The sequence below is a fragment of the Eleutherodactylus coqui genome, chromosome 1, assembly GCF_035609145.1.
Source record: "Eleutherodactylus coqui strain aEleCoq1 chromosome 1, aEleCoq1.hap1, whole genome shotgun sequence".
Taxonomy (NCBI): Eukaryota; Metazoa; Chordata; class Amphibia; order Anura; family Eleutherodactylidae; genus Eleutherodactylus; species Eleutherodactylus coqui.
In genome coordinates, this window is record NC_089837.1 from 199,761,507 (window position 1) to 199,905,685 (window position 144,179).

The 144,179-nt window shown below is 45.8% G+C and overlaps 2 protein-coding genes across 3 annotated transcripts; both read left to right on the top strand.

The window, feature by feature from the left end:
- Positions 1 to 5,046: 5,046 nt before the first annotated feature.
- On the top strand, positions 5,047 to 67,218 carry SFT2D1 (SFT2 domain containing 1). 2 transcript variants are annotated; one of them, XM_066605418.1, is made up of 8 exons: positions 5,047 to 5,141; positions 27,165 to 27,251; positions 35,361 to 35,443; positions 50,169 to 50,250; positions 52,483 to 52,518; positions 55,244 to 55,302; positions 59,396 to 59,425; positions 66,686 to 67,218. In XM_066605418.1, the coding sequence occupies exons 1-8, from the start codon at positions 5,112 to 5,114 to the stop codon at positions 66,723 to 66,725; spliced, it is 447 nt and encodes a 148-aa protein (XP_066461515.1). In that variant the 5' UTR covers positions 5,047 to 5,111; the 3' UTR covers positions 66,726 to 67,218. The 2 variants fall into 2 exon arrangements, with proteins under 2 accessions (XP_066461515.1, XP_066461516.1); XM_066605419.1 differs by lacking the exon at positions 5,047 to 5,141 and adding an exon at positions 21,582 to 21,786.
- A 10,220-nt stretch (positions 67,219 to 77,438) lies between these two features.
- On the top strand, positions 77,439 to 81,505 carry PRR18 (proline rich 18). Its single transcript, XM_066605411.1, has one exon. The coding sequence runs from the start codon at positions 77,534 to 77,536 to the stop codon at positions 78,215 to 78,217; it is 684 nt and encodes a 227-aa protein (XP_066461508.1). The 5' UTR covers positions 77,439 to 77,533; the 3' UTR covers positions 78,218 to 81,505.
- The last annotated feature ends 62,674 nt before the right edge of the window (positions 81,506 to 144,179 follow it).

The window sequence follows — 144,179 nt, forward strand, 5'->3', positions numbered from 1 at the left end:
TAATTGTTGAACCACTTGCTGTAATCTTTGAAAACTCCTGGAGAACAGGAGAAGTTCCAGAAGATTGGAGAAGGGCAAAGGTGGTCCCCATCTTCAAAAAAAAGGGAAGAATTTGAACCCAGGAAACTACAGGCCTGTGAGCCTGACTTATATACCAGGAAAGCTCTTAGGAGAAATTAAACAGCATGTATGCAAGTGCTTGGATGAGAATCAATCAGGTGGCTGGAATCGGCACATGTGACGGGGGCGGAGCTACGTGATGACGCGTGCAAGGGGGCGGAGCCAGAACGCTGCTGCTGCCGAGCCGAAGGGAAAAGACCCATCTGCGCAAGCGCGTCTAATCGGGCGATTAGACGCTGAAGTTAGACGGCACCATGGCAACGGGGACGCCAGCAACGGAGCAGGTAAGTGAATAACTTCTGTATGGCTCATATTTAATGCACAATGTATATTACAAAGTGCATTAATATGGCCATACAGAAGTGCATAACCCCACTTGCTGCCGCGGGACAACCCCTTTAATAGATCACAGACTGAACATGAGTCAACAGTATGATGCAGTAGCAAAAAGAAAAACAATTCTGGGATTCTATGAAATCTGAGTTCCCTCAATATTAAGAGTCTAATAATACATCCCCTCATAGTAGGTCAGGTGCACAAATGGCTTGTTGCACACTCTCAGTACAAAGAAGGACAAATGAAGGCAGTAACAGTTCGAAGCCCAAGATGGTGTGGTGGGGAGAGATAGGTAAGTATTGAATGTTTTTTTCTAATGACAGAACCCCTTTAAGTAAAGGAGACTGGCTGCAGTTTCTTTCACAGTTGAGTGTCTGGGAGTGCCACTGTGCCGGGAAAACATAGAGGATGCAGATATACAGCATTCTAAGGATTGGTGGGGGTCCCAGAAGTCAGGCCCCCACTGACCATTAATGAAAAGGCATATACTAGTGATAAGCCAAAATGTTGTAAAATGGGAATACCCCTCAGTAAAGCTTGCCATCATGTTTCTCCTGGCACCAGATATCTGGGTATTGTCATGATCCCTCCATACAAATTCTGGCCCTTTTACACAGGATGACAGTTGGCTAAATGAGTGCACGAGCACTGACATCACCGCTGTAAAGTCATTAGTGCTACCGCAGAGCGCTTACGTGGGCAGAGTTCGCCGAGGGATCCCTGCTTGGCACTTCACCTTCTTCGGGAGCAGTTACACGGAACACGAAGCCAGCGATAGTTTTTATGCTGACTGTAAATCAGTGATAATGAACTGCGAGCAAATAGTGAGCGACTTCTTTGCATTAAGGGCTCCCACACACTTGCGTTTTTTGTTAAAGTGATTGTCAATGGGACTTTCTAATGTTAAAAACGCAACGCAATGCACCAAAAACGCAGTTGCGTTGCGTTTTTAACAATAGAAAGTCCCATTGAAAATCGTGTTAACAAAAAACGCAATTGCAAGTGTGTGGGAGCCCTTTAGGGCTCCTTTCCACTGGCGAGATAATCGTGCGTTTTCAGTGCGATGCGACAGTGCAAGCTGTCGCAGGAAAGTCCTGCACATGTTGTTCGATGACAACCTTTCCATTAGCGATGTTGAAGGGCAAGCTGCGATGCGAGGATTAAAAATCGCAGCAGGGGGATTGTTTCAGCGTTTTGCGTTTTTCTCTCGCACATACAGTGCAATGGCAAAACAGATTCTCGCATCGCAACGCGTGCGATTTTGCAGCGATGCGATGCGATTTTAACATTGCGATTTTCTTGCAGCGATTATCGCCAGTGGAAAGGAGCCCTTAGGGTGCCTTTCCACTAGCATTTTTTATCGCTGCGTTTTTTTTCACGCGATTGTCAATGGGACTTTCTAATGTTAAAAACGCATCGCAGCACAACTTGCGTTGCGTTTTTAACATTAGAAAGTCCCATTGACAATCGCGTGAAAAAAACCCCGCAGCGATAAAAAAGGCTAGTGGAAAGGCACCCTTACACTGCACAATTATTGCTCAAATTCATTCGTCTGAATGACTTTTGAGTGATAATCAGCCCATGTAAATGGCCTATTAGTCTCTCGACTCATCCCTCTGTTATCAGTAGGTTTTGTTAACAGTCAAATTTGTATGGCTCAACTCCTGTCAAAATTCTTCTCGCTTGCTTAGGGCTAGGACTACATGGGAACTTTGGCAATGACAGGAGTCAAGCGACCAAAGATCACAGTGTAGCTCTGAGACTTCACACTATCATTAAAGTGAATAGAATTGCATGCAGGTAGCAGGTTGCCATAACTCCCAAGTCACAAAAAATTCATTGAGACTGGATTTTTTGCAAGTTGCAGTCATGAAACTTGCAATTCACAAAGAGACTTAATTGACTTCAATGACAGTGGAAGCTCGCTGGGCTACACAGAGAGCCCTGACACAGCCCAATCACCAAGTAGCACTAGCCTAGGGGGTTATCTCATGAAAATAAACACTTTCCACACGCCCTAATAGAGTATATAGATGTCAAAGTGTGGGGGTTACCTATTCGGGGCTCCCCTTCAATGAGTCAAGTAGAAAACCAATTTCATGTCTCACTCTAGTAGATCCAGCCCATCCATGTTTTATTTGGTTGGCTATTCATTTCAATGGCTGTGATGTAATCTTACATTTCCCATGTAACTGCCTAGAGTCTATATGTGATCAGCTGATATGTGGGCCAAATGTTATTTAAAAAGGATATTTCTGCAAGAGACAAACCCTTTAGGCCTCATGTCCATGGGGAAAATCAGGCCCGCTGCGGATTCTCCATGCAGAATCCTGCAGCGGGCCCCTCCTTTCCCGCGGACATGAGGCTAAAAGGAAGATTAAACTTGCCTGTTCGGACACTGCAGATCTTCCCTCCGTCACGGCCGGATCTTCTTTCTTCGGCCCGGCGGATGTGCTCGGCACACCAGAAGCCTTAACCTCTTCTTTTACTATGTGTTATCTCATCCTCCAAACTCCAGTGATGGTTCCCATCAATGGGTACAATACCTCAGTATTTACCTAAATAAAGGCAAAAACCTGAAAAGAGCCCTTAAAGGGGTTGTCCCGCGCCGAAACGTTTTTTTTTTTTTTTTTAAACCCCCCCCCCCCCGTTCGGCGCGAGACAACCCCGCTGCAGGGGTTAAAAAAACAACCCGCACAGCGCTTACCTGAATCCCGGCGGTCCGGCGTCTTCATACTCACCTGCTGAAGATGGCCGCCGGGATCCTCTGTCTCCATGGACCGCAGGGCTTCTGTGCGGTCCATTGCCGATTCCAGCCTCCTGATTGGCTGGAATCGGCACGTGACGGGGCGGAGCTACACGGAGCCCCATTCAGAAAAGAAGAAGACCCGGACTGCGCAAGCGCGGCTAATTTGGCCATCGGAGGGCGAAAATTAGTCGGCACCATGGAGACGAGGACGCCAGCAACGGAGCAGGTAAGTATAAAACTTTTTATAACTTCTGTATGGCTCATAATTAATGCACAATGTACATTACAAAGTGCATTAATATGGCCATACAGAAGTGTATAGACCCACTTGCTGCCTCGGGACAACCCCTTTAAGGCCACAAGTGATGAGTATAAACTATGTGGGATATCTGAATAGTGTGGGTGAAGCAGTTGACAGTAAAGGAGGTCATATACCTTAGATAACTTTTGGCTGACTGCCTGTTGGAAAAGAAGGGACACTTTTGGAAGTGGTTTACCTTGAGTAAGAACAAAGGATTGAGCATATTCTTTCCACCACCACTTTTCATCTGGAGAGCCTGAACACCCCAATCTGCTGTCCCACCAAGATGATCAGCTTTGAACAGCGGTCATCTAATGTGTATGGGCAACTTAAGGCTGGGTTCTCACAGGGTAGAATCCTACTGGAAATCTTGCGGCTTCGCCGCAACAAAAATACGCGAGGTTTCCGCCTGGAAAGCGCAGCTTCAAAACCCGCGGCACATAGACGCGGGTTTTGGAACAGCTTTGCCGCATGCTTTTCCGTTGAAGCCGACACTCCCACAGAGAGCAGCGCAGCCGCAATAGAAAAAAAAAATAGACATGCTGTGGCTGGTAAACCCACGACACAGCGCCGGCTTCTGCCGGCTTTGCTGCAACGAATTGGCTGTCCCGGCGTTAGTGGCCACAGGTGGATTTGCCGCAGCAAAATTCCGCATGGAATTTGTGCGGCAAATCCGCCCTGTGTGAACCCAGCCTAAGAGTTGCATATGATAATAAGGTCTTTATTTTGCTTACATTAACGTACAGAACTCATTAGTAATGCCACTTTTACATGGGATGATTCTCGTTTAAACGAGTGGGTGATGTCACTACTAGTTGTTTGCGCTCCTGCAGGATGTTCAGACAGGCAGATCATCGCTGAGAACGGTTCACTCCCCGCTCATTGCGTCACATTCCTATGTGAAACACTTCGTGGGGAGCGTGTAGACGTAACGAGACGTGTGTGAGCCAACGATGATTTTTATGCAGGCTAAGGGCTTATTCTGACGTGCATATATCAGCCGGGTTTTCACGCCGATTGCAAACAGTAGAGAGGGGCGGAGAGGGTGTGGGAGCTCAGTGCACTGCTCCCGGCCCGCCTCCTCCATTTGCAGAGAGAAACAGCGTATATCGGCCGCTTGTGAAAACCCGTCCGATATACGCAAATCGGAATAAGCCCTGAAACTGAGCGACAGATGAAAAGTGCGCATTAGCTTCATGTTTAGACATAACGATTTTTGCACACTTTCGAGAATTTTGAGCGACAATTGTTACGTGTAAATGGGCCTTAACATAGATAAAATAGCAACAAAAGAACAAATGGCTATAATAAATAGTCAAATAAAAATAGTTGTTTGCTTTTCATGAATAGTGTTGGAAATTTGCAGCATCCTCCCCAACTCCAGGATTTTAAACCTATTTTCAGATCTTCCCAATTTTTTTCTTTACCAAGTATTTTTAAAAGCATCACTGCAATTTTCCCTTCACTGGTTGAAGTACTTCAGTGCAGGAGACTGTTGAGCTTACATTAGAATTTATACGGTATTTCCTGCCTCATATTACAAAAGAGGAGGTGGGAAGGGCTGGATGATCAGTGCATGCATTGGAAGCAAACATAGGAAGCACTATGCCGGACGACACGCAGGATATTGCACAGGTTAGTTTTTGATACATTTTTAATCAATTATTTACTTTACTAATGATTAAAACACGTTTAGGTCTTTGGGCTGCTGATCTATGGATATAAATCAGATCCTCAGACTTCTATGCATAGGAACTATGTTTCAGTGCACAGAAACTCCTTAAGGGTATTCTGAAATGTACGCGGTACTTGAAAGGCATCTGAGAACCGTGCGACAAAGAACGCTTGCAGCTTTATCACAAGTCACAGCATCATCTGTGCAGACTACAGGACTACGGTAATTCATGGTAGAACCTCAGCTGAAGCTCTGCAGCTGAATATAACCTAATACAAGGCACTAAACCCCAACAGTCACCCTTGTACTCCGCATGCTATTACAATATCATGAATCAATTAATGCTTGACTCTCCTTTGCTGAAACAGGGGATGGAACTGTTGTTTAGGGTTGTTTCAGGGAGGAGCACAAAGGTTGGGTGTGTCAGTTGCACTCATTTCTAGGTGTGTCTGTAAAACCCAAGCTAAGATATTCTGCCCTCTTCAGTAGGGAGGACATCGCTTGAATGCCTTTCAATTATAGTCATCTTTTGATGTGCTAGATGCTAGTTCATTAACCTCTACTATTAGGCCTCATGTCCACAGGGGAAATCAGGCCTGCTACGGATTCTCCATGGAGAATCCATAGCGGGTCCCTCCTGCCCCGCGGACGTGAGCGCTGAAAATAAGAATAAACTTACCCGCAGGGGTCTGTGCGTGTCTTCTCTTCTTCACAGCCGGATGTTCTTTCTTCGGCCGGCGGATGTGCTCGGCACGCCGGCTGCGTGCCACGCGCATGCGCTGGGCACATCCGCCGGGCCGAAGAAAGAAGATCCGGCCGTGAAGAAGAGAAGACCTGCCCGGTCCGCTGCGGGTAAGTTATTCTTATTTTAGGTCTCCCACAGATCCGGACGGCTTCCATAGGCTTCAATAGAAGCCTGCGGGAGACCCGCACAAAAATGGAGCATGTCACGTTTTTTTTTCATGCTCCATTTTTTTTTTTATTCACTTTTATTGACCATCCGCGGGTATTTATCTACCTGTGGGTGGTCAATGCATCCCTATGGGGTGCGGATTTAAAATCATGTTTTGCCCGTGGACATGAGGCCTTAGGCCTCATATCCACGGGCGGGTCAGATTCCGCATGCGGGAGCCCGCAGTGGAATCCAACCCTGCCCGCGGCCGGTGACACTGTGTACCTGTCCGGGTCCTCTTTTTGCTTTACTGCGGACGTGTGCTGAAGTGGAGTTTTTTTTTTCAAACTCTTGCTTTCCCGCGGAATCTGCAGCTCGTCCACAGCTTCTTCAATGGAAGCTGTCCTTGCAGGAACCGCAGAAAATGGAGCATGCTGTGATTTTGTATCCTCGAGCGGAAACCGCAGTTGGTTTCCGCTTGTGGACATAAAAAATCATTTTACCATAGCATGCTAGGGGAGGTTATTGCTGCAGAATCCAGAGTGGAACGCCCGCGCCGGATTCCGCAGCAAAAATCCGCCCATGGACATTGGGTCTTATTGTGCTTGTTGCCTGTTTCTACTTTTTTCTTACATCTTTACCAAAGGATAAAATAATTACCCCATCTACATGTAATGGATAAAATACACATCAAAATTGTATGCTGTGGATTTCCAAATCTGCCCCCTGTTCAGGTTTGTGTAGATTTGGTAAATATTTGCAACATGGACATCACCCATTACAATGCAGAAGCAGAAATCTGCAGCAAATACATAACAAAGTCTGCAACTAAAACATGCAGCTTTTGTTTCAGGTTCATTTTCTGTAGATTTGTGGTAGAAATATCCGCCACTTCGGAACTTAATCTGAATGTTATGGTATATTATTTAGGCTTCCTTCACACTACATTTGAAGGGCACATTCAGCCGGCCGATATACGGCGTCCCTCTCTGCAGGGGGAGGAGGTTGGAAGAGCGGGGAGCAGTGCTCTGAGCTCCCGCCCCCTCTCTGCCTCCTCTTTCCACCCCCCTGCACTATTTTCAATGAGGAGAGGCAGGACGGGGGCGGGGCTAATTCCTGGAACTTAGCCCTGCCCCCGCCCTGCCTCCTCTCATTGCAAATAGTGCAGAGGGGTGGAGAGGAGACAGAGAGGGGCCGGGAGCTCAGAGCACTGCTCCTGGGCTCTTCCAGCCTCTTCCCCCTGCAAAGAGAGACGCCGTATATCGGCCAGCGTGAATACCCGGCTGATATACGGTCGTCTGAATGCGCCCAAAAACTCCAGTGATAGTCCAATGCTCAATTTAGTCTTTTATACACAAAACTGCATAGGGATGGAAACCAGTATGGCACAATAGGAGTGAATATGTGAGTCCTCTTTGGTCTTTTCCTAGCTAGTTTGCAAGACTGATGGCTGTTTCACACTGGTGATGGCGATATCGGACAGTGATTCATGCCCCAAAATCACCCTAACAATCCATGTGAAACCCCTGTATGCGAGGCATTTTCATGTGAAAACAGCGTTGCATCACTGCGGGGAATCCCTTCATCCCCACTACGGCTGAAGGGATTTCCCTGGCGCGTCTGAAGGGATTCCCCGTGGGGATGAAGAAATCCCCTGTCGGGGCGGTCACAGGCGCGGCAGAAAATCGCGGACTTCTCTCGCTGCTTTCAATGGGGCCGGCACTGCTGCTGCCAGCCCCATTGAAAACAATGGATGATATTGCAAAAAGATAGAACATGCTGCAATTTTTTTTAATGCAACATTGCGTGAGTGAAAACATCGCAGGTGGTAATAAAACCATTGAAAATCATTGGTTTCAAAATCCTGCATTTTCACTCAATCTCTCATCACGCAAAAATTTGTGCGATTTTCTCGCCAGTGTGAAGGCACCATGACAGTGATCAAAACTATCTGAGATGGAGACCAGATGTCTCCTCACAAGGTCACCCCTATGGTGCTGGCCAGCTTCCGTCCTTGCTTCTGTCCCTTTGCAGTTTTCTACATAAAAGACAGAAGCCGGGACAGAACCAGTGCTGCAGTGTTAAAAGGTAGTGTGAAAGAAACCTAAAAAAAAAAGGTTTGGTAAGGTGTTAGCGCTTATTCACACGTTTGTATATCGGGCGGATTTTCACGCCCGGTTGATACACGCTGTCCCTTTCTGCAGGGGGAGCAGGCGGGCCAGGAGCAGTGCACTGAGCTCCCGCCAGTAGAGCAAAATGTGATTGTTCTCAGTAAGAGAAACCAAGTAATCTTGTAGATATGATACCTTTTAATGGCTAACAAAAATACATGATGATACAGCAAGCTTTTAGGGATATCCCCCCCCCCTTCCTTCTTTAGGCTAATGAATGAAACTAGTTTGGATGGCACATAATTATAACATACAGATGCAGAGGGGAGGGGGACAAACTCCTCTTGATCTAAATAAATGTCCACACACCGAAATTTGGGACTTGAAAAAACACAAGACAGTCTGAGCAGAGAGACAAACACTAAATCAGTTCACTAAGCTGTTCATCATAAAACTGTTGCGTTCCTCAGCTTAGTGAACTGATTTAGTGTTTGTCTCTCTGCTCAGACTGTCTTGTTTTTTCAAGTCTCAAATTTCTGCGTGTGAACATTTATTTAGATCAAGAGGGGTATGTCCCCCTCCCCTCTGCCTCTGTATGTTATAATTATGTGCCATTCAAACTAGTTTCATTCATTAGCCTAAAGAAGGGGGGGATATCCCCAAAAGCTTGCTGTATCATCCTATATTTTTGTTAGCCATTAAAAGGTATCATATCTGCAGGATTGCTTGGTTTCTCTTACTGAGAACAATCAAAGAAACCTTAGACATGCCATTTTGATTGGTGGAGGTCTGACCTCTGGGACCACTGTCAGTTTGGAGAATGAAGGGGCCCAGGTCCCTTATGCCAGTAATACACCTTTAGATGATGAAATTGAACATCTCTGACCCTTATTTCCACTGACAACTCTTATAGAAGGAGTGTGAAGACACTATACATATCAGATGATCAGCTGCCCAACTTTCGTCTAATCTGTATCTTTAGGCCTCATGTCTACGGGGAAATTAAGAATTAAAATCCGGAGCGTTTTTCCCGCACGCGGATCCGCGCCCCATAGGGATGCATTGGACACCCGCAGGTAGTTAAATACCTGCGGATGTCATTTTTCCCTGCAGGCGCGGGTCCCGCGTGCAGGAAAAAATCCAAACACGCTCCATTTTAGGCCGGCTGCACACGAGCGTGACGGGCTCCGCCGCGGAATATTCCGCGGCGAAGCCCGTCACGGCGCCCCCCAGAGACCCCATACTTACCAGCGGATCCGGCGTTTTGGCTCCCACATGACGCTTCCCCGCCCACCGCCGCCGCGTCACATGACACGCCCACCGTGTCACATGACGCGGCCGGCTGTGTCATGTGACGCGCCGGCTGCGTCATATGACGCGGCGGCGGTAGGCGGGAAAGCGTTTTCACGCTATCTTCCGCTGTGTTACAGCGGGAGATAGCGTGAACAGACGGCTTCCATTGACTGCAATGGAAGCCGTCAGCGCGTACACCCGCGGCAAATAGAGCATGCCGCGGGTGAGGAAGGGAGATTTCACGGTGCGGAATTCCGCGGTGGAATTCCGCACCGTGTGCCCTGAGCTATTAGGTTCAATAGAACCTAATTGCTGCGGGCAGCGCAGCGGATTTTCGCCGCGAATTACGCGGCGGAAATCTGTTCGTGGGAAGGAGGACTTAGTGCGGGTCTCCCACAGGGACGGCTCCCGCAGGCTTCTATGGAAGCCGTCCGGATCCGCGGGAGACCCGCGCCTGAATTAAACTCACCTGCTCCGGACGGTACGGGTCTTCCCTTCTTCGCGGCCGGATCGTCTTTCTTCGGCCCGGCGCATGTGCGTGGCACGCAGCCGGCGTGCCGAGCACATCCGCCGGGCCGAAGAAGGAAGATCCGGCTGCGAAGAAGGGAAGACCTGCACCGTCCGCAGCAGGTGAGTTTATTCTTATTTTAAGCGCTCATGTCCGCGGGGCAGGAGGGAACCGCTACGGATTCTCCACATTCTGTACAGCAGCCAAGGGTGGATGGAAGTATCATTGTGCAGATAAACTCTGAGAAGGAGCAGTAGAGCTTAGCTAGCACGACACAAAGCTAATTCTCTAATGCACATCAGTGTATTTCAAGGACAGCACATGGACCCATTATAACCTGCTAGGCTTTTCATACTGGCATTCAAAATAAATAAATAAAGATCACAACATGTCCTATTCTGGTCTGTATCACGAACGGTTACAGAAAATGCGATACCAAACAGCTCTTAGGGCAGTTTTTATGCCTTTTCTCCTTGATATTTTGTTGTCAGAATAGGCACATAAATGTTGCAGCAAGAGTGGTTTCACATTTGTGTTTGGGGTTCTGGTCTCCCCAAACAGAGCAGGAATGGGGAATCCCCTAGCCGTACGGATCTGTCTTAGGATAGAATTGAACAGCGCCAAGGCAACCCCTATTGACTATAATAGTGTCCGTTCGCTTTCCGCCCAGCTGCCCAGCTTTATCTTCCAGTACTTTGAGCCGAATCTGCAATGGAATCTCCGAGCGAAGGTTCCAACGCAGATGTGAATCCACCATTAGTTAACTATTTGATACAAAGAAAGGCAAAACCAAACTTATTGCGCTATTGCAGCTAATTTTGCCCCTCAAATAGACATAATTTTCCTGCATCAGTTTAGCATTACTCTTTCCCTACTAATAATAGCTGTCAATAGCAACAGTCTTGCTAGAAATGTCTAGAACTTTTATAAATTCTGTCATGTTTTGCCATTATTACCTCTGAGGGTAGAACGCTGGTGCCCTCTAGTCTTTCTAGCAATAAAGTTCATGTGGCAGTTCTTTGAGTTGACCTTGTAGATGTTTATATACAGTATGCTATGGTTGGTTACAGTTCCATATAGTTATAGTTCATTTCACTTATTTTTTTTATAGATCTCATAGGGATCTTGCTATTTTCTTAAAGGGGTTCTGACATCAAAAAAAAAATTGTACTCACCTTGCCTGGTATGTCCCCTCCAGCTGGCATCTTCTTCTGTGCCTTTAAAGCAGAGCAGGAGCGGTCAAAAAGACCGCTTCCTGCTCTGGTCCGTCCGTCAGGCACTTCCGAGGTGAACGGACGGACCGCCCACAGCAAGCACGTCACAAGCAGTGCTTGCTGTGGGCGGCCCGTCCGTCCTGCTGAACTCTGGAGTGCTGCGCATGCGCAGTGGAGACGCAGCCCGTCCTGACTCCTGTCAGAGGGCACCTCTCCACTGTGCATGTGCGCGATCCCGGAGCGGCGCGGCTCGTGCAGACAGAAGAGGAGGAACAGAGCCTGCTGGGAGAGGACCCCCCCGATGTCAACAACAACAGTAGAACAGGTAAGTATTATCTTTTTATGCTTTAGCAGCCATTAAACCGTGGGTTCCCTGGGTCCATTAGGCACACCAGGGAACAATGGCTGCTAAAGCATAAAAACATTATTTGTGTCAGAACCCCTTTAAATATACCTTTTACAGCTAGAAAAAAATAATATTCACTTGGTTGCCTGGTCGAAGTGTTTTACAGACATAGCAAACTGTGGTCTGAGTCTCATGGGCCTGTATATGTACTGCTACATGTTTTTGTGATAGGATGTACATGCACAGCAGAGGCGTAACTTGAAGCTCCCGGGCCCCAATGCAAAACCTGTAACAGGGCCCCCAACTATAACGCTTTATTCATAGTACTGGGCTCATTATATGGAGGAGAGAAGCCTTATGGGTCCCCTAAGGCTGCTGGGCCCTGGTGCAACCGCATCCCCTATAGTTATGCCAGTGATGCACAGTATAGCGCTCCCATACACATTTTAATGGCCAGCCTCATTGTACCCTGGGCTACTTATGAAGCAATGATGGCTCCAATGTCTACTGAGAAAAGCACTTATATGCACTTTTTGATTATATGGCAGAACAAAGCACTGACTTGGAGGGTGGTTGAGGGTCTTACTAAGGGCATCATAGCATATGCCCCAAGAAGAATTTTTGCTCCATAGTGTTAACTTACCAGTTTTATGTTGTTGGAATGTCTACTGCAAATGGGAAGAAATGTTTCAAAAGAGTGCGCTATTCAGTAAACTAGCTGTGTGTGCTGTAAAACTATACTATAGGACGAACCAAACATTCCTTAAGGGAACCTATTACCTTTCTACAGCAGCATAAACTAAATTATGGTGCTGTGCAGGGAGCCGTGCAATGCATTTTTTATACTCACCCGCTCCCTAGTTCCTGCGCTGTCACCCGCCAAATTCTACGGGCCACACTAAATTCAATAGACATAGGGGGAGTTATGTGAAACTGTCTAAAACAAAATCTTTGTTGCCCATAGCAACCAATCACATTCCTAATAGTGCTCTTGAAAAATGAAAGCTGTTCTATGATTCGTTGCTGTGAGCAACAAAGACCGTTTTTCTCTTACACAGTTTTCTTAAATCTGCTGTATAATCTTCGTCCATAGTAATGCTCATAGGGAACCATTCAAAAGGTAAACCTGTCATCTCCGTACAGCACCATAAACTAAGTTACCTGTGATGTCCAGATGCGACTGCCTAAGAGGCGTTTAACTCAGTGTGCCGCAAACCTACTCCATTGAACAGGATGTGTTCATTGTTTGTGACTACTGCAAACATGTTCATTTAACTAATGTCAAAGGGCATTTCGAGATAAGTATGGAGAAGGAAGAGTGTAGAGAAAATCCTGCCTTCACTAATTGGTTAAAAAATTTGAGACAAACTAACAGATTAAAAACTGAGAAAATGTCAGCTGACCCAATCCTGGAGTCCATGACTGCAACCAGTTTCCATTGATGGAGAGTAACATAACTGTATCCAGATTTTCCTTGTAAAAATCTCAGCACTAAAAATTAACTTTTCTTCATTCCATCATAAAAATGATCCATGTAGTGTGATTATAACAGCTCCTATGCCTTTCCAGGAAAGGGGGAGGGGTTTGTCTCTATGTAATATTCTGTTTATAGCCCATACTACGTGAAGATATATGTGAGGGAGATGAACATGTGGAGTCTCAATGGGTAAAGATACATAAAGGGAAAAACAACAATAAAATCCTCATAGGGGTTTTCTATAGGCCACCAAATATAACAGAAGCCACTAAAAATCTATTACTGAGGCAAATAGATGAAGTGGCAAATCACAGTGAGGTAATTATTATGGGAGATTTTAACCATCTAGATATAAACTGTAAAGCTGAAACCTGCGGCTCTCATAAAATAAATAAATCTTGTTATTTATATAGAACCAACTTAGTGCTAATGCCCAAGGCCGGATTTCTGCCACCTTTTATGTGGCGGAACCCCAGAGCTATTAGGTTCAATAAAAGGTGGCAGAAATCCGGTCTTGGGCATTAGCACTAAGTTCAATAGAACCTAATAGCTCAATGTTCACGCCGCTTAATTCCGCAGCGTGAAAGAAAACGCGGCATTTGACGCGGCAATACGCGCGACCGGCTTCCATTGTAGTCAATGGAAGTCGTCCGTCACACTATACCTTCGCTGTAGCACCGCTGGAGTATCGCCTGAATATGCGGCCACGCTATCTGACACTGCCAGGGCATCACACACTGTACTACGCATGCGCACTGGCCCTCCATGCGGGATGCTTACGGCGGATCCGGAGGGCTAAGTATGAGGGGTTTTGGGGGGCGCCGTGGTGGACTCCGCTGCGATATTCCGCTGGCGGAGTCTGTCACAGCCGTGGGCATGAGCCCTTATTCCACAGGTAATTTTTATTTATGTATAAATAAAATGGGTGCTCATTTTACTGACCTCAGAAGGAGTCAACCGTGAGCCGGGCTACCTACCAGGGGATTGAACTTGCAACCTTCAGGCCATCAGTTTAGGACTGCATTTCTGCTGCCTTAACACTCTGTGCCACATGAGGTAACAAGTTTCTCTCAATACCTTATCCAATTTGTACAGGACCCAACTAGAGGGATGGCCATTTTAGACTTAATATTAACCAACAGACCTGACACAGGAACAGGGGTGCAGGTTGGGGGGCACCTGGGAAATAGTGACCATAATATAATTAATTTCCACCTATCTATCAAAAAGGACTTTTATAGAGAAGCTACAAAAGCAAAAAGGCAGCAAAGAAGCAGTGAAAACCTATAAGAAAAAAATTAATTATGTAAAAACCAGATAAAAACAGCAAAGGTGGAGACAGAGAGCATTATTGCCAAGGAGAGTAAAACTAACCCTAAACTGTTCTTCAGTTATATAACTAGTAATAAGATTAACCCCTTCAGTGGTGGGTTTCTTACCACCCTGTCAGACCTAGCAGGGCAGGTTTTTTAAATGGGCCAATCATTTAATTTCCAGTCTCGTTCCAAGAGCCATATCTTTTTCATTTTTCCATTGACACAGCCATATGAGGGCTTGATTTTTGCGGGACAAGTTGTACTTTTTGATGGCATCATTTTTGGGCATATATAATGTTTTGCATAACTTTTGTAAAAATATTTGTAGAGAGATTGGGGGAAAAAAAGAAATTCTGCCATTTGTTTTTTGGATTTCATTTTTACGGCGTTCAACATGCAGAATAAATAATGTAATAATGAAATAAGGAAAGTGAAGCAGGGGGTCATTTTTTTGGGCTTTGATTAAGGGCTATTTCAGACGACCGTATATCGGCTCGATTTTCACGCCGAGCCGATATACGGTGTCCTTGTCTGCAGGGGGGTTGGGGGGTGGGGGTGGAGGATGGAAGAGCCAGGAGCAGGAACTGAGCTCCCGCCCCCTCTCCGCCCCTCTCCACTATTTGCAATAGGAGGGGTGGGATTGAGGCAGAGCTAAGTATCACCTCTCAGCTCTGCCCCCGCCCCTCTCCTTGCAAATAGTGACGAGGGGCGGGGAAGGGGCGGGAGCTCACTTCCTGCTCCTGGCTCTTCCACCCCCCAGCGGAACAAGGACACCATATATCGGCTCGGCGTCAAAACCGAGCCGATATACGGTCGTCTAAATAAGCCCTAAGACACAGAATTATCATCTTATGTTGCAACACTGAGAAAGACTGATAATTCTTTACAAGGAGGATGACATTTTTTCTCTATTTTACAGAGATATTTCCAGCCACCTCTGCTGGACGTTTATTCCCAGTATGTACTACTATTTCAGTAAAAAAAATATTTTCTGGCATTGGTTCTCATCTTTCCCACAACTAATCTAAAATTGCACCCCTTGTTCTAATGTTTACTTTCCTAATAAAAACACTTCCGTCTTGAACCTTTTTTTAAATACCTTTAAAGGTTTATTTATACCATAATTAATCCAGTAACGACATGGCCTATTTTTGCTTTCAAGAAACAGCCTTATTTTTCGAATCAGACACGTTATTTTATGTGGTAATAACTTTTGAATACTCTTACTTATCAATACGATTCTGAAATAGTTTTTTCATGACATATTGTAACTTATTAATTTCCAACTTTTGAGTATTTCTCCTTGTAAGGCCGCCTGCACACGAGCGGGTCGGATCCGGAAGCGAGATTTCTCGCCGCGGGACCCGACCCGAGAGCCTGCAGGGACGAGCGCGTACTCTCCCGCGCCTGGCGGCCCCAGCTCTTTCATGTGCGGCTGCGGCGCAGCCGGCGCATGCGCAGACCGGAGCCGGTGGGTGAGTGCATGCCCCGCACAAAAATAGGACATGTCGCGGTTTGTTTGCCGCGCGAGATTTCGCGCGGCCAAACCGCGGCCGTCTGCATAGGAGTGCGTATTGTAATGCACTCCTATGCAAACTTTCAGTGGCGGAAATCCCGCGGCGGGATTTCCGCCCGTGTGCAGGCGGCCTAAGACAGACAGTCAAAAATGGTTAATAATTAACATTTACCATAGCCCAACTTTACATTGCAATCATTTTTTAAGTGTTATTTTATTGTTTAGGATTCCACAAAATATATTAGAACCGTTCAATTTTTTGCAGATTTTTAATTTAAAACCATTTTTTCTATAACACAGCAAAAGTTAGCAAACAAACAAAACTCAGAATGTATTACCCTGGTTCTTTGGGCACATGGCCGGGCTCAGAAGGGAAGGAGCGTTGTTTTCTTTTTTGGAATGCAGATTTTGCTGTAATAACTTTCAGACCCCATGTAGTGTTTGCAGCCCCTGAGGTGCCTGTACATTTTAAACCCTTGAGAACTGACCCCGTTCTGGAAATTAGACCCCCATGAATTCATTGGGGTGTGTAGTGAGTGTTTTGGTTGGAGAGATTGTTAATAGCGCAAACTCAGGCTGCTGCACTCTGATTGTCAATCAAGTTGTCAGAAAGATTTGCTGCGGACATATTGGAAGACAGATGGGTTGCTTTAATAGAAGCAGGTTGGCTGTCATGTAGGTGTGGTCTGTACATGTTGACATGATTAACATTATTTAAAAGTAGGTGGGTATGCTTTACTTGACTTTTACCAACTTTGAAGTAATGTACAATTGTTAAGATTTACACTTTTACTACCAATGGTTTTGATTTCACCAATGTTTCTAAAATAAAAATCTGAAGCAAGTTTGGAAGCAGTCTGGTAAGTTGCTACGATTCCATGCCTCAATGTTACTTGCTAGGGCAGACATTATCTAAATTATTGCTTCATATGCAAAGGAACCACGATTTACTTGTAAAACTTGACTAGCAAGGACTAGAATTCAAGTACTGCTGAAATAGCTTCAAGAAAAATGTCCCTAACATCATAGATATAATGGGTGCGGAGGTTGCAGTCACTTCTAGACCTTGGTACCTGAAGGAGCTTGAAGGTTCTTCCGACACATAAAATTACAGCAATGTTATATAGGGCATGCCTGTAAGAGGGCAGCTTGGAATGAACTGCCTGCAACCATGAACTGGACCCCCTTAACAAGTATATGTCTGAACTCCATGCTATTACTGTGTTATAGACTGCAACTGTTCCAGTGAAGTTAATTGGGACTGGTTAAGTAAAGTTATTATACGTTGTCTTATGCATTACTTACCATTGTGTGCTATAACCACTCTTCCTTACAGGTACTGTGCTCCTTTAATGGTTCACTACTGGTTACAATGCTTGTGTATGTTTATTGGCGGGATCTGGGGTTGCACTGTTTTCTGGTCATGGATGTGAATGCTGGAGTATGACGCCACATGGGCTCTGTTGAGGGTGGGGTCGGAGACTATACATGGGGTTGCTGTATTTGCCATTAGTAGTTTTTGTTATAGACTAGCAGTAGAGTGTATAACGGCTGTAGCTGGCTACACAGGACTAAAGAAGAGCCATAAGTAACAGGAGGCCTGGTCTATGAGAATGGAGTTGGGTACAGCCAGCAAGCTACACTAGAGACCCTGTTGGGTGGTAGACCTCCGATCTGTCTTCTTGACCTACACCCATGCTGGCTTTGCTTGGGACTGCCTTGCCTGCCTTGGTGGTGGCGACTGCTGCCACTCTTGCAAAGTGATGAGGATGCTCTTTATTCAGAGAAGTCTTTCCTGGACAGAATGGGGCCTGGCAGGCTTTCGGATCCCCACTTAAGCTTTGCAGAGTTAGTTCTGGCTCCAGTAAACTTGGTTCAGAAATTTGACGAGATAGAGCAGATACAAAAGAAATACAGCCAACACTGCAAATGGTAGCTGGCATGTTTTTTTTCTCACAAGGAGCAGATGTCAGTAATGCTCACAATAAGTCCAGCTTTTTTTTTGCTATGTCTAGCAAGTTCTTCGGGTTTCGGAGGAAAAACTGAACAGCTTAGGTGAAAATGGCCCCTAGGACCGCAATAGAGACATCGGCCATTAGACAGCCTCATGCATCTTTCTACAGTGGACTGGGTAACATGACCTAGTTCCATAGATTCTTCAGGAGAATTAAGGCTCATCATATGCAGAAGAAAATTTTGGATTGGCAGGAACTGGTTGCTGACAAAAAAGCGTGGAGAACTCTCTTCTTCTTTAGATCTCTCTCTGAAAAGCAGATTCACTTGGTTAGTAAGAGAAATTAAATTATCCAGAGAGGAGGGAATATCTCACCCAGGCAGTTCATCTTTAATGACCTGACCAGAACATGGCCTGCTAGGCTTCATTGTTCCAGGATAAATCTGATGCTAAGGCGCGGAACTCGATAATATATTTTCTGACAGTGGAGGCTCCCTGTCTCAGTTGCAGTAGGGCAGCAGCAGTGTAGATGGCACAACCTGGCACATAAAAAAATCTTCTGTAAGGCCTCCCTCACACAGGGCGTTTTTGTACAGTGTTTAGTTCTGCCTTTTCAGCGCTGCGCTAAACGCTGTACAACGCACCCATTCATTTCAATGGGGCTGCTCACACAGGGCTGAAAACACAGCGTCTTCAATGATGCGCCTAGACAGCGTTGCATGTTCTATCTTTGGACGTTTTCAGCCCTGCCTTTAGCACTGCTGAAAACGCGGCAAAACTTGGTGCCGCGTTTTTGGCAGCATTGACCACACACTGATTTTGGGGGGGGAGGGCTTGCAATATAAGCCCTACCCCGAAAATCAGTCCTAGCTACACCTAGATAGAAAAAAAAAGCAATACTCACCTAGCTGCTGCCGTCCGGGTCTCAGACACTGGTTCCTGCCGTTGCTTCGGGCGTCCCCTGCACTGACCTATCTATTGCCATAGGTCAGGTTCAAGAACCCCGCCTCCAGCAATAGATTGCTGTGATTGGGCATCGAGCCTGCACTGAGAACCAATCACAGCCCTTCACTGAATGTCTCAGCCAATCAGAACCGGCAAGTGATTCTGACATTGTTTTTTCGCCACATATTGGACTTCATTTAGGTGGTAAAAATAGACCGATAGAATTTGTGAATATTTATTAAAAGTGCCAAATTTGGGAGCATTTTGGAAAAAATTTTATTTTTACACATTTTCAACTGTAATATCTCAAATATGTGCAAATATACTGTAGAAATTTTTGCTAAGATATATATTTCCATCTGTTTACTTTATTCTGGATGCACATTGGAAAAACGTTGTTTTTTTAAAACCATTTTGGAGACGTACAAATGTAACATTAATTAGCAACATTTTGAGGAACACTTTGTTTTCCAGCACCAAGCCAAGTTTGCAAAGGCTCATAGAAGTCAGAATGATGGATACCCCCACAAATGACCCCATATTATAAACTACACCCCTTAATGTATTCACTGAGAAGAGTCATGAGTATTTTGACTTCACAGTTTTTTTTCTGGAATTAATGCAATTTAGAGGAGAAAAAATAAAATTTGATATTTTTTGCAAATATGTCAAATGCATATTATTTTTCTATAGTGCACATGAAAATGAGGATTTACACCCTAAAATGGATACCCCTGTTTGTCCTGTGTTCAGAAACATACCTATTGTGGCCCTAGTATTATGTCTCTATGCACAATGGGGCCCAAACCGAAAGGAGCAGCCGGCGGCTTTCAGAACAGACATTTTTGTTGCAGGTGTTTTAGGCCCCATTGCACACTTGTAGAGCCCTTGAGGGGCCAAAACGATATAGAACCCCCACAAATTACCCCATTTTGAGAACTAGACCCCTTAACGAATTCATCTGTCTATTTTGACCCCACAGTTTTTGAATGAATCTAAGCAAAACAGAAGGAAAAAATTATGATTTTCATTTTTTTGGCAAGTATGTCATTTTAAAAACAGTTTTTTTTGTACAGCACACATATGAAGGAAGACTTTCACCCCACAATGGATACCCCTCTTTGTCCTATATTCAGAAATATACCCATTGTGGCCCTAATCTTATGTCTGGCTGCACAACAGGGCCCAAACCGAAAGGAGCATAGAAGTTCAACTGTTTTTAACTTTTACGTGATTGCCATTATCCATTGGATAACAGGGATCTCATGACTGGGGACCGCTCACCGCGGCCCTCAGTTACTGCTCCAGGCTCTCGGCTACCTTTAGTAGCCAGGAGCAAGGAGATTTTAAATTTCCCGGACCCTACCCAGCTTCTGCGCTTGTGTCCACCATTTTGCTGACGTGTGCATGCGCCAAAGTTGGGGAAAGGTCAACGGATAAAGATCCTGTCAGGGGACATCGCCAAAGGCCTCAAGCCTCCTGCACACGGGCGGTTCGGACCCCGCATGCGGGATTCCCGCAGTGGAGTTCAACGCAGTGCTCGGCCAGTGACCCCAGAGTACCTATCCAGCATCTTCTGCACACGCTGCGGATGTTCCGGCTGGCACTATGTTGCGCATGCGCAGTAGCCGCCGGCGTGGGAAGGGTGACGCATATCTCGCGATACTTCTGCAGTGCTCACTGGAAACAGGCCCGCTGCCATTTATTCTCCACGCGTGGAAAATTACAACCGCTCGTGGAGATGAAATGAGGTTTTGCCATTGAATAGTATGGGCTGTATTTGCTGTGGAGTCCATAAGCGGACTCCGCAATGCAAATACGCCCATGTGCAAGAGGCCTTAGGCAAGTTATCTTCCCTGGTCACGTGATCGCCATTATCCAATGGATAATGGCGATCACGTAGAAGTAAAAAGAAGTTAAAATTTCACCTCCCCTCATGGATCTGATCTATGAAGGGGGGGTGAAACTTTAAAGTTACTTTACTTTTTACAACTTTTCCATGATGGATAACGTTCCAATAGATAACGGTGATCACGGACTCGGCGTTCGGCCCCCGGTGACATCTACTGCTTCCCGGCTACCTTCAGTAGTCGGGAAGCAGGAGATTTCAAATGTCCCGCGCTGATCTCATTGCTCGGGATGAGGTTGGGCTTCCCGCGGCCCAGGATGACCGGTTGTCGGCTACCTCTGAGAACTGACAGCATTGAGCTGTCACGTCCACAGCACACAGGGCTTTAATCCTCATGGGAATGCATGTTTTTACGTCCCTGAGGATTAAAGCCCACAAAGCTAGGATGTAAAATCACTATGGGGCCGTCACTAAAGGGTTAAAATGTTGACTGGAAACCGAATAGACTTATAGTCAATGGGGTCCCTTGATTATAGAACATTCGGCCCATAGGTTCCACTTTCCTGTTCTCCTTACGGAGCTACAAAACAGAGCCCAAAGCTCTAGTGTGAACGCGCCATCACAGCTACTCTCAGCATGAGATCTAGGCCGCCATGACCATTCCGGGACTTTGTGCACTGTTTACTGAATGGCCGGACTGACATAACAACGTCCACTGCCCACAATACAATAATGTACAGCACACATAGTGCAGGACCATGTCAGCCAGGAAACATCACATTGTGCAAGTTATGTCACTGGGGCTTGTTTTATCACTAGTGCCCTCTGCAGGCAAACTATCACTACTGTTCCGACTACTGGGGGATTATCACTACTGCTCTGACTTCCGGTTGTATTATCACTGCTGTTCACACTTTTCTGTCATCGCCTGAAATGCCCGGGTTAAAGATGGCGGTCCGGGCTGCCTACGGAAGCGCACGCAGTTCCTCCCCAGCTGGCTGAGGTGCCGTGAGGCGGGTCACGTGTCGCGGTCCTCACGTGACAGCGCGTACAGGGAGGCCAGCGGTCCGGTGTGTTGGCGCAGTGGGTGTCACTGGTGGGCTGTACGTGTTACGGGAAGCATGGACAAGCTGCGGAGGGTCCTGAACGGCCATGAAGACGAGGAGCGGGGGCTGACGACTCAGGTACCGGCTAGCAGTGCCCGTGTATGTGCCGGATGTCCTGTACAAGTCACTGCCGGTCCCCCACAGCAGAGCAGTGACTTCTCTCCACGAGCTTCCTGCTATGGGTTGTGTATCCCCACCTGTACCGTATTCTACCCCGTATCTGTCACTTAGTTCGGCCTGGGTGTAACAAGTGCTGCTCCTGCCGCCGCCTCTTGTATACATCACCTGTTTCCACTGAATTGTCGGCTTGTTTCTGCACTTGGCTTTGACAGATAACAGGGAATATATGTAATATCACACCTGTGAAAACTCTTATAACGTTAAAGGGATTTTTACCTCTTAATAATGGATGACCGATCCACAGGGTAGGCCAGCAATATCTGGGACTACGGCCAATCGCCTGTCCAGCTGTCACCAGGTACAGAGGAGGAAGCCGATAGCGCTGTACATCATGCAGTGGCCAGTCGTGTTGTTGCAGTCCTATTGCAGTGAATGGCGTTGTGCTTGTATTCCCATGTCGGGCCACTGTGCGATATACAGCGCTGACTGCTTCCTGCTGCTTACAGGTAGACGGCTCGGTGACCAGCTTGCTGACTGCTGACGACCCTCTGCGTCCTGTATATCACAGTAACACAGTATTCAGCCCACTCTGTCAATGTTGTCAGAACAAACCGGATCGGCAAATCGGATTTGCATTTTCAATGCTGTGAATTGGCATGTGGGTTACTCCCATCCAATGGGGCTGATCTGTGTGTTCCCCTCCGTAGTTTCTGTAAGGTATGTCTCCGGGTTTCACATGTCCGTTTTTTTCCTTTCCGCTATGGGTTTCGGAGCCGCACTCTTGTGATCTGCGGGTGCAGCTTTTCCATGTGACACCATGTGAATATAATATGGCCTTAGGGTGATTATACCCAGATTATCTGCCTAACAAGTCCTGATAGACAATATAGCATGTTGATCGGTTCCGGTTGGCGACATTTATAGGTGGCAGGTCACAGCTACTATGGGAATAAATTAGTTTGTCCCATGTGTTTGTCTTTGTCATCACACGTTGGTTATTTACACAGGGAGATATGCCACATAGGAGTGAGAATTCTTTGTCTGCCTAAGGGTTTATTCACATGGGCGTGTTTTTACGCCCGGCTGATATACGCTGCCCCTCTGATGCATTGGTTTACAATGCATCAGTGCACAGGGGCGTATTTCCATGGCGTAAAAGCGCCCGATGGGGCGCTTTCATGGTGGCGGTAGCAGCTGCATAGATTCCTATATGAGGGGGGAGGGAGTTCAGCAGCACCCCTTGTCGCTGTTTGCAATGGGAGGGGGCCATTGCTGGCTGCAAATAAAGGGTGGGGGCTTAGCTCCGCCACCCCATGGCTAACAGCCGGAGATGGGGAGAGGTGAGCCGGCAAGGGGGAGGGAAGGGGGAATGTCTTCCCAGGCTCCATGGCATTGCGGCCTCAGCGTATATATGCCGTTCCCTTTGCCGCTCAGGTGTTTTTACGGCGCCTGCGGGCGCACATAAAACGTCTATGGCCGTGTAAATGGGCCCTAAGGCTGGGTTCACATGGGTCAGATTTGCTGCAAAAATTCCGTGCGGCAAATCTGCTCGCGGCTCCTAATCCCGCGATTAGCTAGCTATGTGGATGAGACTTTGCAAAAATCTGACCGCCCCGTGTGGACGAATCTCTCGCGACAAAGCCGGGTGGAACCGGCGATGTGGTGCGAAATTGACAACCGCAGCATGTCAGTTCTTTCTTCTTTTTTTTTCCCCCCGTTGTGACCTCACTCCTCTATTCTTTTGAAGTTGCCACTTTTCAGTGCGGCCAAGCTGTGAGATTTCCGTCCCATGGGAACTCTCTGTAGCCTATGGTTACATTTGCATTGCAAAGATGATCGCGCAAAATATGGCTTTTGAGCGATCATTTTGCATAAACTACTACTTGGCACTAATTCCTATAGGTACTATAAGTGTGAGCTGCTGGGGGCTGTAGTCGGGGAACAGACCTCCTGCTGTTTCCTGTTTACTTTCACTTTGATCTGCTGGTGGTACTGATGGCTAATAAAATGTAATCAGTGGTCCACGGGCTGAGCACAGTGGTATTATTGTATCTTGAGGCCACCAGAAGCTAGAGGTTTGACAGGAGGAACACCCCTGTCGCACCCCTAGCTTCCAATTGGCTCAAGAAGTAAAGGTCCTGGAAGGAGGCAAACTGCCTCCGTGTCTGTTAGCCAGCGCTCTGTTTCAGCAGCTACCCACCTGTCCCCTGGCCTCCCAGCTGTTCTGCTGTCTGCGGACCGCTGCCTACAACTTATGAGACCCCTAGCGCAGTAGGCTCCCTGGTCTCCTAATGTTAGAAACTGTAGGGTGCCGCTGCCGGCTCCCTGCAGTTGTGCTGCTGTAGGAGGATGGTGTGTGTGACTTTGTGGACCCCCTGCTGCTGTGTCCTGCCTGCTGCCGACTGCAAACACAGCTGGGGAGGGGGGGGGGGGGGGCGTCTTCAGCAGCGCCGCAGGCAAACACGTTTTACGGCTCTATGGCCACCCCGCTCTGCTCTTCTATACCGGGCGGCCGTCGGAGAAGGGGTTTAAGGTGGCCCACTGTACACCTGCAGCGGGGGCCGGGAAGCAACGGAGGTGCTGGGCGGCCTGCATTGCAGCTGCACCATCACCTTACTGGGCTGCTAGGACCTGCAGCCAAGGAAGATGGAAGATGTCCAGCCAATCAGGTACAGGGGGCATCACCCCCCTGTCAAGCTTGATTCCACCAGTTGTTCCTGGTGCCGTCAAGATACAATAATACTGAACACAACTTGTCAGCTGTTCTGCTGAACAATGGATTTCAAGCAGAAGCGAAAACCGTTGTTTGGCATAAAACTGGAAGATGAGCCCATTTAGACACAAAGATTATCGCTTAACCCCTTCCCACTCCATGACGTATAGTCATGGAGCCACGGGGTATGTATGAAGAGGTTGCAGGGCAACCTCTCTTCATACAGCGTGGGCGTCAGCTGTTTATTACAGCTGACACCTGCGGGCAATAGCCGCGATCGGCCGAATAACCATTTAAATGCCGTGCCGCTGTCAATTCTGACAGCGGCATTTAAATCTCGGGGGGTCCCGCACGCCCCGGTGCAGGTGTCATGGCAGCCGGGGGCCTTTAGATCAAGCCATCCCCGTGTGCTGCCTGTGAAATTGCAGTATGACGTAATGCTATAGCATTACGTCATACTGCAAGAGCGAACAAAGCACCGCATATTGTAGTCCCCCAGGGGGGCTTTAAAGTAAAGTAAAAAAAAAAATCAATAAAGTTTTTTTAATTGTGGAAAAAAAAAGTTATAAAAGTTTAAATCACCCCCCTTTTGCCATAACTATTATTAAAACATCTAAATATATGTATTTGGTATCACCACGTCTGTAAAAGTCCGCTCTATTCAAGTAGCGCATTATTTTTCCCGCACATTGAACGTCATCTGAAAAACAAAATAAAGAACGCCAGAAATGCACTTTTTTAGTTACCCTGTCTCCCAGAAAAAATGCAATAAAAAGCGATCAAAAAGTCGTATGTATTCCAAATGGGTACTTTTAAAAACTTCAGGACATCCCGAAAAAAACGAGCTCTTGCTCAACTACGTCGACGGAAAAATAAAAGTTATCGCGCGCACAAAAAGGCCGCAGAAAATAATTTAAAAAAATTAAATGTCGTAGAAAAAAAAAAAGTTGTATAGTAAGAGAAAACCTATACAAGCTTGGTATCGTAGTAATCGTACCGACCCATAGAAAAAAGTTATCCTGTCGCTTTTGTTGCCGTTTGTGCGCCGTAGAAACAAGACGCACTAAAAGATGGCGAAATGTCTTTTTTTTTTTTTTTTTTTTTCATTTTACTCCACTTAGAATTTTTTTTAAAGTTTTTCAGTACATTATATGGTACAATAAATAGCACACTTGAAAAATCCAACTCGTCCCGCAAAAAACAATCCCACATACAGCGACGTCGATAAATAAATAAAGGAGTTACGATTTTTTTGAAGGGGGGGAGGGGGGAACGAAAATGGAAAAAGAAAAAGGGGCTGCGTCATTAAGGAGTTAAAGGATGGCTTTTGAGCAAATTTTGAGCGATTAATCATTGTATCTAAATGGGCCTTAAGTCTTCCTTCAGACAGCTTTTTTCCGTGGGGGTGAGGGGAAAAATAGCGCCGTTTTGTATGCTGATGAGTTTATTAATTTGACCTGACTTGGCAATCGCCATTCTTCAAGCGCTCACCTGTTTGCACTTACAATACAGTATGGCTATTTGGCTGTCCGTACTTGCATTGTTTCTGTTTCTAACTATTAGACCCCCTAATGACTTATAATGGGGTCTGTCGGGCCCCCTTATTGTGGCCGTTGTTTTGACGGGAAGAATAGTGCGGCATGCTGCACTACTTGTCAGATTGGAGGGACTGCTGAGACTATGAAAGTTTACTATGCTCTGGAATAAGGGGGCACAAGTTGTACCTGGTCTGGCGGTCCTGAGCGGACAGCTGCTGATTGGGCAGCAGTTATTAACTTCCTTGCATGAACACTGTGCAGAAGATCCAGCACTTGTCTGTATTCTCTTTAGAATTTCCTCAGCCGACTAATCTATAATCTAACTGGTTTCTATGGTTTTTGTTTCTTTACAACATGGCAGTTAATAAAAGCGAGCGTAGATAATTGTAATACAAACCACAATGTAGCGAACTGTGTTGTATCTTCTCTTACTGTCTGCAGCTTCCCCGTTATAAAACTGCTATATGTGATCTGCTTATTTTATTTTTGCATTTTTATTTATTTTTTTCTTGCTTGCCCAAAGGATTGTCATCTCCTTCTGGAAAGGTAATGTTGGCATATAATGAATGAGACCTGTTTGTACTTAATAACTTTATAATGGTTTGCTTGTAAATTATAATGCATAATCATTTTATCTTAATCTGTCAACATAAAGCACTATGCATGTTACCGCTAAATTTAAGCTTTGGGATGTTTGGGTCATTCATAGTTGAACTGGGTCCATTTTTAGCAGTTTTGTAATAATTAAAGTAGCCATACACATTAAATTGTCTGACAGGCACCCCCACCTCGCTCCTTGGCTTGGCCGATCATGCTTGTTTGTGTTGTGACAAGGGGATTATGCCGTTGCCATACTCCTTGGGTAGCAGTTTATATCTCCGGGGGAAAGATTGGCCAGGTTGAAAGCCAATGCGCTGATCCTCCTTAGCCCTGACCTCTCTTGTTGGGAGAGGTAGCCCTAATACGCAGTAGACTGTCCGACCCTACAGAAATCAGCAGGTTGAGCCCAGTGTTGTCTATGTGTATGGGCATGGTAACTGTAATGATACAAGGACAACCCATTAACACCTTTTTACTACTTTAAGGTTTTGGATTCCTCATCGTTAAGTTTCGGCACTCGGGTGAAATGGTTCGCAATATGCTTTGTTTCTGGAGTTGTCTTTTCAATCCTGGTAAGTGCGTTTCTCTTCATTCATATAGGAGTTAATGCCTTTTGGCACTTGCTTTCAATTTAAGGCATTTATAACACTTGCTGAGTTTTTAAGCCACTTTTTTCTGCTTAAACTACAAAGGGTTTCTAGCGCTTTATTATGCCTTGAAGGCTTATCTCCCGTAGATTCTGAACAAAGATGTGAAAGTCTTAACGGACCACAGGACAGCTGTATCATACATCCACAGGCAGGAAGGAACAAGATTACAGCTTTTGATTGCTTTAACCCCTTAACGACCAGCCCATAGTGTTTTTACGTCCTCCCGAAGTGGGCTCTATTCTCTGAGGACGTAAAAACATGCTTCCTGCAGAGAATAGTGCCCCTCGGGCTGTGGACGTGACAGCTCCATGCTGTCGGTGTCCGCAGGTAGCTGACAGCATGGAGCTGTCATCCCGGGCTGTTCGGGCACCCCCCCGGCATTGCGATCGGCGCTATGCAATGGATAGCGCCGATCGCAAAAAAAGTAAACAAAAGTACACAAAAGTTAAAGATTCAGCTGCTCTGATGGATCGGATCCATCGGAGCAGCTGAAATTACTCACCCAGGTCCAGCACGCTGCTCCCCGCTCTCCTGCCGCTCCGGGGCCCGAAGCCGGTCTTCTGCGCATGCGCGCCAGGCGGCATTACGTCAGCCGCATGCGCAGAAGGCCCGGCGGCGCGGGAGATTTAAAATCTCCTGGCTCCCGGCTCCTGTAGGTAGCCGGGAGGCAGGAGATGTCAGCGGGGACTGCGGTGAGCGGTCCCCGGTACCGCGATCGCCGTTATCCAATGGTTAGCGGCGATCGCGAAAAAGTAAAAAAAAAGTTTTAAAAAAGTCAGTTTCACCTCCCCTCATGGATCGGATCCATGAGGGGAGGTGAAAATACTCACCCCCAGTTCTCAGCGGTGTCCCGATGTCCCGGGACCCGAATCCCCGTCTGCGCATGCGCGCCCGATGATTGACATCGGGCGCGTGAACAGACGGGCTCGAGCCCCGGGAAATTCAAAATCCCTCTGCTTCTGGCTGCCATGTGTAGCTGGGAGCAGAGAGATTATACCGGGGACATGATCACTGTCATCCAATGGATGACAGTGATCATGTAGAGTGAAAAAAAAGTGTAAAAAAGTTTAAAAAAAAAAAAGTAAAAAAAAGTTTTGAAAAGTTTAAAAAGCGTACGTTTCATCTCCCCTCATGGATCATATCCGTGAGGGAGGATGAAAGTACGTACCTAAGGCCCCCAGATTTATCCGCGGACCTTACCACAGCTTTTGCACACGTGCCCGTCGCCAAAATGGCGGGCGCATGCGCAAAAGCTGTGGATTGCCAGGATAATTTAAATTCTCCCTGCTCCTGGCTACAAAACGTAGCCAAGAGCATGGAGATTTAATGGGGGTCCGCAGTGAGCGGTTCCTGGTCACGTGTTCGCCATTATCCAATAATGGCGATCACGTAAAAGTAAAAAAAAAAATTAGAAGTTTCATCTCCCCTCACTGATGCGATCGGTGAGAGGAGATGAAACTTTTTACCGGAGGCCTCCGTATTTGAATCCCGACGCGATCTTCCTCCGTGGACCTTCCCAAATTCTGCACATGCGATTGCCGGCAAAAAGCCGGACACATGCGCAGCAGTCGGGGAGCCCAGGAAATTTAAAATCTCCTTGCTCCCAGCGACCAACGGTCACAGAGAGCCTGGAGCAGTGACGGGTGGCCTCGTTGAGCGGTCCCCGATCACGTGATAAAAAGGTAGCGATCTACCTTAGGCCGGTCTCACATGACCGGATAGGAATTACGGATTCTGCATGCTTCTGATCCGCGGTAATACGCAGATCAATCGCATTGGATTACACAATTCCGCTCACATTAGCGGGTCGGAATTGCGTAATCCACTCGCAGAAAAGAGAACGCAGCATGTTCTATTTTACTGCGGATATCGGCAACATAGAGCCCATTGTGCTCCATGGTCGCGGATATACCCGCAGTCCATACGCAACTACATTGTGTACGGGCTGCCTGTACCCGCGTCATCGCTAAGCGATGGTGCGGGAAATACAAACAAAGGTGTACTGTGCATGACCGCTTGTGTGAGTAGGCAGTTATGCGCAGTACATTACGCAGCCGTACGCAGGGTCACAGCCGGGCTCACAGATGGGATCCGCTGTGGGCCTCCGCAAGCGGATTCTGCCTGCACCCGCGTGAGCCCGGCGTTATTCAGACCGCTACCTGTGATACGTATTTTACAAGAAGCCCCGGGAACGTTCGCCTTCCTGCAGTTCCAGGAGCACCTTGTTGAGCGCCTTCTGTGTGAGACCGCCGCACCTCATCAAGCTTACGGAGACTCACGGAACGCCACTTTTTACACCCCATACCCGCCACTGAGGTCATGAAATACCCCCAAAAAGCATGAGAGGAGGGGGGGGGATACCCGGTTTTATTGCCCCATGGGCCCATTCCAACCAGCCTCCGTAATTACCCCTGTCTTCGGAAATACTACACAGTTCACATTTTTACTTTTATCTAAGGTTTGCGAACGCCAAAAAGGGCGTGGAGTGTGTGGGGGAGGGGGGGAATTTTTAGGGAGTCAATCTTTATTCTGTACAAATAAGCAATGGGGCCTGGAATTTATTCAGTTGTGCCCTAAAATCCAACAGGTGTTCCGTCCTTTATAGGCCTTGCCATGCGTTCTGTAAGTAGATTAGGGCCACAATGGGTATGTTTCTGAACTCGGGACAAACGGGGGTATCCATTTTGGGGTGAACGTCTTCATTCCTATGTGCACTGTACAAAAAAACTGTTTTTAAATTGAAAAAATTGCCAAAAAAATTGAAAATCGTAACTTTTTCCTTCTGCTTTGCTTAGATTCATTCAAATACTGTGGGGTCAAAATACGCAGTACACCCCTAGATGAATTCGTTAAGGGGTCTAGTTTTCAAAATGGGGTCATTTGAGGGGGTTCTTTATAGTTTTGGCCGCTCAATGGCTCTATAAGTGGGCAATGGGGCCTGAAATTTATTCAGTGGTACCCTGAAATCCAACGGGTATTCCTTTCATTGTAGGCCTAGCCATGGGTCCTGTAAGTCTATTAGGGCCACAATGGGTATGTTTCTGAACACGGGACAAACAGGGGTATCCATTTTGGGGTGAAAGCCTTCATTTATATGTGTGCTGTACAAAAAAAACTGTTTTTAAATTGACACAATAGCCCAAAAAATGAAAATCCTATTTTTTTCCTTTTGCTTTGCTTGAATTTATTCAAAAACTGTGGGGTCAAAATATGCAGTACATCCCTAGATAAATTCGTTAAGGGGTCTAGTTTTCAAAATGGGGTCATTTGTGGGGGTTTTCTATGGTTTTGGGCGCTCAAGAACTCTACAAGTGGGCAATGGGGCCTAAAAGGACTTCAAGCAAAATCTATGTTCTGAAAGCCACCGATTACTCCTTTTATTTTGGGCCCCGTTGTGCATGCAGACATAAGATTAGGGCTACAATGGGTATATTTCTGAAAACAGTACAAACAGGGGTATCCATTTTGGGGTGTAAGTCTTCCTTCATATGTGTGCTGTACAAAAAAAGCTGTTTTTAAAATGACAGAATTGCCAAAAAAACAAAAATCCAAATTTTTTCCTTTTGCTTTGCTTGAATTTATTCAAAAACTGTGGGGTCAAAATACGCAGTACACCCCTAGATAAATTCGTTAAGGAGTCTAGTTTTCAAAATGGGGTCATTTGTGGGGGTTCTCTATGGTTTTGGGCGCTCAAGAACTCTACAAGTGGGCAATGGGGCCTAAAAGGACTTCAAGCAAAATTTGTGTTCCGAAAGCCACTGGTCGCTCCTTTCATTTTGGGCTCCGTTGTGTATCCAGACATAATATTAGGGCCACAATGGGTATGTCTCTGAACACGGGACAAACAGGGGTATCCATTTTTGGGTGCAAGTCTTCCTTCATATGTGTGCTGTACAAAAAAAGCTGTTTTTAAAATTACAGAATTGCCGAAAAAACGAAAATCACAATTTTTTCCTTTTGCTTGGTTTGAATTCATTCAAAAACTATGGGGTCAAAATATGCAGTACACCCCTAGATAAATTCCTTAAGGGGTCTAGTTTTCAAAATGGGGTCATTTGTGGGGGTTTTCTATGGTTTTGGGCGCTCAAGAACTCTACATGTGTGCTATGGGGCCTAAAAGGACTTCAAGCAAAATTTCTGTTTTGAAAGACACTGACTACTCCTTTCATTTTGGGCCCCGTTGTGGACTCAGATATAACAATAGGGCCACAATGGGTATATTTCTGAACACGGGAGAAATAGGGGTATCCATTTTGGGGTGTAAATCCTGATTTTCATGTAAACTATAGGAAAAAAATATGTCTTTAAAATGACAGATTTGCAAAAATATGAAATTTTACTTTTTCTCCTCTAAATTGAATTAATTCCTGAAAAAAAACTGTGGGGTCAAAATACTCATGACACCCCTCAGTGAATATATTAAGGGGTGTAGTTTTTAAAATGAGGTCATTTGGGGGGGTATCTATTATTCTGACACTCATGAGCCTTTCCAATCTCGGCTTGGTATAGGAAAACAAAGTGTTCCTCAAAATGCTAAAAAGTAATGTTAAATTTGTACGTCTCCTAAATAGTTAAAAAAAAAACAAAAGTTTTTCCAATGTGCGCCCAAAATAAAGTAAACGGGTGGAAATATAAATCTTAGCAAAAATTTCTATATTATGTTTGCACATATTTAAGATATTGCAGTTGGAAATGTGAAAAAATGACGATTTTTTTCAAAATTTTCCCAATTTTGGCGCTTTTAATAAATAAACACAATTTCTATCGGTCTTTTTTTTCCGCCTAAATGAAGTACAACATGTGGCGAAAAAACAATGTCAGAATCGCTTGGATATGCAAAACCTTTCTGGTGTTTTTCCATGTTAAAGTGACACATGTCAGATTTGCAAAATTTGGCCTGGTCATTAAGGCGTAAACAGGCTTGGTCACTAAGGGGTTAACCAATCAGATTTTTTTGCTAGCTGAAACCCCTCTTATCCTTGACAGCAGTTCACCTCAAGGGGAAAGAGAATCTTCTGGTCGATTTATCTGAGCAGGATCAACCTGCAGCAATCAGAATGGTGTCTGAATTGGGAAGTTTGATAAAGTGGGGAATTCCAATGATTGTCTTTTTTGGCAAGAAGATCTATCAAAAGACCAGGAAATTTCTCAGTCTCAGACCATCTCTTGGGTCTAGATGCCTCTTCCCAGTCCTAGAAGGGGGTAGAGATGTTGTGCCTTCCCACCTCTGTGTTTTGATTCTTTGCGTATTAAAGACGCTCTCACACGACAAGGCCTGGGTCATTCTAACTGCTTCATTTTGGCTCGGGAGACCCTGGTTCTCCTGCCTGAGAGCCCTGTCGGAGGATCAGCTCTGGACACTTCCCGCACGAGGGCATCTATTTCAGGGTCCTGTATTTCACCTTCAAATACCATTTTACATTTGGTAACATGGATGCTGAGAGGTTAATATTAAAACACAGGAGATCAGCAGATTCAGTAATATCTTTACTCATTAGCATGAAGCAAGTCTCCGGACACTTATCTGAGAGAGGAAAGCCTTTTAAAATTTTGCTCAAGACAGGCTAGATACCTTCAAGGAACCAGACATCCCTCCTTATCCTTGAATTTTTGCAGGCAGGTTTTCATAAAGGCCTCAAACCTAGTAGTCAAGAGTACAACAATCAGCTCTTACGCTACGTTCACGCGGAATGATAATAATTTAATTTAAATGAAAGCCAATGACTGAACGATGAGCGAGAATCATGCGCTTCTCATTGGTCCAGTTTCAACGGGCTGCCAGAGAGCAGACAAGCTGGGGATGTCACCAGCTCATTTGCATAGGCAAACAAGAATCATGAGATCCTTGGCTCATGTAAAAAGGGCATCAGTGCTGTTCCTGATTACAAGTTAGCTTTCCATCCTTGGGTTAAAAGGTTTGTAACAGTGGCTAATGGGCTGAGACCTAGGGAGAGGCAAGCGATCAATCACATCTTCAAATCTCCTTGAGCGACTGAAAAATGATGTCAAAAGAACATTCAATGAAGTTTAGTAGTAGTAGAAAAAAACAATTCCCCACAAAACAATTTTTAAATAAAAACATGCAATAAATATTGTGCTTGTGAGGACCTAGACAATTTAGACATTTAGTTATTTATCCCACACAGGGAGCAATGTAGAAAATAAAATGTAAGCCAGAAATGCTATATATATATTATAGTGTTTGTTTATTTTATTTTTTTTCGGTCCGTTCATCTTGCAAAAAAAAATACAATAAGTCAATCAAAAAGTCCCCAAAATGGTATCCATGAAAAGTATAACTGTTCCTGCAGAAAACAAGAGCTGACATAGTTGAGGCACTTCAGCTGCAGCGATACAAGTTCAATTTCTACTTTTCACACTAACATTTTGAATTTTTTTTTTGGTCGTTACCAAAGTTGCCGATTTAAATTATCACAGTAATCGTCTTCAATTGCAGAATGAAGGAAAATATGATACACCTTGAACGCTGTAAAAAAAAATTATAAAAACAAAGCTATTCTAGAATTGCATTTTTTTTTGCTACTCATACCTCCCAAAAAGCAGAATAAAAAGTCATTTTTAGCCCAAAATGGTATCAATAAAAACGACAGGGTGTCCCACAAAAAATAAGTCCTAATACAGCTCTTTCAATGCAAAAAATTTAATGTTCTGCGTTTTGAAGCAACAAAGAAACTATTTTTTTCCTAAGCATTTAGTGTACAAAAGTAGTAACAAACAAAAAACCCAATGTAAACGTGGTATCACAATTATACTGTTGATCCAGAGAATAACCTCACCGTGTTTTGTTTAACACATTTATATGTACCCCAAAGTGGTGCCATTAAAAAATACAATTTGTCCCACCAAATAGAAGCCCTCATATAAATGGCTATGTTGACCAAAAAAAAGTTATGGCACTTTCCAAGTGGCAAGAAAGAAAATTACAATGGCTTGGTTGTAAGGTGCAAAATTAGCTAGTTACTCCGAAGTTAAGATAAGCAATCCTCAACTGCATATATTGTTAAAAAGGACTGAGCAGAAATGTGAAATTCTTCCATTAGATTGCTTCTTTGAAGGGCTATTCCCACCTGAGCCTCTTATCTACAGTACGTCAAGTGGATATGCCATAAGGGCTAGTTCACACCAGTGTTAGGAAGTTTCCATTTGTTTTTCTTTTACCTGCTCTATACAGGGGGCAGGGCAAGAACACCTGCTGGCGGAATGGTTCCATCTTCTAACAGAACTGAAAGGCACATAAAGACTTGAATTACTGGTCAGAACTTGAGCGGACCCCATTAAACATGTCAGTATTTACTGGACAAAATAGCGCTACTTGCTGCACTATCTTGTCCAGTTTTCTAGTGAAAATCGGCGACAGAGATTCTGAACGGAACCTCCGGTGCTGACGTGAGCGAACCCCAAATCTGATAGGTTCAGCTAAGATCATAGAGGCCACATGCAGCGCACTCTCCATTGTACTTTAGTTGTAAAATGTTATGTGTGAATCCTATAAACTACACCTTGTTGCAGATATAGAACCCCCACATGTCGTGCTTTATAGCATATACTGCCAAATCTTATAGATGGGACTGTCACTTTTATTATAGACTATGGGAAGTGGGATGGTTTGACCATTTAATGTGACTTTCCTACAAGGGAAAGGTTGTGTGCCCCTGCTCCAATAGGGTATTTGTGATAAATATACAGACGGTCCCCAATCCTACTGTTGGTAGTCAGGACCAGTTCATTACTGAAACTGTTCAGAACTCCAGCAGAAGCTGCCACGTGTCATGAAATACACATGATGCAGATAATGAGGACATCGGGAATGATAATAGTATGCTTGAAAGCTAATTGGGGCACCAAGGTTCTAAATCATGGCTGACCTTGCTAATGTGTAGTAGCTATCAGGGCATTTAGCAAGAGATTTTCCAAGCTCTGTTAATTAGATGGTGCGTAATATAGTGAAATATGTAGAATTGTTTGTATATTGATGTTTCCATAGTAACCGTGCAGTTTGTGTTAATACAGGGTAGTGCACTCCTTTGGCTTCCTAATGGAATAAAACTATTTGGCGTGTTCTACACGCTGGGAAACGTTGCTGCATTAGCCAGGTAAGCCTTTGTGTTCACCACCACCATGCTGCTTTCCTTTATCTTTGGAGTGATTTGTAGTGTTGTGTGATTCTGCTCTGTGTACTGGACTATATTTTACCAAGTCATCTACGTTGCGGCTGTCTTGAATGTTATCTATTAAAGGGGTTCTGACACGAATAATGTTTTTATGCTTTAGCAGCCATTGTTCCCTGGTCTGCCTAATGGACACAGGGAACCCACGATTTATGGCTTGTTAAAACATAAATACCTTATACTTACCTTTTTCTTCTGTTGATGTTATGCAGCGGGGGTCATCTCCCAGCAGGCAGTCTTCTTCCACAGACTAGCCAGAACGGGCCGCCCCCCCTCCGGGATTAGGCGCAGTAGACAGGTGGCCTCTGACAGGAGTCAGGCCGGGCCGCCTTTCCACTGCGCACACGCAGATCCTGCAGTTCAGCCAGGACGGCCAGGCCGCCCACAGCAAGCACTGCTTGTGACGTGGCGCCCGTCCGTTCACCTCGGAAGTGACGGAGCAGAGCAGGAAGCGGTCATTTTGACCGCTCCAGTTTTGCTTCTAGAAGCCACAGAAGAGGATGCCCGATGCAGGGGACGTGCCTGACGATCGGTCCTGGCCAGGCAAAGTAGGTAAAAAAAAATTATATATTTTTTTTCTTATGTCAGAACCCCTTTAACATGGCTGCTCATGAACATACGTAAGAATTTTGCCCTTGTCCAACTCTCTTAAGATGCCTCTGGTCAATGTGCTGACATGTCCTAATAACGGCACTTGGATCAGTAGCTGGCTAATCTTCAGAGGTCAGACATTCCTATGCTGCAGGAATGCTGTGATCGATGGGTCCCCATAGCACAAGAGGGCTCACCTGTTACTTAACATTCGGACCTGAAACAAACAGCTACCAATATTGATTGGTCCAGGTCTGACTGCTCAGACCCCTGCCAACTGAGGGAATAGGAGTCTGGAATGTCCCCAAATGAATGGAACGATGGTTGCCTATGTGCATCACTGCTCCATTCATTCACGTAGTTTTTAGTATAGTTGCTCTCCCTAAGGAGAAAAGATAGCGTTTCTGACCCCCGTCCCAGGCCTCTCACTAGCAAAGCCAGACTTCTACTGTACACTGATGAGGGGCAAGAACCCTGAAACAGCTGTATGTACATGGAGTCTGGCTTTGCTTTTATTTCCTGGTCATTGTAACAAGGCTTGTATAAAAGGTCTGACTTTGGCTTGAAGGAATGCTGCCTTTCAATAGGTGGCACTGTGGAGGCATTATTCAATGTCCCTTATTTGCATTCATTTCAATGTGACCCCTGGAGATAGCGGAGTTCAAGCGATCAGTTATCTTGGGCAGTGCCATTAATTTTATAGGACAGTTGTTGATTTACTATCATAAAGCAGTTGCAGCTGTGAGAAAATACAATAATTACCCATCCTCAGCCCTGATGATCCAGTGGGTGCAGCCTTACTTTTGTCCTGGTCTCTCACAGTGGAAGTCAGGTGGCTGCTGGTAGCCAATCGGAGGCTGCAGCATCACAGTTCGGATTTCCTGGCATCGTGGTGGCCAGGATGAGAGTTGATCCCAGGAGAACAGGTGGTAACCCTGTTTCTAATAGGTGACCACTGGCCACCAATCAAACTTTCACTATCAACAGACAGGACAACCACAGGACTGCAGTGCTGGATGGCTGAGGACTGCTGTATTTTTTTTTTCCACAATTGTACCTGTCACAAAATTTTAAAGCAGCTGGACAACTTTTAGTGGTTTCCACTGTGTATGTATTAACCCCTTCAGTGGCGAGTTTCTTACCACTCTGTCAGACCCACCCGGGCAGGTTTTTTTAAATGGGCCGATTATTTAATTTCAACATTTTTTTCAGTCACATTCCACGTTTTTTGTTTTTGTTTTGTTTTTTATGTTTTGCTGTTTTTGTACGTTTAAAACATTTTTTTTTTCTTAAAGCTTTTCTCTTGTGTCGCCCCATTCCAAGAGCCGTATTCATTTTTTTCCCAGAGCTTTAGAAGGGCTTGTTTTTTGTGGGATAAAGTCCAGTCTTCATTTATCTAATTTTTGGGAACATGTAAAATTATGATAGTTTTTTTATTCAATTTTTAGGGGCGAGATTACGAAAATCTGTAATTCTGGCAAGTTTATTTTATTTTTCACTACATTCTCTGAGCAGTATAAACACTATATTAAAGTAATTCTACAGGCCGGTACGATTATGCCAATACCAAATTGTAATAGTTTTTTTCTTTTTCACTGCTTTTTTTTACACTTGAAATGATTATTTTCTTTATCGCTGCATTCAAAGACCCCCTAGCATTTTAATTTTTTTTTATGAACTAAGCTGTGTAAGGGTTTTTATTTTGTGAGATGAGTTGTACTTTTTATTAGTACCATTTGTTAATCCATGCAGCATTTTGATCACTTTCTGATCCATTTTTTTGTATGGGGAGATAAGCTAAATTAGCTATTTTTACCACGCCGTGCACCCTGCAGATTAACTTCTTAGTGACTGCCCTTTAATGTTTTTACGTCCTGCCGTTGCAGAACGTATATGCAGGGCGATAGCGCCGCCTTTCCCCCCCGCGGTGAGATCGGGAAAGGCATCTATATTACTCCCTAAATCCACAACCTGATTGGTTGTTTGGATTTACTCATTCCCGGTGATTGGTTATTTCGGTTGGCTGGTTCGCGGTGATTGGTTATTTGAGTTGCTTCTTTAGGTTGGCTAGAGTAGAAGTGGGGAGTAAAAGGCTAATATGCTCGGGGAAGCCGTGCAGGTGTCGTGGGAGCCGGAGGCCTTCTGAAAGGCCCCATGCCTGTCTTGGCAGACAGCCTATCAAGCCGTTCCCGTGGGGTGGCTTGGTAGGCTGCCTGTCAGAATGCAGTATGATGTAATGCTATGGAATTACATCATACTGCAGGAGCGATCACAGCATCGCATGTTGTGAGCCCCCTGGGGACTATAATAATAATAATAATAATCTTTATTTGTATAGCGCCAACTTATTCCGCAGCGCTTTCAGGCATGGATAAATGCAAAACAATACAACAATTACAATATAAGGTACATTGGGTTAGACACAAATGGGTTGAGGGTGGTACAGGAGGTGCAGGGGGTGGGGAACACAGGCAATAGGAAATATTATGTACAGATCATTTATCAGAAGGCAAACAGGGTGGAGCACCATAGTGAGGGGCAGGGGACTAGGTCAGGAGATTTGGTATGCTTCCCTGAAGAGGTGCGTTTTTAAGGCACGTCTGAAATTTCGTGCATCGGGAATTGTCCGGATGCCTTGGGGTAGAGCATTCCAGAGGATGGGTGCTGCTCTAGTGAAGTCCTGTAGGCGAGCATGAGAGGTTCGTATTACAGGGGTGTTTAGTCTGAGGGTGTTAGCCGATCGGAGTGAGCGGGCTGGGTGGTGTACTGACAGTAGGGAGGCAATGTATGGTGGTGCAGCGCCATGCAGAGCTTTGTGAGTGAGGTAGAGGAGTTTAAATTTAGTTCTGCAGTGGATGGGCAGCCAATGCAGCGACTGGCATAATGCAGAGGCGTCTGAATAACGACTGGATAGAAAAATGAGTCTAGCTGCTGCATTTAGTATGGATTGGAGCGGAGCGAGTCTAGTGCGGGGGAGGCCAATGAGTAGCGAGTTGCAGTAGTCAAGCCGGGAGTGGATGAGCGCAACCACGAGCGTCTTTAGCGTGTCCGTGGTTAGGAACGGACGTATTTTAGCAATATTTCTGAGGTGCATGTGGCATGTTTGGGCCAGAGATTGGATATGGGGGGCAAAGGAGAGGTCAGAGTCCAGTGTGACGCCAAGGCATCGGGCATGCCGTCGGGGGGTTATGATGGTGCCAGACACTGGAATGGAGATGTTGAGGGGAGGTCGGTTAGAAGGTGGAAAGACAAGGAGGTCAGTTTTAGAGAGGTTTAGTTTGAGAAAAAGGGAGGACATAGTGTTAGAGACAGCAGACAGACAGTCGGTGATATTTTGGAGGAATGGTCCAGAGATTTCACGAGAGGAGGTGTATAGTTGGGTGTCGTCAGCATAGAGATGGTATTGGAGGCCAAATCTGTGGATGGTTTGTCCAATTGGGGCTGTATAGATAGAGAAAAGAAGGGGACCAAGGACCGAGCCCTGGGGTACCCCGACAGCGAGAGGAAGTGGAGCAGAGATAGAACCAGCAAAGGAAACACTGAAAGAGCGGTCAGAGAGGTAGGAGGAGAACCAAGAGAGAGCAGTATCCTTTAGACCAATAGAGTGGAGCATAGTGAGAAGGAGATTATGGTCGACCGTGTCAAATGCAGCAGACAGGTCAAGGAGGATTAGTAGAGAGTAATATCCTCTCGACTTTGCAGTCATCAGGTCATTTGTTACTTTTGTAAGGGCAGTTTCGGTCGAGTGTAGAGAGCGGAAACCAGACTGGAGGGGGTCGAGGAGTGAGTTGTCAGAGAGAAAGCGAGTAAGCCGGGAGTAGACCAGGCGTTCCAGTAATTTGGAGATAAAGGGGAGGTTTGAGACGGGTCGGTAGTTAGCAGCATTAGTCGGGTCCAGGGTTGGTTTTTTAAGCAGAGGGGATATAATGGAGTGTTTGAATGAGGAGGGAAAAGTGCCAGAGGTTAGGGAGAGGTTGCAGATTGTGGTAAGGTGAGTAATGAGAGCTGGGGAAAGGGAGCGGAGGAGGTGAGAGGGGAGAGGGTCGCTGGCGCAGGTGGTAGGGCGGGCAGTGGAAAGGAGCCTGGAGACTTCTTCCTCTGTCGTTGGTTCTAACGTAGATAGTGAGTAGGTGCTGGGTGCAGTGCTGATGAAGCTGGGATCAGGGCTAACCACGCAGCTTTGAGAGATTTCTTTTCGAATGTGGTCAATTTTTTCTTTGAAATAGGCAGCTAGCTCTCCAGCAGTCAGGTCTGTCGCAGGGGCCTGTTCCTTGGGGCTGAGGAGGGAGTGAAAGGTCTCAAAGAGTTGTTTGGGGTTGTGGGATAGTGAGGAGACAAGGGAGGTGAAATAAACTTGTTTGGCATGGTGAAGGGCTAGGTTATACATTTTAAGCATGAATTTGAAGTGGAGGAAGTCTGCTGGCAGCTTTGACTTTCTCCACAGCCGCTCGGCGCACCTAGAGCACCGCCGGATGAAGCGTGTTTGGGACGTGAGCCAGGGTTGCCGTGGTCTGCGTTTGACAGCTCGCGTCATGGGCGGTGCCACTTCATCCAAGGCACGGCTGAGGGTGGTGTGGTAGTATTCGGCTGCCAGGTTAGGGCAGGGGAGGCGAGAGATGGGCGATAGGGAGGACTGAATAGCTTCGGCAAACTGTTTAGTGCGGACAGACTGGAGGTTCCTAGAGGTGCGATAGATAGGAGGGTCAGGAGAGATGCTAGGGTGCCTGATGGAGAAAGAGAGAAGGTTGTGATCCGAGAGTGGAAGTGGGGAGTTAGTAAAGTGAGAAGCAGAGCAGAGACGGAGGAAAACTAAATCGAGAGTGTTACCATCTCTATGAGTGGGGGAGTCAGAGATTAGCGATAGGCCAAGGGAGGAGGTAAGTGTTAAGAGCCGGGAGGCAGATGAGGAGCTAGAGTCGTTAGTAGGAATGTTGAAATCACCAAGGATGAGGGTTGGCATTTCACAGGATAGGAAGTGGGGGAGCCAGGCAGCAAAGTGGTCTAGAAACAGGCGGGTAGGACCTGGGGGGCGGTAAATAACTGCGACACGCAGAGGCAGTGGGCGGAAGAGTCGCAGGGTGTGGACTTCGAAGGAGTGAAAAGTAAGCGAGGGAGCTGAGGGAATGACCTGGAAGGTACAGTTTGGGGAGAGGATGATGCCTACTCCTCCACCGCGTCTGTCATCCGATCTGGGGGTGTGGGAGAACTGCAGGCCATCATAGGACAATGCAGCGGGGGAGGTAGAATCGGACTGCTGTATCCAGGTTTCCGTGAGGGCGAGCAAGTTCAAGTGTTTACTGGTGAAAAGGTCATGGATAGTTGGGAGTTTGTTACACGCAGATTGGGAGTTCCATAGGGCGCATTTGAATGGGGCAGGGGGGGCATTTTGGTAGAGAACAGTACGGGGTGGGCCTGGGTTGGGGGAGATGTCCCCTGCAGCTAGAAGTAGCAGAGTAGCAAGGGTGAGCACATGGCTCGGGGATTTGTGTGGGTGGCTGAGGTGTTTCTTTGCAGTATTAGGGGGTTGAAGGCGTCTTAGGAAGTTGAACAGTGCATGGGAGCCATACATAGGTGAGGAGAGGAGGGAAGGGCTGATGTGGATGGAGTGTGTTGGGGCTGGACGTTGAAGGAAAGTGTGAAGGCTTGAAAAGAGGATAGTGAAGGAGATTAGTGCAAAGAGGAGAGTATTTCCCTCCAGGCTTTGGGCAGTTGTGCATGTTACCTGTCTCCTGCACTGTCCAACTGCGCTGTATAACTGCATCATTCAACAGCATCAACACTTGTTGCTGGACACATCAGGGGAGGCTGCCTCAGGGGAGGCATGGAGGGTAGAACTGACTTTAAAGTTCTGGCTATAGGACTTCAGCTGGGAGTGGCTTGTTACATTTCACTAGTCAACCAGCTGACCCCACCTTTAGATGGCTAAGGAACAAGATGGGGGGGGCGCTTTATTGCCCTCTTACAAAAACAAACTGTGTCCAGCAACACTAAGATGAGACAGGGAGAAAACTATTTGGGGGAGGTGATGACGAAAATACGTATAGTACAAATAGAGTCAATTCAATTTATATGAAGCAATGGGACATACCATTGCGCACAGATTATGACAAATTTAAAGGTATCACAGCAGATTCAGTGGAGGGAAGGCAGAGCAATCAAATTCAGATGGAGCGGAGCAATGGATGAATGAAACATACCTGTTGGTGAAAGAGAGAAGGTACTAAAAGAAAGTGTAAAAATAAAAAGAATAAAGTTTTTTACTAATTATTAAAAAAAGTAGTAAAAGTTCAACCCCAACCCCCGCCATATTTGCAATAAAAAAATCAAAGTAATAAACCAAAAATACGTATCGCTACAAATACCAAAAAATTTGTGGCCCCTGGCTAGACACGCACTCCACTTTACTCACTGAACCACTATAACCTCATCGAAATAACACAACCAGCACAGACTGTTTTAGTATAATTTGTTCTGTTTTTTATTTTTATATCCAACTTTGGATAAAAAGTTTACAGTTACAATCGCTGACCACAATACTCGAGAATCTTATGTTTCTCTCAAAAGAAATTTATTTTTCTCCTGTAACATTTTTTATTGTACTGAATACGAATTACATGTTGCAATATATATCATTGGTAATCTTAAATGTATTCTGTACTGTACAATTTTATCTGAGTAAATAAAGCGAATAAAAAAAAAAAACGTATTGCTGTGTCCATAAAAGTCTGATCTATCGAAGTAATGCATTTACCCCGCACGGTGAACGTCGTCCAAAAAAAATAAATAAAGAACGCCAGAAATGCACTTTTTTGGTCACCCTATCTCCGGGAAAAAATGTAATAAAAAGCAATCGTGTCAATTGGATGCAAAAATGGTGCCAACGGAAACGACAGGACGTGCCGCAGAAAATGAGCCCTCACACAACTATGTCGACAGAAAAATAAAAAAAAAGTTATTGTTTAAATATCTTTAAAAAAAAAAAAAAATAAAAAAGTTTGGCATCGTAGCAATCGTACTGACCCATAGAATAAAGTTATCAGGTCATTATTGTTAGTTTGTGCGCCGTAGAAATAGGACGTACCGTAAGATAGCGGAATGTTGTTTTTTTTTCCCGTTTCTCTCCGCTTGGTATTTTTTAAAGTTTTTCTGTACATTACATGGTACAGTAAATAGTTCCATTGAAAAATACAACTCGTCCTGCAAAAAACCAGCCCTCATGCAGCGACATCGATGGATAAGTAAAGGAGTTATGATTTTTTTTTGTAAAAGAGGAAAAAACGAAAATGGAAAAATGAAAAAAAGCAAATAAGCTCGATCACTAAGGGGTTAAATAATGTACGAACTTCCTTCTCTGGGTCATTACGAACGCAGGGATACCACATGTGTAATTTTGTTTTTAATTTTTTACAAAGTAAAGGGAGAAAGGTGGGGTTTTGGCTTTTTTTTAATTTTTTATAAATTTTTTTTTTAACTTTTTTTTTACATTTTTGTCTATTTTAGGGGACTTACATAATTTTTTTAAATTCTTCTAATACTCTGCTTTGCTGAGGCATAGCAGGGTATTAGACAGGCTATGACGCTTAGAGTCTGAGCATCATAGCCTAATTTAGTGGCAGACCCTGTGACTATATTCAAGCCTCCGGATGCCACGGAGACCCATCAGGATCACATCGTGCGGGGTCCGATGGTGACAGCCCTTTACATACTGCGGTCGCACAGACCACGGCATGTAAAGGGTCAAATAGCAGAGATCGGAGGTCTTCTCTGCTGTAAGAGCTGGTGCCCGTCTCTCCCTGTCACGGGGACCATCGTTCGGCTTCTGACAAGTCTATAGTCTCCGTGGCAATGTGTATACAGTGCAGGAGTTCAAAAAAAGAAGCCTTAAAGGGGTTGTCCCACGCCGAAACGGGTTTTTTTTTTTTTCAACCCCCCCCCCCCCCCCCCCCCCCCCCCGTTCGGCGCGGGACAACCCCGATGCAGGGGTTAAAAAAGAACACTGCACAGCGCTTACCTGAATCCCCGCGCTCCAGTGACTTCTTACTTACCTGCTGAAGATGGCCGCCGGGATCTTCTCCCTCGGTGGACCGCAGGGCTTCTGTGCGGTCCATTGCCGATTCCAGCCTCCTGATTGGCTGGAATCGGCACGTGACGGGGCGGAGCTACACGGAGCCCCATTGAGAAAAGGAGAAGACCCGGACTGCGCAAGCGCGTCTAATTTGGCCATTAGACGCTGAAAATTAGACGGGCACCATGGAGACGAGGACGCCAGCAACGGAACAGGTAAGTGAATAACTTTTGATAACTTCTGTATGGCTCATAATTAATGCACAATGTACATTACAAAGTGCATTAATATGGCCATACAGAAGTGTATAGACCCACTTTGTTTCGCAGGACAACCCCTTTAAGTTTCGAGCAGATCAGTTATCTTCCCACTTTTTTTTTTTTTTTTTTTAAGTCCTGCACTGGTTCTCTGTGGGACTGTGCAGGCGGTACGTGTGCAGAACACAATGCCACAGCTCATGGCATTGTGTTCTGCACCGTCCCATAGTAAAACATAGCCCGGAAGCCTTCCAGGCTATATCACTATGGGCAGTGGAGCTAGTCCTGGAAAATTTTCGGGCGTGCCGCTCAAGGGGTTAATGGCTGTATTGTATATGCTAGGTCATTCTGCATCGGTATACATGTTTTACGATGGGAGTTAATGGCTGGTGTATATCTATATAACGTCACATGTCGGAAGCTTCTGGCAGAGGTGTACGTTCTGACTAGATTTGAGCGAACGTACTCTTCCGAGCTTGATGCTCGTTCGAGTATTAGCATACTCGATGGTGCTCACTACTCGAGCGAGCATCACGCTGGGTTCAGTTTTGGCCCCTCCCCGCTGCTGATGTGTCAGATTTGACCCCTCCCCGCTGCGCACGTCAACGGTAGTTTGTGGCTGGCTTGAGAGAGAGGCAGGCAACCGGCGGGTCCCATACAAAAATGCTCGAGTCTCCCATTGAAGTCAATGGGATTCGTTACTCGAGTAGAGCTCTCGAATTTTACAAAAAGCTCGACTCGAATAACGAGGACCCAAGCATTTGGGTGCTCGCTCATCTCTAGTCCTGACATATCTCCAATGAAGGCAGAAGATGAAGTGTCAACAGAACCTAAGACGCATGGGATTTCCTAATCAAAATACATTTTAAACTTTAGGTTTGGTTGGAATTTCCCTTCTAGTAGGGTTGCAAGTTGCAGAGACCTGCAGATCCTGAGAACTTAAAGGGGGGGAAAATACAGAAATTCTTGCGGTGTCTGTCTTATGGCACTGCAGCTGCATTGACTCTTATTAAATGTTGTGATCGCAGGGCTATACTGCAATCTTGACATGTAACAGACAAAGTGCTTATGCAGCTGTTGCTTAAATAATATATATTCATCTTAACAGAATATCTACAAAATTAAACTTAATTTTTTTTCCATCCATGTCATCTGCCATCTGGAGTTGGAGAAATGATAAGCCAGCAGATGTACAGTGTCCATATTAGGACATCACATTAATGAAAGTTTTGCACCTGATTGACGCTGACATTGGTGTGTGAAGCGCTGTTCTGAAGCCCCAATGTATGTGCTGCCTAGCTGCATTATAGACAGTCCCATGAGTTTTACACTCGGGGAGGTGCAGGGAGATAAGAGGCATGTGATGTTACTGCATGATGTCAGGGAGGTCACCGCAGTGCTCAGAGCACAGGACATTACACAAGGGATGAACAGCAGAGCATTGTCTTGTAACTGCCTGTGAGACTGGCCTAAGCCTCGTTTAGATGGAACTATACTCATTCAGTTTAAACACGGTGGAATGGCAAACCCGTCCAGTTTTAGTCGGCATAAAAACCAGCTGCGGCCGTGCACTTCTCATGCGGGTTGAACAATGATCATTCAGTGTTTCACATAGGAATGTGCGTCCGGAAGGGTGTTTGTCCTTAAGATGAGCACCAAGAAGATGAGTGAGGAGACTTATAAGGCCATCCATGCTCCTCTGGGAAATATACAGATGGAAAGATAGAACAATACCTCTGCAGCGCCACCTATTGGATGGCAGTATTCCTGCAAGTTAATGTCCCACTCTTTAGATAAACCTTATAACAATGATTGGAAATTGAAAACTGAGTCAGAATCCATACACAGACAACTGTTTCAGGGGTTTTGCTCCATATCAGTGTGCAGTAGGATCCTGGATTGGCTAGTGAGAAGCTTATAGACTTGGGCCAGGAAGGCTATCGCCTCTTCTTAAGGAGAGGACCTAGAATGACTAGTGCACAGGAATTGCAGGATTCTTGGCAAGAATCGTCCAGTTTAAACAGACTGCTCTGGCGTGGATAAGCTGGTGATGACGTCAGCAGAATGTGCAGTCCGGCAAACAAGAATCGTGAGATTCTCGGCCTGTGTAATAGGACCGTTAGAGAGGCATCTCGGCTTCCAATAGTAAGTGACTAGTTTTGTAAACTATACACTTTTAGCAGGAATTACCATAGCTGAGACTGTCGGACATCTGCACAGGATAGGGAATAACTTGCTTATTAGGTAGTTGGGGTATCAACGTTGACATCCCCGCCAATTTCAAGAACAGGAGTCCCATGTCCCTGTCCTCCTCACTGTGGGGTTACTGCTGTATAGCTCTATGTGTATGTGCTACACTGTTTCCATTCCCTTCTGTGTAAGTTGTAGAAACCTGGTAAGACCGTCTGCTTGGCTGATCTCGATACTCCTTGCCATCACATGCAGCAGAGATGGAATCAAAAAAGGTCAGATCTTGTGATGGGTGCATATCCCGGATAGGAGAACTACATTGCATCTGTTACACTTATATGTAATATTCTGTAAACTGAATGATGATCGTCCCTCGTTCAGTCGCTTGCTGCGTGTAAACTGAACGAGAATCGTGAGGTTGTCCATTTTCGCTCGTCCTGGCATAAAACCGGGCGCTGGCTCGGGTACTTGTTATGCAGTTTAAACACTGATCGTTCAGTAGGAATGTGAAACGCTGAATGACTACTGAACGAGAAATGCACAATTCTTGTCCGAGCGCAGACAAGTTGGTGATGACATCACCAGCTCATACGCTCGGTCAAGTGGGAATCGTGAGATTTTCAGCTTGTGTAAGAGGGGCATTAGTGGTAGGAATACCCCTTTTTATGGTATTGCTTTCAACAGTCAAGTGCTGAATGACTGACTCATTTTCATCTGATTCCATTAGATTTTCTCAAAGGTTATTCTCTTGCTAAATATTAATGCACACAGTTAGGCCGCCTGCAGACGAGCGGGTCGGATCTAGCGGCGAGAATTCTCACCGCGGGACCCGACCCGAGCGCCTGCAGAGATGAGCGCGTACTCACCCGCGCCTGGCGGCCCCGGCTCTTTCATGTGCCGGCTGCCGGGCAGCCGGCGCATGCACAGACCGGAGCCGGCCGCCGGGTGAGTGACGTTTCTGTGCGAGGCTCTGTGAGCCCCGCACAAAAATAGGACATGCCACGGGCGTCTGCATAGGAGTGCGTATTGTAATGCACTCCTATGCAGGCTTTCAGTGGCGGAAATCCCGCCGCGGGATTTCCGCCCGTGTGCAGGCGGCCTTAGGCTTGTAGTAATTCATTGCAACATCTGTTTTTTAGTTTCAGGAATAGATTGCAGATGGTTTATAAACCTGGATTTTCAAAAAGGAAAAAAAATTGATTTTTTTTTTTTCTCTCTCTGTTAACCTAGAGCAGTCGTGGCGAAGTTATAGCATGCGTGCCAGAGGTGGCACGCAGAGCCCTCTCTACTGGCACACATGCTGGCGGCTGCTCGCCACGCTAGTGAATACCGGCCAGGGTGCCGCAGCTCCCTGGCTCATATTCACTCAGCAGCACTAATCCAAGTTGCACACTGTGACATCTGTGTGCACCCGGGATCCTCCTCCTTGGTTCCGCGAGAGCAGAGGGGAGGACGCGTCCGCAGCAGCACCAAGCAGAGGAGCAGCAGTGCTGCGACAAGGAGGGGTCTCAGTGGAGCGCTATTACTACTAGGGCTGATTAGTAAAAGTGTCCCATATATCTGCCCCCGTAGTAATAGCATTACTGCTGGTTGTGTGTGTGTGTGTGTGTGTGTTCGTTCGTGTTTGTCCGTGTTCGTCACTATTACTGCTCGGGCGGCTGGGGGAGGGTGTCACTATTACTGCTCGGGCGGCTGTGGAGGGGGGGGTCACTATTACTGCTCGGGCGGCTGTGGAGGGTGGTCACTATTACTGCTCGGGCGGCTGTGGAGGGGGGTCACTATTACTGCTCGGGCGGCTGTGGAGGGGGGAGGGCACTATGACTGCTCGGGCGGCTGTGGAGGGGGGAGGGCACTATGACTGCTCGGGCGGCTGTGGAGGGGGGAGGGCACTATGACTGCTCGGGCGGCTGTGGAGGGGGGAGGGCACTATGACTGCTCGGGCGGCTGTGGAGGGGGGAGGGCACTATGACTGCTCGGGCGGCTGTGGAGGGGGGAGGGCACTATGACTGCTCGGGCGGCTGTGGAGGGGGGAGGGCACTATGACTGCTCGGGCGGCTGTGGAGGGGGGAGGGCACTATGACTGCTCGGGCGGCTGTGGAGGGGGGAGGGCACTATGACTGCTCGGGCGGCTGTGGAGGGGGGAGGGCACTATGACTGCTCGGGCGGCTGTGGAGGGGGGAGGGCACTATGACTGCTCGGGCGGCTGTGGAGGGGGGAGGGCACTATGACTGCTCGGGCGGCTGTGGGGGGGGGAGGGCACTATTACTGCTCGGGCGGCTGTGGAGGGGGGAGGGCACTATTACTGCTCGGGCGGCTGTGGAGGGGGGAGGGCACTATTACTGCTCGGGCGGCTGTGGAGGGGGGAGGGCACTATTACTGCTCGGGCGGCTGTGGGGGGGGGGGAGGGCACTATTACTGCTCGGGTGGCTGTGGGGGGTCACTGAGCACTGGGGCGGCTATGTTGGGGGTCACACTGAGTGCTTGGGTATGTTTACACATGGCAGAAATGCTGCAGAATGTCCTCAGCGGAAATTTCGCAGCATTTCCGCATCCAAAAAGCAGTCAAAATCTGCACGCTGTCTATTTTGAAGCGGCCCTGTCCTTTTTAGAACGATGGTGGTAAAATCATACGTCCTGATAAGCCCCGCCCCCTGACGTTTTGGCACTATGCGATTAAATAAGTGGGATTTGGGGTTGCAGTCTAGGCACTCGGTCTCTAAAACTTTTGCCATCACTGACCTAGAATAAGCATTTCCTTTAGTTATGAAAATCAGAAAGTGCCATAGTAGAACAACAGTACAAATCTGCAGCTGTTTCATTTGTTTTGTAATGTCACTTCTCTGAAGGGCTGCCTGGTCTTCACCTGTATACCAAAAGGGATCTAGATGGGAAATATCTACATTTTTTTCTTTTTTCAGGTTAACTTGTGTAAGGACATTTATGTGGAAAGACATTTTAAGATCTTTTTAAAGAGGTTTTCCAACTTCTAGGGCCCATTTACATGACCGTGATGCAGGGGCGCATTGAATGGAGTCAATGAAAGTAAATGGACTTTTATTGATCTGTTCACATTGATGTGTAGATACACGTGAGAAAAAGATCGCAGCATGCTCTTATTTCTCTACATACCACGCACCTTGAGCCCTATACTTTTGTATGGAGTAGTGGAAAATTAAGGAAAAAATGTCACACTTCCCATGATTGCATCCGTGAGATATGTGATCATGCGCACTGCACTCACTACCAAGTCACACATACCAGTAAAGACTCCCACAGCATTTTACAGATACAGTCATGTGAATGAGCCCTTAGACATTGATGAGCTATCCACAGATAGGAGATGGTTCTGTACATTGTGCAGTGGCCCAGCATGGTACTGCAATCACTGCTCCCATTCACCAGAATGTTGACCCAAAGATACCGACATGCATTTGCAGCAAATACACTTTCTAAGGCTACAAATACACTTTCTAAGGCTACAGATGTTTATTTAAAAAAATGTAATTTTTGTGATTTCTAATTCTGTTTATCTTCACTGTGTTTCCAGCACATGTTTTCTTATGGGCCCACTTAAGCAACTTAAAAAGATGTTTGAGCCAACTAGATTGATTGCTACAATCATTATGCTGGTGAGTATTGAACACTTCAGTATTGCCTGTTTGGGAGGGTTATGGAAAAGAAGAACTTGTGCAGTTCCTGTGTGTTGCACAGTAAGGGGAGGAAACTGATAATTAGCCTGCAGTAGACCTGTTGCATATGTTTCCTTGTGAACTTGTACAAGGTCTGAACAGTCATCGGCACAACTAACATCTAGCCTGTCAGATGTGACCACATTATTTCAGTACTTATCATACAGCCCTGCTTTCTGTTCCTTTCTACATGCGTAGTTTCCACCAAAAGATAAACTCCACACTTCAGCACGGGAACATTGGTTGTCAGTGGATGGAAGAACTGGTGACACTTATCAGTGTGAGCCAGCAGACTCTCCTTAACCCCTTAGTGACAGCCCTATCGTAAAACTACGTCCTGCTGTTGCGGCGCTATCTCCCTCCATACAGCGCGGGCATCAGCTGTTTATTACAGCTGACACCCGCGGGCAATAGCTGCGCTCGGCCGTTCGCGGCTATTAACCCTTTAAATGCCGCTGTCAATTCTGACAGCGGCATTTAAATCCCCCGAACGCTGTTCGGGGGTCCAGCACGGCCCCCCCCCCCCCGCGGTGAGATCGGGGGATCCGTGCAGGTGTCATGGCAGCCGGGGGCCTAATGAATGGCCCCAGTGCTGCCTTAGCAGACTGCCTATCAAGCCATCCACACAGGGTGGCTTGAAAGACTGCCTGTAAAAAAGCAGTATGACGTAATGCTATAGCATTACGTCATACTGCAGGAGCGATCAAAGCATCGCATGTTAAAGTCCCCCAGGGGGACTTCAAAGTAATGTTAAAAAAAAATCAATAAAGTTTTTTTAATTGTTAAAAAAAAAAAAATTTATAAAAGTTTAAATCACCCCCCTTTTGCCATATCAATTACTAAAAAATCAAAATCATAAAATAAAAAATATGTATTTGATATCGCCGCGTCCGTAAAAGTCCGAACTATCAAAGTAGTGCATTATTTTTCCCGCACGGTGAACGTCGTCTGAAAAAAAAAAAAATAAAGAACGCCAGAAATACACTTTTTTAGTTACCCTGTCTCCCAGAAAAACCGCAATAAAAAGCGATCAAAAAGTCGTATGTATTCCAAATTGATAGTATCGGAAACTTCAGGACATCCCGCAAAAAATGAGCCCTTGCTCAACTACGTCGACGAAAAAATAAAAAAGGTATTGCGCGCACAAAATGACCGCAGAAAATAATTGAAAAAAATTAAATATCTTTAAAAAAAAATGTAAGTACTACAGCAAAAAAAATACTATACAAGTTTGGTATCGTAGCAATCATACTGACCCATAGAATAAAAATATCTGGTCGTTTTGGTTGCAATTTGTGTGCTGTAGAAACAGGACGCACCGAAAGATGGTGGAATGTCGTTTTTTTTCCATTTCTCTCCGCTAAGAATTTTTTAAAAGTTTTTCAGTAAATTATATGGTACAATAAATAGTGCCATTAAAAAATACAACTCATCCTGCAAAAAACAAGCCCACATACAGCGACGTCGATGGATAAATAAAGGAGCTACGATTTTTTAAAAGGGAGTAGGAAAAAACAAAAATGGAAAAAAGCAAAAAAGCTCCGTCACTAAGGGGTTAAGGCTCTTTTACATAATAATCCGGCGATAATCTGAACGATTGTCGTTGAATCTAAATGCATCCACTGACTCAATGACAAACGATAATTAGTTTAGTTATTCTTCGTCCAGTTTATGCATGCTTTGAAACTGAACGATAATCGGCCCTTGTGAACAGGCAGTCGTTCATCCATGAAGGACTGCCTGTTTACTGTGAATGGAGGTGGTACAGGAACTATCATCACTGGGACAAACTGCCGAGCATCTGCACCCCGCAGGTCGTCCTATGTGAAAGGATCCTTGGTAAGAGTAACCCTATAATATCTTTCACGGTTATCGTTTTATATATCTGAGGTGTCCAACCTTTTTGTACCTTTTAAGTGATGGTCGAGAGCCACATTGAATTCAAAAAGGGTTTCAGAAGGAGAGACCTACTAAATAAGGAATCACAAGTCTGAGAGCACTCGCTGATACGTTTCAGTGTACATTTTTACAATAGTACCATTTCAAATCGGTGCTATTCAGTGATCTGCAATTAATATCAGTCGCCAGTGTTTATGGCCGTAGCTCAGAAATCCTATGGAATGCCGCACAACAAGGGGTCTTATTAATATTTATCTTTCTGTTCATTAACAGCTCTGCTTGATCTGCACCTTGTGCGCTGCATTCTGGGTAAGTTTTTAACCTTCAATGTGTGAACTACTTTACGTTTTAGCATCCTCCGTTAACAAACAGCCCCCAGTATTGGTTACACAGGTCAGGCTTTTTGCAGTTACAAATCCGTAACAAAGCCCACATATGTTAAATGTGGATTCGTCATGGATTTTGCTTTGCAATTCACCTTTTTTTTTTTTTAATTATTCACTGGTTAAAATCCGTAGCAAATAATTACCATGTAGCAGATTTAAAGTGTGCAATGCAAGACAATTCAGCAGGGATTTTTTTCCATAGCTTGTGGGTTCACTATGCTGCTACTGCAAATAACGCGGTTCTGCTGCAGATAATTCGCAGTGCTTACACCCATGGCCAGACCCTAGTGCACTTGGCACAATGAAGATCCTGTGAAAATAACTATTGGGATCATATTTTCCCTTTTACCCATAACGGCACCAGTGTGAGACCGCACCCCCCCATCTGAACAAGAAATAGGAACCTCCCAGATCCCTTTAGGCTGGGTTCACACAGGGTGGATTTGCAGCGGAATTTCGCTGCAGCTAATCTGTCTGCGGCTGCTAATCCCGGGATTAGTCAGCCATGTGAACGAGACTTATCAAAAATCTTGTCCACACGGGAAGGCCAAACTGTCGTAGCAAAGCCGTCAGATTGTCCGGCGGTAGCATGTCATTTTTTTTCCCGTTGCGGTCGCGCTCTCCACTATGGGATCGCTGGCCACAACGGAAAAGTGTGCAGCTGAGACGCTCCAAAACCGTGTGTTTTGAAGCAGCACTTTTTCCATTGGAAATCTTGTGGTTTTTCACTGTGGCAAAACCACAAGATTTCCCCTGGGTATATTATGTCCCATATGACCCCAGCCTTAATGTTTTACGTTAATTTTAATTTCCTCTCTGGCAAGAAGAGGAAACAAAAAAAATATGTTTAGGATTTTCCATATTGCAAGAAGCCTATTCCAATAGAATTGGCCTTTTCTCTGAATGTCGTAAATATGCCTATTTTCTTTTTTTTTTTTTTTCTCCCAAGACCATCTGTCTGTAAAGACAGGCTATAGAAGGACTTTTTGCAGTGGAACTGGTTGACTTTAAATATTGAGTGACTAGTGCAATCTACAGGAGCAGAGCTGCTCTTTACAAGACACCATTCTGGTACTGGACTGTAGCTGTAGTCGGTTCTGTACAGGTCTTCATCACCTAACTACATTTTTATACTCTGGGATTGAACAGCGAAAGTTTTTAGTCAGTGACCACAAGCAGTGCTTTTGAAAACTGAGTCATACAGGAAGTGTAGTAGTATAAGTTTTTATTCTTAAAATAATTTAACATTGCTGAAATCAAAATATTTATTCATGCCAAAGGCATTAAGAGGGTGTGCTCATAGAATGCTGCATATCACTAGGGTCCCATCCCAGAAGTATACGGCCATATTCATATACCCAAGGTGAAGTAGTAGAAAACCTCTGTTCACAGGATGCAGAAACATTTTGCATGGACTGGAGTGCTTGCTGTCATTTAAGTTTTCTATTCTGCTTTGGATTCTCACTTAAAATGCCCAATTTTTTAGTGATTTTATTGATTTGCATTTTTTAATATCCATGTCCTATGGTGGATTTGAAGGTTCTCACCCATAGATTACAGCCTAGTTACCTGAAATCCTTTTAAGGACTTTCCACCTGCCTCTAACTTTGTCATTGGTGCTAATGTGCACCATGTCCGCTGGGTTATCGCCGTCCCCTCCCAGTAATCTGTCAACTCAAACTACATTGTGTCGGACTTGAGCGCTAGGAAGACCATTCGACGATCCTGGTCTGTGTAATAGACTGCCCTGTCTGTCCCCCCGGAAACTCCATCTCTAGTTCTGTTTATCCTGAGCTAGTGGGTGAAGACTAGCTGCTCTCATGTCTTGCATACACAGAGGAGAGAAGATCCTGTTCCCCTATCTCTCCAGAGGACATTATATTTGGTTTGATTGCAGCACTGGGGTTAGATACAACACTTGCCAGAGCCTTCAGCAGGGTTTGTGTCTGTGCGTCGCTCACTCAGTTTATGGAGAAGGAGGGCTCAACTGGATTTGGTAGCATGTAACCTGATCCCTCAGTGAACTGATTTGTTTGATATGGATTTTAGAAGTATCTCAGAGAGTGATCAATATAAGAGGTCGGGATGTGAAGCGCAACTGGTAAGTGGTGACAGAGGCATTTTTCTCTAATGCTTCTTTTACACTGAATGAGACTATCAAGATTCTCGTTTGTATGAGTGAACAAGCTGATGACCTCACCAGCTCATAATCACTTGAATCTGCCGGTCTAAACGGGCTGCTTATCTTCTGCAACTCGTTCACAACTCCTATGTGAAACACTGAACGAGTGCCATTTAAACGGATGAAGTAAAGAAGCCAACAATGATTTTCAGTCCTACAGAAGCTGAACGACGAGTAGGAATCATTTGCTGTTCAGTCATTGGCTCGCATTTAATCTGAACAATTATCGTTGAACGACCTGTTTGACTGATGATCCTTCCGTCTAAACGCACCTTTATATATATATTACAAAGTGTCTTATCGCTGTACTGTTGAAGTAAGCTAGGTTTGTTCAAACTCCAGAGCCTATTGAAGACATCGTTCTATCAGGATTTTCCTGTCCTGAGCCTTTGGATCATGCTATTTGATGTACTTGCAATTATTGACAACAGTTGTAATGTTTTTTCTTTTTTTCCATATTGTTTAGTGGCATAAGAAAGGCTTGGTGCTTCTTTTTTGCATCCTACAGTTCCTAGCTATGACCTGGTAAGTGCTTTGTTATAGAATATTATTTATTCCAATCAAGCTTAACGTATTGTTTTATACTTTTATTTACATTTTTTTTTTTTTTCGTGTACAGATTTTTTTTTTAAAGAAAATCTGTTTTAGGGCTTGATTTACAGTGGATTCGGCATATGACAGACACAGACTACGCCAATTGGACCCCATTATTGACTTTAATGTGGTCCGGCAGATTTCTGTTAGTGCCTGGCATTTTATTGGTAAAAGCAGCATATACATATATATTTTTTTTCTCCTGTATTAAATAAATGTTGTCTGACTCCATATGAAACCTCCAATGCAGATGTGAATGAGCCCTTAGGCTGTATTCACACAGGTTATTTCCCCTCACAAGTTCTGGATGAGGTAGTTGCTGCTTGGCTATTTCAGCCCTATCAAGGATTCCAACAGATAGATCTCTTAGGCCTCATGTCCACGGGGAAATCAGATCCGCTGCGGATGCACTGTAATTGTCTTTTATATTTCATGCGGGAGATCAATTGAGCTATGTGCTCTATGAGCTCCCGCATGCGTGATCCGTACTAAAATGGAGCATGTCCATTTTTTTTCATGCTCCAGAAATTTTTTAATTACCATCCACGGGTATTTATCTACCTGCGGGTGGTCAATGCATCCCTATGGGGCGCGGATCTGCGTGCGGGAAAAACGCTGCAGATTTTAATTCTTATTTTCCCCGTGGACATGAGGCCTAAAGGTACAAACTGCAGGGCTTCGCTCCAAAACTCGACATGAAATGTTACTGCTCTGGTGTATGTTTGCGCTAAGAGCCACTGGCTAAGCCTGCAATCCTCCTTTTGTCCATCTGGTTGTATGGCATGGTTTCTACATAAGGAGTTGAAAGTCCCATTATTTTCATTTATCAAATCCTCTGTAAGACAACTTCTTAGAGTACTAGCGACACTTGAGTGGTGAATTCTCCAATCCACTGGGCTTTTATCAATCAGTAGAGTAGTACTTTAGGCTAGCGACCACCCCCTCCCAGTTATTTATCTAGATTGATCTCTCATAGGTATGCTCATGGCCGTAAGGGGAAAGAACAAGATTACTTACTGGTGAGCCCATGAGAACACCGATAATTCTCCTCCTACTGCTGTGTTTAAAAATAAAAAAAAATTAGGTAACCTAAAAAAAAAAGTAAAATAGTCCTTGGATCTTGCTATAGAACTGAGGTGATAAAGAGTTTTCCGGCCTCTAGAGAGAGATGGGTCACTCCTGTCCTGAGGGAGGCAGGCCATTTCATGGGCTCATTGAAAACTAAATAAACGGTTTCATTCCAATTTGCTATCCTTTATTCGGTTTGGTACAGGTTTCAGTAAGAAGTGTACCGACCCTGAGAAAATATACACATGGATGGCCATGTGACATGAGTCTACTTATGGCTTCCCAGACATGCTCTATTGGTCATAAATTTGGGGACCGCGCGGTCCAATCCATGGTCTTGTCACTCTGCAAGGTGTGGCCTTGTGATGGCTGCAGTATGTGGATTGGTATTTTCCTGTTGGAAGATACCCTTTTTGACCACCATCTAAAATGTTATGACAACGGGGTGCCATTGTGCCTCCAACAGTCTTGCTGTCATAACAGATTTGCCGCCGAAACCTTGACTCTAGTGGTTGGACCTGTGTGGCAGTCAATTCACAGCAGGATGGGCCCTTTCTCCAAAATGCCAATGGACTCATTGACTATTATCACTTTGCCCCAGACAGAATCTGGACTCGTCACTTAACAGTTCTCCATTCATGTGCCTAGTTCCGTCTAGCAGTATACCTGGTTAGTTGTTGCTTACAGTGAAGCTGGGTTAAGAGCATACATTGCATGGGGTCCAAGAATGCAATCCAGCTTCAAGCAATCTGTTTACAATTGCTTGTGTTGACTGACTCCAGCTATTGAGCGGATCTCTGTGCAGTCTCCGGTGTAGGAGCAACTGACACTCGCACAATTTTGTTTTTACATGGCGTTCTCCTTCTGTGTGGAACTGTGCCAGGTCTGCGAGTACTGAACCCTTCCTGTGTCCAATGAATAACTATTCTCTGTATGAGATTAAACTATGGCCAGTCCTTCTGGAAATTTCACAATATGATGATAAATTTCAAACATGCCAATTATCTGACATCTCAAAGACGTGACACTTGGGTGTATGGAGTTTGAACTCTACGATTTAGCATAACTGGTCACCAACAACCTGCAGTCAAAAAAAGACCTTAGTATCTTATTACGTAACACTTTAATTTATGCAAAATGCTACATTGTGTTCGTTTATAACGAAGATCTCCATAATTTGCATACTAATTTCAATGTTGGATATAGATACTCCATGTAAAAAAACAAAGATGTCAAAAGAAGGCCCACTACACACACCTATGAGGGCTCTTTTTATAGGCCAAGGTTGGAACCACTTTTAATCCCTGAAGGACCAGGCTGTTCTGCACCTTAAAGGGGTTGTCCCGAGGCAGCAAGTGGGTCTGTACACTTCTGCATGGCCATAATAATGCACTTTGTAATGTACATTGTGCATTAATTATGAGCCATGCAGAAGTTATAAAAAGTTTTATACTTACCTGTTCCGTTGCTGGCGTCCTCGTCTCCATGGTGCCGACTAATTTTCGCCCTCCGATGGCCAAATTAGCCGCGCTTGCGCAGTCCGGGTCTTCTGCAGTCTTCTATGGGGCTCCGTGTAGCTCCGTGTAGCTCCGCCCCGTCACGTGCCGATTCCAGCCAATCAGGAGGCTGGAATCGGCAATGGACCGCACAGAAGAGCTGCGGTCCACGGAGGAAGAGGCCATCTTCAGCGGTGAGTAGAGAAGTCACCGGAGCGCGGGGATTCAGGTAAGCGCTCCGGTGAGCTTTCTTTACCTCCCTGCATCGGGGTTGTCTCGCGCCGAACGGGGGGGGGGGTTGAAAAAAAAAAAAACCCGTTTCGGCGCGGGACAACCCCTTTAAGGAACAGACCCTTTTTAGGGATTTTACCCATGTGGTGCTTTTACTGCCTTATTATGTTTCCTTTTAGCTACCCAAATTATTTTTGATGTTTTTTTTTTTTTTACGTGACACGCAGGATGATTTATCTTTTTCACTGTCTTTTTAAGTTTTTTTTTTTTGGGGGGGGGGGGGTAAAACGCAGTTTTTTTTCCTTTTTAACATGTATAGTGTTTGTTTTAATTCGTATATTTATGCTGGAGTAAAGTATGTGAATGGGTTCCTCTATTTGTTTCGGACATTTTGATATATAATATGTATGGTTTTGGATTACACGGCGCATATAGCGACGGTTTTGGTTGGCGTCAGCTTTGGGTTATTTTCTTTCTTATGTATATATTGTTTTATTCTGTAATTCTTATTTACTGATGTATGTAATTGTGTTTTTTACTATCTATGTTCCCCATGACGCCATGTAAGACCTCTGGGGGACATTCACATGTTTTTTTGTTTCTTTTTATTTGATATTTTTCAACTGTAGCTGAGGCATCCATAGGAGCCCTAGTTACAGGGGAAAACAGCCCCTGTGGTGACATTAGTCACTGGCAGAGCTGGCCAGGGTCTAGTATGACCCTCCAGCTCTGCTGTAGCAGGGAACCCTGGCAGTCACATGACCCCCTGTTTTTTACAGTGGAAGACACCCTTCCACTTTCACTTTCCAGTACAGAGGGCTCATTGAGCGTTGTGTACTCGGCAAAGGAAAAGGCAGCAAGGGTTAAAACCCTGATAACCCGTCCTGCCCTCTAATTGATTGCAGAGACAGGAGGCTTAAATCGCTGCCGTAATTTTTACTATCGGCGGGGTTTTAAGCAGAGGACCAGGTGCCGTAAATTTACTGTGCCCGATCCTTAATGGGTTAAGGCCTCAGATGGCAAGACTGTCCATCTAAATCATTTGTATATCTGCCTGAGATGTAACTGCGTGCCAAGTTTTGCAGGAAAATGACAACTCCTTCTAGGTGCTTGCTTGACTTTTTTTTTTTTTCTTTTTTTGGGCATTCTACATATAAATTTATAGGTTTTGTACTCAGTCTTGCTTTCTATTTTCGTCAAGTCAATATTCTTGCTTTTTTTCTCTCCAGGTACAGCATTTCTTATATTCCCTTTGCAAGGTAAGTGCATAAGCTGACTGTCTTGTTTCCAGAATATAAAACATTAGCAGTTTTTCAACATGGGCAACCTTGGCTCCCAGATGTACTATTGCATTGAATGCAGTCTGGAAAAATGTTCACGGTTAGAGCTGAGTTTTTTGTTTTTTTTTATTTTGTCACTGCATTTTTCTTTTTTTTTTTTTTTTATATGAATTCTCAAAAACCGTATTCAGTCAGAACCACAAAACATTAGTCAAACAGAACAATAAGGTCTCCACTTGACAATGGTTTTTATATTTGGGAGGATATACCAGCTTCGCCGCCTACACTGTGCTGTCCTCCAAAGTAAGGTAAAATGAATGGAAGCCTTGTCAAACGGAGACCTTAGTTGTGGTAGAGTAGTAGCCCTTTTGTCGTCAGCTGTTCACTGTGCAGAAATGTCCTGCACGTTTTATAGGGGTGAATCTGTCAGCCATGTTTGCACAGCCATGGCATTTCTGGTTCCTTAGTCACACTATGCTTTAACTGAAAACTCACATAAGATGGTTGGCCTAAGCAATGTAATTAAAGGAACATTAAATGGTTTTCTCATTACATAAAAGGTTAAATTAAATTCCAGATTCAAAATTATGTAAAAGACACGGATTACTTACCGGTAGTCCCATTTCCAGGAGTCATCACGACGGCCCCATTACGTATGGAGGTTGCCCTCTGACCCAGGTAGGGACAGGAAGAGTTTAAAAGCACCTCCCTTTCCACCATGCTTCAGTGACTTACAAATTATTACGGTGGACAATGTTTACTAAACCAAATGTTACCTTTATTTCGGTCATATTTACATTTGAAAAACATGAATTAAACTAAAAGGGAGGGAACTATGGGCCATCGTGATGACTCCTGGAAATGGGACTACCGGTAAGTAATCCGTATCTTTCCAGAGCGTCATCCCGACGGCCCCATTACGTATCGAGTATACCAAATTATACGTGGCTCTAGGGTGGGACTACTGCCTGAAGGACATTTCGTCCATAGCCCAGGTCTTTGTCCGACTGGACGTTAACCCTGTAGTGTCAGGTAAATGTATGTATGCTAGACCAGGTGGCTGCTTTGCAAATCTGCTCGGCTGACGCCTGGCCTTTGTCTGCCCAAGAGGAGGAGAGAGCGAGTGGAGTGGGCTCTAATTTTCCCCGGAGGATCGAGACCCCTGGCTTTATATGCCTCTTGGATGGCGGTCTTGATCCACCTCGCGATGGTGCTCTTAGATGTCGTCTTTCCTTTTGCTGGCCCCTGAAATTGGATAAAGAGGTGGTTATTTTTACGGAAAGAGCGGGTGGCCTCTAGGTACGCTAGAACAGCTCTCCTAACGTCTAGGCTATGAAATTCTCTTTCTTTTTCATTGCGGGGATTTTGACAGAAGGAGGGCAGAGTGATCGTCTGCTCCCTATGAAAATTTGACACTACCTTCGGTAGGAAGGCTGGGTCCAATTTGAAGGTAATCCTGTCAACTTGTATTACCATGTATGGTTCGATACAGTATAGCGCTTGTAATTCCCCTATTCTCCGAGCTGACGTTATAGCAACTAAAAGGGTAACTTTTAGTGTGAGTAGTCTCAGAGAGAGTTGTGAGAGGGGTTCAAAGGGGGTTGGCAAAAACTAGTTAGGACTATATTTAGGTCCCAGGTAGGAAAAGTTTCTCTAACAAAGGGTCGAAGCCGTTCTGCCCCTTTGAGAAACCTACGCACCCAACGGTGTTCTGCCAAAGGGAAATCTAAGTAGGACCCTAAGGCCTCCTTCCCACGAGCGTGACGGGCTCCGCAGCGTAATATTCCGCTGTGAAGCCCGTCACGGCGCCCCCCAGAGCCCCTATACTTACCTGCGGGAGATAGCGTGAAATCGCTTCCCCGCCCACCACCGCCGCGTCACCGCTCGTCACCGCTCGTCACCGCCCACCGCTCTCGCGTCACCAGCCGTGTCACGTGACGCGGCCGGACCGCGTCATTTGGCGTCATATGACGCTCGGCGGTGGGCGGGAAAGCGTTTTTTCACGCTATCTCCCGCTGGTTACAGCGGGAGATAGCGTGAATGGACGGCTTCCATTGACTGCAATGGAAGCCGTCAGTGCGTACAGCCCGTCCTCACCCGCAGAAAATAGAGCATGCTGCGGGTGAGGACGGGAGAAATCGCGGTGCGTAATTCCGCGGTGGAATTACGCATCGTGAGCATGGAGCTATTAGGTTCAATAGAACCTAATAGCTGCGTGCAACGCAGCGGATTTTCGCCGCGAATTACGCGGCGGAAATCCGTTCGTGGGAAGGAGGCCTAATGCTGCTGTATGAACTTTAAGGGTTCTAGGGCTAAGGCCTTTATCTAGGCCTGCCTGTAAAAATTCCAGGATTACAGGTATGTCAATCCCTGGGATTTTCCCTGGCTCTATTTTACAGAAATCTGTGAATTTCCTCCATATCCTATCGTAGATGGCTGTCGTGATAGGTTTACGGCTTTTTGTCAGGGTAGTAATTACATTATGGGAGAGTCCCTTCCCACGCAGTATCATGCTTTCAGCATCCATGCTGCTAGACTCAATTTTTCGATCCCCGGGTATGTTAGCGGGCCCTGGAGCAGGAGATCTTCCACGGCTGGTAGTAGGAGTGGACCCCGAAAATAGTCAAGGTTTTTAGCAGGGGATACCAGGGCCTTTTGTCCCACATAGGGGCAACTAGTATGACTGACACCCGGCTGGTTTGGATTTTCCTGAGGGTGCGGGGGATCAGTGGGAAAGGGGGGAAGGCGTAGGCTAGGTCCATGTCCCAGCTTTGGGACAGGGCATCTACCCCGCACGGATTGTCTCTGGGATTCAGCGAGTAGAAGTCCCGGCATTTTTGAATTTTTCTTCTATCTGCGGTTCTCCCCACTGGCAGATTAGTTGGTCGAAGACTCGCTGGTCCCCATTCTCCTGGAAGAATGCTCTGTCTGCTCAGGAAGTCGGCAGCGACGTTTGTGGACCCTTTTAGGTGGATCGCTGAGAGAGACAGCACGTTGAATTCCGCCCAGCGGAGTATCTTTGTCGCCAGTTGTTGCAGATGTGGGTGTCGCGTTCCCCCCTGGTGACGAACAAATGACAGAGCTGTCATATTATCGGTTAGAATTTTGATATGCCTTCCTCTTATAAGGGGTTCTGCTGCCTGAAGGGCCTCCCAGATTGCCCTTAGTTCTCTGAAATTGGATGAGCGTTTAGCTAATTGGGGGTCCCAGATTCCCTGTAGATTTAGGTCGGCTACTTGCGCTCCCCATCCCGTTTTGCTGGCATCTGTTGTGATGGGTACAGTAGGTTCTTGTGACCAGGAGGTACCTTTGCTTAGGTTCCTCTGCGAGGTCCACCAGCGTAGGGACTCTTTGACTCGGACGGACAGGCTCACCTTCTTATCCAGGGATGTCTGCCGTTTGTCCCAGTTGGCAAGGATAAATCCTTGTAGTTGCCGGGTATGGGCTTGTGCCCATGGGGCTATCTGAATGCAGGCTGTCAGAATGCCCAGCACCTTCATTGTTTCTCTAATAGAAACCGTCGTAGCCTGACAGAGGGAGGTTACTCTTTGGATGAGGTCTTCCTTCCTAGATGATGGAAGCCGAGATTCCTGGATGTGGGAGTCTAGTAATACACCCAGGTATACCTTCTGTGTACCAGGGTTCAGGTCGGACTTCTGTTTGTTGACTATCCACCCTAAACTGTTTAGGGTAGACAAGACCATGGATAGGTCTATACGTATAGTCTTCTCTGTCCTTGACACTAACAAGTCATCCAGATATGGAAATATACGGATCTGGTTCCGCCTGAAATAGGCTACCATCTCAATTATGATTTTTGTGAACACCCGAGGGGCGGTGGAGATTCCAAATGGAAGGGCCGTGAATTGATAATGTTGGATCTTGTCACCCTCCTGCAGAGCGAATCTCAGATACTTGTGATGGGCTGCAGTTATTGGGACGTGGTAATATGCATCTTTGAGATCTATGGTGCACATTGTACTATCCCGGTCTATTAGTGAGACAATAGATCTTACTTGAGTTTCCATCTTGAATTTTTTGTACGAAATAAATTTATTTAGGGCTTTAAGGTTAAAGATAGTCCTAATGGAACCGTTTGGTTTTTTAATTAGAAATAGGGGGAAATAGAATCCCTCACCCCTTTCGTGATCAGGGACTTGTGTAATGACCCCTAGGTCCTTGAGTTCCTGTACACCTTTTATGAGGTTCCCTTGTTCCTGTAGGGACTCAGGGGAGGTTATGAGGAATCTCCTAGGGGGTAGAGAGTGGAACTCAATTTGGTACCCTGCTTCGATTATTCGGAGTACCCAGGGGTTAGATGTTATCCCCTGCCACTGGCTTAGATAGCCCGCTAATCTACCCCCTGTTTGTTCAGGGGAGGGTTGAGCTTCCTTACCCCGACCTCCCTTGGGGTACGACCATCTTCCAGTCTTCCCTTTCCCTTTAACTTTGGGAGGTGGCTGGCGTGCCCTCCTCGGAAAGGATGGTTTCCTGAAAGGTTGTCTGTTGGGCAGGGTCTTACTCTTGTCGCCGACTTTCTCCAGGATTTTGTCCAGGACGGGCCCAAACATGTATTCCCCTTGAAAGGGGATGGCGCAGAGTTTGTTTTTTGATGTTATATCTGCGGCCCATGTCTTCAGCCACAATGCCCTTCTCGCTGAATTGCTGAGGACTCCGGTTTTTGCACCGTATCTCACCGTCTCCGCTGATGCGTCGGCCAGGAAGGCGGTAGCCATTTTTAGGAGGGGGAGACAGCTGGCTAACTCCTCTCTGGGGGCCCGATCCTTGATGGAGGCTTCTAGCCTGTTTAACCAGAGCACCATGGATCTAGCCACAGAAGTTGAGGCTATGTTAGCCTCAATGGTGAGGGATATTGCCTCCCAGGCTTTCTTCATTAATCTGTGGTGTTTTTTTGGGGGTTTTTTTGGTTTTTTTTTAATCCATCGGATCGGATAGCTGGGAAGTGTCCTCAAAGGGCAGGAGGGTCTTCTTGGCCAACTTTGCAATTTGGATGTCCACCTTAGGGGTCTCCCTGTACAGGCGGACGTCCTCGGTAGCGAACGCGAGCTGGTTTCGGATTTCTTTTGAAACCGCTATCCTTTTTTCCGGCTCCTGCCATTCGTCTGCAATTACTTGTTGCAGGGTTTGATTGACCGGGAACATCGTCTTTCTCCTGGACCGGAGGACGCCAAACATCTCATCTTGGATTGTCCTAGGCGGGTTATCCTCTTCTATTTGCATTGTTTCCCTCACCGCCTTGATGAGGTGCGCAATGTCGCTTGATGAGAAGTAATACTTTCTCTCATCTTCTATAGGAACTGGTGGGTCCTCTAATTCTCCTTCGGACGGGAGCTCCAGTGATTCACCGGAGATTGAGCTCACCGATTCGGTCTGCCTTGGTCTTTTAGGGACTCGTGATGGACCTGGCTGGGCCTGGGGAAGGGATGCCATGGAAGCCTGCAGTTCTTCCCTGATCATGCAGCGGATATCAGATTTAAACGCTGCTTTCTCTTCAAGTATTTTCCCCATGCATTCCTCGCATAGGGGCTTTTTATAGCTCTCCTCGAGCCTTTTGCTGCAGAGGACGCATTTTTTTCTATTCCCCCCCCACCCCCACCCCCACCCCCACCTCGGGTCCATTTTCTTTGGACCTTCCTTATCCATCTACCCATGCAAAGTGGGGGAGAGGGGAGAGAAAAAGGGGAACATGTATGCATCCAACTTGTACAAGTGATCATTTTGAGCATTCCTTTTGGCATATAGCCTACTTACAGTTGGTAGGGTATCAGTCTCTCCCTCACGTGCTGAGCTGTCGCGGGTAGACATACTCACATACACTGTCTGGCAGTCAGCAGGACCCTCCATGGAGTTTAGCCTGCTTATATGGGGAGGATTTTCGAATTTGGCGCCATTTCCGGGTTCTCGCCGGTAGCCACGCCCCCCTACGTTGAGCGCGTGACATCACCACGCCGGATGACGTCACCGCTATGCGCGCCGAGGACCAGGGAGGCCGCTGCTGCTGTTCCCCTGCCAGGAGGAACTATCCCATCGCGGCAGCGGCGACCCGAACATGCGGACCGCGCGAGGGAGACCAGCGCTGCTGAGGCGACTTACGGCTCCGTCGGCGCCGCAGGTCGGGGATGGCAGGGACTCGTGAGTGTGCGGCCCCGACCTCTACCCCTCCAGGGGGATCGCACAGCGTGCGGTAAGTTTTCTTCCTTCTTCTCCGCAGCTTGTCTGGAGCTGCTCCTCTGTCCCACCGTAGGGACAGGAAGACACTGAAGCATGGTGGAAAGGGAGGTGCTTTTAAACTCTTCCTGTCCCTACCTGGGTCAGAGGGCAACCTCCATACGTAATGGGGCCGTCGGGATGACGCTCTGGAAATAAGGCATACTCACCTACTTTGGGAACACCCCTCTAGCGCTGGTGCCCCCCACTCGCAACTTGGAAAGGAGCAGCCTGGCGGTCATTTGCTGTTTGTGTATGAGACTGCTCAGCCAATCACAGGCTTCAGCGGTGATTCTTTCATGGCCACTGAAGCTTGTGATTGGCTGATCAGTCACATATACAGTAAACGGCATATAACAGCCAGCCTGCTGCTTCTAGCTTGGGAGCTGCTAATTCAGGAGAGCATGTGTCTTTGTTTTTCCCACAGCTCTGACATTGGGGAAAAAAAATGGAACTCCTGGAAAGCCCCATTAAAACTTCATGCAAAGCACATCATGTAGAACACGGGTATTCCGGATCTTACATTTTCACTGACTGATGATGGGGACTGGTATGGGTTTGTGAGTTAGGCTGCCTGTACATGGGTGAGATATCCTAGCGAGATCTGCGGCGAAAAATCGCCTGCGGAGCTCGCATGACACGCTTTTCATAGGTTAACTATGGAAAGCACAGCCCAATGTCCACAAGCGGAGAATCATAGCGATTCTCCACTCGTGTGAATATTAGATAGGCTCATCGCGGAGATCTTACAGTGCTCCCCCCTCCACCCCCGCGGCGGAATATCGCTCGCGATATTTTGTCACGGCTGTAGAAGGGCAGCCTAAGGGGGGCAAATGGGTGATCTCCTGGGACACACAAGGAAAAGACTCTGTCTCTGTGTGTCTCTCTCTCTCATAACTTCTATTACTCCTTGTTCAAAAAATCTTGCTATCCACACAGTACAAATGTTATGCTATCATTACCAAAAGGTTTTCTTTAATTTACACAATTGCACTTTTTTTTTCAAAACAGGGATGCTGTGATAAAGTGCTTCTCTTCATGTTTGAATTAGAAGTCAAGAAGATGATTATGGCTGCAGAAATCAGGAAGTTACACTTGCATCAATTTAGTTTATTTTCTATCCAAAACGATTCTTTTGCTGTGTAAATAACAGTGCTGACTTTCTAAATTTATTGTTTAAGGCAACAATGTTTTGTATTTTAACTTTTTTATATATGATGCATATTTATGCAATAACGGAAATAAGTGCACTTATAAAAGATATTGAACAAAACACATTTATTTCAGGATTTTTTTTTTCCCCCCAAACATTTTTATTTTTGTAAATGCTAGGTTTGTAAATATTTGTGGCTATAGAAAATCTACTTTGGTATAGAATAGCAGTGTAAATCTGTTTTTGAAAGGCAAACTACCATAATTGTATCAGTGGTATAAATGTAAAAAAAATGGTCATACATGCATTTAAAGATTTTTAAAACTGTTGAAGATGAATCCAGAAGTTGCCTGAATGAATTCTTCTATTAAACAACTTGTGTAAGCATGCACTCTTGTGAATCGGATGGGTGTCATTAGTGTTGCACACGGCCTGCCAGCTCTCCTGAGATGTTGATTCAATAAATACTTGTACCTCTTCTAAAATAACAAAGCTGGAGGATCATTGCTCTGAGTTGTGCCCACGTTCTAGGAGTGTAAGAAGAAACTGCACAGCGGCACACTTTGTCAATTCGATAACTGTTAGCAACTGGATGGAATGGTGCCACCCAGTTGTCAATTAATTCATACCTTTTTTTTTTTTACGGGGGTTCACTGTATTGTTTTACGAATGTGGGCTTCAGAATTATTTTATGGGTGTTTTACAAAGACTACTGAATAATTTACATTGATGACAATTTCACTAAGCCAAGCAATTGAGAATTTTGATGAAGAGGTAACGAAATGGTGCCGCAAGGATGAAACAAGGATGAAACGAGATACAATATATTTCAAGCTGTATACAATACTAACAGTAGTTAGGGAGTTTGTATTGTAGGAGAATGAATGGGTGATAAGGCACCTCTGCTTCCACTATAGATTAACTAATTTCTTCACTAGAGCATGGGGCTCATAAGGGGCCAGCTGTCATTGTGGCAGGAACTGACAGCTCTGTCCACATTGCAACAGCCCATGTTGGTAACTGCAGGCATAACTCTTGTACGTCATCAATAACAAAGTTCTGGACAGTCCCTTTTTAAATGATTATCATTTTGATTCATTAATTTTTTTTTTTCTTCCTTAACAATGCACAGCTAGAAATTTAACATTTTAGCCACCTACCGTAGCTACATTTTTCTCTTAACACTGTCTAAAGTCACCAAGCTACATTGCTTTGTGTTTTCAAATCAAGAGTTATTAGATTAACTGCACGAAAACATCCCAGTTCCACATACAATGCAGAACTAGAGCTTTCACCTCAGAACATTGCCCTGAGCATCACAATACCTTCACCATCTTGCCTCCTTCCCATAGTGTATTCTGTCATGTCTTTCCCAGGTAAGTGATGCGCGCACACACACTTGGCCATCAACACAATGTAAAAGAATGTGATTGATCAGACCAGACCACCTTCTTCCATTGCTCCATGATCTAGTTTTGATGGTCACGTGTCAATTGTAGGTGCTTTCAGTAGTGGTGATGGGTTAGCATGAGCACTCTTCATGTCTCCAGCAGTGCAGAAAGTTGTAATGCACTGTGTTCTGACAACTTCTGTATTGTAACCAGCATTAACTCTCAACACTCTGCACTACATTAGTTATCCCGTGGGACTGGGCAGACGGCACATATGGGCCTTAGGTGACCATGATAGTTGCATGTTCACCGATTGTGCTTCCATACTATGAACGTCCCATAAAAACCAGCAATTTTCGAGACACACTGACTTGGTTGACTAGTTGTAAGATCAGTACAAGTTACTTAAAGTAGTATCCTGCCCCATAGTTACTGAAAATGAGGTGAATAAGACAGGATAAACTTTCTTCAAAGCTTCTGTTAACAAACCAAACCAGCCAATACTGGGAAGTCCATTATCTGGTTCAGCACAGGGACAGTCTTTATACTTTCAGTGATATTCAAAGCAATAAAATGTTAGTCTTTGAAGTGTGTAACGAAACCTCCAGAAGCATGCGGAGAACATACATTCTCCATGCATATGTTGCCTTTGGTCGGATATGAACCCAGGACTCCAGTACTGCAACACAATTGTGTGAACCACTGCATCGCCATCCATATTTCCTCTGCTTTCAATGCATCAACTTCAGGAACTGATTGTTCACTTGCTGCCCAATGAGTCCTATCCCTTGACAAGTACAATTTGTAAGAAGTTAATAAATTACTCCATCTTTGTTAGGTGATGGGCACCTGCACTTCAGTTTGCAAGTCTAGGTGCCACCCAGCAATTATCAATTACAGATCGTGGCAGAGTTGCTCAGTGACATCCCTCCTGTATTGCCATCCTGAGACTGATATCTTGCAGCTGTGAATCTTTAGAGGCTACAGGACGAGTAGCAGACAGGGAGAGTCTTTTACTGGAGCTCAGTAGTGCTATGACACACCACAAAGACCAGGGCAGAGCGGAGGAAGCTTGTGGCCGGGAGATCTAAGATGGCGCCAGAGAGCAGTGGAACACGTGCCTAAAGTTCACTGGAGCAGAGACTCCGCTGCAAAGCTTGCCACGTTTGCAAGAATGGCCCCCCAGACAGAGCAGGGCAATATACAGGAGGACCACAGAGACCTTAAACCAGGGGTGTCATTTTCACCGAGGGCCACATCAGCATTATGGTTGCCTTCAAAGGGCCGTTTCTAATTGTAAGGCAGTAAAGTAAAAGTGAATCCCATAGTGGCCCGATTGGTAATGAGGCCCCCCTTAGTCGCCAGTGACGCACACTTTTTATTTTACACGCACGCACGCACGCACACACACTATTCTGCACACACACTATTCTGCACACACAGCATGGACGCACACTATTATGTGTATATACGTACAGACACACACAGACATCTATCTATCTATCTATACATACATAGTCACACAAGGACACTTCTGCATTTTTATACTTACCTGCATCCAATATGGTCCCACGGGCAGGTATACCAGCTGCTGTCAGTCCTCCTTGGAGCCCTCCTGCATACTTGTGTTCCTGATGTCTCCGCAAACCTGCTGCCATTAACAGAAGGAGGGCCAGTGAGAGGAGTTCAGCGCTGACCGGCTCACCTCCTGCAGCTGCTCCTCCTGAGTGTCGCTCTCCATGCACTAGAGATCATGTTCTCTGCAGTCTTCTTCCCTCTTCTGCGGCCGTTGTCAGTATGTTATCGGCACTCCTCTATTACTGTGTGCTCTACTGAGACAGAACAAGCCCATAGAAGATCGCCTACTGACAACAGCACAGAGGGTGAGGTAACTTGCTGCACAACCGGCGGGACACAGAAAATGAGGTGGCGGGCTGGATTCAGCACCTGTGCCTTAAACAAACCAATCTAAGGCCTTTTTCACACGGGCAACAGCGATACTGCAGCTTTGTCCCTGTGATTTTGTAGTGACAGTGATGCGTTTTCCTGTAGAAAATAGTGCATAGCATTGCTGCTGCCTGCAATAAACTCGTGATATTGCGAGAAGGTTAATCCCTAGCTGCACTCCAAAAAAAAATAAAAAATGAATATTTACCTAGCAGGTTCTGTAGGTCTGCCATGCATCCTGCTGTCCTCGTTCGCCCACAGAAGATCACTTCCTGGTTGCGTGATTCAATGGCTCTGATTGGTTCATTGAGCTCGGCATTGATTGGCTGAGTAGTGCAGAATGAACCGATGCAAGGGCTGTGATTGGTTCATCCAGCTCTGCATCGATTGGATGAGCAGAGTTTGAAGAACCAATTACGTTGTGAAGGCATGATTTATGAATTGGCTGGGCCACTGCATTGATTGGCTAGGTACGTAATCCTTTTTTTTTTTTTTTTCTGGGAATAGAGATAGGACTTATTTTAGGGGTAGGAAAATGTATCGCATCGCACGAAAATTGCTAGTTCGTGAGATGAGATAAATAAGGAGGCTCCGTAGGAAAACCTGGGTTACAAAAAAAAAACCCGCGGATCGCTTAAATATTCACATGACGTGATTTTTTTTTTTCTCGCAACATAGCATCAGAGAAAACATTAAATGTGAAGGAACCCATTGGAAAGCATAGGCTTTACATACATGACATTTGTGTAGAGAAAGTTGTGTGATTTTTGTCGCCCGTGTGAAAGTGGCCTAACGCTGAGTCTGATGGCGAGATTGGAGGGGAGTAATGAGCCAGCCTGCTTCACAGCATGTAGAGCACCAGAGGAGACCAGTCCAACCTTGCAAACTGAGCCTATGCTAAGAGACCTAGTAGGAGCAATTAATACAATACTGCTCTAAGTACACCACATATGTAAGTGGGTTTAATACAGAAGACTATGAGGCATATTAGGCATGATATGCAAAAGATATTTAGGTGCATAACCGCAGTATAGGAAAGGGTGAGTGAGGTGGAGGATCAGATAATACTGCTAAAACATAATACGCAATAGGTATCATCAGACTGTTGATAATATGTTGAATAAAATAGATGATTTGGAAAACCAATTGCAATGCAATAATGTCCGCGTAGTTCACCTCCCTGATAAAGTAGACTGTAAGGACCCCTCGGATTATTTTGAGTCTTGGTTGAACACCCTGTTTCGCAGAGACTCCCTTAATCCTTTCCAATCCACCATCTGACATTTAAAGACATTCTGATTGAAGCCTGTACAGCTCAGATGTTGGAAGACGTCTGGCAGGGTATTCTTACTGTAGATTACTGGCCGCTCTGTTGTCGGGGGGCCTCTCCAACATGTCCCATACTGCAGTACTGACTTTAGCCAGCAGATGGCACTATTGTATAATGGCAGAAAGAGAAAACCCCCTAGAAAACCATGAAGCCAAAATTGGATTGCAAAGTGTTAATACCAATATTGGCTGTGGGGCAAGCTCGCGGCATCTCATCGTCCCCGCCACCACCAGAGGCTCCTCCACAGTCCTTCCTGATCAAACTCCTACATTTTAAGGACCACAACATAATTTTGCATTAAGCCAGGGACTAGAAAAACATTCCATTGCTGTGACTACTTGAAGTATTTTATGAAGCTGAACATAAATGTGACTTATTTCCATCTAAGAGGGAAGCAATAACTATTTTACTTAATCGTAAAGATCCTTTAGTAATTGATTTTTACAGACTTTATGGAGTGCTGACATCAAAATTAAAGCAAAAATATGAGCAAATGATCTTTTTTTTTTTTTTGATAACTTTGACCCTTATTCACTCAGATCAGGGTGGATGTATACCATGCGAAGACTCTACCTTAACCTGCAGTTACCGATGGATAATAGGGGGGAGCGAATAATATGCTCGCTAGATGCTGTTAAAGCATCTGATAGTATGGAATGACCTTTTTTATGGGAAGTAATATATAAAGTAAGATTTGGCTCCACATCTCTAAAATGGGTACAGCTCTTCTATGCTGACTTTAAAGCCTGTGTGAATGGGAGTTGTACAGAAGAATGTGCCAGGGATGCCCCCTCTCCTATGCTATTTGTGATAGTGATTGAAACCTTAGCAAGTAAAATAAGATTACCTCCGGGTCTAGTGGGATATAAACGCGGCAATATAGAAGAAAAAATTGCACTATGTGCAGAATAATATCTATTGTTGCTATTTTTGGGTGATGTGGGGACATAGTTGAGAACTACTATATTTGCGATTGACAAATATGGTTGCCATTTTGGTCTCCGAATTAATTGGGACAAAACCAGATTACTGCCAGTAGACTAACCTGACCCTACGTATTTTTTTTAACACAAACCACACTAGTCTGTACATCAAGCTTCAAGTATCTGCGAGTCAATATATCACATAATTGTACAGATTTTAGAAAGTTAAATCTTAACCCACTTTAAATTTAACAGCAGTTAGATGTGTGGTGTAAACTTCCTAGAACAAATTAAATTAGGATGGTCTGGATGCCACAGTTACTTTATGTGCTACATAATTCCCCACAATGGATTGTACAGTGTTTCTTCTATAAAGTTAACAGCGTATTTGGGGATCTTGTATGGCACAAGACGTGTGCCTGTATAAAATTGGAGACACTCTCCACAAATTAGGCTTTGAGGGTCCTTTCCTTAATATACTATCAGCCCTTTATTCCAACCACTCTGCTTTTCTCAAAATCCCATCAACTCACCCCTCCCCGGTCCATATCCACAGAGGGTGCCCAGTCTCTCCAGCTTTATTTGCGCTCACTATGGAGCCTCTGGCCGTTGCCATTCGAGAAAATCCTAATATATGGAGTTACTGTTGAAAATATAGATAACAAACTTAGCCTATTCGCGGACGACCTACTCCTACTGTTAACTAGACCACTGACATCCCTACCTATTCTATTAGCATAACGGGAAAAATTCAGCGCGTTTCAGGCTTGAAAATTCTGAAATATGTGGCACCCATGGATTACCCACCTTCCTCAAACATGTGTCTTCTGCCCTCCCCCTCTCCTCCCCTGGTTATTCCCTTTCAAATTGTTTTCTTTGTTCAATCTATATCCTAAGAGATATTAATGTGATAATGATAATAACAATAAAAAAGGTGAAGAATGGAAATATTGGTAATTCTAATCTGGTTTTGCGACTCCTAACCTAGCTGAACCCAGCTGTTGACAGTATTTTGTAATATTCTATGCATTATAAAATGCAAGTGATGTAACCTGTGATGATGATTTTATGCAAATTCCAATAAAAATGTAATCGTTAAAAAGAAAATCTGAAATCCTCTTCTGCCATACTCCCTCCCATACACACAAGCTTATTTAACGAAATTTCCAATTTAAGACCTTTCCCCATTACCTTCCCTATCTCTGAATTAAATTTACAATTATCAATGAAACTATAAAAGGAATTACGAACCGCTCTTCCGCCAATTGAGCTAGTTAGATGGGATAGCCAGTATCTTTCCTGGATAGGCCAAATCCATAGTATAAAGTTACTACCAAAACTCCTAAACCTATTCAGAACTTGACTCATCCTGTCCCCGCCTCGGCCCTACAAACGCCCCCGAATAGCTAAATCCATTATGTACCTACATAAGAAATTCGGAGGTCTTTCTGTTACTTGCATCCTTAAATACTATAAAGCAGCCTGCTTGGCCCAGATCTCCCCCATCTATGCAGGATTTTAAGCCGCTCCTATGGACCTTGATTGAAGCCATTCCAATTTCTCCACCCAATTGGCCTACCTTACTCTGGACTAAATGCCCACTTCCTTCTAACTTTAGGAACACTGCGCCTTTCTTCTTTATCTCTATTCTGTTATGGAGGGCAGATACATTTCAAACTGACACCACGGGAGGTCTCTTCCCTACTCGCCTCATTGTTAAACAACCCAGCATTCCCTCCTGGTTTAGACGCCACTCAATTTATATGGTGGCAAACAAAATTACTTCCCTCTACGATTTCCTAATCCATGGTAAATTAATCTCCACTTCCTCTTTAATAGCCAATATAAACCTCTTCCATTACTGGGCTTCTATAATGTCCCCTACAGCTAAGGCAGAGATGAATCACATGGAAGTAATATGTAAATTCTGCCCCATACATCAGGGCACCTTGGCCCATTTTTATAATATCCTGAAGGGAACATTGCAAGATTTCAAACTCCCATTCATGCTACAATGGGAGGCAGACGTACATTCCACTATGTCTTTAAATCGTTGGCACCAGTATTGTGAATCATTGAACCAAAACTGCTAACAGGTCACCATGACTGAAACATCCCTAAGGGTGAACACCCACTGGCGATACGATACCCTTGCGATGTGAGAGTGAGTAAAAATGCATGATAAGGAAACCAATGACTTTCAATGGTTTCATTCTCATTAGCGATGTTTTCACTGTAACCTCGCTTCGCAAAGAAGAATCTGCATGTCGCTCATTTTTTTTAATGGGGCCAGCGGCAGCAGCACCAGCCCCATTGAAAACCTAGGGAGTACATTGCTCTCCCCTGACACAGCTGTGACACCTATGGCAGGGGATTCCTTCATCCCCGCGGGGATGAAGAAATCCTCTGTCACAGCTGTGGCAGAAGTCCGTGATGCTATCCCATTTCTTTCAATGGGGCCAGCACAATTTTCTTGCCTCTTGGATGCAACATCTTAGAGCAGTGATGGCGAAGCTTTTAGTGACCGAATGCACAAGCTACAACCTAAAACCCACTTATTTATCGCAAAGGGCGGAGCAGCAGCACTTTTTTTCTGCAACATGCAGCTCCCGATCGTGTGCATGGGCAATTTCACCACTAATTAAGCTCAGGACTTGATAGTGAGAAATAGTTAATTCACGTGACTTTTAGCGTAGTTAGCCACAATTATTTTGCTTGGCTAACTTCTGCGCAATTCTGACACCCGTGTGAATGAGCCCTAAGATTGTTCAGATACTCGCTGGATCGCAGAAATCTGAACAATAATCGTTCTGTGTAAATGTCTGCATGATCTGAATAATAATTTGTTTGTTATGCACAATTTGAACAACAGACGCCGATCGGCCCGTGGAAACAGGCAGTCATTCATCTATAAACAACGGCCTGTTTACTGTGAATGGAGGCGGGTGATCGAACGCTCTCCAGCCGCTCAGTCTTCATTCACTGAGGGATCCTCACTGCTGTGTGAAAGCACAAGAGCGATAATCACTGGGATGTCTCGGGCACTCCTGCGTCTGGCAGCCGTCCCATGTAAAAGTGTCCTTGGACTGCCTGGGGGTGTAGGAGATGCCAGCCTGATTAAGGGGCCTTTATGGCAGCTAATTAATCCTTTAAATGAGCAAGTTCCATCATCATTGGCTCTTGTGCAGCCTGTTTATATAGGCAGATACATTGCTGGCTCATACAAATGAGAACTAGGTCAGTTGTTCAGTCTTTCTCATTCAGCAAATGTGAATGAGCCCTGTTTAAAACGAACAATTAGTGAACTAGCCAACGATGATTCTTATGCCTGAACGACAAATGACAAATGATTGTTAGTCCGGTCGTTGGCTTGCATTTAGACAGAAAGTTTAGCGTTCACTTTTACTAATTTGAAAGATAATCATTCCATCTAAAAGCACCTTGAGGCTGCATTCACACGAACGTATATCGGCTCGGTTTTCATGCCGAGCCGATATACGTTGTCCTCATCTGCGGGGGGAGGGGGGGTGGAAGAGCCTGGAGCAGGAACTGAGCTCCCGCCCCCTCTCTGCCTCCTCTCCACCCCTCTGCACTATTTGCAATGAGAGGAGGCGGGGCTAAGTGGGGCAAAATAGCCCCGCCCCCATCTCTCCCCATTGCAAGTAATGCAGAGGGGTGGAGAGGAGGCAGAGAGGGGGCAGGAGCTCAGTTCTTGCTTCTGGCTCTTCCAGCCTCCCCCCTCTGCAGAGAGAGACAACGTATATTGGCTCGGCGTGAAAACCGAGCCGATATACGTTCGTGTGAATGCACCCTTAGGCTGGGTTCACACGGGGCGGACTTGCCATGCGGATGCTCAGTGCGGAAATTCCGCTGCATTTACAGTGGCAGCAAAGTGGCTAAGAATTTGAAAATCTCATCCACATGCTGCGGAAATAACCCGCACAAAACCCGTGCGTAGAGCGACTTGCGGTGCGGAATTTAAATCCACGACATGTCAATTATATTAACGTCTCCACTGCGGAATTCACCCTCTATCAATGAGGAGGTGAATGCCGCACGGGAATTAGAGATGAAACCTGCACCAAATGGTGCGGATTTAGAGGCAGGCATTCTGCGGCCGATCTGCAATGGAATGTCACTGCGGATATTCTGCTGGAAATCATCCCTGTGTGAGCACAGCCTTAGGCCAGAGTCACATGGCTGTAAGTGTTAAACACTGTGTGGCTCCGGCAGTATTTTACAGCTGTGACCCCAGCCATGACCCTGTGTATGCTCACGCAGGCGGTCATCCGCAGTACACCTGTTTATTGTTTAGATTTCCCTTAATGTCGCTTAACGAAGACGCGTTCTCCTGCTTGTGAATATACGTGACAATAGAGAACCAGGGGCTCTGTCTTACATTAATACACGGCAAAATAGAACATTCTGCGTTCTGCTCTGTGCTTGCGTATTACGCATTTCCGACATGCTAATGTGAGGGGAACTGCTGTAATTGATTGCCTGCGAGTTATCTCGTATCACACGGGTGTCCAGAGCCGGCGACATGTGCGTAAACAGAGCCGTGTGAGCCTGGCCTCATAAGGGAGATGGAATAAATCCTCCACAGTGCCACCTACTGAAAGGCAGCATTCCTCGAAGGAATGCTGCCTTTCAGTAGGTGGCACTGTGGAGGATTTATTCCATCTCCCTTATTTGCATATTACCCAGAGGAGCGTGCGTGGCCATTTGAGTCTCCTCACTTATTTATAGTATATAGTTGCTCTCCCTAAGGAGAAAAGAGTGTTTCTGAGCCTGGCCTCAGTTACAGAGCGGCAGGTCCAGATTGAACTTTTATTGGGGAGGGTCTTCACATGGGCCTCACAGGGTACAAGGGGGTGGCGTGCTCTGCCCTCCAGCATAGAGCAGAGGCGGCAGCTGAGGGCTGCTCTCATGTCAGTCACTCAGGACAGTGCGCTCCATCACTACGAGCTGCCGTCTCCATGGAGACCTGTGGGCGGAGCCAGGACACGGCGGGAGGCCGGACCTGCTCGACCTGTTGGGCGCTGAGTCAGCTGCGGTTCCGGTCCTAGTAGGCACTTATTACTCATCCATCACCCGGCGAGCTGCTCCCCGAGCATGTCTCTTCCTCCCATCCCGCCGCATCACCGGCCTCAGCTCGGCAGACCTGTAGAGAGAAGGGCTTCTTCTCATCAGCCTGCCATGGACCAGCAGGACCTGGCCAACTCCTGGCCATCGGCGACCCTCAGGCGGCACAGGGCGAATACGGGGCAGCGCGGGGAGCCCGTGCACCCAGTGCGGCGCTTCCTGCAGCAGGTGCCCCGGGAGGTGACTCGCTCCTATGAGAGTGTAATCCATCCGCGGCCATCAGCCAGGAGAGAGCAGCCCGGAGAGCACCGGGGCAGCAGAGCGCCGCCGCAGGAAGCGGCAGCCCCTAGGCAGGAGGCGCCCCTCAGCCTGCGCCTCACCCCCGAAGCCGTGCTCGTCATACAGAAGAGGAGCCTGGAGAGGCAGCGCAGTGCCGGCGCCAGGAGGGTCTTCGCCAGCAGCGGTGGGAGATGTCCGCGGAGCTCCGTGCAGAGATCGCCGCCCGATGTCCGCCAGCTATTGAAGATCTCGCTGCTGAACGATCAGCATCGCTACGATGACATGGAGTACGAGGACGAGCGCTGGTCCAGGGACGGCCACGACGGGCTGGTCAGGAAGTGCACCGAGTGGCTGCAGGGCATAGAGCTGGCCACAGGGCAAGGGGGCAGCCTCCGGGATAAACTGCAGGCGCTGCCACATCTCAACACATGGTGACCGATCGGGTTTGTGATCCGTCCACTGCCAGCAGGGGGCGCTGATGTCTCTGGGCTATTATTTCATGTGCCTTATTGATGGCGGCTGTTCTCAGCAGTCCATGGGGCACCTTCAGTGCCCAGCGGGCCAGCCCTGGCATCTTCTATAGCGTAGAAGACAAGTGCCTTAGGACTTGGGCGCAGCTAGAATGACTTTCCTTACAAGGATTATCTATATTTATTAATAATGGAACTGGCGCTCAGAGTTTGGCGGGCACCGATGCCCATTATTTTATTGATTCATTGGATTAAAGAAGTACAAGTAACAGTGGAGCGTCGTGTCGTGCTGCGGGTCTCGGAGGATTAGTGAATAGCGAGCACGACCAACGCAACTTGGTATATTTTTTGCTACAATTGGGGGCACAAAGAAGGGGGGGGGGGGCATTGTATTTTTCTAATTTTCTTGGATGTTGACTGTACAACCCCCTAATTCTACTGCTGAGATCAGCACCATGAAGTATTGCGCTGTATTAGTCATTTTTATTAAAGGGGTTTAAAGGGCAAAAACTATTGATGACCTATTCTGAGGATCCCTGACGATGGGCTGATTGCCCGGCCGGCGGTCAGTGCAGCGGGGCTGGACGCTGTCATGGAGGACGGGAGCAGACGTGCCCAAGCTGGCTTCACTCTCATTGAGATCAAGAGGAGCTGAAGTAGCCATTACACTTTACGTCTGTCGCGGTGTCGGAGGTGGAAGTGTAATAGCCGGCTTCAGCTCTCATTGATTTAAATGGGTGTGAAGCCAGCTTGGGCACTTCTTGCTCCCGTCCCCTAGGACACACATCTGGCCTGCTGGATCAGCTCATCGCCGGGAATCCCAAGTGGCGGGTCCCTGGCAATTAACTATTAAGGATAGGTCATTGATAGTTTTCCAGGAAAACCCCTTTAATAAATTCTTTAAAAGGAATCTGCCACAATGTTTTCATAGCCCTCTCTGAGAGCAGTCATGCTGGTTACAGTGATATGTCTGCTGTATGTATCTATTCAACCACACCTAGAATACTACTGGAAGTAGTCCTGACTATTCATGAACTGCAGCTAGAGTGGTGACATGGCAGGGCTAGCTGCAGCTACTGAATATTGAGGACTACTTCTTGTAGTCCTCTGTCTGGCTGCTACTAATAAAATGCAAGTTTCTCAGAAGCTACTGCACAGATCCACACAGGAGACATACCACTGTAATCAGCGCGACTGTCACTACCCTGTGCTGCTCTCAGAGAGGGCGGTGAAAGGATGGTCACAGAGTCCCTTTGGTCATATTTTGTGTCTGTACTCCATAGCTGATTAGTTCCCTTTCTATTGTTCTGATTATGTGACCAGGACAAGGATACTGCGTGTAACAACATACCAGCGTCCTTTCCCTGTACTGTTTCAAAGTGTTCCTCTCCAGGTAACCCTGGCAATATCCGTTGATTTTGGGAATCCTCACCATTAATGTCTGGAGATTAACGTGTTTCATGGACAACATGCAAGAGACCGTGCATACACATCTACAGCCGCTACCATCCTCTGTCATTGGGATTAAATGTCTACATTTCATTGTTGATAAATAATTGTATCAATCCCTACAAAAGACCAAAACAAGAAAGTTTGGCTTGAAGGTTGACTTTTTTGGCCCGTCACCCTATCAGGACTTACGGCAGTAGTAGATGAGCAGGACCTCCTTCTATTGACCACCACTGATTTCACTTGACATTGTTCATTGCTTAATCCTTCCAGTGCCAAGAATCGGACTCCAAGCATGTCCCATAATGACTCCTATCAGCTTTTGTATCTTGAGAGCCACATTCAACGTTGAGAGATGGTTGGGAGCCAAACTGAACTGAAGAATGAAAGAGGCCTATTAACTGTGGAGAAAGAAGGAATCCCAACTTGGCAAATGTTTGCTGATACATATTTCACTGTAAATTTGGCAGTTCTAATAAACCATTCAAATTGGCACTATTCAATGCTCGGGAAACGATAGTAATGATACCAGTTGCCAATGCATAACTGAGAAATCCTATGGCTAGCCACACTGCAATGGGTCATGAACAACACGTGGCTCTTAAACCGCTGGTGGGGGATTACTGAGCTAGAAGAGCCCCTTCCTGGCGAGCCTGCGCCATACCCAGTGGGTCTCAGCTCTTTCAATAACTTGACAGCCGCTGGCCACGGTTGCAATCTGAGTTAGCTGCAGTCATGGTTGCTAACTCCTTTGATGCCACGGTCAATGCTGACCACTACATCTAAGGGGGAAGCTTGGGTTTTGGGCTTGTGCTAATGTTGCAGAATACAGACTGAAAGTGGCTCAGAATGAAAAGCACCACGTAGGTGGCAATTATTACTACAGTAGGTATTTCAATAATTCAATACTCTTCACTGTGCCACAAATAATCTGGTGCTGTCAAAAAAGGTTTCAAAGATGTATATTTTTTTAAAACAGCAGTGTGGTAAAAAATACTAAAAAGGCCTATAATCCCCCCCCCCCCCCGGTCCAGCCCCCCACAGCTCCAGCACCACATCCGGCATGCTAACCGCCGTACAAGTGTACAAGCTGCGGTCAGTCTGTATACAGATGTCACAAATGGCTGCGGACCATCAAAGGCTTCAGTGCTGTTTAGTAGTCGTTTCTTTCAGATTAGTTATTTGAAATTGCAGTGAGAGGGGCTGGTAGGGCCCGTGTCACACAAGCGTGTTGGAATCTTCCATAATCCTGATCTGTATTCCATCAGTATTTGATCTCATTGGTTCTATTTTTTTACTAGACAAATGTGGATCTTTTAGAAAATAATAGCAATGAGCACAAATCCTGATGCATCCGTATTGTAATCACTATCCCGGGACTATACGGGACGTATGTTTTCATCGAAAGCAGACCAATGTAGCGCATGCTGTATTATTTAAACATGTCCATGTAAAAGATTCCATAGATTTCCATCAGCTCTGTATTAGAGTCTGTAAATTGCTGATCACATATGATTATAAAGACGTGAAGGCGGCATTAGTCTTTGGCTTCTTTATTTTGCTTACTTTAAGACTAGTAATACTTTCATCACTTCAAAGTTTTATTGATTTGTTTTTGCATAGTTGTAGCTGAAGTGAACACGGTTTCCAAATGTCGAGGGAAGCTTGTGAAAGGAATCTTGTTTCTCCAAGACACTGCAGGCAGACCCTCTAGCAATTAGTTGTTCTTTACTTTGAGGGTGCGTTCACAAGAGCGTATATCGGCTCGGTTTTCACGCCGAGCCGATATACGTCCTCCTCATCTGCAGGGGGGAGGCTGGAAGAGCCAGAAGCAGGAACTGAGGCTCCCGCCCACTCTCTGCCTCCTCTCCGCCCCTCTGCACTATTTTCAATGAAAGGAGGCGGAACAGGGGCAGGACTAAGGTCCACGAATTAGCCCCGCCCCGCCTCTCTTCATTGCAAATAGTGCAGAGGGGTGGAGAGGAGGCAGAGAGGGGGCGGGAGCTCAGTTCCTGCTCCTGGGCTCTTCCAGCCTTCCCCCCCCTGCACACGAGGACGACGTATATCGGCTCGGTGTGAAAACCGAGCCGATATACGTTCGTGTGAATGCAGCCTGAAGCTGTGAAACACCTGGCCTATTGGCATGAGCTGCACATTTCTGGCTTTCTTTCTATTCCTTTCAAAAACTTTGCTGGACATTTGCATACTATGTTCATTTCAGATCTGCAAACAAAATGAAATAATCAGGATTCTACTATGACATTTGACTGTTGACTTTATGGCAGGTGACACAATATATAGCATCTTGCATTGGAACAACAACACAGAAGAGCTGGGAAACATCACTTAGGTGTTTTCATTGTACTCTTCTCCGATGCATCGTCCATATAATATATATAATTAGACATACCTGATTGATTAGGCTGTATACCTCTTGAGTATCACATAAATTAAAGGGGTTGTCTCGCGGCAGCAAGTGGGGTTCAGCACTTCTGTATGGCCATATTAAGGCACTTTGTAATATACATCGTGCATTAAATATGAGCCATACAGAAGTTATTCACTTACCTTCCCTGCGCTGGCGTCCCCGTCTCCATGGCCCCGTCTAACTTCAGCATCTAATCGCCCGATTAGACGTGCTTGCGCAGAAGGGTCTTCTGCCTTCGGGTCTGTCCGGCAGCAGTGGCGTTCTGGCTCCGCCCCCTTCTACGCGGCATCGCGTAGCTCCACCCCGTCACGTGTGCCGATTCCAGCCAATCAGGAGACTGGAATCAGCACACGTGACGGGGCGGAGCTACGCGATGACGGCTCATATTTAATGCACGATGTACATTACAAAGTGCATTAATATGGCCATACAGAAGTGTATAGACCCACTTGCTGCCGCGAGACAACCCCTTTAAGTGATCACTTTAAATCCCTTATATTGAATAGAAGCTTTGGTGGCACATATTTATACGCCTGGAGAGCAAGATGGCAGCTGGTATGCGGTGCTGCCCTGTGACATCTTGGTGCGGGGACAGGAGGATAACCTTGCTTTTTTAAATGTAGTTTTTTTGTTAAATACATTTAAGTCTCTAACCATCTCTTAGAACTCGGCAGAATAAAAAGTTTTATGAAAATTAACCAGAATATTTGATGTGTCACTGACGTTTGATCATGAAATAAATCTCCTTAATGACTGTAATGAGCGGGAGATGTGTAATCTTGTGTGCATTCTGGTGACCTTATCAGCTCAAGCCAGTCGCTGCATTGTCATGTAATTACTTGTTCCACCCTAACTTTAGATCTGCATGTGGTGAGTAATTAATAAGTGCCTAATCTCACAACCACTGACTGCATTATGTCCTATTGCAGTTGCTTAAATAGCGCCAACAAATCCTGCAGCGCTGTACAGACTGTCATTACTCATAGTAGTCCCTGTTCGCTATGGGGCTCACAATCTATCATTTTCCTACTTGGTCTGGATTTGACGGCAAGGCCCTGTGCTGCAGGGTAACAGTGCTAAGCCGTGTGGTGTCCGTCTCCAATGTTTCAGATGGTTGGGATTTTCGGCTACCGTTTTATCGCTGCAAAATCACCGCGATAAAACGCTCGTGCGGAACTAGTTTAAAGATACAGAAAATTCTGCACCAAAATCCACCTATTGGTTATTGAGAAGAAATCTGCAGCAGCAGATTAAGCTACACCTTTAGGGCTGAAATAAATGGGCGCATGCGCTAATACGTTAACCACTACGGAGTGTATAAGCGCATGAATGTTTTTTTGTTTTTTTTTTGAGCATTCAAACTCTGCGCATGTTTGAAAAGAAAGCAGGAAGATAGATAGGTCCTGCCTAATCTTTTCCACATATAGAAAAACTCCGTCTGAGATGGGGCAAGTCCTATCTTTTCTCACGCGTAGCATTAACATGTGAGAATTCCGCTAGTGAAAACTAAACCATTTTCGTTTGGCACAGTTGCAAAACGGGACAAAATCATGCCGATGTGTTCAAGCCCTTAGGCCACCTGCACACGGCAGAGTCGGATTCTGCACGCGAGAGCCCGCAGCAGAGTCTGGCCCTGACAGGAGCGTTGTCCGCGCTTACCTGTCTTTTCCCATCTTTTTCTGTACTGCGGATAGATCCGGTGGCTCGCCGATGGACATGTGCAGTACAGGTTTTTTTCCATCTTTTCCCCCACGCCGTCACTAGACGATGATGTGGAATCCGTGACCTGTCCACAAATGTTTTTTTCAGTGTCTTTTCTCCTATAGAGAACCATAGGAAAACATGCCAGAAAAAAACACCACTACAAAAAATCCAATGTTTATACGGCATTTCATTTTTTCCTATTGATTTACAGTAAACATTTGGACACAAAGGTTATTTGCTTGTGGCTTTAACCCTTTCCAATCCACTGTCTGACGTCTAAAGACATTCTGATTGAAGGCTGTACAGCTCCGATGTCGGAAGACGACCGGCAGGGTATTGTTACTGTAGATTACTGGCCACTCTGTTGTCGGGGGCCGGCAGGGTATTGTTACTGTAGATTACTGGCCGTTCTGTTGTCGGGGTCCTCTCCAGCATGTCACATACCGCAGTGATGGCTCTAGCCAGCAGATGGTGCCATTGTATAATGGCAGAAAGAGAAAACCCCCTAGGAAACCTTGAATCCGAAATTGGATTGCTAAGGGTTAAAAAAAAAAAAGGATTATGTGTTAAACTAGCCTTTATTGTGGGATTTTGGCCAGTGTTCCGCTGTGTGAACTGACCCCAATAATGTAAAGATGTGTTGGAGAAGCTATATGCAGCTTTGAGTGTTGGCAACAAAACACAGGAGCCTATTAGGGGCCATGCTTCTGTTACTAAAAAGCAATTTGATAATTTGCCATGAATAAGACCTGCAAGGTTTGAAACGCGTTGGTCCTGGGGTCTGCATGCCATATATTTGGAATTTCGCTTACAATTTGAATAAAGCTTTTTGGATTTTATTCTTCGACTGGAACCCCTTTTTGTACTGCTGCCTCCTACACAGCTGGTTCTGTTACACTTAATGACTTTATCTCATCCTACATATGCACATGGTGATCATTATCACCTGTTTGGTATAACAAGACTATAGCCAGGTTTATAATTAACCAAAGAAATGCCCTGATTTTGTGCAAGTGGACCTAGAAGAATTGGTGCTGTTTTGAAGGCAAAGGAGCTCACACCAAATATTGGTTTGATTTACATTTCTCTTCTGTTCAGTCACTTTGCATTTTGTTAATTGGCAAAATAATCTATTAACACTTCTATTTTTGAAATAATCCTTACTTTATATTCATGCCAGTGATAGAATCTGTGTATAGGGCTGTGGAATATGTAAGTGCGAGAGCGCCTTCATACTGGCAACCACAAAATCGCCACAAGAAAATCGTGGCAAAATCCCAATTTTGCTCATGAGATGTCTGAGGGTCAGCGACGCTTTTTCTTGTAAAAACATGGCTGCAGCTTGCTATTTTCTCACGTGTTTTTCTCACAGAGATAATAGGAGTTTCTAATGTTAAAATCGCTTTGCACGAAAATCGTAAGTTGAGATAAAAAGGAGGCTCCATGGGGAAACATAAGAGATTAAAAAAATTGCAAAATGCAGAAAGATAGGACATGCTGCAATTTAGGCCACATGTCCACGGGAAAAATATGGCCCGCATGGATTTCTGCTGCTGATTTCCGCAGCGGATGCACTTTTAATTGTCTTTTTTTTTTTGCATGTGGGAGATCGATTGAGATAGAGGACAATTGAGCCCATCCACGCGTGATCCACGTTGAAATGAAGCATGGTGCGTTTTATTTCCTGAGCGGGCCATCTGCAAAACGCTTAAAAATACCATCCGCGGCCATTTAATTAACCGCGGGTGGTCAATGATATCCTATGGGAATTTTATATGCGGATCACGCGTGAGGGAGACCCGCGCAGATTTAATAGATGTATTTACCTGTGGACATTGGGCCTTAACATAGTAACATTAGTATGTTCGGCTGAAGGGATACAAATGTCCATGTAGTTCAGCCTGTTTTCACCCCCCGTTGTTGATCCAGAGGAAAGCAAAAAAAAACAATGAGGCAGAAGCCAATTTAGCCCATTTGGAGGAAGAAATTAATTCCCAACTCCATGATGGCAGTCAGAATAATCCCTGGATCATCGTTTGAGTTCCTACCTGTTTACAAGACCCGGATCAACAACCCGCCAGTTATTTAATGTCTATATCCTGTAATATCATAGCACTCTAGAAAGGCATCTAGTCCCCTCTTAAACGCCTCTATGGATTTTGCCATCACCATGTCCTCAGGCAGAGAGTTCCATAGTCTCACTGCTCTTACAGTAAAGAACCCTTTTCTATGTTGGTGATGAAACCTGCTTTCCTCTAGATGTAGATGATGCCCTCTTGTTACCGTCGCAGTCCTGGGTATAAACATATACGGGGTGATCCATGTGTTGTCCCCTAATGTATTTATACATAGTTATTTGGTTGCCCCTTAACCATTTTTTTCTAGGGTGAATAATCCCAATTTTGATAGCCTCTCTGGGTATTCCAGTCCTCTCATTCCATTTATTAATGTAGTTGCCTTTCTTTGAACCCCCTCAAGCACTGCAACGTCTTTCCTGAGCACCGGTGTCCAGAACTGTACACAGTATTCCATGTGGGGCCTGACAAGTGCCTTATATAGTGGAAGAATAATGTTCTTGTCCCTCGTCCCTCATCCCTATACCTCTTTTAATGCACCCCAAGACTTTATTTGCTTTTGCAGCCGCTGACTGGCATTGATTGTTCCAGTTAAAGGGGTTGTCCCACGCCGAAACGTTTTTTTTTTTTTTCAATAGCCCCCCCGTTCGGCGCGAGACAAAGCCGATGCAGGGGTTTAAAAAAAACAAAACGGATAGTACTTACCCGAATCCCCGCGCTCCGGTGACTTCTTACTTACCTTGCGAAGATGGCCGCCGGGATCTTCACCCACGGTGGACCGCAGGTCTTCTCCCATGGTGCACCGTGGGCTCTGTGCGTTCCATTGCCGATTCCAGCCTCCTGATTGGCTGGAATCGGCACACGTGACGGGGCGGAGCTACGAGGAGCAGCTCTCCGGCACGAGCGGCCCCATTCAGAAAGGAAGAAGACCGGACTGCGCAAGCGCGTCTAATCGGGAGATTAGACGCTGAAATTAGACGGCACCATGGAAACGAGGACGCTAGCAACGGAACAGGTAAGTGAATAACTTCTGTTTGGCTCATATTTAATGCACGATGTATATTACAAAGTGCATTAATATGGCCATACAGAAGTGTATACCCCCACTTGCTTTCGCGGGACAACCCCTTTAAGTCTACAGTTAACTAGTACCCCCAGGTCTTTTTCCATATCACTTATCAGCCTATTATATGGCACGGTGTCAAATGCTTTAGAAAAATCCAGATATACGAGATCAATAGACTCTCCCAGGTCCAGACTAGAACTTACTTCATTGTAGAAGCTGAACAAATTGGTCTGACATGATCGACCCCTGATGAACCCATGCTGATGAGGAGTTATACCGTTGTTTTCACTCACAACAGTGCAGGACAGAAAACGGCGCAAATGGGAATGAAGTAAGTGAAAAGCATGGGTTTCATAATTCTGTGTACTAACTCTCGTATCGCTCAAAAATCGTGCAATTTTCTCGCCAGTGTGAGGCACCTTTATACCTCATATATAATGAGTAAAAAATTAAAATGCAACACACATCAGAGACAGCATATGGCAACTTTTATAGCATTAAGGGCTAAGATACAATGTCTCAGGATGAAGTATAGCTCCAAATAATAGATACCAGGTCTACACACTGATAGTTATTACAGTGCAGTTACCTTCAACAATCACAGGTGACCTCTTTTATTGGAATGTTTGATTTATTTTTTTTTATCTGGACCAGGAACGCCAAGAGAACTTCTTTCAAGCTACAACTTATCCCTGCATAGTAACTCAGCATCCTGCCATGACCAACTCTTCTCAATGCCCTCTATGCAATATTAGTGCATCTGTTCATGCCTATGCCCCCAAGCAGTAATAATTTCACCATTGTGTCAATCACAAAATATTAATGTCCTTTTAGTGACCCCACAATTTATAGTGCTCTTGTTTGTGCTCCTGAAAAGTAATAATCTTTCTTTGTGTCTTCCACAAATTAACAAGGTAATAGTGCACAGTACCCGCTCTGTCCTTCACAAAGTAATAATGCCTACAATACTGTTGTATCTTGTCTCCACCAGAGCTATGGGTGGAGACATGGGCTGGGCTGCTGGAGCTAGAGCGCACTCCCACAGCTCCGGATTGGCTGCTGGAGACACACCTGCACCGAGCTCAGGACATTTTGCAGAAGTCGCTATTCTGACCCCCGCTCTACTGACCTCCAGTAAGTATGTTCCTCCTTCTCCTCCTGGCCCTGCTCGACTACTACATCATCCCAAGCGCTTTTCCCCAACGCTTCCCCACAACTCTGTTCCTCCACCCTCCACTGTACTGTATAATTTCTCCCGACCAATTCTCAGCCCCTGTGAGCGAGCCTGCTCCCCGCTGGTGGGGGAGATTTTTTTATCACTGCTAGGCGCTGCTTGACTGGGAGATGTGACAGCTGGCGGGGGGAGGACGGAAAGAGAGAGACAGTGCGCGGCCGCCTTCAGTCAGGGAAGGACTACGGCAGCATGCATTATTACAGCGTATAGGCCAATCCGTGGGGGTGACTGTAAGCGCAGGAGCCAGTTGTGGGGAGAAGGGAGAGCAGGTGCAACAGTGACAGTAGCCAGAAGAGGGGGAAAGGATGATGCTATAGCAGCAAACATACTTGCTGCAGGTTAGCACAGCAGGGTCCAGAAAAGTGCCTTCTGAATCTCCACAGCTCAGCTCAGTGGAGGTGTGTGTCTCTGCCAGCCAATCCGGAGCTGTGGGCGTGCGCTCTAGCTCCGGCAGCCCAGCCCATGCCTCCACCCATAACTCTGGCGGAGACAAGATACACCAGTACGAATGCCCACTTTATACTCATATATGCCCAGGTAAAAGTGCTCAGGTGCCTCCTTGGTTCTTCCACAAGCTGCAGTAATAGTGCCCCACTGTATCTCCCATAAAGTAATAGTGCCTTCTTTATGCCTATAAAAGGTAATAGTGCCTAATGAGTCCTCCTCAAGTAATAATGCAATTAGCATGGGAATTTTTGGGTAGGGCCAGTGGTATGTCCAGTCACCAACTCTAAGCCCGGATTTATGGAAATGACCAATCACATTCTTTGCCTGAAGCCTCAATAAACGGTTTGCTGTTAACCCCTTCCTGACTTCTGGAGCTCCCTCCAATCTAACCCGGGAGGAGAGACCAGCACATGACATCAAGTTCCCCCCAGCTTTACTGTATTGCAGCCAGGTGTAGGTTATGGATTGCAGCCACCATGACACTAGGGACTCTCCGGCCTGCTGCAATAGATTAGAGATGACGTGGGATATGATAAGCAAATAATTGCATTGGGATGGGTTAGCATATAATTCTAATGGTTCCAGTAATGTATTTAACCCCAAGTGTCAGGTAACAGATTAAAGACGGTATAGCTGAACACTGTAGACAAATTGTAGGGGAATTAATGTGAAAACATTATCAAGATTTACCAATACTATGGATTAATATTCTATGTCATGGTTTTAGTTTCAAGCTGTTAGCGCTTCCATAGCTTTTCCCCTTTCAAGTCCTTACTACATGTCTTTCTGTTGTGTATTTAGTAGGAACAACAGCCAATTATCTGTCTCAGATATGAATCACAAGTAGAAGCCAAAACATTGAAAACAAAAGAGACTCTTGTAGGTGACTAGCAACTAGCAAACACATTGGTCTTCCTGTTCTCTGCTGTTTTAACCTCTTAATTACCAGAGGGTTTACCCTCCTTTATTAGATGGACAATTTTCAGTTTTAAGGCTTCTTTGCACAAGACGATTATCTTTCTGGTTGTTCAGGCTCCTGCGCTCCCACGGGGTTTTGAATGATAATCGTCCCTTGTATCAGCTTGCAGAAACTGAACTTGCGCTCCGAGCAGAGGATGCATCCAGCTGTTCCCCGCTCGCAGCGCCCGGCTGGACCACTCTGTTCTTTATACCCAGCCTGTCATCAGGGAGTGGGATACAGCTTATATAATAGTGTCAGCTGTATCCCACTGTGAATTCCTAATAACTGATTGCTGATCTTTCAACATGCTGAAAGATCAGCGATCAGCGACGGCTTAACGAAAACTGCACAATGTCAGTGCAGTTAGACGCAACGGTTATTGCTCAAATGCGGCTTTGAGCGATTTTTGAGCGAAAATCGTGTCTAAAAGGGACATGTGTCATGGGTCTATGTATCTGTACACAACTATTTAATTTCTTAGTCAACCTACTTATATGTGATATTAGTAGAAATTTATATTAGATTTAGAACTAGACAAATGACAGCTATGGTTAGTGCTACCCAGGAAAGTGTGATATCCTGGTTGCTGGAATGCAAGCCGGGTAACTGAAAGAACTCCGGAAATTCATTGGTAAAAAACAGTGGTCCTTATTTATGAATATTGCTGTATATTGCACAATTCTTTTTAGAACCCAACTGTCTTAAATTGTGCCAAAATTACAAAAGTGGCACACAGACTTGTATATTTGCTACAATTCATGCCTAAATAAGTGTGCGCCAAATGCTTCCTCTTTTTCACCAATTTTCATTAGGTTTTATTAGCGTCAGTTTTTACAGACACTTTCTTGTATTAGCGCTTCATAAATGCGTCGGAAAGATAGAGAGAAGCTTGGCACACTCACTTTTGGGGAAGAAAGAAAAATTGCAATCTTGTTGGATCTTTTACTTATTTTTGGTGCAAACTATCTGTAAATTTTTTTTCAAGTCTTTGCTAATCACACCACTGTAATTAGATCTTACCCATCTTCTCTCTATTATCTCTTACAAGCATATCTTCGCTTAAGGGCTCCCACCCACTAGCGTTTTTTTTCACTGCGAAATTCGCACGTTTTTTTTTTCTACAGGGGGTCTATGGGACTTGTAAAGCTAAAATCGCGATCGCGCAAAATCGCGATTTACCGCGAAATCGCGATTTTGCGCAATCGCGATTTTAGCTTTACAACTCCCATAGCCCAAAGACCCCTGCAGAAAAAAAAAAACGCTGCGAATTTCGCAGTAAAAAAACGCTAGTGGGTGGGAGCCCTAAGACTGCAGAATCGAGCACCTAAAGTACGTTTATTCTACAGTTCTGAGGTTAAAATGGTAATGGTTGATCAAAGAATTCGAAGACAATGATGCTGCCCTTCATATTTGGTCTTGGTACTAGCCATTAAAGGGGTCTGCAGTGATTCCTTCTGGGTGTTGGGCTGGAAGTCAATCTTTCTCCCTGGACTGCTGCTCTTGTGAACAGACAGAGATGCATAAAGTTCAAGGTTCTGAACAGTGGTCTTGGAAAATGCTGGAAAATACATGGAAAACTCTGGCTAGGACATGCTGATCAGGAACTGAGCTTAGAAAATGGAGACCCTCACTCCATAAATGAACCTTTTGGAATTAGCTGGATTTTTGCATGGATTGCTATTACATTATGGTCTGATTTTTATCTAAACTAGTAGCCAAAATGATGAAAACCTTTTGAAAAAAGTACATGTTCGATAGCTCATAACTCTATTTTTTTGTAGCGCAGAATGTAGTGCAACAAGGTTTGTTCAATTATCTGAATTCTATCCAGAGTTATAGCTAAATAACCAGAAGAGCCAAGCACAACATCCTCAGGTTCATATGAACTGGCTCTCTTTGACTGCAATATAACCAATGAACATAACTGTTTAAAGAGCCAGTGAGGTCACAGTAGCATTCAGCTCTCAAGGTCAAGTATTAGAGATAACAGTAGAACATCTATCTTTGCATTGTACGTATGTTCTCAAGTTGGTTGCTTTTGTTTTCCTTTGTGCAGTGAGGCTTGTAGAACTTACTAAAATGAGAAAAAAGCTGAGAAAAGGGTTGACTGGTCAACCAGAAAGTGATGCAAAACAGTCGTTTTGTTTGACAAGACTATACTTATGGTGAAATTAGCAGAAACACCAGTGGAAATGTCACCAAATGGTGTTATGGTATTAGTGCAAAAAAACATATGGGTCATCATCAAACATGCACTTTTTTCAAAAGGTTTCTGCAATTTTGGCCACTAGTGTCACACACAATCTAACTAAACTAATAACACACAAACAGTTGTATCATTCATGTCTTTTATGCGCACACTGAGTAGACATCCATAGTGCAGGGAAAAAAAGTGAACCCTTAAATTTAATAACTGCCGGCCCCACCATGTATGCACAGCCATCTTCAAGTCATGGCACAGCATCTCCATAGGGTAAGGAAAGGACTTTGACTTGGCCATTCCAAAACACAAATCTCCTTTTTTAAACACTCCTTACTTGAATGACTTGTGTGATTTGGGTCATTAGCTTGTTGCATCATCCAACATCTCTTTAGTTTGAGGTCATAGACTGCTGCCCCTATATTCTCCTGTAAAATATTTTTGTATACCTTAGAATTCATTGTTTCTTCATTTACCGCAAGGCATTCTGGCCCTGGATCAGCAAAGTAGTACCCAAACAAGATGCTTCCTCCACCATGCCTCACACTTGGGAAGATGTTTTGGTGTGTGGTGCTATTATTCCTCCAAGTACATTTTGTGCATCAGAACATTTTCCAAGAAGCATTGTGAAACATCCAGGTGGTTTGAGGCCAACTTTAGACAGGCCACAATATTTTTCTTACACAGCAGCCATTCCTTTGTGGTGTCCTTCCATGAACATTAATCTTGTTCAGTATTTTTCTAATAGTGGACACATGAATAGATGTTTTTGCCATTTTCTGTAGGTCTTTTGCTGTTACCCTTGGGTTCTTTCTCATCTCTTTCAGGATTGTCCGCCATACTTTTAAAGCAATATTAAGAAGATGTCTATTCCTAATTGCTTGAAACAGCAATTTCTGGAGATAGCCGTCCCATTTAGGTGTGATTGTTCTCAGTAAGAGAAACCAGGTAATCTTGTAGATACTGGTTTCTCTGACTGAGAACAATCACATTTTGCTCTACTGGCTAACACCGCACCAAACCTTTTTTTCATACTGTCCCATTTACACACATCTCCTGACATGGCACTCAGTAGTCACTGCCTTTCAGCTCACTAAAACAACTTGAATGTCTGTTATTGGTGTATCCAACGCTGGATGTTATTGGCTAAGCCGGCTGTCACTCAGCCAATCAGAGCAATCTCTCGCTAGGAGGCAGGGATTTCAATCCCCGTCACTAGCAATAGATGCTTTGCTGGTTTGACAAGTGCGCAACAGCCAGCCCAGAACTATGAAAAACACCGGTGGGGACCCCGACAGCACCTGCTAGGTGAGTATGGTTTTTTTTCCTCTCAGGTAGTGTAGCTAGGGCATTTAGCGCTGCCAAAAACGTGGTACCAAGTTGTGCCGCATTTTCGGCAGCGCTGAAACCGCTTCCCATTCATTTCAATGGGCAACACATTCTGAAAACGGCCAAAGATAGAACATGCATCGCTGTCAAAGCTTGTTTTGATGCTTGTGTGAGCAGCCCCATTGGAATGAATGGGAGTGTTTTACAGCCTAAATGCTGTACAAAATAGTATGTGTGAGGGAGGCCGAAGGCTTCTTTCACACTGTTTTTTGTGGCGGTTTTTGAAGCTTATAAAAATGCAACTTTTTACACAGACATGCACTTTTTCAGGCATTTTGTTCCCTTACAGAGAAGTCTATGGGAAAATGCTGGATAAAAACATCACGAACCCCCCCCCCCCCCCCAAAAAAAAAACTCACCCAAAGTAGGGTAAAACATTTGCTTTTCTATTATCTATGCTGGGAAAAGCACCCTTACACAAGTTTTCCCTGTACTTGAACTAACCATAATTAGAGTGTATATCATTCATCTCGCTATAGGGAGTGTGTTGGCAGCTCTACACTTTAAATATTTAAAATCCATTCAAAGATGTAAAACCCAATACAACAAAATTTTAATTTTCACAAGTGTTGGTCTGCTTTCTCCCTTAATTGTATAGAGAGGTTTGCGTCAAGGAAATGTGTTTTTTCTCTTCCATATACTCAATATCTGACAAATTTCCATCCATTTTTAAACACATGTATTGTGTAAATGGGTAGATGCTCTTGACTAACACTGAATAAATCTATTATAGGCATCTGTGTATACTGGAGATTATGCCTTGTCATTTTGTCTCTTATGGCACATAGTATAGTAACAGGGAAAGTGTTGATCTGAGCTCCCTGCAAAGTGTGTGCAAAGATTATATCAAGTGTACAAACAATTGAGTTTATGGTAATAGATATGACATGCAGTGAATAGTGTCAGTTGTAGGATAACCTGTTCTCTGTTGCTATAGAGTTCTTTTGTTCCGAAAGAACGGAGGGGGGTTATTGCAGCCTTGAAATAGGACCAGGCCAAGGTCGGGGGAAGACCCTGGGTAAAGAATTAGGTGTCTCCATCCTATCAGCCCTACCTGTAGTAGTGAATTCACCCATTCAATCAATGCCTTGTTCAGAGCAATAAGTGCTGACAGTAACCACACACAGTGCAATTCTGTCTACTGCCTTTTATCACAATGTTACTGGGGTGATATAACATGTAGGTGTGTTAAAGGGAAACTGTCACCAGTTCTTTTATTATAAGACCCCTAACATTACACCATAGAGCTTGCTAACTACTATAGATACATTTTTTTCTTAAATCCCTGGTGTGTGTTTTAGTCATCTTCAGGTGGAGTCTCTTGTTGCAACCGATGCAAACAGGTCGCATATTCAGATGAAGGCAGAGGTCGGTACACAGGAGCAGTGATCGTAGCCAAAAGAGCAGGCAGTAGCAGAGTCAGGTGAAGGCAGAGATCAGTACACAGGAGCAGCAATGGTAGCCAAAGGACAGGCGGTAGCATAGTCAGGTAGAGGTAGAGGCCAGTACATGAGAGAAGCAATGGTAGTGAGAGGAGCAGTTGATAGCAGAGCTCGACTAAGGGCTGAAAGCCAATAATCATGTAAGGGAGGAAAGTGCAGGGCCAGGTTTAAATAGGAAGTCCATTTAGGAAACAGTGTTGAGCCAATCGGGAACTGGGTTGCGGGAATAAGAAACTGGGACACAATTAAGCAGGGGAGCTGTCCAACAAACTGGATAGCTCACTGGGGAGAGCCGTCACCAGGAGCACAGGAGATCCCGGGCTTGAGTCCCAACAGGCCTTCTGAGTCGCGGAGTCACTCCTCTTTCCATAACCAATTCAGGTTGATTAATATCTCGCTAGCCTCGCGACATCAGCGCTAGCAGTGCTACAATAAAAGTAAGATTTTGTGCTAAAACACACCAGCAATTTTAACAAAAACAAATGTCTAAAGCAGCTAGCAAGCTCTATAGCGTAATGCCAGGGGTTTTATAATGAAGAAAACTGGTGACAGATTCTGTTTCAGACAGTTCAGAGTTGTTGGTGACTGTCAAAATTGAGCAAATATATCTATTTGTAGTAGACCTTTATACACAACTGATATAGCAACATTGCAGCTACCCGGCTTAGTATTTCAGACACAGTTCCCATTGAATAGGATTAAATATTGACTTTCAATTAGGCTGTGCATGAATGACGTTTGTCCATAGAACCCAAGTGTATCCAGTGCCCCTCTCGTGTTGTTAGTTATTAATGCAACTTTTTGGAATTAAGTGTTTTTAAGTAAAAATTAAAGTAAAGAAAAACATGCCACATTAAAAGGGGTATTCCCAGAATAGACATTTATGATCTATCCACAGGATAAGTAATAAATGTCAGATCGCTGGGCGTCCCAAAGTTAGATTTTTATGTTACAGTAATAATTGGTAGTTGGGAAGGAGCGCAACTATAATTTTAACACTATATTTGTTTCTATTCTTAGAATTGCTGTGAAGTGCTGGGGGCCACAATATCACACCCTCATCCTGACTTTTACCTTCATATTGTTCTTGGATATGGAGTATATATAGATTTGTAAATGTAGTAATTATTCACTTTGGTTATCCTCCACTAATTGATGCTTTTGGCACCTTTATCCAGATCCTGTGTGATCTTGGCTCATATTGGAAACTAAGACGAGAAGGGGTAGGGATGGAGCTCCTTTAGCTTATAGGGTTAATATTCCTTATAGGAAATGAAGTGAGGTGATACTTGTCCACTAACGCCAACCAGAGGCATAACTTGAAGCATCTGGGTCCCAATGCAAAGCCTGTAACAGGGCTCCCAACTATAATGCTTTATTCATAGTACTGGGCTCCCTATATGGAAAAGGGAGGCAATTATGGACCCCTACGGCTCCTGGGCCCGGGTGCAACCACATCCCCTGCATTCCCTAGAGTTACGCCAGTGATGCCAACCATATACATGGAACGTAGCGTATAGACTAGGGGGAGGAAGAAAAAATTGGGGACTTGATTGGCACAACTCTCCCAAATATTTGAATTAGTATTAGGGATGAGCGAGTATACTCGCTAAGGCACTACTCGCTCGAGTAATGTGCCTTAGCCGAGTATCTCCCTGCTCGTCCCTAAAGATTCGGGGGCCACCGCAGCTGACAGGTGAGTTGCGGCAGGGAGCAGGGGAGAGCGGGCGGGAGAGAGGGAGATAGAGATCTCCCCTCTATTCCTCCCTGCTCTCCCCCGCAGCTCCCCGCCCCGCGGCGGCCCCCGAATCTTTAGGGATAAGCAGGGAGATACGCGGCTAAGGCACATTACTCGGACGAGTAGTGCCTTAGCGAGTATACTCGCTCATCCCTAATTAGTATTATACCCATTTCTTCTTTTATTAATAAATTTAAAAACAGCTAATATAACGAGTTTCGGGGATATACCCCTTCTTCAGAAAATACTAAGGAGCACAGAGTGTGTCAGAAATTTCTTCTATCTGTGCTCCCTGTAAGAGGAACAGCGGGTCTTATTCCATTGTGAAAACTAATCAGGGTTGCACAAGTCTGTAAAAATACCTGGGAGATTGTCTGTCTATTGCTATTTTTAGGTTCAAATAGATTTTATTGTACATCAACAGTTTGGTCACATTTTGAAATCATTTCAACATTATCGAAACATGTAGTAAAGTAAACTTGGTATACTATTGTAGATGGGTCTACTTCAGAAACTTGTTATATAAACAGGGGGTTAGCAGAGACAAGAAAACGGGAAACAAAGTATCGTGGGTGATTCAAGTCGCGCTTCTCACAGTCAACCCAAAGCACCTGGTATACGTTGACGCCTTATTGCGCTTCCTCCCCTGCTCTCCTCTCCGTTTTGATCTATATTTCGAAACTGAATGTCCTGTCTCGTCCCATCTTATAATTCTGATATGGACCTCTCCTTTGCTGTTGACTTAATTTTTCTTACTCTAAGACACACAAAAAAGAAGGGGGGGAGATGTCCGGGGGGTAGGAGAGTAGGGTAAGGAGGGAGGCAAGAAGGAGGGAGCTGGGGTGGAGGGGGGGGGGGGGGGGAGGGGTGAAGAGGGGAGATGAGATGTGCAGAGTTAAAGGTAAGTATGGCCGCGTATGTTGCGCTCCGGGGGTCTATCCTACGATCTCATTGATCTATAGAGCCTTGCTATATCCATTTTCTGAGATTATCTGTTCCCCTGAACGCAACCCACGGCTGCCATAGCTTGTAGTAGGCTTCCCATAGTTTGGGCTCGTCTGCTCCCAGCTCGTCGAATCTCATGAGGGTATGAAGTTCTTCTACCCACATGCCCCTGGTTGGAGCGGTAGCTGAGCGCCACAATCTTGGAATGAGTCTTCTCATTGCTATTATGAAATGTTTTAATAAACTAGCTTTCGCTCCTCTCACGGAGCCCGGGAACAGTGAGAGCAGAGCCAGCCCGGGTGTCATCGTAACATCCGAATGGTTGACGTGGTTGTACAGGGTTGTCACTTCTTTCCAGAGCTCGGCTACTGGCTGACATTCCCACCAAATGTGTATCATGTTGCCTCTGCTCCCGCTGCATCTCCAGCAATCCGAGGAGACCTGGGGATAGATCCGCTGGAGTTGGTCAGGGGTTCTGTACCACCTTGAAACTATCTTGTAGTTAAGGTCTTGAATTCTACTTGCCGTGGAGACCTTATGGGTCAGATTCCAGATCCTTCCCCAGTCCTCCTCTGTGAGGTTGTCCCCCAACTCCCGCTCCCAGGACTCCTTGTAATTCAGGACCTCGTCCCCCGTCTCCCGGCCTAGCAGCATTTTATATAGCTTGGAGATCATGTGTCTCTGGTTCAGGCTTGATAGGCAAATTTGTTCGAACTCCGTGAGGGGTGTTGTTAAATTCACTTTCGGCGTCAGCGAGCTCACAAAGCCCCTTAACTGTAGGTATTGTAGCCAATAACCCGGCTGTGGTGGAGACTGGTCTAGAATCTCTGTCAAGGGTTTCAGTCCTGACTCTGTCACTACGTCTCTTATCCTGGGTGTTGGAGTGGCCGGAAGGGACATGAAGCCCGTCCTATTTTTGGTGATTTCAAATAATGGATTAGCAATAAGTGGTGTTAGTGGCCCCGGAACTGTTACCAGGCCGATGCGAGGCGCAAAGCCCGCCCATGTGGTAAACAATTGGAGACTGAAGGGAGAGATATTAGGAATGTCTTTTATCCGCCTGGTTGGTATCCAGGGGGCTCCGTATAGGCCGTCCGTCTCTCCTGCGTGTTCTATTTCCACCCATAGCCTTGAACTTCTACTTTTAATAACATCAAGGACACAGTTTGCTATGTTGGCTTTATGGTATAACGCGAAATCTGGTAGGCCCAGGCCTCCCCTTTCTTTTTCCCTCGTCAGTAAGGAGTAGCGTAGCCGCGGTTTGCACCCCTTCCATACGAACTTTATGATCAAAGATCTAATTTTTTTGAAAAATACTCTTGGGAGTCCTATTGGAACGGGTTGACTGATATATAAAAATCTGGGCAGCACGTCCATTTTTACCGCATTAATTCGTCCGTTCCATGAAATGTAAAGGGGGTTCCATTTGCCCAAATCCTTCTCTAGTCTTTCGGCAAATGGGATGAAGTTTAATTTATAGGCTGCCGTGAGTCGACCCACCGAAAGGGGAGTACCGACCTCAGATGGGAGACCTCGGCCTGCGGGAGTGACATGTTCAGGGCTTCTGATTTCTGCGCATTGATTTTATAGTTATTAATTCTCCCAAATTTCTCGAATTCCTTTAAGAGCACAGGCATGCCGATTCGGGGGTTGGACAGGTATAGCAGCAGATCATCGGCGAATAATGCCATTTTATGTTCTGAGGTGCTAATCCTGTAACCCTTTATTGAGTCGTTACTGCGAATCGCGTTCGCTAAGGTTTCCATAGTAAGAATATAGAGAAAGGGGGAGAGAGGGCACCCCTGTCTCGTCCCGTTGCTTACTCTGAGCGTGTCGGACAACGTCCCGTTCACTCTGATTCTCGCAGTGGGATCCTGGTAGAGCGCCATGATCCACTGGAGCATCCGTGGGCCCAGTCCGATTTTCTCTAGTATGGCAGAGAGGAAGGTCCAGCTCACCCTGTCGAAAGCCTTCTCTGCGTCAATCGACAGGAGGCATAGGGGGGTGTTTGTTGATTTGGCCCTAGCTATTAGGGACATTGTTTTAATAGTATTGTCCCTTGCCTCTCTGCCAGGGACAAAGCCAACCTGCTCCAAATGGATCAGCTTGGGGATTTGATTTTGTATTCTGTTTGCTATCAATTTAGCAAACATCTTGAGATCGACGTTTATCAGTGAGATTGGTCTGTAACTCCCGCAGGCCGAGGGGTCCTTGCCTGGTTTAAGTATGACTGTGATGTGGGCTTGCAACGCCTGCTTGGGGAACGGGTGGCCTCTATTTACCGCGTTGAATGCGTCTAAAGCTATTGGGACCAGCTCTTCCGCAAATAACTTATAAAATCTGGCTGTGTAGCCATCTGGGCCCGGACTCTTATTTACTTTCAGGTTTTGAATTATGTCGGTCACTTCTAAGGGTGAAAAGTCTTGCTCCAAGGCCTCGGCCTCTGTTGGTGTCAGGCTCTTCGGTGCGTATTCCGAGAGGTAGGCATCTATCTCATTTTTGAGTGTCTGATGTGGGGTATGTGGCTCTATCGGGATGTTGTAAAGTTTATTGTAATAGGATTTAAATTCCTCCAGAATATCTTTGGTGTTGTGTACTATTTGGCCTCTAGCGGATTGATTTTTAGGAATATACGTTTGGGGGGACCTAGGATGGAGGGTTCTAGCCAAATGCGAACCACATTTGTCCCCGTATTCAAAGGACCCTTTTCTGATTTTGTCCCTGAGGGCTAGGGAGCGCTGATCTAATATCTCTAGGATCTGCTGGCGGACCAACAAGATTTCCGCCCGCAGTGTTTCCTTTTGTTGTCTTTTGTTTGCGTTCTCTTTGTCCCTCAGGGTCGCTAATAGCCCCGTCAAAGCGGCAGCTCTTTCTTTTTTAATCCTGGTTCCCTGTGAAATCAGCACGCCCCTTAGTATACACTTGAGGGTTTCCCATTTTATTGGTGCAGGGGTCTGGTCTGCTTGGTGGGTCTCCGTAAAGATTTCAATTTCTTTTTTAAGTGTTGAAACGCACAGGGGTCTTTTAGGAGATTGTCGTTAAATCTCCAAGACTGACTTCTAAGTGTGGATCCCCATCCCGCTAGACCTCCAAAGACCGGGGCGTGATCCGACCACAGCAGGTCCCCATGTGAGCATGACGGGGAGCTATCTAGGAGGCTATGCGAGATCATAAGATAATCGATCCTACTGTAAGAGTTGTGAGCCGCTGAGTGGAAAGTGTAATCCCGGGTGTCTGGGTGTAGTGTTCTCCAAAGATCTATTAATTGTAATGTGTCTAGTTTTTTTTTGAGTGCCCTGATTGCTGCCCGGGAGACGGAGGACTTACCCGATGAAGTGTCCACTGAGGGGTCCATTGCCACGTTAAGGTCTCCGCCCAGGATTATTCTCGATCCGTCCGCGAATTTGGCTAGTGCGTTCAGCACTCTCAGCGCCGCAGGCACTTGGTTCTGATTGGGGAGATAAATATTAGCAAACGTGGTCACTGTACCCAGTATTTCTATCTTAAGAAAAATATATCTGCCCCCTGGGTCAATAAAAGAATCGACTTGCTGGTATTGGAGTGTCCTATGTAGGGCAATGGAAACCCCTCCCGCCTTTCTCAAGGGGTCGGGACTATGGAGCCACTTGGGGTAGTACGAGGAGGTGCAAGATGGTACGTTCCCCTCCCTGAAATGGATCTCTTGCAGCATGACTACCATCGCTCTTTTTTTATGGAGGTGGTAGAGGAGCTGCCGTCTCTTCTGTGGGCTGTTTAGTCCCTTGGTATTGTGGGTGCAAAATGTTAGGTTCGCCATTTGGGCTTAAAGATCAGAGTGTCTGTGTATCTCCCATCTCTCCTCAGAAGGGTTGGGGGTGGGGAAGAATAGGGGAGGGTGACACAAAAGGAAACAACACATTGGGAAAGACCATATAGGGGGTAAGCACGTAACTTCAGAACAAACAACATCTGGTAAGGGGCCGCTAATGGTCCCCTAAAACCAGTGGTTTGCCTAAACTAGGCAAAAAAACAACAGCTTAAGTTAGCTGTTAGCCCTATGTGGGAGTGTGGAGGCCAAGAAAGGGTGGGCTCCCTCCCGCCCCTCAACCCCATCGAGAAAGTACATCCCGGCTATAGGAACCGGGATCATTAAACTGATAAGTGGGCATTCCCAGACCCGGCTACGTCAAAGTCGTCCCCCCTGCTGATTAGATCTTATATCCTATTCACCCTGTAGGGGCGCACTTAAGAGAGGGGGGAAGGGGGTTATAGGTATAGTAGGAAAGTATGCGTGAAAAGAGGAGAAGTAGGACAGTACGAGGTTATAGATTCGAAGTGACTGCGTCCTGGTCACTCTGCTGCGCCACTTCTTGGGTCTTCATTTCCCCTCTGGCGTTGGTCTCTGCGTCGTCGTCTGGATCTCGGAGGTACCGGTTGCCACGTGTTCCTTGGGGGTGGCACTGGAAGGGAGCACGGTGTTGGCCAATCTGGTAGTCGGACTGGAGGTAATTCCAACGTTCCCAAGAAATGTGGTAAGTCTCCCAGTCCTCGGAATGTTACTGTCTTGCCATTCCTAGAAGCATGTAATTGGAAGGAGAAACCCCAGCGATAGGGAATCTCCCTGTCTTGGAGGATGGTCAGCAGCGGTCTCAATGCTCTGCGCAGCTGCAGGGTTCGACGGGAAAGGTCTGGAAGAATCAGGATCTGGGTACCCTTGAAGGACAATTCTTTAATAGTTCGTATTTTTTGTAGAATTAAGTCCTTATCTTTATAGAAGTGGATTCGGCAGACCACATCTCTGGGTCTGCTAGGGTCTGGGGATTTCGGGCCGAGTGACCTGTGTATTCTGTCGATTTCTAATAAGGAGGACTCCGGTCTTTTTAGTATATTGTTGAAAAATGACTGGGCCCAGCTTTCAAGTTGTGATGGTTCGACTTCTTCAGTAAGTCCTCTTACTCGTATATTATTTCTCCGATGACGGTTTTCTAGGTCATCGAGGTGCGTATAGAGATCCAAGATCTGTTGAGAGTGCAAGTGTAGTTCTTGATCATGGGCCTCGAGCGTTTCTGTAACCTTCTCCTGGGCCTCCTCTACTGCCTCTACTCTCTGGTCTATTTGTCGTATCTCCTGCTGGAGAGATGCGACGTCCTTCTTGCGTGCGGCCTCGAGTTGCTGGAAAAGAGTATCGATGTGATTCTGTGTCGGTAAGGCCCTAAGATGGCTTTTCCAATCCCAGTCTTCTCCTATGTCTGGTTCGAGGGTTTGGTTATTGGATTCACTCTGGTTTGGACCCCTGGTGTTCGTTCGTCCTGTCCTGTTGCCGTAGTTGTCTGCGCTGCCAGTCCCCAGGTTCGGTTTGCTGGTTTGCGGCTTGGGGGTTTTGGGTTTGGCTGCGCTTTGCGCATTAGTCTGCGTGTATCTTCTCTGTCCCGCGCTTCTTTGCGGTAGCGGGGCGTTATGATGTGGCTGTACTGGTGTATCAGGCTCTGTCTCGGGCTGTTGGTAGTCTGTGGATTCTTTAGGGGGGCCTCTGGGTCCTAGAGGTGGCTCTGGGGAGTCGTGTGTCAGTGGGAGATTGGGCCGCTGAGGAGCCCGGTCCGGCTGCGATGCAGGGGATGTTGATGCATTCTTGGCCCAGTTACTGGGCTCGTTCTGTTTATTTGGCCTCTGTGGTGGCTTGTTTGTGATTGTGGCCTGCTCGTCAGCCGGTCTGGTCTTGTTTTGTAATACATTTTTTTGTGTCTGAGGGGAGCTCAGTCGTGACTGGCTTGTGTCGGCTTCCGGCGTTTTGGTGTGCGGGCTACATGTAGGGCCCTTAGGAGTGTCTCCTTGCCATGTGGGTGGCTCTGGGGAGCTGGGTGCAGGTGGGGTGCTGCTCTGCCTTGAGGGGCTGTTTCCTGGTGGGGGGTGTTCACTGGCCAGTGCTGCCTCTTGCTGGGGGGATTCACCCCGCCTTGCGGGGTGCTGTGGGTGTCTCTGGCATGGCTGTACCCCCTTGCTGGGCTTGCTGCCAATATGCGTTGTGGCTCTTATACCCTGCTCCACTTTAGCCTCTCCTGCTGGGGGTGGTTGCTGTGCTCTCCCCTTCTCTTGTGCTGCCCTCTCTGGCTCCCTTTCCCCTGCTGGGTGCTGCAGGGCTGCCTGAGGGGGGGCTACCTGGGCTGTTTGTGGCTCGGGTTCTAGGCTGGTGGGGTCTCCCCTTGTCTCTGTGGCCGGCTCTTTATTCCCACTCACCGCTCCCGCTGCTGTGGCCCCCTTTATGATTGCCGCTCCTCCTCCCCCTTCCTCTAGGTCGCTGCCGTCGGGTGCCGGCGGTCCGCCGTCTGCCGCTAGCTCCGTGCCGCTACCTCTGCTCTGCTGTGCATGGTAGCCGGAGTCTGCCGCCGGGCCGCCGAGGCTTCTGCTTCCTCCCCGCGTTCTTGCCGGCTGGTCGCTGCCCGTTGCCGGGCTGAGTTGTCGCTCCGGAAGTGGAGCGGGCGCCATCTTGGGTGCGAGCTCCCGGGACTCCGCTCCCGCTGTTCTCCTCAGGAAGGGCGCGATGCTGCTCCTGGAGTCGTCTGGAGAGGTTGGTGCTGCTCCTCTTTTCTTCCCCTTCGCCATGGTTGTAAGGTGCCGGGTCTGGGTCCTCCACATATGGGCTAAGTGGGGCTGGATCTGTCTATTGCTATTTTTGTATGCTTTTCATAAGATTTTTTTCCTTTAATTACTTTTCTTTAATGCAGTACTTGGGCTATTTATTGCCATCTGTGTTATACCTTTTTAATATATACTGGCTTATTATTTAGTCTGCTTGATACTTCCATTTATGCTGTAGATTTTTGAAGCCCTTTCAGAGTTAAAATTGGTGTTTTGTTGAGTCTCTGATTAATGCAATCCTTTCTGATCCGTGAGATTTGGTGATCAGCCTTTTCTTATCAGGTCGTGTAGTTGTGGAATAAGATTTCCATATTGTTATAATAAATTTAATGGTGCTTTGTGGGATCTTCAGAGCAGAAACGTAGCTAGATTTTCCTGCACCCAGGGCAAAGATTCAGTTTGGCGCCACCGTCCCCCCACCTATCTTAAGCTGAACTCTATCACCTGCGCTCCCTCCCATCTACCAATTACTGTAACATAAAAATCACACATTGCATCGCCTAGTGATCTGACATTTATTACTTATCCTGTGGATAGATCATAAATGCCTACTCTGGGAATACCCCTTTAAATGTGGCATGTTTTTCTTTACTTTAATTTTTCATATCAGTAAAGGTACCTTTACAAGGAACAACTATTCACTCCAAAAAACAAATACATACAATAGTCGTTCAGCGTAAACATGGCCATCAGCAAGGTGATAAGCAATAAATTGCTAGTCGATTGCTAAAAAAATTGTTGCTAGTTGATCAAAAGTCATCTGGTGTAAAGTTGCAGTTGTTAATATTTGAAGGACTTGCAAATTAATTAGCTTGGAGATCCCCTCTATGAGGGATTTTTCTGAAAGCGATTAATGAACAATCATCGCTCAGTGTAAATTCAAACGGACGACTGTCGTTCAACACTTTAGCAACTGTTCTGAGAAACTATCTGAACGATCGCTGCTCAGTGAAAAAGTACCTGTAGCTTCCATTCACACCTCGCTTGGAATGAATGAATAGCACTATCTTAGCTATTCATAAATGAATAGCTAAGCACTATCTGTAATTGGCTGAGCGCTCTACCAATAGCTAAGTACTACGGTAGTTGTTATTGGCTGAGCGCTCAGCTAATCAGCTCAGCCCGTTCAATCCCCGCCTGCTGAAAGTGCTGGATAGCTGTGTCGGGGAGCCAGCCTCAGGACGCGTGTGAGCGGTGGAGAGGTGAGTACTTTTTAAAAAAACTTTTTTAAACACTTATTGATGATTTTTAGGGAAGGGCTTATATTTCAAGCCCTTCCCCGAAAATCATACTGCAGGGTTTGCCAAAAACCACTTTTTTCAATGGGATCGGCAGCAGCACCGATCCCATTGAAAGGAATGGGATAGCATGCTGCACTTCTGCCACAGCTATCACAGCTGTGACAGCTGTGGCAGAAGTCCATGGTATTCTCCATATATTTTCAATGGGGCTACTGCTGCTGCCCCTGGCCCCATTGAAAAGACTGGCGATATCCCGGCGTCATGCCAGTTTTTTTCTCGCACTGCGAGGTGAGAGTTTTCACTTGCTCTCGCAGTGCAATGGAGAGAAAATGCCAGCGGGTGTCCGCCCTTACAAAGATAAATCTTGTGCGGCATTAAGCAGCCACAAGTGCTATTGTGGTGATGCATTAGCAACTTGCTATAGTCGCACCATTAAGCGACAATTCACCCTGGGTGGACAGTGGTGGGGTGCCAGTCCACACGGAATCGGCCCCCGTTTGCTCTCCCCCCACAGTAAAAGTTGATGAACTGAGGTACCCTTTTGGGACCCTATATAAAACCTCTAAACATCGGCGAATCAGAACTGATAACTAGATATGCAGTGTTAACAACTAGACATCATGAGCGGCGGACAGCGTGTTCCGCTGAAGGGGGTCGCATCCCCGAGGCCGTCCAGGTCGGGCCGGGCACTCCCCACCGCCAGGCCACACTATTAAATCAACTGTAATGTGACAAATTCAAAGTAGAGAAGCGGCCGACCCCTGGTCCTGTCTCCAACCCCCGCTATCCCAGGATAAGTCCTAAGTGAAGGATTTCAGTGTTGAAAATCATCAGGTGTCCGGTTCTAAGCCTCTGCGACGCTCACGGCATTGTTTGGGTTGTACGGTTTGCCAATGCTCTTGAGCTGTGGGTGCAATCAGAGTCGGGACCGTAGGCCAATCCGGAAGTGCAATCATTGGGAGCTGCAAAGTTCTGGGAAATTTAGCCAGATCACCTAATGTGCGGAGTGTGGCTGTTTTGCCTTCTTTTTTGGCTATTAGGGAGAATGGAAAGCCCCAACGGTAGGATACACCATTGTCGTCTAGCATTGCCAACAACGGTTTCAGGGCTCCTCTGAGACAGAGCATGTGGCGTGCTAAGTCCTGTTATAAAATAAGTGGTCTACAGTTATGTGTGACATCTCCTTTTTCTCTGGCAGTGCGCAAAATAGAGTTTTTATCTTTGAAAAAGTGAATCCCGCATATTAAGTCTCTGGGTCGATTTGGATCAGCCACCCTGGATCCTATCTATCAAGACCGGCTTCTCCGGTGTGCGGCCCAGCAGTTGTAGAAAAAAGGTTTCAGCCCAGAGTTCTAATTGATGACCCTCTATTTCCTCTGTCAGACCTCGAATACGTAGATTATTTCTCCGGTTTCTGTTTTCAAGGTCATCTAGGTGCATGGTAATGTTAGAAATTTGGTCTTCTTGGAACTGGATGGCTTGTCTATGTGACTCTAAGATGGCCGCCGTTCCCTCCTGTCCTCCACTTGAAGCAGTCTATGGCCCATTTGATGTATATCAGAGTGGATTCGCTCTAAAGCTTGTCTGTTTGAAGCTTCAAATCTTGTAAATAATGCATCAAGCTCATCCTTTGTAGGAATGGACATTATGCATAATTTCCAATTATCCTTGTCACCACTGGCCACTGCCCGCTCAGATGGGTTATGTTCAGGGCTGCTGGTTATGTTTTGTTCTGGTGACAAAGACCATCCCAGCAGGTCACTGCTCCTGTTAGTTTGGGGTGGTGTGTGCAATCTCCTTCTGTGTATGTAGGCTGGTGATGCTCTTACTCACTGTTCTGCCGCTAGTCAATGAGTCTGTGTGGGTCTCAGCGGGAGCCTGTCTCTCATGTCCTACCTGGACATCCGCAGGCCTCACCCCCCCATGACGTTAAGTTACATCCTGTGGCGGGAAGGGGTTAAAGCCTGAATGTTCGTTCTGTGGGAAGGTATACAGTGCCTGTTGAAATGTTACTACAGGAGTTAAAACACTGGATACACGTGAGGACAAACAGCAATTATTAATCATCGGGATGTAGTGTACTTTGTTTGTTGTTGTATGTTGTAATGCAGGATGGAATCTCATCAAGTAGACAGGACTGACTGGGGACATGATGAATGCCTAATAGCGTATCTCCAAAGTCTTGGATGTTATTATAGCAACCCTAAGGTTTTGGACAAAAAGTCTGTTCTGGGACCGGAGGGGGAAGTAGGTACGGTCTATTACCTGCATTTGTTCTTTTTTGCCGTCCCTCCGATCCACCAGTTCCACATCCTGTTTTCAGCCATCCAAGATGGCACATGCAATCTTCAGACTACCTAATCCCCCACACTGCATTTGTGGTGTTAGGCTACTAATGCACAGTACCTGCTCTTCGATTGGCCCTAGCTGTTCATGTGATCAGCACTAGCCATTCAGAGGGAAGTGCAGAATGTGAATTTAGTAGTTAGAAATCTTGGAAGCTGAAAACACAGCCTGAAACTGGTGGAGAGATGACAGAGAAGAACAGCCGTCACCTGTGGCCCTGCAGGCTGCACTTAATTCTCCGCTCTTAAAACGGGTTTACACTGACTGCACAGACAACACCCATTTTATCCTATTCCTGGAAAACCCCTTTAACACAATGTTTGCTTGCAGAACACAGTGCAACACTTGGCCCTTATCCTTAATATGCACACGGAGGGAAGGCTAATATTTTTAACTCATCTCTTTAACCACTTAAAGGGGTTGTCTCGAGGAAGCAGTGAAATTTTTTTTTTGCCCAGTCCCCCCTATTAAGCATACATTACTAAGCCCCCCTGTAAATGACTTTTCTAGCCGGTTTCTACTTACAGTTCCAGCGTTTCAGCAACTTATAAAAATTTTCCCAAGATGGCCGCCGGCTCTTTTCCCGTCGCTTGCTGTAGCCCGACGTGCGCGCTCCCGAGACGCTACCAGCTGTGTCTCCCTGACAACCAGACGCCCCGCAGCCGCCGACCGGACCCACTGCGGCCGCCGACCACGGCACACGCCAGGCAGCAGGTAACCGGCGCTAGGCCCCGGCTCCCCCGCGCTAGACCCCCGCAGCCGCCGACCGGACCCACCGCGGCCGCCGACCACGGCACACGCCAGGCAGCAGGTAACTGGCGCTAGGCCCCGGCTCCCCCGCGCTAGGCCCCGGCTTCCCCGCGCTAGGCCCCGGGGCCACAGCGGTAGGCTTCGGGGCCACAGCGGTAGGCCCCGGGGCCCAGCGGTAGGCTCTGGGGAAACAGCGGTAGGCCCTGTGGAAACAGCGGTAGGCCCTGGGGCCCAGCGGTAGGCTCCGGGGCCACAGCGGTAGGCCCCGGGGCCCAGCGGTAGGCTCCGGGGCCACAGCGGTAGGCCCCGGGGCCCAGCGGTAGGCTCCGGGGCCCAGCGGTAGGCTCCGGGGCCACAGCGGCAGTCTGTCACTCGTCACCCCCGTCAGTCTGTCACCCATCACTTACCTGGGCGGCTGGGCGGCTTCTCGGCACTGCTGGGCGGCTTCTCGGCTGGGCGGCTGGGCTGCTGGGCTGGGCTTCTCGGCTGGGCGGCTCCAGTTTTTGCACCTTCCTCTAACAGAGGATGGTAGCAGAAGGGCCGCTCCAGCGCGCTCCCGAGAAGATACAGCTCGTCTGCGCATGCGCAGAAGAGCTGTAGCGGCGAGCACACTGAAGCGGCTAGTGCTCAGAGCAGAAGACCGGACTGCGCAAGCGCGTCTAAAAAAGCAAGCCACCAGCGAAATTAGACGGAACCATGGCGACGGGGACGCTAGCAACGGAGCAGGTAAGTGAATAACTTCTGTATGGTTCATATTTAATGCACGATGTATATTACAAAGTGCATTAAAGGGGTTGTCCCGCGGCAGCAAGTGGGTCTATACACTTCTGTATGGCCATAATAATGCACTTTGTAATGTACATTGTGCATTAATTATGAGCCATACAGAAGTTATAATAAGTTTTTCACTTACCTGCTCCGCTGCTGGCGTCCTCGTCTCCATGGAGCCCGCCTAATTTTCGCCGTCTAAAATGGTCGAATGGCCAAATTAGACGCGCTTGCGCAGTCCGGGTCTTCTGCTTTCTTCAATGGGGCTCCGTGTAGCTCCGCCCCGTCACGTGCCGATTCCAGCCAATAAGGAGGCTGGAATCGGCAATGGACCGCACAGAAGAGCTGCGGTCCACGGAGGAAGAGGATCCCGGCGGCCATCTTCAGCCGGTAAGTATAGAAGTCACCGGAGCGCGGGGATTAAGGTAAGCGCTGAGCGGTTTTTTTTTTACGTCCCTGCATCGGGGTTGTCTCGCGCCGAACGGGGGGGGGGGTTGAAAAAAAAAAAAACACGTTTCGGCGCGGGACAACCCCTTTAATATGGCCATACAGAAGTGTATAACCCCACTTGATTTCGCGAGACAACCCCTTTAGGTGCATGGCCTATTTTGGCCTTAAGAGCCAGACAATTTTGGAGGGATATCCATCTCCACTTTTTAAAAGCCATAACTTTTTCGTTTTTCTGTCGACATGGCCACATGAGGGTTTTTTAGGAACGAACTGTAGTTTTTATTAGTACCATCTTTTATGTACATATAATGCATTGCAAAACTTTTATATATATTTTTTTAAGGGCAGGGTGGAAAAACAACAATTTTGCAATTTTTTCCCCATGTTAATTGTACAGCATAAATAATATATCTTTTTTTGCGTGTTGGTACAATTACGACAATCCCATAATTATATATTTTTTTAGGTTTTTCCCACTTTTGCATAATAAAACCCCCTTCTTTTTAACTTTTTTTTTTTTGCACTGCTGCACTCGAAATCCCATAACTTTTTTATTTCTCATAGCGGGGCTCTGTAACTGCTGTTTTTTTGCGTGACAAGTTGTAGTTTTTATTGGTATTGCATTGGAGTACATACGGTTTCTCATCACTTTTATTGCGATTTTTGGGGGAGGTGAAATGAACTCTCACACCTTTGGTCTAGTCATCTTTCCGCTATCTTTTTTCACTTATTTATTCTTTTTTTTGTATGGAGGGTTGCTACGGCTGGACTTCATAATTGCTTGTATTAAATTTTTTTTACCAACTCGGGGCACCTGTATGCTACTGTGGCACCGTTATAATGGATGCGTATGCATATTGAATGTGGCATTTATTAGATTCTCCTAAGTTTTGGACTAGCAGTGTTACTTTTGATTACTACTTGCTTCTTTCACATGTTTGCAAACTTAAAAGTTGTTGTAATACATTTTTTTGTTGCAATCAGTTTTTTACACGCTAATGGCTAGGTAGAAGCTGCAGCACCACGGTAATTGATGTCTTGGCACGGATACCTTTATGATTATTTTATTCATGAATGTTTTACACTTCGTTTGTTGTGGTTATGCAGTTGGTTAAAGCAGAAAACAAAGGGGCACTATTAGTGAAGTCAAACGTAAAGTCTTCTTTCCATATCGTGTTAACTGGTTGCGAGTTAGGCGTTCCTTTTCTATGTTTATATGTGTTTGCCCATGGATTGTTCAATTTTCTGCAGTTATATTTAAATGTTCAGCAATTTTTTTGAGTGAGAAGTTAATTTTGAAACAGGGATCCCCTACATTCTGAACGAGGTTTGATTTGTAGGACCAAGGAAATCGGATCTGTTCATATTTTCCCATTAAAAAAAATGTAAAAAAATGAGAATAAAACTTGGAATTTTTCCAATAAAACATGATCTACCATGGGAAAAATGCAAATAAAAAAAATCCTACATGATTGGTATCATAATGACCCGTACTATAAACTGATTATATTACTTATCCCACATGGTGCATACTGTAAAAAAAAAAAAAAAATTGGTGCAATTTTGAGGTGCATTTTACTTTTTGATTACTTTTATTTGGTTTTTCAGAGATGTAGTGATCAAAATCAGCAGTTGATCACTTTATTTTGTGTGTTTTAGTCTACTTTGTTTTTTTTTTCTTTGAAACAGTGACAGTAAGGCCTTGGAGGCCTGCAGTGGATTTTGCCTGTAAACCCAGCCGGTCACCCTGCGTACCTCCATTAACTATACTGCAGATGACTGCGGAGGCTCGCAGGCAGTCATGCACAGTTCAGGTTTTTTTAAATTTGTATTTCCTGCTCCGTTGCTTAGTGATGATGTGTGTACCCGCAGCCCATGCGCAATGTTAATTACGTATAGACTGCGTGTTGGACGGCCTCCATAGACCTCCATTTCTACTGCAAAATTTTTCTTCCACTTGTGCGGAATACACAATTCATATCAGTGAGTGTGAACGAAAAAGTCAAATTGCATGCCTTTCAAAGACCGAGTTATACGCGGATCGCCCGGGCGGCCTTAATAAGTGTCTTAAGTGGTTGAAGGCCATTAGACTTATAAGTATGCTGAGACATGATCACTTAAAAGTTATCACAGGGCCATTTTTATGTATTCAAATCATGAACTATACTCAAGTCAAGACATTTACACACATATCAGCCCGAGATTCTCATGCAAGATTTGTGCATTGAGACACACAAATCTCACACGAATAAGAACCCCATTCTTTACCTGCATGAGGGACAAAACGCGGCACATCCTTTCTTTAAGCATACCCTCGCATCGCATCTCCCATTGTTTTCAATAGGGACACGGTTAACATCCATGGCGGAGGATCACTACTTCCCCGAAGTGATGTGTGGCAAAAATCGCTTGTTGGCGAGCCTATATCGGGCCGTGATTCATGGCCCGATATCGCACTCACACGTGTGAAATTAGCCTTATCATCACTGAAAGATAAAACATATTTGATTACACAAATTGGTAACAGAAGCAGATTGTCCAACATGCTATGTTCATGTGTCACCTGATCAGAGCTACAGTAGATAGTTACATCATTGATCAGAGCTTTATTTTGTATTTATGTCATCAATCGGCTAAGATAAAACTGTACTCAACCAGGAATAGCTTAGTAATGCAATGAGTATGTATGTGGTTATTGAATATTCCTAAGTACATCTGGAACAGAGCCAGGGAATGTAATCAAGAGATCATTTAACAACATGATTCATCCTTCTCAGTGAATTTGGATGAATCATTTATGTCACGTGCAAAACATGATGAAGACATTGTGGCTACAAAGATATGACAAATTTTAAAAAAACAAAAGAGATCATAAGGTTGTCATTTTAATGGGGTTCCTCTTTTAGGCCTCAGGCATTCAGTTGATCTGTTTTGTATCGTTCAGAAATATCTAAATAACATGTGTATATTTATATTTGGTCACTAGAATAAAAGCTAAGTAGATAATATAATTTGGCGCAGTCCCGGGATCTCTATACATTCAATCCAAGGTTGCCAAATTTTCTGGAAATTTGTAATTGTGTCTGTTCTAATCGCATGAATCCTTCCATATAGCAAAATTGTAATATTCTATCAAGCACCTCTGTAAAGAAAAGGGTAGGTGATTTCCATGCGGAGGCGATGTAGATTGTGATCTCTTTAATTGAAACACCTTTTGCCAATTAGCTCTTGGAGAAATCAAGAACACAGAAGTTTACATACTTTTCTGCTTCTGCAATGTGGATGTTTTCTGAAAAAAAGAGATAGATAAGGCCTCATGCCCACGGCCAGGTCAAATTCCAACTGCAAGATTTCGCAGCAGAATCAGACCTTGTGCCCCGGCAGTGACCCCCGCGTACTGTCAGGGAAATTCTGCATACAGCACCAATTAGGCCCACCCCAATGCCCCGTTGCCGGCGGTAAAGAAAAAACACCACACACGGAGGTCTGGTATAGTTCCTCACATGGGGAGTAACTGCGCACTTTATTAGAGATTACATGGGGCTTTATACCCCTTATCACGTCACTAGAAGTGTGTAACTGTCTTATTGGCTCAAATCCACCCCATAACCATATATGTGATGTCCGCAGTTCCGCCTGAGGCAGTGTTAGTCATGTACGTAGTTAAACAGTCGTTATCTTGATAAGGCACTTCTGGGAAAACAGCCAAGCACGCGGTCTGCGTATCCAGTCCTCCTTCACCTTCACCCAGTCCCTGGACACATCTCTCTCTGCCTTGCAAAGCCTTGGCATATCTGATATGATTTTTAAGGCTACATATTAACCCTTTGCAATCCAATTTTGGATTCAGGGTTTCCTAGGGGGCTTTCTCTTTTTGCCATTATACAATGGCTCCATCTGCTGGCTAGAGCCAGTACTGCAGTAAGGGACATGCTGGAGAGGCCCCCGACAACAGAGCGGCCTGTAATATACCAAAAGAATTCCCTGCCAGACGTCTTCCGATATCGGAGCTGCATAGCCTTCAATCAGAATGTCTTCGGAAATCAGACAGTGAATTGGAAAGGGTTAAGTTTTTTGCATTATAGCATTGCATAGAACTTGCATACAGGTATAAAAGCATAAAAAACATTTGGCAATGTATACATATACCCTCACAGTACCTGTCATTTCTCTTTGCTCTCTGGATGTGCCAGCTGGTGCGCTACCGCACATGCACAGGGCAGAGAATGATGAACTATTGCACCGGCGGTTATGCAAATCCGCGGTGATTCGCTGCCGGATGGTCGGATTCCATTGACTGCAATAGAAGCCGTCTGTGCGAGGCTCGCAGTAGAATAAGACATGCTGAGATTTTACCCTGTGAGCAGAAAATTGCAGTTGATTTCCACTTGTGGGCAGAGGAAATTGTTTTCCTTGCATGTCCTATGGGGAGTATTTGCTGCGGGAAGGCGAACACTCGCTCCAGATCCCGCAGTGCAAATACGGGCGTGGGCATTCAGCCTAAAGGTACAGCTGTTTGTGTTATAAGTTTAGTTAGATCAACACTTGGCTAACAATCAAACTAGTTTTTATCAGTAATCAATGCCTATTTTCAATGAGTTCACTTACTTTTTCTTGCAACTGTAGAGGAGAATAGCTCCACATACACATCACATAATAGTGTATTACACTATAGAGTCATACCGAACTCTGTCAGCCGTACAAGCTCTTTGTCAAGCTCATAAAGTGTAAGGCTATATTTACATGGCCAACAGCGAGTCAAGCCCAAGATTATCAGGTGCGACTTGCATCGCACAGAGCATGGACACTGTGCCTGTGTTCTGTGTGGGACACCGCAAATTTGGGTCTTCCTTCTTTGAAGATAGGGACAACATTTCACTTTTCCAATCTTCTGGGACTTCCTCCATTCTCCATGAATTTTCAAAGATTACAGTGAGTGGTTCCGCAATTACCTCTGCTGCTTCCTTCAGTATCCTAGGATGTAATTCATCTGGACCTTGGGACTTGAATTCATGTAAATTAGCTAAGTGTTCCCTCACCATCTCTCTGCTTATAGATAGCCTGCATTCTTTATTCCCCTCAATAGCACAGGAATGTAAAATGTAAGTAAAATAAAATGTAAAAAAATTGAAAAGTATTAAAAATAAAAAACCCTTTTCCCATTTTTCTTACAAAACATTCAAAGTGCTAAAAAAATTACACATAACTCTCAACACCATGTACGAAAAAGCACAAACTATCAAAATGTCACACTGTTTAACATAGTGAACGCTATCAAAAAATAAATACATAATGCCAAAATTGCTTTTCTTGGTTACCCTGTGGTCCAATAAAAATGGAATAAAAACTGATCAAGAAGTCATGTGTACACAAATAGGGTAGCAATAAAAAATACAGCCCACCCCGCAAAAAAAACTACCCTAACATACCCCTATCGGTGTAAAAATAAAAAAGTTATAGATCTCCAAGTACAAAAAAAAAATCTTTTTGATTTAGCGTTTATTCAGGAGATCGCATATCGGTCAGGTTTTCACGCCTCACTGATATATACTGCCCCTCTCTGCAAGAGGAGGCGGGACGGGAGCTAGTATTGAGCTCCCGCGCCCTCTCCGCCCCTCACCAATAAAGTACCAGTGAAACTCCAAAACTTTGTAGCCTTGAAGTATTGGCACTCCCTTTTGATGACAAAAGCTGCCAACTAAATAGATGTTCCAAATTGCAGAATATATAACAGCTTTTTAGATCCCAGGATCCAACTCGCTCCAATTGTACTGGTTTCTCTATTAGAGCAAACTAGACTACGAAACACACTTTGAGGCTACACGCAGAGCCATAAAGGCTATCAGGCTACAGCCCAATCCATAACTGCTATCAGGCTATAGACAAAGCTATAAAGGCTATCAGGCTATAGGCAAAGCCATTAAGGCTATAGGCAGAGCCATAAAGGCTGTAGACAAAGCCATAAAGGCTATCAGGCTACAGGTAGAGACAAAAGAGCTATAGGTAAAGCCATAAGGATATAGGCAAAGCCATAAAGGCTACAGGCAGACCCATAAAAGCTATATACAGAACCATAAAGTCTAACATGCAGAGCCATAAAGGCTAACAGGCTTAAGGTAAAAACTATAAAGGCTATTAAGCTAAAGGCAAAAGCCACAATGGCTACAGGCAAAAGCCAGGGCCATAATGGCTACAGGCAAAAGCCAGGGCCATAATGGCTACAAGCAAAAGCCAGGGCAATGATGGCTACAGGCAAAAGCCAGGGCCATGATGGCTACAGGCAAAAGCCAGGGCCATGATGGCTACAGGGAAAAGCCAGGGCCATGATGGCTACAGGCAAAAGCCAGGGCCATGATGGCTACAGGCAAAAGCCAGGGCCATGATGGCTACAGGCAAAAGCCAGGGCCATGATGGCTACAGGCAAAAGCCAGGGCCATGATGGCTACAGGCAAAAGCCAGGGCCATGATGGCTACAGGCAAAAGCCAGGGCCATGATGGCTACAGGCAAAAGCCAGGGCCATGATGGCTACAGGCAAAAGCCAGGGCCATGATGGCTACAGGCAAAAGCCAGGGCCATGATGGCTACAGGCAAAAGCCAGGGCCATGATGGCTACAGGCAAAAGCCAGGGCCATGATGGCCACAGGCAAAAGCCAGGGCCATGATGGCCACAGGCAAAAGCCAGGGCCATGATGGCCACAGGCAAAAGCCAGGGCCATGATGGCTACAGGCAAAAGCCAGGGCCATGATGGCTACAGGCAAAAGCCAGGGCCATGATGGCTACAGGCAAAAGCCAGGGCCATGATGGCTACAGGCAAAAGCCAGAGCCATGATGGCTACAGGCAAAAGCCAGGGCCATAATGGCTACAGGCAAAAGTTAGGGCCATAATGGCTACAGGCAAAAGCTAGGGCCACAAAGGCTACAAACAAAATCTAGGGCCACAAAGACTACAGGCAAAAGCCAGGGCTAGAAAGGCAACAGGCAAAAGCCAGGGCCATAATGGCTACAGGCAAAAGCCTGGGCCACAAAGGCTACAAACAAAATCCAGGGCCACAAAGGCTACAAGCAAAAGCCAGAGCTACAAAGGCTACGGGCAAAAGCCAGGGCCACAAAGGCTACAGGCAAAAGCCAGAACCATAAAGGCAGAGCCAACAAGGGCTAAAAGACCATAGGCAGATCTAGAGGCCATAAAGGCTATCAGGCTACAGGCAGAGACATATAGGCTATCAGGCCATAGACAATGCAGGGCCATTTATGCTATAGGCAGAGCCATCCAGGGCCATTTATGCTATAGGCAGAGCTATCCAGGGCTATTATAGACAGAAATAACCAAGGCTATAGGCAGAGCCAACAAAGGCTATCAGGCCGTAGGCAGAGCCATCCTCTTAGAAAGTGCCCATGTCTTCTCCCAGCTCTCCTGCTCCAATCAGTGGGTACTAGGCACCTCCCAGAGCAGTACACATCTAAGCTCCATCTTGATGATGACCACAAACCTCCAGGCCAGGTGCAACAACCCAGGGAGTATACCACCACTGAAGGGCTCTTCTATAACTGTAGGAAAAGTATTCCTTCAGAGAGAGGGGGACCCAGCATCCGCTGCAGGAGATGAGAGGATGATTCCAGACATATCCAGGACTCCTAGTAGAGATTTACAACGGGGACAAGTAACTTCTCATGCCATAGAGTGTTGGGAGTGAGGCCCTGCCGACCACCACTTCTAGAGATCTGGAAGAGTCCTTGTAAGAGCAGAGGCAGCCAAGCAATAGCTTCCTCCTCCAACCTGTCTTATGGACAGGAAACAGGAACTGAGAAGAGATTCGGGAGGTTCCCGTTTCCTGTCTGAATGGTAGGTGGTCTCTCACTGGTGGTGTTATGGACGTAATGGAATAAATGGCTGGTAGTTAAAGTGTTATCGTAAATCTGTGTTGAAGACTCCGAACAGAATCCCCAACGCAGACATAAATAAGCCCCTAACAGCTCTTTTTTTTGCACATTTGTATGTGTGCTTGTAAGGGAATATTTCTCTTTTACAAACTATGCTCATTGCTCACTAAATTGATCTATTTTTATTTATTTTAGGTATCTACCAAAAAAACAGATAAAGAATGTGCACTTGTTATGTTTCTATGGCAACTGCTTAATACAAACTTTACCTCCCAATGTGAAAAGACACTTGTCACCATGTGCTGCCTGCATACTAATCTTTAACAATAAGGGATATGTTCTCTTTTAATTTAGGCAGCCAGTTCACTCTGTTTCTTGCAAAGGGGAATGTTAACCTCGCAGGTTCTGCGTGTCTCTGCTTGCCCATACTTAATCAGTACATGAATTTCATTAATATCACTATAGTTTGAATACCAAATTTTTCAGAATAAGGCCAGGCTTACATGAGCGGGTCAGATTCCACATGTGCAAGGCCTACAGCAGATTCCGGCTGAAAGCCCGGCCAGTCACCCTGTGTACAGCACTCACCTGTATTGCGGATGAGCGCATAGGCTTGCAGGCAGTCATGTGCAGTATAAGTTTTAGTTTCGTTTTGTTTGTATTTCCTGCTCCCTTGCTTAGCAATGACTCTGGTACCCACAGCTTATACGCAACGTTAATTGCGTATGGACTGCGGGTTGACTGCCTCCATTGACATCTGGGAAGGCCATCCGAGCGGATTCCGTGGTAAAATAAAGCATCCACAATTTTTCCTCCACTCGTAGAATACACAATTTGTATCCACGAGTCTGAAGGAAAAATCTAAAATACATGCCTTTCAATACCCATGTTCTTCCGCAGATCATCCGCGTGGACATCAATTGCGTGATCCATGATTCAAAACCGGTCACGTGAGTCCGCCCTAAGGCTGGATTCACACAGGCACATATGTGCATTAAATTTTTGTGCATGCAATATGCAGAAAACAGAACCCATTGTTTTCAATGGGTTTGTTCACAAGCACGTATTTAGATAGTGCAAGCAAATATGGAACTTGCATTCCACATGAACGCAGCGCAAAGATGTCATTAGATGTCGCATGGGGGTGCTGTCATAACTTGTCGCACGGGGGTGGGGGAGGGGGGCTGTCATAACTTATCGCATGGGGGTGGGGGGCTGTTATAACTTTTCACAGTGGGGGTAGGGAGGCTGTCATAAGTTGTCACACAGGGGTGGGGGAGGTGGCGGCTGTCATAAGTTGTCACATGGGGGTGCTGTCATAAGTTGTCGCACGGGTGTGGGGGAGGGGGCTGTCATAACTTGTCGCAGTAGGCGTAGGGGGGGGCTGTCATAACTTTTTGCAGGGGGGCGGCTGTCACACGGGGGTGGGGGAGGGGGGTGCTGTCAACTCATCGCACGGGGGGGAGGGAGAGGGAGGCCTTCATAACCTTTCACAGGGGGGGGGGGCTGTCATAACTTGTCGGACAATGGGTAGGGAAGGGCTGGCTGCCATAAGTTGTCGCACAGGGGGTGGGGAGTTGTCATAATTTTTCGCGGTAGACGTAGGGGGGCTGTCATGACTTTTCGCAGGGGGGGTACCTGTCATAGATTATTGCACAGGGGTGAGGGGGGGGGTTGTCATAACTTGTCGCACGGGGGTGGGGGTAAGGGGGGCGGTCAACTCGCCGCACGGGTGGGGGGGGCTGTCATAACTTTTCGCAGGAGGGCTGTCCTACATTGTCGCACGGAGGTGGGAGAGGGGGGCTGTCATAACTTGTTGCCCGGGGTGGGGGGAGGTGGGGAGTATTACTGGCGCTGCCACCATACCCAACTAGCCAGCCACCCACCAAGTGTAATCCTGCCTGTGCAGGGAGGGGAGGAGGTGAGCTGTAACTATTGTGAATGCTGGATCCTGTGTTATCTATATATAGTTGTGTCCTCTCTGTGTAATCCTGCCTGTGCAGAGAAGGGAGGAGGTGAGCTGTGACTATTGTGAATGGTGGGTCCTGTTTTCTCTAGGGGTGCTGACAACTAGTGGCCGTGGAGGGGTGCAGACAACTAGTCACCGGCAGGGGGGTGCTAAAAAGTCGCCGCAGGGGGGGGGGGTCATAACAACTAGTCGCTTCAGGGGGATGCTGACAACTAGACATTGGCAGGGCAGGGGGGGTGCTGACAAGTAGCCACCACAGGGGGGTTGCAAAGTGCTAACAAGTAGTCGCCACGGGGAGGAGGGGTGGGGACAACTAGTCGCTGGGAGAGGGGGGGCTGTCAGTGTACTTGTTGCGCCGAGTATCCTTGTTCCACAGTGGGGCGGCTGCAGGAGATTTCTCTCCCTCGTCCCTCTCCATTCAGTTTACGAAGCGGCCGTTCAGCACTGAACGGCTGCTCTTTACACTGAACTTTTATTGTTCAGGATTTTATCCAGAACCATAAGTGTGTATAGACAGTCTCTCCTGGCCCCACCCCCTCTAAGTACACTGTACAGCAGAACATGCTGTACAGTAGAGGGACTTAGAGGGGGGGTGTCGTGGGCGGGGAGAGACTGTAGATTTGTTCAATAGAGGTGGGTGGGGGCGAGGCCAGGACGGAAGCTGTGCGAGACCAGGAAACCCTGCTTTGTCATGTGTATGTGTCCTGCTGCCATTGGGAGCGCACAAACAGAGGGGGAAGAGTGCAGGGCATTGTGGAAGGCAGCACAACTGCGCCATCTTTGAAAGCTGCATTGAACATCCAATATCAAAGTAAGAAACAGACATTCCAGCTGATCTGCCTGCTTGTTTGAGCCCCTGTGCTGTGTGTTAGCATGCTTAGTGAAAGGGACAACCCCTTTAAGTGATGCATTTTTTAGTTATTTATGGGTTAAAAATGTCACTTTTTTATTAGCAATTTAAATTTTATGATTTTTTTTAAAACTTGGGAGTGTAATGTTTTTAAAAACATTTAGTACAGTTTAGGAGATATGATGGTACAGCTGCCAGCCCCATTGAAAGCAATGAGATGTAGGCAACCATAGCAGTGATTTTTAAGGAAGGGCTTGAAAGCCCTTCCTTGAAAATCCTCCCTAGCTTGTGTAAAAAATAAAAAAAATATATACTCACATCTCCGTCGCTGTCTGGGTCTGACGGGTGTTGCCGCTTGTCTCCTTGCACTGCGCTGAAGATCTTTCAGCGGGCGAGGATTGAAAATCCCTGCCGGTTGAAAGCGCTGTGTCTGATTGGCTGAGAGCTTAGCCAATCACAGCCAGCACTCAGCCAATCAGAGGTAGCGCTTTCTGGGGGCAGCGGTTTTTCAATCCCCGGCCTCCAGAAGACAGAAGACAACTGCCGGGGCCGGAGAAAAGAGCTGGATAGCTCTTCTAGGTGAGTAAAAAAAATGTTACACTTTTTTTTACAGCTAGGGGTGATTTTCAGGCAAGGGCTTATTTTTCAAGCCCTTCCCCGAAAATCATTGCTATGGGGTTGCTTGCAACCCATTGCTTTCAGTGGGGCCGCAGCAGCACCGGCCCAATTGAAAGCAATGGGATAGCATAGCGAACTTCTGCCACAGCTGGGGATGAAGGAATCCCCTGCCATAGCTGTCATAGCAGTGGCAGAAGTCCGCGATGTACTCCCTATGTTTTCAATGGGGCTGACGTCGGCCCCATTTAAAACAATGTGCAATTTCGCAGATTTTTCTTAGCGCTGCGAGGCTTGAGTGAAAAAAAATCGCTAATGAGTATGAAACCATTGAAAATCATTGGTTTCATAATTACAGGTTTTCACTTGCTCTTGCATCACAAAAAAACATATTGCTATTGGGTAGGAGCCCTGATTGAGAGGATGCAGCAAATGGATCTTGCCATTTTGCTTTGCCAGTATCCACCCAATGGTGGTTTGACTCTTTAATGTGGGCTCTTGCAGAAGGACACCAGGGCAGCCATTGCTGTTACTTTGTCTGTGGCAGTTTTCTTACGTCCACTTTTTGGCAGTTCCAATACATAACCTGTTTGGGGAAATTTGGCAACAATTTACCAACTGTGCCAATGGCGGATGAGAGGTCTGTTAGGGTGAGGACCCTTGAAATCCACTACATTGCCTCAGGTACTGCGTTCCCCAGAGATCAGTACAATCTCTGTCCTCTCCTCACGTTTTAATCTTGCAGTTATATGTGTGTCTGTAACAAAGAGAAAATTGATAATAACTTTGGTAGGAATAAATATATGGGCTCCCACCCACTGGCGATATTTTCTCCACTGCGATGCGATTCTAAAGTAAAAGTCTCGCATCGCAGTGCGAGACAAAAATCGGCATGACGCCGGGATATCGGCATCACGCCGACATATCGCCAGTCTTCTCAATGGGGCCAGCGGCAGCAGCGCTAGCCCCATTGAAAAGAGATGGAGAATGCCGGGGACTTCTGCCACAGCTGTGGCAGGAGTTTCCTTTATCCCCGCGGGGACCGCAGGGATGAAGGAATCCTCTGCCACAGCTGTCACAGCTGTCACAGCTGTGGCAGAAGTCCCCGGCATTCTATTCCATTGCTTTCAATGAATAGCTAAGAGCTATGTGTGATTGGCTGAGCGCTCAGCCAATAGCTAAGCAGTAGCTGCTATTAGCTGAGCCCTCAGCCAATCTGCACAGCCCTTTCAGGAGGCGGGGATTTTTAAATCCCCGACTGCTGAAAGAGCTTCATAGCAGTGTCGGGGAGCCAGCAGCAGGACGTGGCTGAGCGCAGGAGAGGTGAGTATGATTTATTTTATTTTTTTTAAACACTTTTACCAGATTATTGGGGAAGGGATTATATTTCAAGCCCTTCCCTGATAATCATACTGCGGGGCTTGGCAAACCATTGATTTCAATGGGATCGGCAGCAGTGCCGATCCCATTGAAAGCAATGGGATAGAATGCCGCGGACTCCTGCCACAGCTGTCACAGCTGTGGCAGAAGTCAGCAGCATTCTCCCTGTGCTTTCAATGGGGCTAGCGCTGCTGTCGCTGCCCCCATTGAAACCATTTGCGATATGCCGGTTCTATGCCGGCCTCTTTCTTGCGCTGCGATGCGCGAGTTTTCTCGTGCTCTCGCAGCGCAAGAAAGAAAATATCGCCAGTGGGTGGGAGCCCTATATCACATTCAATCACAGATGTGGATTTCTCATCAAATTCTCTATCAAATTCATATGCCACATGTATCCCTTCCTATTTGAAAATATCGACTTGGTTTCAAGATGGCAGCTTTCAAAATGGCCACCATATTGGACATCACACCTCATAGATTTGCCTCCTACCACTTAGCAACATTCCATACACAGGATGGCATTCCCAACCACTATTTTCCATTTGCGAAAGAAGGGATTATAAATTGGGTGCAGTTGCTGCTTACAGTGGATTAGGGTTTGCTGGGCTTGAGACCAAGGTAGGAGAAGCATCCTCAACAGATAACCATGAAGAGTCATCAGTATATACACACAGAGGTGAGGTGATTCTCCTCAGTATATACACACAGAGGTGAGGTAGATTCTCCTCAGTATATACACGTAGAGGTGAGGTAGATTCTCCTCAGTATATACACGTATAGGTGAGGTAGATTCTCCTCAGTATATACACATAGAGGTGAGGTAGATTCTCCTCAGTATATACACGTAGAGGTGAGGTAGATTCTCCTCAGTATATACACACAGAGGTGAGGTAGATTCTCCTCAGTATATATACATAGAGGTGAGGTAGGTTCTCCTCAGTATATACACATAGAGCTGTGGTAGATTCTCCTCAGTATATACACACAGAGGTGAGGTAGATTCTCCTCAGTACATACACACAGAGGTGAGGTAGATTCTTCTCAGTATATACACACAGAGGTGAGGTAGATTCTCCTCAGTATATACACACAGAGGTGAGGTAGATTCTCCTCAGTATATATACATAGAGGTGAGGTAGGTTCTCCTCAGTATATACACATAGAGCTGTGGTAGATTCTCCTCAGTATATACACACAGAGGTGAGGTAGATTCTCCTCAGTACATACACACAGAGGTGAGGTAGATTCTTCTCAGTATATACACATAGAGGTGAGGTAGATTCTCCTCAATATATACACACAGAGGTGAGGTAAATTCTCCTCAGTACAGGGTCGTACCTAAAGGCTTAGGGGCCTGTGTGCAAAAGTTCAGCTCTGGCACCGATGCGTAGTTGCACTGTACGTGCGCAAGATTCGGTGGGATGGTGGCTGTTGGAGACGTCATCCTCTGTAGGTATAGAAGTATAATGAAGCATGATTAAGACCCATTGACGGGTCGAAACGTTGCTGGTGTTTCTTTTACTATGGAGGAAAAAAGTATATAAGTTTTTTACTTCATCTCCTGCTGCCTGGATTGTATGTATTTTTCCTGGAGACGTCGTCCTCGTCACTCCAAGAGAATGGCTGTAGATGGGAGAGCAATGTAGGCAGCAGAAATAGTCTTAACCTGCCCACCCGACTGTTTGGGCTGGATCAACATACAAAGCAGGAACTATTAAATCTCAATTTTTGCAAGGTATGAGGGCAGTAAGTGCGGTAACGAGAAAACCTTTGGAAAACTCTCTAATTGTTTGTTCTCCAGCTGCCATTAGTGTAACCCACTCCAAATTGGTGATGGGTTTCCCTTTAACCCTTTCCAATCCAATTTGTATCCTGGTTTTCCTAGGGGGCTTACTCTTTTTCTGCCGTTATACAACGGCGCTATCTTCTGGCTAAAGCCAGTACTGCATGAGGTAACACGTTGGATAGGCTCCGACAGCAGAGAGGCTGGCAATATACAGTAAGAGAGCCCGACGGATGTCTTCCAACATCAGAGCTGGGCAGCCTTCAATCATAATGTCTTTAGAAGTCAGACAGTGGATTGGGAAGGGTTAAGGCCAAGGGCCTTAAAGCTGGTCCTTTATATCCTTCTGCCATTCTTTTTTTTTGATGACATCATTTACCTACATTTTCTAGAAACTTTATTATAACTCACAGGCCAGATATTCTATCAATTGGATGTATCGTCTCTTGTAAATACATAGACAGATGGTAGGGGTTCTTCATCTTGCTGGGCACACGGCACCTGCTGCAAACTCCTACTTTTCCACAATTTTGGTGACAAGTGGGTTCCACTGCCGGGACCCCTAATGATGTTGAGTTTGGTGCACCCCGAGTTCCTGTGAATGAGTGATGGTACAAATGCTCCACTGCGGCTCCAGTCACTTCTGTGGGACAGAGAGATTACCAAGTGCATCGATCTTCAGCCATCCCATAGAAATGAATGGAGCAGCAGCTAAGAATGGACACTGTCACTCCATTCACGTGGGGCGTGCCATACCTGGAATCATTGGGGGTCCCAGCAGTTGGACCCCTAGTGCTCAGATATCGGGGAAGCAATTGGAAGAGTTATTTTTCGGACAATAATACTGCACAAATACCTGCTTAACCCTTAAAACTACCTTCTAGAGCTAAACCCTATATACATCCCGTACATTACAGGGATTTTCCCAGAGTGAAGGACAAACAATGAAGGATTCCTAAACATCTCTCTTTGCCAACCAATTAATGTCACCGCCTCAGGATATTAATAGGAAATATGACTTATTACTGGGAAGCATCCAACTGGTGCATGACCTCAGTGTAGATGCTATACGAGCAATATATGGTGCACTCACTACTACCATCTAGTGGACAGCTGTGGTAGTAACCATTATTATGGAGCTTGTGTTATTCAAACTGTTCATATTGTTTCTTCTATATTGACTTGGGTTAAAGGGGTTTTCCACAGTAAATATTGATGGCTTATATCAATTAAATGTGTCATCAATGAACCCGGTGGAAAATAGCCGCTTCATGTTTTTGTTTTGTTAGACTTAAATTGATTTTAAAAAAAGTGACATTGTTCGAAAGCCATCAGTGTTTTATATTTTTTTCTTGGTGGTAAAAACTTCTTTCAGTTGTGATTATAATGGGGACAATTATGGTTTGCTACATTGAATTAGAATGCTATTAAGTATGTGATTAAATCTCCAAGTGTATTTATGGAGATGATGCAACTATATGTACAAGAAAGTCTTAATATAACGTGATAACAGGTTACAAAGTGCTTGTGAAGTGTCTTGTAGTTTAATCTGTGATTCGGAAATGTATACCGCACATGTTCTGGTGCCGATCTGTGTCTCTACAAGGAAAAACTAATAAAGCCTTCTAACTATATCTGTCAATTTCTGCTACTTGATGCAGTTAGCAAACTCAAAGGCCAACAAACCAAGACATCGCATTGCCATGTATGGGAGGCTCTATGATGGCACATGGGCGTCCCTGGAGAATTCTGTGGCCTGCCATATGGAGCTGCATGTGATGCCTTTTGGGAAATGTGACCGCTGCAGCCAATCAGCAGCTCTCTTCAACCCGTGTGTAACTGCAGTGGTGACAGGTCCCGTTGTTGGGATGTCGGCGGCACTTCAACAGGAAGTGGAGAGCAGCGGCAATATGGGTATGGTTAGAATAGAAGCAGCAGGGTATCGGGGGAAGTGGGTAGGACTTCTCTTATCTTCTACAGGAACAACTGTTAAAAAAAATGTTGCCTGGAGGGTACATCCAGACGGGCCGTATTTTCTGCAGTGTTTCTGGCTCATGTAGACATACAGCCCTTTAAAGCACTTTTCTCGGAGGCCAGTATAACTTTCTGCCCCAGTATTGCTCGCTGATTAAATGTACTCTTTATTTTTATAGATCACTTTGTATGCTGAGCCGCCGGATACATGAATAGAACAACTTCCACACATCCTGAAGACTGACGCACAACAGAAGAGCAGGAACATATGAAATGTCTAAAGCTGTATAGCAATTATGTCATTAACCATGTCATACATGCGGAGAGAAGATAATTTGGCTTGTTGTCTGCAGTAAATCGGTTTTGCAGGTAGTTCCTTGTCCTTCACCAACCTCTGTTTGACTGACGAAGGGACTTTAAATGCGTTGTCCAGAATTAGAATAAACACAGCTGCTTTCTTAATAAAAGCTGGGTAAAATAGCTTAAAATTACATACCTCACCAGATGCTTAGATAAAAAATAGATAGCATAAGATCAGGTACAGTCAAATAACCTGAGTTCAGGTGAGGTAAAATAAGGCAGAGTACAATATGATGACATAAGCTAAGGGCACCTGCACACGGTCGGATTTGATTTGCAGAATCAGGGCTGGCAGCTGCCCACAGATTCCGCAGCAAATACCGCCAATGGCCTTCTACGAGTAGAAATTTCCGCTTGTGGCAGGAAAAACGCAGCTTGCTCCATTCTGTGCGGTTTTCCGCAATAACGGCTTCCATGGAAGTCAATGGAAGCCGCCCGGCCCGCGGCCCTTCTGCAGTGAGCACCGCAGAAGCATTGCAGGATCTGCGTCATCGCTATAGCGACAGTGCAGCTTTCGCTGTACTGCGCATGTGTGCCAGCTGACGCTCCCGCGGTACAGAGAAAGATGAACCCGGACAGATAAGTAGGGTCACTGGAGAGGCACCGGGTCGGATCCTTCTGCGGAATACCTCTGTCGTGTGCAGAAGACATAGGGTATGGTAAGATAAGATAACATAAGGTAAAATATAGTAAGATAACTAACGTAAGATAAAATAAGGTATATTACAGTAGGATTACATAAGATATGATAACATAAGGTAGAATAGACTATTATTACATTAGGTAGAATACAGTATCATTACATAAGTTATAGAAAGATAAGGTAAAATACAGTTAGATTACATAAGGTATGGTAATAAAAGGTGGAATGCAATATCATTACAGAGGGTATAAAGTAGAGTTGTAGGTTTAATATATGCTTGACAAAGGCGTCATAGACGCCGAAACGCGTTGCATATACCTGTGTGTCTTTTTATCAGAGGTACGGTTTACCTTGTTCTTTCCTTTATGTGAATAAATTTTAAATTCTTAAAAAATCCCCCTCCCTTTCTGTGGACTTTTGAGGTTGATCCACTGAAGCGTAGATTCAAAAGGGGTTTTATCTGTATATTACAGAAGGTATGGTAAGATAAGATAAAATAAGGTAAAATGCAGTAACATAACATTAGAAGGTAAAAAAGGCTAGAATACAGTAAGATTACATAAGGCATGGTAACTAGAGATGAGCGAGCACCAAAATGCTCGGGTGCTCGTTACTCGGGAGGAAATTATCGCGATGCTCGAGGGTTCGTTTCGAATAACGAACCCCATTGAAGTCAATGGGCGACTCGAGCATTTTTGTATTTCGTCGATGCTCGCTAAGGTTTTCATGTGTGAAAATCTGGGCAATTCAAGAAAGTGATGGGAACGACACAGCAACGGATAGGGCAGGCGAGGGGCTACATGTTGGGCTGCATCTCAAGTTCACGGGTCCCACTATTAAGCCACAATACCGGCAAGAGTGGGCCCCCCCCCTCCCAACAACTTTTACTTCTGAAAAGCCCTCATTAGCAATGGATACCTTAGCTAAGCACCACACTACCTCCAACAAAGCACAATCACTGCCTGCATGACACTCCGCTGCCACTTCTCCTGGGTTACATGCTGCCCAACCCCCCCGCACGACCCAGTGTCCACAGTGCACACAAAAGTGTCCCTGCGCAGCCTTCAGCTGCCCTCATGCCACACCACCCTCATGTCTATTTATAAGTGCGTCTGCCATGACGAGGAACCGCAGGCACACACTGCAGAGGGTTGGCACGGCTAGGCAGCGACCCTCTTTAAAAGGGGCGGGGCGATAGCCCACAATGCTGTACAGAAGCAATGAGAAATATAATCCTGTGCCACCGCCATCAGGAGCTGCACACGTGGGCATAGCAATGGGGAACCTATGTGCCACACACTATTCATTCTGTCAAGGTGTCTGCATGCCCCAGTCAGACCGCGGTTTTTAATTCATAGACACAGGCAGGTACAACTCCCTATTGTGAAGTCCCTGTCGACCGACAGCATGGGTGGCTCCCTGGAACCCACCGGCGGTACATAAAAATATCCCATTGCATTGCCCAACACAGCTGAGGTAGTAATGTCGTGCTTAATGCAGGTGGGCTTCGGCCCACACTGCATGCCCCAGTCTGACTGGGGTTCTTTAGAAGTGGAAACAGATGCATTTATAATTCCCTGTGGACCCACAGCATGGGTGGGTGCCAGGAAGCCACCGGCGGTACATAAAAATATCCCATTGCATTGCCCAACACAGCTGAGGTAGTAATGTCGTGCTTAATGCAGGTGGGCTTCGGCCCACACTGCATGCCCCAGTCTGACTGGGGTTCTTTACAAGTGGAAACAGATGCATTTATAATTCCCTGTGGACTCACAGCATGGGTGGCTCCCTGGAACCCACCGGCGGTACATAAAAATATCCCATTGCATTGCCCAACACAGCGGATGTAACGTCAGCTGTAATGCAGGTGGGCTAAAAATTAATTTGATTACACTGTAGGCGAGGGCCCACAAAAATTGCTGTATCAACAGTACTAATGTACATCAGAAAAATTGGCCCTGGCCAACCAAGAGGGCAGGTGAAACCCATTAATCGCTTTGGTTAATGTGGCTTAAGTGGTAACTAGGCCTGGAGGCAGCCCAGTTTAACGAAAAATTGGTTCAAGTTAAAGTTTCAACGCTTTTAAGAGCATTGAAACGTATAAAAATTTTTAAGAAAAATTATATGAGTGAGCCTTGTGGCCCTAAGAAAAATTGCCCGTTCGGCGTCATTACGTGAGGTTTCAGGAGGAGGAACAGGAGGAGGAGGAGGAGGAATATTATACACAGATTGATGAAGCAGAAATGTCCCCGTTTTGGATGGTGAGAGAGAACGATGCTTCCATCCGCGGGTGCAGCCTATGTATTGCTTAGGTATCGCTGCTGTCCGCTGGTGGAGAAGAGAAGTCTGGGGAAATCCAGGCTTTGTTCATCTTGATGAGTGTAAGCCTGTCGGCACTGTCGGTTGACAGGCGGGTACGCTTATCTGTGATGATTCCCCCAGCCGCACCAAAAACCCTCTCTGACAGGACGCTAGCCGCAGGACAAGCAAGCACCTCCAGGGCATACAGCGCGAGTTCAGGCCACGTGTCCAGCTTCGACACCCAGTAGTTGTAGGTGGCAGAGGCGTCAGGGAGGACGGTCGTGCGATCGGCTACGTACTCCCTCACCATCCTTTTACAGTGCTCCCGCCGACTCAGCCTTGACTGGGGAGCAGTGACACAGTCTTGCTGGGGAGCCATACAGCTGTCCAGGGCCTTAAAGACTGTTGTATTGCCTGTGCTGTACATGCTGCTCGATCTCTGCACCTCCCCTGCTACCTGGCCCTCGGAAGTGCGCCTTCTGCCACTAGCGCTGTCGGATGGGAATTTTACCATCAGCTTGTCCGCCAGGGTCCTGTGGTATAGCAACACTCTCGAACCCCTTTCCTCTTCGGGAATGAGAGTGGAAAGGTTCTCCTTATACCGTGGGTCGAGCAGTGTGTACACCCAGTAATCCGTAGTGGCCAGAATGCGTGTAATGCGAGGGTCACGAGAAAGGCATCCTAACATGAAGTCAGCCATGTGTGCCAGGGTACCTGTACGCAACACATGGCTGTCTTCACTAGGAAGATCACTTTCAGGATCCTCCTCCTCCTCCTCCTCAGGCCATACACGCTGAAAGGATGACAGGCAAGCAGCATGGGTACCGTCAGCAGTGGGCCAAGCTGTCTCTTCCCCCTCCTCCTCATCCTCCTCATGCTCCTCCTCCTCCTCCTGAACGCGCTGAGATATAGACAGGAGGGTGCTCTGACTATCCAGCGACATACTGTCTTCCCCCGGCTCTGTTTCCGAGCGCAAAGCGTCTGCCTTTATGCTTTGCAGGGAACTTCTCAAGATGCATAGCAGAGGAATGGTGACGCTAATGATTGCAGCATCGCCGCTCACCACCTGGGTAGACTGCTCAAAGTTTCGAAGGACCTGGCAGATGTCTGCCAACCAGACCCACTCTTCTGAAAATAATTGAGGAGGCTGACTCCCACTGCGCCGCCCATGTTGGAGTTGGTATTCCACTATAGCTCTACGCTGCTCATAGAGCCTGGCCAACATGTGGAGCGTAGAGTTCCACCGTGTGGGCACGTCGCACAGCAGTCGGTGCACTGGCAGATTAAACCGATGTTGCAGGGTCCGCAGGGTGGCAGCGTCCGTGTGGGACTTGCGGAAATGTGCGCAGAGCCGGCGCACCTTTACGAGCAGGTCTGACAAGCGTGGGTAGCTTTTCAGAAAGCGCTGAACCACCAAATTAAAGACGTGGGCCAGGCATGGCATGTGCGTGAGGCTGCCGAGCTGCAGAGCCGCCACCAGGTTACGGCCGTTGTCACACATGACCATGCCCGGTTGGAGGCTCAGCGGCGCAAGCCAGCGGTCGGTCTGCTCTGTCAGACCCTGCAGCAGTTCGTGGGCCGTGTGCCTCTTATCTCCTAAGCTGAGTAGTTTCAGCACGGCCTGCTGACGCTTGCCAACCGCTGTGCTGCCACGACGCGCGACACCGACTGCTGGCGACGCGCTGCTGCTGCTGACACATCTTGATTGCGAGACAGAGGTTGCGTTGGAGGAGGAGGAGGAGGAGGAGGAGGAGGGTGGTTTAGTGGAGGAAGCATACACCGCCGCAGATACCACCACCGAGCTGGGGCCCGCAATTCTGGGGGTGGGTAGGACGTGAGCGGTCCCAGGCTCTGACTCTGTCCCAGCCTCCACTAAATTCACCCAATGTGCCGTCAGGGAGATATAGTGGCCCTGCCCGCCTGTGCTTGTCCACGTGTCCGTTGTTAAGTGGACCTTGGCAGTAACCGCGTTGGTGAGGGCGCGTACAATGTTGCGGGAGACGTGGTCGTGCAGGGCTGGGACGGCACATCGGGAAAAGTAGTGGCGACTGGGAACTGAGTAGCGCGGGGCCGCCGCCGCCATCATACTTTTGAAGGACTCCGTTTCCACAACCCTATACGGCAGCATCTCAAGGCTGATAAATTTGGCTATGTGGACGGTTAACGCTTGCGCTCAAACACTTGCGCTAGCGACGGCTGGACGGTGCGGTGCGAGACATTGCTGGATTGGGCCGAGGACAGCGGAGGTGAGGGTGTGGGTGCAGGCCAGGAGACGGTAGTGCCTGTGTCCTCAGAGCGGGGTTGGATCTCAGTGGCAGGTTGGGGCACAGGGGGAGAGGCAGCGGTGCAAACCGGAGGCGGTGAACGGCCTTCGTCCCACCTTGTGGGGTGCTTGGCCATCATATGTCTGCGCATGCTGGTGGTGGTGAGGCTGTTGGTGGTGGCTCCCCGGCTGATCTTGGCGCGACAAAGGTTGCACACCACTGTTCGTCGGTCGTCAGGCGTCTCTGTGAAAAACTGCCAGACCTTAGAGCACCTTGGCCTCTGCAGGGTGGCATGGCGCGAGGGTGCGCTTTGGGAAACAGTTGGTGGATTATTCGGTCTGGCCCTGCCTCTACCCCAGGACACCGCACTGCCTCTTGCAACCTGCCCTGCTGCTGCCCTTGCCTCCCCCTCTGAAGACCTGTCCTGAGTAGGCGTTGCACACCAGGTGGGGTCAGTCACCTCATCGTCCTGCTGCTCTTCCTCCGAATCCTCTGTGTGCTCCTCCCTCGGACTTACTGCCCTTACTACTACCTCACCGATAGACAACTGTGTCTCATCGTCATCGTCCTCCTCACCCACTGAAAGGTCTTGAGACAGTTGCCGTAAGTCCCCAGCCTCATCCCCCGGACCCCGGGAACTTTCCAATGGTTGGGCATCAGTGACGATAAACTCCTCTGGTGGGAGAGGAACCACTGCTGCCCAATCTGAGCAGGGGCCCGAGAACAGTTCCTGGGAGTCTTCCCGCTCCTGAGCATGTGTCATTGTAGTGGAGTGAGGAGGCTGGGAGGAAGGAGGAGCAGCAGCCAGAGGATTCGGATTTGCAGCACTGGACGGTGCAGAACTGTGGGTGGATGATAGCTTGCTCGAAGCACTTTCTGCCATCCACGACAGGACCTGCTCACACTGCTCATTTTCTAATAAAGGTCTCCCGCGTGGACCCATTAATTGGGCGATGAATGTGGGGACGCCAGAAACGTGCCTCTCTCCTAATCGCGCAGCAGTTGGCTGCGATACACCTGGATCAGGAGCTCGGCCTGTGCCCACATCCTCACTTGGGCCTACGCGTCCTCGGCCACGTCCACGTCCTCTAGGCCTACCCCTACCCCTCAGCATGCTGTATTACCAGTGATTTCCCAGGCAGGAAATAAATTGGCGCAAGCCTGCAGGACAAATAGAATTTTTCCCTTTTTTATTAAAGAAAAGGCCCACTGACTATATTCAATCAGATAAGAAATCTGTTCCACAGAAATGCAGTTATATAAAGTGCAGCAGAGCGGTGATTTTCCCCAGGCAGGAAGGAAATAAATTGGCGCAAGAGTGCTGTTAAACGTAGCTGGCTGCGTATGATTTTTTTTACTATCTCCACCAACCACACACGTACACAGAACGCTGAGGACTGACAGAGGCAGGCCAAATAGAATTTTTCCCTTTTTTTTAAAGAAAAGGCCCACTGACTATATTCAATCAGATAAGAAATCTGTTCCACAGAAATGCAGTTATATGAAGTGCAGCAGAGCGGTGATTTTCCCCAGGCAGGAAGGAAATAAATTGGCGCAAGACTGCTGTAAAACGTAGCTGGCTGCGTATGATTTTTTTACTATCTCCACCCACCACACACGTACCCAGAACGCTGAGGACTGACAGAGGCAGGCCACATAGAATTTTTCCCTTTTTTGTAAAAGAAAAGGCCCACTGACTATATTCAATCAGATAAGAAATCTGTTCCACAGAAATGCAGTTATATGAAGTGCAGCAGAGCGGTGATTTTCCCCAGGCAGGAAGGAAATAAATTGGCGCAAGACTGCTGTTAAACGTAGCTGGCTGCGTATGATTTTTTTTACTATCTCCACCAACCACACACGTACACAGAACGCTGAGGACTGACAGAGGCAGGCCACATAGAATTTTTCCCTTTTTTTTTAAAGAAAAGGCCCACTGACTATATTCAATCAGATAAGAAATCTGTTCCACAGAAATGCAGTTATATGAAGTGCAGCAGAGCGGTGATTTTCCCCAGGCAGGAAGGAAATAAATTGGCGCAAGACTGCTGTTAAACGTAGCTGGCTGCGTATGATTTTTTTACTATCTCCACCCACCACACACGTACACAGAACGCTGAGGACTGACAGAGGCAGGCCACATAGAATTTTTCCCTTTTTTTTTTAAGGGAAGGCCAACTGACTATATTCAATCAATAATATATGTCTTCTGGCCCTGCCTACACAATTCTCTCCCTGTAGTATTACTGCAGGGCGCAATGCTCTGCACAGCCGATTTTGAAAAAAAAAAAAAAGATGCAACACTGCTAACAGCAGCCTGCACAGTACTGCACACGGTTAAATGTGGCCCTAAGAAGGACCGTTGGGGTTCTTGAAGCCTACACTCACTCCTAACACTCTCCCTGCCTAACCACCACTTCTGTCCCTGGACTATTACTGCAGGGCGCAATGCTCTGCAGACAGCCGATTTTGAAAAAAAAAATTGTGCAACACTGCTAACAGCACCCTCCACAGTACTGCACACGGGTAGATGTGGCCCTGAGAAGGACCGTTGGGGTTCTTGAAGCCTACACTCACTCCTAACACTCTCCCTACAGCAGCACCAGCAGCAGCACTTTCCCTCAGCTAACTCACAAGGCATCTGAGGCGAGCCGCGGGAGGGGCCGACTTTTATACTCGGGTGACATCTGATCTCCCCAGCCACTCACAGCAGGGGGGTGGTATAGGGCTTGAACGTCACAGGGGGAAGTTGTAATGCCTTCCCTGTCTTTAAATTGGCCAGAAAAGCGCGCTAACGTCTCACAGAGGAAAGTGAAAGTAACCCGAACACCGCGTGGTGCTCGTTAAGAGTAATGAGCATCCCGAACACCCTAATATTCGCCCGAGCATCAAGCTCGGACGAGTACGTTCGCTCATCACTAATGGTACCATAATGTAGAAAACAGTATCATTACATAAAGTATGATAAGATATATTGTATGGTAAGATAGTAAAACATAAGGTCAAAAAAGGTAAATTACAGTAAGATTACATAGAGTATAGTAAGATAAGATTATATAAGGTATGGTAAGATAAGATAATATAAGGTAAAATAAGGTAGAATACAGTAAGATTACATAAGGTTTGGTAACATAAGGTATAGTAAATACGGATAACAAAAGGTAAAATAAGGTAGAATAAGGTATGGTAAAATAAGAGAATATAGTTTCATTACATAAGGAATGGTAACATAAGGTATAGTAAGAAAAGATAAAAGGTAAAATAAGGTAGAACACAGTAAGATTACATAAGGTATGGTAACAGAAGATAGAATACAGTTTCATTACATAAGGTATAGTAACTAGAGATGAGCGAACGTGTTCTTAACGAACACTTACGCACCCGGACACCGGCTTTACCGAGGACTTCAGTGTCCGCGCGTAAAGATTCGGGGGGCGCCGGGGGGCGGGGAGAGGCGCGGCGGCGTGGGCGGCAGCAGCGGGGAACAGGGGGGAGCCCTCTCTCTCTCCCTCTCCCCCCCACTCCCCGCCGCACCCCCCCGCGCTGCCACGGCGACCCCCGAACTTTTTTCGCCCGAGCACGGAATTGCTCGCAAAGTTCGGTGTTCGGGCGAAAAGGGGCGGAGCCGAACACGTTCGCTCATCTTTAATAGTAACATAAGATTACATAAGGTATGGTAAGATAACATAACAATAGGTAAATAAGGTGAATACGGTATGATTACATATAATAAGATATTGTATAATGCAGTAGAATTACATAAGGTATGGTAAGATAAGGTAAAATAAGGTAGAATACAGTTACATAAGGTATGGTATGATAATGTAGAATACAGTATGATTACATAAGGTATGGTTTGATAATAATGTATAATACAGTATGATAACATAAAGTATGATAAGAGTATCATACGGTAAAATAAGTAGAATACAGTTATATTACATTAGGTTTGATAACATAAGACACAATACAGTATCATTACATAAGGTATGGTAAGATAAGATAAGGTAAAATACAGTATGATTCCATAAGGTATGGTAACGTAAGGTAGAATACAGTTATATAACATGAGATATGGTAAAATAAGATAAAAAAGGTGAAATACTGTAAGATCAGATAAGGTATTGTAAGATAAGATTATATAAGGTATAGTTGGATAGCATAACATAGTAACATAAGGTAGAAAACAGTGAGATTACATAAAGTGTGGTAATAAAAGGAAGAATACAGTATCATTACATAAGGTAAGAAGCGCCGGAATAGTAGCCCGCAGGGCGATAGATGCAGGCAGAGCATGACAGGGTTAACGGGGAGGGTAAGTGTTAATAGAAGCCGAAGGGGTGGTTAAGAGAGGGAGGAGTAAAGGGGGGAGGCTGAAGGAAAGTGCGGGAACAGTAGTAGGTGGAGTCACTTCTAGGCAGCAAAGGACAGAGAAGGAGCTGAAGAGAAGAAGACAGAGACAGAAAAGAAGTCCCACCCACCCGCCCTTATTTGTCGTATTAGGGGGTCAGAGATTTAACTAGGATGGGGGTTGGTTAATGCAACATTGTCATAGTGGCATTTTAGGAAGAGGGGGAGTCCTTGGAGTCAGCTGAAGTGTGGGGTGGGGGGAAGGCGGGGACTGTATAGCTACCTTCCCCCCCTTGGTTCATGAGTGTGTGGTTAGTCTGTCGCCTCTCGGCTCTGTCAGGCCGGAGTCCCTGCAGAGACGTTGGGGCTAGCCTAGGAACGGCTAGCGGGTCTCTGAGTCGGGAGGTTGGCGACTAGGGGCAACCGGGTGTTTGCCTCCCGAGTCGGCTGTCTTGCAACAGGAGTTTTAGCGGGAAGGAATTTTGGTCTCGCGAGTCGGATAGACGGTTAGCGGCGGGAGGCAGTACAGAAATTCCTCCCCTGTTGGTGAGGCGATAGAGGTGGTTGAGGCTCCAAGGACTTCCCCTTTCCATTGGGTTGTTTATTTTCATGATGTTTTTACTAATTGTTAAAAGTTTTACAATAAATGGCTGCTGTGGCCAAATTTATCCAAAAGCTAGAAGTTGTAGCGTGTTTAATGGGTCGGGGGAAAAGGGAGGTTGGGTCAGGTCACAGGGCCACATTCGTTATACCCGCGTCATGGTAAGATAAAATAAGGTAAAATACAGTAAGATTGCATAAGGTATGGTCAAATAAGCTGGAATACAATATCATTACATAAGGTATGGTAAGGTAAGATTAAATAACAAAATACAATAAAATAACATAACATAAGGTCAAAAATGGTAGAATACAGTACAATTACGTAAGGTATGGTAACATAATGTAGAATACAGTATCAGTACATAAGGTATGGTAGGATAAAATAACATTATGTATAAGGTAGAATACAGTAAGATTACGTTAGGTATTGTAAGATAATATTATATAAGGTAAAGTTCCATAACATAAATTATAATAAAGTAATATTAGATAACTTATGGTAACATAGGGTAGAAAACAGTAAGATTACATAAGGTATGGCAAGATAAAATTATTATTAATAATGTATTCTACCCTATTTGACCTTATAAGATTACCTTTAATAATATAAGCTATTATACAGTAGGATTACATAAGGAATGAAAAGATGAGGTAAAATAAGGTGAAATACCGTATGATTATATAAGGTATGGTATGATAATGTAGAATACAGTAAGAATACATAAGGTATGATAAGGGTATCATATGGTAAAATAAGGTAGAATAAAGTTATATTACATTAGGTTTGATAGCTTAAGATACAATACAAAAAAAAAAAATCACTGAGGCAGGGGGACACGGAGAGAAATTTTAGTAGAATATTCACTGTATGTGTCCCCTAAAATATAACTTTTATTCAAAGATTTTTTTAAAAACGTTAGGTGCCTCACAACACACAAATTCAACAAAGAGACAAACAACGGAACAATGAGTTCCACACTGAATCAGAACCAATGCGGTACAACCACAGCCCCTCGACAGGATGGGTCGGAAGGCTGGGTTGTGTCCGAGGCCACGAAAAACAGGAGCCATGGCCACTCAATCAGCCCCTCAAAGGAAGGGGTTGACCCACAATGGGGAATCGTTACACAACTGTGTATTTCTGGGCGAAGAAAGGCCCCGTTATAGTCTGGGCCAACAGCTTTATTAAATGATTGGTTACTCTCAATAGTTCCTAATCCTGAAGTACGTAAGTACGGAAGAGTATTGGATATTGGTGGAGAAAAAACCAAAGTGAATTTCACCAATCAGGATAGGGAGACACAGATCATTGATGGACGCCCAGAAGGAACGGGTCTGATTCAATCAGGGTACGAGCCCTTGTTTCTAGAAAATGCAACCGGACGATACCAGCAATAAATAGGAGCAGGGCCAAGCAATAAAAAGGCCCAGTCGGAAATGACAAGTAAGGTAACGGTCAATAGGAATCAATGTTGAATTCCCACCGAGTGTAAACTCAATGATGACACAATAAATATCGGTCTGTGAGGATCAATAAGTATTAGAGATTCCCACCAGGTATTAGTTCAACGCGTTTCTGTCTTATTCAGACTCATCAGGAACCTTAGTCTATCCGAAAATATGTCATCTAGTAGATGTACCGATAAGGATGCTCAAAAAAATACCCTTGATGTAAAAGATTAGATAAATGCTGCAGGTGTCCAACGGGGACCCTATCATCATATAATGAAGGCGTATAGACTATAGTGTCTGCCTAATGACTAAATAGAGTAACCCTGACCCACACCTATACTCCCCAGGCCGAGATACGATACAGACTACAAATTAATAAAATGCTCTGTACTGGGTATGCATGCTCTGGCTACGCTAATGATAACTAGCTGCCAGTAGTAGAAAGAACCCACAAAAGATAGGGATTATGGACAAAAAATATCCAATAAGATGGTCTTAATAGAACCAAAGTGGAAATCCCATATCCACTGATCCAAAAAAAGATCAATATAACAAAATCGTCCCGACCAAAACCAACAAGAAGAGATAGAGTAAAGTGGGAAATTTAAAGACAAGACAGCATCTCCAGTCTGGATGGTAGACAGGAGGGAAAAAAAAAACAAAAAAAACCCCATCCAGACTGGAGATGCTATGTTATAATACAGTAATATTAGATAACGTATGGTAACATAAGGTAGAAAACAGTAAGATTACATAAGGTATGGTAATAAAAGGTAGAATACAATATCATTAAATAATATATAGTAAGATAAAATAGGGTAAAATACAGTAAGATAACATAACTCAAGGTCAAAAAGGGTAGCATACCGTAGGATTACATAAGGTATGGTAACATAATGTAGAATACAGTATCATTACATAAGGTATGGTAAGATAAAACAACATTATGTATAAGGTAGAATACAGTATAAAATAAGGTAGAATACAGTAAAATTACATATGGTATTGTAAGATAAGATTATATAAGGTATAGTTCGATAACATAACATAAGTTATTTTAAAGTAATATTAGATAACGTATGGTAACATAAGGTAAAGTACAGTGTGATTCCATAAAGGTAGAGTAATATAAGGTAGAATAGTTATATTACATAAGGTATGGTAAAATAAGATAAAATAACGTAAAATACAATAAGATTACATAAAGTATGGTATGATAAGATTATATAAAATATGGGTAGATAAGATAGCAGAAGGTAAAATAAGGTAGAATACTGTATCATCACATAAGGTATAGTAAGATAAGATAAAATAAGGTAAAATGCAGTAAGATAACATAAGGAGGTCAAAAAAGGCTAGAAAACAGTAAGATTACAGAAGGTATAGTAATATGAAATCATAAGGCATGGCAAGATAAGATAACATTTTGTATAAAGTAGAATACAGTAAAAAAAAAAGGTAGAATATAGTAAGTTTACATAAGGTATTGTAAGATAAGATTATATAAGGTCTAGTTGGATAACATAAGTTATAATAAAGAAATATGAGATAACGTATGGTAACATGCATGTCTCCTGGAAACGTAATACTTCTGCAGCGCCACCTATTAAAGACCGCATTCCCGCAAGTCAATGTTAGACTCTTTAGGCAAGCCTTATAACAATGACTGGGAATTGAAAACGATAAACCAGAATACCATATACAGACAGCTTTTTTGGGGCCTTTGCCCTTCATCACTGTGGAATAGGTTTCTGACTTGGCTAGTGAAAGGCCTATAGCTGTGGGTCAGGAAAGGTTTCGTTTCTCCTTATGGAGAGCACTTAGAAATTGAGTGAGGAGACTTCTAAGGCCATTTATTCTCCTCTGGGAAATATGCAAAGAGAAAAGATTGTTGTAACCAGTGTGGATTCGTAGCATGGTTAGGGAAAGCCAAAGGTTGTTACACGGTAGGGATCAGTTCATGGTACAGAGAAGCAGGTGGGTAGCATAGTTTGGGAAGCTAGAGGTTGGTACACGGGTAGGTATAAGTTCATGGTACAGAGAAGCAGGCAGGTAGTCAGGGAAGTCAGAGTTTGATGCACAGGTAAGTATATCAGGTAGCAGTATGGAGGAGCGGCAGGTGGAAGCGCTTGACTTTTGGCTTGGAGGACAAAAATCTCACAAGACTGGGAACTGCCAGGCCATGTTGTATAGGGTGGGCAATCACAACACATGGTGGAGCCAAACAGGAACTGGGTTAGCAGGAGCAAGGAATCGGTCAGGTTCAGCAGCGGAGCTTTTCAATAGTCTGATAGCTCACTGGGTAGGGCAGTCACCTATAGCACAGGAGGACCTGGGTTCAAGTCCCAACGTTAGTCTCCTCCTACCAGGATGGCCTCTGGGTATTTTTAAGTTTTTAGCAGACAGTCAAACCTCCTCACCCACCTAGAAGGTAGGGGGAGCTTTGCGGTGTCTATCTGCTAGCTTTTTGTAGCATTTCTTTTAGCTTTTTCTGTGTTTCCCATAATGTAGTTAACCTGTGAGTGACCTCAGGAAGGTCAGGAATGAACACCAGATGTAAACCAAGATTAGTAAAAAAAAAGGAGTTTGGCACATAGAACTATGTCTGGAGTTTTTATAGGCGAATTCTGCTATAGGTAAGTAGTAGACCAAATCATCGTGGAGGTAGGAAATGAAACATGCACAATCCTCACAGTGTGATACCCGGTGCCTCTACTAGTACAGCGCCTGCGCAGGACCTGTATCCTAATCTCGCAGGAGTACCTAGTGTAAGGCTATCACGCCTGCACAGTCCAACAGGCATGATAGCCTTACACTAGGTAATCCCATGAAAGGATTGCGCACGCGTGATCCCGCGAGACTTGGCATGGGTCTCACGCATGCGCTATTCACCTTGGAAGATGCCGGTGAGAATGACGCCTGTATACGGACCGATAGCTCTGCGGGATGTTATATTAAGGCACACAGGTGTAACCAGTCCACGGATTTATCTTTGCACACAACTGCAGTGAGTAGGAGTGACTTTTTTTTAAACTTTGTTTTATTAGCATATTACAAGACAAATATTACATACATTTCTGTATAGATACATCTCCTATATTTCTTCTTTGTCTTACTAGTGATTGGTGGTGGTTTTGTATTTAAGTATCTGTTTATGTCTGTGCATATATACTTGATAAAGACTGCAAATGGCAGTCGAAACATTACCTGTGATGTAGTGGAACCAATCACAGACATTCATTGAATGACATCATTGAATGGCTGTGATTGGTTTATTCAGTGCTTGCTCAGATTGGCTAAGGCGGCCTTCGTGCAGTCCAGCAAGAGGGACCCGAACGGTGCCTGCTAGGTAAGCATTAAGACACCCCCCGAAAACAAAAATCAGTATCTCAGCAGCACCACAAAAAGATCCCTCCTGGGAGAGGCTCAAACAAAACTGCATGCTCTATATTGGATCTGGACTTTTAGATCCCGCAAAATCACAGTCCTACTGTTGGACTGCACAGGCGTGATAGCCTTACACTAGGTAATCCTGCTGGATTAGGATACAGGTCCTGCACAGGCACTGTACTGGTAGAGACACCGGCTATCACACTGTGAGGATTGCGCATGCGTGATCCCGCGAGACTTGGGATGGGTCTTGCACATACGCTATACACCTTGGAATATGCTGGTGACAATGCCGCCTGTATACAGACCGATCGCTCTGCGGAATGTTATATTAAGGCACACAGGTGTAACCAGTCCACGCATTTCTCTTTGCACACAAGTGCAGTGTCTTTTATTAATTGATGTACTGTGATTGGTGGTGGTTTTGTATTCAAATATCTGTTTATGTCTGTGTATATATGCTTGATAAAGACTGCAAATGGCTGCCGAAACATTGCCAGTGGAACTTTTTTGAAATAAAGATGATTTTTTGGCTGTGAGCATTCCTCCCACTTCTTGCTGCACCTTATGTGCTGCTCTATTTCTGTTCCCTTGGGACCACTGACAATAAGACACTGTGCCTTTTTTGGTGCAAAAATTACTCATCGGCCTCCCCCGCACTAGACTCGCTCCACTCCAATCCATACTAAATGCAGCAGCTAGACTCATTTTTCTATCCAGTCGTTATTCAGACGCCTCTGCATTATGCCAGCCGCTGCATTGGCTGCCCATCCACTGCAGAACTAAATTTAAACTCCTCTACCTCACTCACAAAACTCTGCATGGCGCTGCGCCAGCATACATCGCCTCCCTACTGTCAGTACACCACCCAGCGCGCTCACTTCGATCGGCTAACACCCTCAGACTAAACACCCCTGTAATACGAACCTCACATGCTCGCCTACAGGACTACACCAGAGCAGCACCCATCCTCTGGAATGCTCTACCCCAAGGCATCCGGACAATTCCCGATGCACGAAATTGCAGACGTGCCTTAAAAACACACCTCTTCAGGGAAGCATACCAAATCTCCTGACCTAGTCCCTCACCCCTCCCTATGGTGCCCCACCCTGTTTGCCTTCTAATAAATGATCTGTACATAAAATTTCCTATTGCCTGTGTTCCCCAACCCCTGCACCTCCTGTACCACCCCCAACCCATTTGTGTCTAACCCAATGTACCTCACATTTTAATTGTTGCAATTGTTGTATTGTTTTGCATTTATCCATGCCTGAAAGCGCTGCGGAATAAGTTGGCGCTATACAAATAAAGATTATTTTCAGGAAACCCGGTATCAGCTGTTACCTGGCAGTGCTCAGATCAGTTGATTGCTGTGGCGACCTCCTTCGGATTATGGAGTAATACTAGTGGATGCCCACTTGAGGCGGCACTAGCTGGACCTATGGCATTTAGCTGATCACCAGACGCAGCCTTCATATGAGCTGGGGTGGGCTAGGTGATCTCCAAGTTCATGTAAGACAAGTTTCCTTTAACTGTTCCATCTAGCTTGTCATTTTTAGAGATTCTCTAGATCCGGTCTATTTAGAATATAAAGAGTTTGTGAAATAGAAGCATTGCCTTGTCTATAGTTTTCATACCTAATTCTTGCTAATTTTCCTTGATTTCTTGAAATGGTAACAACATCAAATCCAACCCTTCTGTGTCCCTGCCTGACTTCCTCTGTATAAAAGCCATCAACAGGAACTCCGGATGAGATCAGCACTTCAGGAAATTAAAGTTGTCTTTCCAATCCGTCTAACAAAAATAAAATTGTGTGAAGACAGTATATAGATATATATCCTTATTTACAGATAGCTGAAGTCAGAAAACATTACACAGACACCAATCCTGGAGTCGATATGGGTATGCAGCAAGCGTAGACCTACTATAGCACTGACTTAAGCCTCATGTCCATAGGCATAATGGAATTGCAGATGAATGGCAGTTCAATATGCCCATCATTGGGCATCTACAGATATTTAAATACCTGCAGATGTCATTTTTTCCCCAGTGTGCAGATCATACGTGTTGGAAAAAAACACAGCATGCTCCGTTTTTTTGTGGATCCCGCAGGGACAGCTTGAAGTCAATGGAAGCCATCCGATCCGCAGGAAAGCAGGAGACTTAAAAAGCAAAAAGAAGCACGGCGCATGCGTGCGGCCCGGCGGCCAGCGCAGAGTATATCCGCAATGCAGAAGAAAAAAGGTCCGGCAGCAACAGAAGAGACCCGCACTACATCTGGACAGGTGAGAAATTGTCTTTTTAGGCCTCATGGCCGCGGGTCGGGTGGACACTGCTGTGTGATACCACATTCAGAATCTATGCGTGTCTGTTGACATGAGGAATTAGGATTACTCCCAAGGGCAGCTCCAAGAGGTCCCTGATATTCACCTTTCAGCCCCTTCTTTAGAGGGGTCTGGCCTTCAGTGATAGCTGACCTGGGCAGGTAAAAAACTTACCCATTTGTGATACAGAGGTATTAGGCTGCCTGCACACGAGCGGAAATCCCGCCGCGGGATTTCCCGCGGGATTTCCGCCGCTGAAGGTTTGCATAGGAGTGCATTAAAATACGCACTCCTATGCAGGCGGCCGCTGTTTGGCCGCGCGAAATCTCGCGCGGCAAACAAACCGCGGCATCTCCTAATTTTCTGCGGGGCACGCACTCACCCGGCCGCCGGCTCCGGTCTGCGCGGCAGCCGGCACATGAAAGAGCCGGGGCCGCCAGGCGCGGGTGAGTACGCGCTCGTCCCTGCAGGCGCTCGGGTCGGATCGCGCGGCGAGAATTCTCGCTGCCGGATCCGACCCGCTCGTCTGCAGGCAGCCTTA

What these genes read in the sequence shown, in the direction of transcription:
- SFT2D1 (XM_066605419.1), top strand. Translation starts at nt 21,724, where the DNA reads ATGGACAAGCTGCGGAGGGTCCTGAACGGCCATGAAGACGAGGAGCGG. An exon ending in AGCGGGGGCTGACGACTCAG is followed by an intron (nt 21,787 to 27,164) that starts GTACCGGCTAGC and finishes TACTACTTTAAG; the next exon opens with GTTTTGGATTCCTCATCGTT. An exon ending in TTGCTACAATCATTATGCTG is followed by an intron (nt 50,251 to 52,482) that starts GTGAGTATTGAA and finishes GTTCATTAACAG; the next exon opens with CTCTGCTTGATCTGCACCTT.
- PRR18 (XM_066605411.1), top strand. Translation starts at nt 77,534, where the DNA reads ATGTCTCTTCCTCCCATCCCGCCGCATCACCGGCCTCAGCTCGGCAGA.